The 144179-nt window shown below is 40.8% G+C and overlaps 2 protein-coding genes across 2 annotated transcripts in view; one reads left to right on the forward strand and one right to left on the reverse strand.

Annotated features, from left to right (window-relative positions):
* The first annotated feature begins 4221 nt into the window (after window positions 1-4221).
* Window positions 4222-74529, forward strand: FAM171B (family with sequence similarity 171 member B). The gene is made up of 8 exons (XM_040972144.1): window positions 4222-4501; window positions 50054-50287; window positions 59723-59815; window positions 64279-64437; window positions 67450-67620; window positions 69181-69297; window positions 72459-72582; window positions 73104-74529. Exons 1-8 carry the CDS (start codon window positions 4273-4275, stop codon window positions 74446-74448), a joined length of 2472 nt encoding a protein of 823 aa, XP_040828078.1. The 5' UTR covers window positions 4222-4272; the 3' UTR covers window positions 74449-74529.
* Window positions 74530-135828: 61299 nt separating this feature from the next.
* Window positions 135829-144179, reverse strand: part of ZSWIM2 (zinc finger SWIM-type containing 2) — a 14694-nt gene continuing 6343 nt past the window's right edge. Inside the window, exons 5-9 of the mRNA XM_040972146.1 lie at window positions 142678-142929; window positions 141013-141097; window positions 140290-140396; window positions 137725-137878; window positions 135829-136827 (exon numbers count right to left, since the gene is read on the reverse strand). Coding sequence (XP_040828080.1) covers window positions 136108-136827; window positions 137725-137878; window positions 140290-140396; window positions 141013-141097; window positions 142678-142929 — 1318 coding nt within the window. The 3' untranslated portion in view covers window positions 135829-136107. The remainder of the gene's footprint in view (window positions 136828-137724; window positions 137879-140289; window positions 140397-141012; window positions 141098-142677; window positions 142930-144179) is intronic.

The following is a 144179-nucleotide window of genomic DNA, read 5'->3' on the forward strand; positions in this document are numbered from 1 at the left end:
TGCTAGCTTAATGTGTTTATAATGAATGGATAGAATATAAGCTTGAAGGAAGTAACAATAAATGTGTGGAAAAATTGAAAAAATGTGCTTAACACTCAGTTTACTTGTCAAGGGTCTTTAAGAATTCCCACAACTTAAACCAAAACGGTAAATTGTGAGGGTGAATTATTGTTGCTGTTCATTACTTCACACATGAAGATGTACAAAGAAAAAGGTCTTGCCCCTCAATCAAAACATTGGTGTATGAGTATACATTTAGTCATTTTAAGGTTAAATAAGTAGTGCAACACATATGTAAGATATATTGATTTGCACATCTCTTGACCAGATTTGTGATTCGCCATTAGCCTTGACAGCATCAGATGACATGGCTTTTTAAATATTGCACAGAAATTAAACATAAACTAAATGAGTTGTAGGACATTTAAAAACCGTTTTAATGTCCACGGTTGACAAAACTCCTTAAATGGTCCATGGTGTGGAAAATATTTGGTTACCCTCTATTAGGGCTACCATGCGGTGGTTTTGCCTTATGAAGGTCTGTTTCTGATATATTAAAGATGATTTGGCCACCACAGGCAAGACTCAGATATCCTGGCAGCATTCCTTTCCTTCTGATCCAACGGTCAGGTTTTTGGAGTCATTTCCATTTTCTCTTTTCTTCTCCCCAGGAGCAGTGGTAAGTTGGAAGAGAATACGCCGAAACAGCCTGAAGAGATTAATGAAGGCTCACTGCCCTCCGCCCTCTGCCCACGACGCTCCTGCTCCCACAGGAGGCAAAGCAAGGATGGAACAGTGCTGTTCAGGGTGAGGGGCTTACCTTGGCATCTGCTTTCTAAGTAAGCATGTGGAATGTATAGTTTGTTTTTGTTAAATAAAAATTACTGTCAAGCTAAGCTTGTGGTAGAAGTTCCAAATAGTACAGAAGAGTAAGCTCATGTAACACCAGTGTGGCCCTGGACAAGACACAAGCCTCGCTCATCCTCTTTCTTTTCAGGCACTAAATAGGATAATGAAACTGATTTATAAAGCTGCTCTGAGGGTATGGGACGATCTGTGTAGGATGCTGACTATTATTACCATACTTTATAGTAAGATAGGCACTATTTTTATAGCCTTGACTAAAGAATAATTTTCTCTTCATTTAAAAAAGATTCATTCATTTATTTGAGAATCAGTCACACAGGGAGAATGAGAGTCACAAAGAGGTGTCCATCTGTGATTTCACTCCCCGCATAATTACAGGGTTGGGAAGCCTGTAGCCAGAAGCCAGAAGCTTCATCTGAATCTCCTACATGAGTGGCAGGGGCAAAAACTGTTGGACCATCTTCTACTGCTTTTTGAGGTGTATTAGTAGGGAGTTGGGTTAGAAGTGGAACATTTGGGGCCCAGCAGTGTGGCCTAGCGGCTAAAGTCCTCACCTTGGATGCGCCGGGATCCCATATGGGCACCTGTTCTAATCCCAGCAGCTCCACTTCCCATCTAGCTCCTTGCTTCTGGCCTGGGAAAGCAGTCGAGGACGGCCCAAAGCCTTGGGACCCTGCACCAATGTGGGAGACCTGGAGGAAGTTCCTGGCTCCTGGCTCCAGATCGGCATAGCACCAGCCGTTGTGCTCACTTGGGGAGTGAATCATTGGATGGAAGATCTTCCTCTCCTCCTCTCTGTATCTCTGACTTTGTAATAAAAATAAAATAAAAATAAATCTTTTTTTAAAAAAAAGAAGTGGAACATTTGGGACATAAACTGGTACCCATATTGGATGCTGACATGGCAGGTGACCACTAAACCTGCTCGGTGACAACGCTGGCCCCAGAGTAATTTTCTATGCTTCAAGATTCTATTTAATTAATTAATTAATAATTCAAATTTCCAGCAAGTTGAAAATATCAAGAGGGATATACACAAGAATGGCGAAGGTTAAAAAAGGACTATGTGTCTTGGGCTTAGGGCCCTGGATAAGCAGATTCAGATTATGACAGGTTAGAGAACAACTTAGAATTTTCTGTGGGTTTCTATCTCCTTTACTCACATGGGTGGTGAGAAAGGCACAGGAACCAGCCACTTGTCCCAAATGATGGTGGGACTGGAGGCAATGTCTGCCTTTGTGTCCTGGCAGTAGTTGCACGCGCGCGCGCACACACACACACACACACACACACACACACACATACACACAGCCTCCAATCTACTTGCACACATGCACGTAGCCTTGTCCTTGTTACTTGTATAGATTTACAGACAAAAGTGGCCCAGAGCCAAACCGTTACCTAGCAGACCTGTGGGCAGCAAGCCAAGCAGGTAGGACTGTCAGCATGCTATCAGTTGCCATTGAGAGACAGAACACAGGGGCAAAGATACCGTTACTGTGCCAAGTTCATCTCCCCCAACAGGGACTCGCGCACTCAGTCCATTGACTGAATCAAATTGAATGGTAAATGAGTGATGGCACAGTCAGATGTCATTTTTGTTACACAATGATACTGGAGACTACAATGGAAGGAGCAGTCCTATCATCAGTTACACTGACAGTGTCTTAGGTGGCTACCTGAGACCTCACGCTGGCAACTTGGATTTCCTTTAGGAATGTTCACGGTGCTCCCACCCCACTGCCCCAGCCAACCGTCTGGGTTGACTGTACCCTTAAATAGCCAGTAACTCAGTTTCCTGTCTCCTTTTCAGTTTCACAGGTCTTGGACATCTTTTAACGAGTTTTTGCAAATGTTTCTATGCTGAGGATATGAAAGCTTTGTTTCTACAGCATCTTCCATATGGATGGCAAAGTGGGTCTTTTAAGATACACAACTGATTGAGAGGCTCCTGAATTTTTTTTTAATTTATATTTTTCATGATACGGTTGCATAAGTTCAGAGATTTCCCCTTCCACAATTACCTCCACTCCCACCATTTGTATCCCCCCCCCTTTAAAAGATTTGATTGGAAAGGCGGATATACAGAGAGGAGGAGAGACAGAGAAGATCTTCCGTCCAATGGTTCACTCCCCAAGTAGCCATAATGGCTGAAGCTGAGCCAGTCCGAAGCCAGGAGCCAGAAGCTCTTCCGGGTCTCCCACGCAGGTGCAGGGTCCCAAGGCTTTGGGCCGTCCTTAACTTCTTTCCCAGGCCACAAGCAGGGAGCTGGATGGGAAGCGGGGCCGCCGGGATTAGAACTGGCGACCATATGGGATCCTGGCACGTGCAAGGCAAGGACTTAAACCACCACCCTTTCGTGCCAGGCCCTGTCCCCACCCTTATTTTTACAACAGTATAGTCCTTCAGCAGTACTCACAAGTCCGTCATTTAAGTGTTTCATGACATTGTAAACATAAACATGGCAGAGTCCAGCATCCTATTGTTTTCATCAACACCTGTAGCTTATATCCCCATTTCCTAGCACAGCATCCTAGCTTATTACAGCAGTTAACATATGTAGAGAGCTGGAAGAGTTCCTGACACCCTCGGTATGGTCTCCCACCCCCGCCCCTTTGTAGAGAGGACTGGCTGCTCCTGTCTACGTGAGGCACTCTTACTCTTCTTTTTAATCTCATCTTTCCCAGCGATTCACAACTTGATTGCATTCACCAGATGGTCAATTTCCCTCAATTCCATGCAATCACGGAACATCGTGCAGCTTCTCCAGTTGCAACCAATCAACCTGGATTAAATCTGCACTCCCTCTCCAGTTGGTGCGGTTTTAGCAGATAAGGACTCTATCTCAGTTATTCCAAGCACCTGACTAAATGCCTGCTGGGACAAAGATCTCAGTACTTAGCGAGGTTTTTAACAAATGGCAAGTGTAAGCCAACTACAGCTAGTCAAGATGCATTGCTGGATGGGATGCAGCAGAGCTTATCTGGTGAGGAGACCCTGGGTTTCTGATATCTTGTTGCCACAGGAAGCGCTGTGATGAGCGTCATCTGTGTGCCTCCTTTTCTACTCGGAGGCCCAGTGGGGAGAATTGTATTCTACTTTCTGTACATTTTCCACTGCGATGGTCGGTGGTGACCACCTGAAGGTCTGCTAGTTAACCGGAGCGGCTCTCGGTACCCGTGCGTTCCGGAGCTGCCCGGCGCCGCCGGCTCGCCCCGCCCCGGCCCGCGCGTCACGTGCGCGTGGGTACCAACTCGCCGCAGCCGCTGCCTCCGCCCGCGCCGCCTCCTCGGCCTCCGCATCGCTGCGAGGCTGTGCGCGCAGACGGCGCGAGGGGGAGCGAGCGAGCGCCCGCCGCCGCCCGGAGCCCCGCAATATGCCGCCGCGGCCCTCTGGCTCTCGGCCATGGCGAGGTTCTGCCGGCGCGTCCCCTGCACCCTGCTCCTCGGCCTGGCCGCGGTGCTGCTGAAGGCCAGGCTGGTGCCCGCGGTCGCCAGAGCCGAACTCAGCCGCTCCGATCTCAGTCTCATCCAGCAGCAGCAGCAGCAGCAGCAGCAGCAGCAGAGGCAGCGGGAGGAGGCAGAGGAGGAGAGGCCAGAGGTGCCAGCGGCATCCTCTACCTTGACTGTTCCAGGTAAGTCTCGGCAGGCGAGCCCTGCCTTTTCATCTGGGGCAGCGGTTTCATCTGGCCTCGCTCGCTTCCGCGTCGTTCCTTAGGTTGCTTTGACCCCTCTTCATCTTTATCCGCATCCCTCCTTCTGCCCCGACTGACCACCCGGCCTTAGGTCCTTTGCTCTGCTGTCGGGAAGCTGTCCTCCGCGGGGGGACGAGTGTTCTGGGAAGCGCCGGCCCTGCAGTGGATTGGAGAGGGGTTGGTAAGAGCCGGGGGTGGGCGACTGCCTCTATAGAGCTTCTCCCTGATTGCTTCCCTTTGCCCCGAAAAAGACAGACTCACAGACGCACTTCTCAAATCTCTGTAGTATTTTGTTCTTTATTCTTGTCGTTTACAAAGAAATCTTGACATCTTAGACACCCATATACCCATTTCACCATTTCTCACTGCCTACTGGATTTAAATTCAGACCCGGAGAAAGAAATCTTTGATTTATTTCTCTCTTTATTCCAGAGAAGCTTTAAGGTATTTTGAATAACAAAAGCGAGGGGGAAAAAAGCGATCCGTAACAAGATGCAGGAGTTTGTAATTGAAGGGGAAAGGAGCGAGGGACAGATGGGGGTAGAGTGTGCTGGGAAGGTGGCCTGTCTCCCGAGAGGGAGAGCGCTTGTTGGAGGCAGAGCTGACAATGTTCAGCTGCGGGTGGAAACCAGTCGCTGGGTTGTAAGTGGCTAAGGGCACCCCACTCTCATCAGGCCTCACTGGTTAGTAGTAGCTGGACAATCTCTTTAAGGAGCGTCTTCCGCCCCTTCCTCAGCACCCTTTTTGCTGTAGATGTTACCTGCTGTTTGGGAAGAAGAAAACAAAACCCAAGAGTTTTTTGGCAATCGAGTTCTGTTTTGCAAAAACAAGGGTGAACTTTATTGTAACGTTAGTTTTTACTTTAAAAGGCCTGCTCAGTAATATTCTGCAAGGTGCTGGAGATTGGGAAAGAGTGGAATCAGCATCTTGTTTTGTATTGCTTGCTCATCATCAAAGAGCAGTGCTCCAGTGTGCCAGCTGCGATTCATGACACAGCCAGGATGATTTAATTTATTAGAGTGCTCTGAGCGTGGGGTGAAATCAGCCAGTGATCAGGAAAGCATGCGTTTCAAATACCGTCTCAAACCAATTAATAGCACAAGTACGGCTAAAAGTCCTGAAAGGTATGAAGTGTGTGCTGGTTTTTCTACACGGCTTTTAATACAGCAGCATGATTCGGATGAGGCTATGGTTTGGACATGCTCTTCACTGAATTTAAGGAACCTACAGCTCGAGTGATTGTGTTCGGCTACACAACTGATGCCTGGCAGAGTATTGTTGGATTGTCTTGCAATACATGTTCAGTTTAGCTTTCAGAAATCTTAAATGGGTTTTCACTACTAAGATTTATGTGTTGTAATAAGGATTGTAACTTCAGTGATATTAGCCCTTTTGCATTTGCATTTAGTGTTTTCTGAGACTTGTGAAGGAATACTTTAGAAAGTATGATTATTTTGGCAATTGGAAGTTTTTTTTATTAACCTGTTAGAGTAATGACACGAAGGTACTACAGATGGTCAAACTAGACCCTGAAAAGCATCAAGATTCTTGCTTACTAAATCTAGTTTCTCAAGCCAGTGACAAACAGGAGGGTAATTCAGTTGACTTATATTTTAATTATTGAAATATTCACTCATATAATGAAATTAGAGTAAACAATGCAAGTTAAAACTTATCCCTGGATGCATTGTCATCCTGTAAGATTGAACTGGTCTTTCTGTTTCATCCCTTTGTTCTACTACTGGTTTCTCGCCCAGCTAGCAATCTGTAAACCACACATTATACAGCGTCATTTTCTGCTCTATCCTCCAGTGGCTCCCCATCTCTCACACTGGATGCTGCACCCTGAAAATGAGTGTATAAGTCATTTGTATCGCACCTCTCCCTTCCATCTTCTGTAGCCCTTGCCCTAACTTACTGCAGCTGCTCTGCCGTCAGATACAGGACCATTGCACTTGCCACTTTTGTGGCTGGAATTCTGAAACTCCACACTCTTCAGGCTTGTTGACAGAGTGAATGAGGGACTTTCTCTGACCAAGTGTATTACATAGTAGTCTCTATATAGGTCTCCATTTCTCCCAGTTTATACTCCTCCAAGCTACTTCTTAACTTCAACCCTTTGGATAAGCCTGTCTCCTTGTACTGAACTGTAAGCTCTCAGTGGGCACAGATGTGGTTTGCTCCCTGCCTTTTCTCTTAACCACTACAAGAACATCTGGTATAAGTGGGCACGCAACCATTTACTGGATGGTTGAATGAATGAGTGCATGATGGAGTATGCTAGTACCAAAGATCGCTTTCTGGGCATTTATTGCTTAGTATCTTCTCATTTTTTTTTCCTTGGAATTTAGCAGGAAATGTACACAAATAGATGTTAGTAGAAAGATTTCTACGTACAGACTTGGAATTTGTACATTTTGGAGCTTTTACTTAATTTCAGTGTTTATCTTATGTTGACTCTAGACAATAGGCTGTTACCAATATTTGAGTTCGCTACTAGATTCTATCAAGACAGTCTTGACCTGACTGCATTTACCATCATTTTCTGAACTTGAGAGAGTATTTTAAATTGCTGAGAAATCAGACGTTTAAAAGCTTTGAAGAATATATTTTTTTAAAAAATCAAGATTCCAGAAAACACATTTTCATTTTTTAAATTAGCATATAAGAAACACTGGTTTGGAGAATAGGCAGAACAAAGGCTAAGGTTTGGCTCTGTCAAGAAAATTGTTTTCCCCAGTGGATAGAGTTGTAATTTCTCCATCTGTAGCAGTATTTGCTTGTAGCAAATACTCGAGGGTCCAGAGGGGAATTGATTTGGGATCTGGTGGTTGTTGAGACAACCATATCATGTTTTCCCCCATGATTCCTTAGATAGGAGTTATGCTGGGGTGGGGATGAGGGGAGCTGGAGAAGATAATGAGCCCACTTAAAATTCACCATGTGGAGCACAGTCATGGGATTTCTGTGGCTGTTTAGAAACTTCTTTTGCATAGAGAAAGCTTACTGGTATATTTTAGTGACACGTATTGCTCAGCTTATCTTGGAAAATGTCACCTATATGGAAAGTGAGCACAATACGTAACAGCAACCTGTGCTCCTCACCCAGCTGGAAATACAACCCCAATTCTGCCATTATTCTCCATAGTTCTGTACTACATGGAATATTGTTGTTACAGTTGTGATTCTGAGGTGAACTTTACAGGATGTGGAATTTGTGGACCTTAACCACACTGTTTTGACAAATGTGTACGTTGGTGAAGCTGCCCCCCTGTATCAAGATTCAGCACATTCAAAGCTCTTCATTTCCCTCACTCCACTCTCTCAGGCAGCTGTCCCTCAGCTGGAGAGCGCTGCCTTTCTGATAGCTTTCATTATGAATTGACTTCGCATTTTCTGGAACTTCACAAAACGGAATTCTGTAGTATGTACTTTTGTGTCTGGCTTCTTTATCTCAGAATAATTTCCAGAATTTCACTCATGTTATGGCATGCTTGGTTTGTTCTGTTTTAGTAGACTTGTATGAATTATTACATTTAAGCTTATTGCTTCTCCTGTTAGTATATGGGTTGTTTCTAGTTTTAGTTACAGTAAACAAGGCTGTTGCATTCTTGATGTTTGTGTGGACATGCTTTCTTATGTCTCGGATAAAGAACTGAAAAGTGAGGTATCTGGGCCAAAAGATACAGTGTAAAACCAAACCAAACCAAAGTGATTCATTTCTTTGGAAGAATTAGAGAGGGGCAGGATGAGGAAGAGATTGATTCCATCCATCCACTAACTCAATACCCCGGTGGCTGCACAGCCAGGCTGAAGCCAAAATTTTTATCCAGGTTTCCCATATAAGTGATAGGGGTCCAGACACTTGAGCCAAAGGCTGCTGATTTTCTAGTTTTAATAGCAGAGAGCTGGGTTGGAAGTGCATCACCCAGGATGTGAAATGATGCCTTTTTGATTTGCTGGTGTTTCAGGGGATAGCTTTACCTTCTATGCCACAAGATCAGCCTCAACTTATACTTTTAAAAAAAATATTTATTTTTATTTGAAAGGGAGACTAACAGAAAGAAGGAGAGAGAGGGAGAGAAGATTTTCCATTCACTGGTTCATTCCCAGTGGTTGCAACAGCTACTTTCCCAGGCCATGTGAGAGCTGGATTGGAAGTAGAGCAGCTGGAACATGAACTGACACCCATAGGGATAATGTCACCACATGATGGAGGATTAGCCTGTTGAGCCATGGTGCGAGCCCCAAATTATACTTTTGAAATGAATAAAAATGTTATTTTTTTCCACATTCTTTGTTGTTGATGCCTACTTTGCTTAAAGTTAATTAAAATTATTAGAGTTGATAGAGTATTACTACTATATGCTTCCAAATTAACTTGATTTAAAATTATTTAAAAAATTTTTATTTTGGTAATCTTACATAGTTGATTAGGGCACAAAGGGTCAATGGTTACAGGAAAGTGGGTAAGACCCTAGTTTCCATATTAATATCATTTCCTTTTTTTCTGTATCTGGGGTCAGGGGAGAAATAAAGGGAGAAGCCCTGCCCAGCCTCCCACCCATCCCAGGTCCTCAATGTGGGGCATGCTCTGAGGGTCTTGCTCAAACAGTTTTGATAATTCAACAGTTCTGAACTGCTGCCAATCTCATCCATTTCAATCTCAATGTACTCTATTCAGAATCCACTGGCTGTCTCTTCATGGTTGGGGTTCTGAGTTCAGCAGTTCAGTTAGAGGGATCTCGAAAGAAACTTCTTCTGAGGTGATCCCAGAGCTGAATCTTGTGTGTGCTTGCCAGTACAGGGTCTGGCACAGTCTGTCGCCCCACTCAGCTTATGCATATGCTGGTGGTTGCAATTGCTGGGTCAGTTCTGTTTCCAGCCCTGTCTTCCATGCGAACCGATGGTGTTACAGCCCAGCCCGATCCTGCCCACTTCATACTTGGCCCTCATGCAAACCAGTGTGAGCTGCAGCCTAGTTGGGGCAACTCTGCATAACCCCCACCAGGCCTGCCCCCTACCTTGGTTCCCATGCATGCCAGTATGTACCGCAGACTTGTTTAGTCTGTCTCACATCCCATTTAACTCTCATACGTGTCAATGGGCATTAAATTAAACTTATTTTAAAAATTTAATGCATGTACGCAATGCAAAGGTGAGGTTGCCTGTACTGGAAGTGATCGCAGCGCCCAACCAGCAAGCATGAGAACAAGGAAGGGAGGAGGCAGAGCTGGCAGGGGAATAAGGGGTGGTTCCTTTGCTGGACAGCTAATCCCACTGGAGAGCATGGGCTGGGATGGTGGCAGACCAAGCAGGGCTACGGCACCTGTGCGCCTCCTGTGGACTAGATCAGGGAAAAACCAGGCTGGGCTGATTATTGCTACTGGTGCAAACAAAATTAAAGTGGGTGAGGGTTGTTTGGGCTTAGCCACAGCATCAGCTGGCAGAAGCTGGCACTGGGGGCTAGTTCTGTCAGGTCAAACCACAGAACTATCTGGAGAGTACATAATCTGGGAGTGGGAGAGGCCTGGGAGGGAAATAGTGGGCTCATCCCTCTTGGGTTACCACTTCCATGGGAGTGCACGAAAACTAGGACAGTGGCTGGGGAGGGTGGGAAATTGGGTGGGCCTTCTCCCTTAATACCCACCTTTAAACATGAAGGAAACAATATGAAAATTAAAAAAATAAATAAATTTTTAAACTTTGCATAGAAAAACATTCAAAAACAATTTAATGCATGATGATTTCATGTTGTAACTAGTGGAACACTTTAGCTACATTAACGTATCCATTCTCTCATTAGTTACCTTTTTTCCACTGAAGAGCACCAGAGTCTGTTATATTTGCAGATATCTTGTACATTTTAACTATGTTACCACTGTAGTCCTCAGCCTCTCTGACCTATAGCAGTTTCCTCCAGCCTCTGGCAAACACTATGATATTCTCTGCTTAAAATCTGTCATCCATAAGGAATGTTATTTATTTGTCTAAGAAATTTGCAAATTAATAGGAAGAATGTGATTAGAAACTAACTGTTCTAATGGTATTCCGGCTTTAGCATGGTATTCCCAGATGGGATAATTATGATTTCTTTCCAGGATTTTAATAGCTTCAAAGGAGCTATTTCTTGGTGTTGATTACAGGTTGCAAAGCACATGTGTTCGCGTGGAATTTGAATCTAGTTTGTTTTACTGGTGGTTTTACAGTGTTCTTAATGTTACTCAACAGAAACTGTACCAAATATTTTTTTGAAGAAAAACTATCCCAAGTGTATAAATATTTAACTTGATTTTTTTCCAAAGGTCTGTGTGACTAGGTTAGCTCAAGTTTTGTTGCCATTAATTTACTTGGCTTAGTGTAATGTTTCTTAATTTCCTTTTGTCCAAGTTACCTTAGGTAGGACATGGATACACTGTTTTCCACTTGTTATTGGAAAGCTGTGTGCTCTGGGATACCTGTATGGAAGATTCTGAAGCTGAGGAAGCGAAGCGTTGTAGTGATATAGGCTTAAGGAAATAACTGTGCCTTGAAGGTTCTCTTTGGAGATGCTGCCTTGCCTTCTCCCCCCCCCCCCCCGCCCCACCTTTTTTTTTTTTTTTTTGTAAACAAAATATGCTAAAGGGTGAGGGATACAGAACGAGAGACAGATAGAGATCTGCATATTTACTCCCAGATGTCAGTGACAACAAGTCTACCTAGACTCATGTCAGAAGCTTGAAACTGCATCTGGTCTCCCAGGGGAGTGGCAAGAACCCATTTGAGTTGAACCCATTGAACCACTATCTGCTTCATTACCATAAGTGTATTAGTAAAAAGTGGAACTTGGACTTGCATCCGGACACTCTGATATTGGATATGAGTATCCCAAGCAATGTCTTAACTGCCCCACCAGACTTCCACCCCTGGAGATACCAGTTTAATTGGCCTTCTGTGTTGTAAACAGAGTCTACATGTTCAAGATAACATAGGATTCTGTGTCTTTTAAATTCCTTTGTGAATGTTATTGTCATGGCAATTAGGCCATGTTGTTAAAAACTCATTTGTGGGTCCCAGCCCAGGCTAATCCCACACTTCATAGCACCAGCATCTTATACAGGTGCTGGTTTATGTCCCAGCTGCTGTACTTTATATATGATTTTTTCTGCTTCACTTTTGATCCATCTCCCTGCTTATGACCTGGGAAAGCAGCAAAGGATGGCCCAATTTCTTGGGACCCTGAAAGCACATGGGAGAACTGGAGGAGCTTCCTTGCTTCGAGCTTTGAATCAGCTCAGCTCTGGCCATAGTGGCCGCTTGGGGAGTGAACCAACAGATGGAAAACCTCTATCTCTTCCTTTCTCTTTCTCTGAAAAATCTGTCTTTTGGATAAAAATATATCCATCTTAAAAAAAACAAACCCTTGTTGCTACAGTCTGTGTCAATAAAGACCAGGTTCATTTGGCTCTAAGGTGAATAAATAACCTTGAATGTCATTTCATGTTGGTAGTAGGTGTTAAGGAAATAAATGACAGTCACTTGCCATCATTACTAATGTGTTAGGTGCACTCAGAAAACCAAGACCACAGTATTCTGGGGATGTATTGTGACTCTTGAAACCTTTTTTTTTTTCTTTGATGTTTACATAGTTGATTAGGGTGGGAAAGATCAAGGGTTAGGAGAAAGTGGGTGAGAGGATTGTTTTTAAATTTTCCTTTTCTTCCTGTATCTGGAGGAGATAAGGGGAGAAACCACACCAGGTTTCTTAATCAGCCCACTACCCAGGGATGGGGAATGGCCAACTGATACCAGCCCAGGTTCCCTGATGTGGAGCATGGTTTGACTATTTTGCTTAAGTGGTTTTGATAGTTCTGAAATGCTATCAATCCTGCCAATGTCCATTTGCTGACAGAGTTGAATTTAAAGTCTCCATTTGCCCAGATATTTGCAGTCATCCCTTGGTTGGTGTAGTTGTCCAATTTGTTCTGACCTCCTTCCTGTGCTGTGGTATCAGATGTCCTCTGTAGGCCCTAATGGGCTGCCATATCCTCCATTTACATCAGGTTCTGCCATCCAGTGCTCTGTCTTTTCCATTGAGGAGGGACAGTTCTGACACATGTGCTCTACCAATCCAGGACATGAGCCCTCAGATCCCCATATGCGTCCACCTATTTCATCCTGCCCGGCCCGGAGCTCTAGGGTTCTGGTTCTTTGAGTCGCTGCTTAGTTAGCGCCAGGTTGAACCCATTGTTCTAGGACATGAAGCATTGGCCAAGATTCCCAATGACAGTAACTCTTCCTTTGTAAAACTTGTAATCACTGAACAATGCTGACCACCAAATTCCAGTCCATGCAAAAGCTATGGCTCGGGGCTTGTCCTGCAGATTTATATCATGTTACCTGACATGATGATGGATCAGGAGACACGTCACATTAGGCAGGGCCATGACATTAACTAGCACTCGAGAAAACCATATCTGGAGGTAGATTCAGTGGGGTGTATATGTGGGCCAAACCCTGTGAAAATTCTAGGCCCACTGGTTATCTCAAGAGTTGGGGTGGTGATGGACTAAGCTAGTTGTGACCAAGGAGCCTGCCATCAATCACAGGTAAAGGAACCCACAACAGTATGGACTGGTCAAGGCAGCAGCACCCGAATGTGCATCCTGAATAGGGTGTGGGGTGGGCCGGGCTGCAACTTTCACCAGCTCATATAAGACTAAATGGAAGGCCAGATTGCTCCAGGCACTGGCCTAAAAGCCAATGGCATGTATGAGAACTGGGTCTGGGAGTGGATCAAGTAGAAGAACTTGGGAAACTCCCCTGGAGAGTCATAGCTCCTGCTGGTGAGCATGTGATCCAGACCTGGGGGTCAGACAAGCTGGGCAAAGCAGCTCCAAAGGCTGGTCAGTGTGTGAATTGGTAATGGAATGGGGTGTACCAGGCAGGACTGAGCAAACATTAGCCCACAAGCAAAACAAAAGACCAGGATGGAGCACAGGTAATGTTGAGCTAGGCTCTTGCACCTACTGGTCTGTGTGAGTCAAGGACACTAAGTCACAGTGTCTAAGGCAGAGGTCGGGACAAGTGAGGGGCTGTGCCAAGCTGAATCAGAGCAACCACTGGCATGCATGTGATCTAAGGCTGGGAACAGGCCCGGTTGGGGAGCTAAGGGGACAGCCCTAGCTGGGTTGAGGTTCCCACTAAGGGGCGTGTGACCTGGAATGGGGACTGCGTTCTGATTGGGAAATGGTTGTAGTCTCCCTTGGCACAAGTGTGGACTGGGACTGGATACACCAAGTCAGGCCAGACTCCAACACCGCCTGGTGTCCTGGAGGACCAGGGTAGATGTGGGACGGACTAGGCAAGGTCTCAACCCCCTACTGAGACATGAGTGTGCCATATATGGGTATGGATGAGCCATGGCTGGGCTGAAACATCCAACAGAAGAACCAGTTTGGTTGAAGGCCAGTCAGGAAAAGCCACTGTTCCTGCTAGGGCAGGAGGTGGACTGAGTAGGGCTGGCTCATGGACCCACTGGTAAGCATGAAACCTGATATTGGGAGGTGTTCTGCTGGAGGAGCCTGGGCAACTGCTCTAGCAGGACACAGACCCGGCAGGTAAGCGTAAGAAATATGATAGGAAACAGCCCAGAAGAGGCCATGGAAAGTTTCCCACTCTCATACATTTGGCATGGGTCGGGGAAGACCAGGCTGAATCTGTCCACATCATCCACTGGCAAATCCAGGCACCAGAACACAGTGAGGGTTGAGTCAGGTTCGGTCGCAACAAAGACTAGTGCACAATATGGAATGCCAAGGTGAGGTTGCCTATACCGGAAGGGACCGCAGTGCCCAACCAGCAAGCGTGAGAACAAGGGGGCAGAGCCGGCAGGGGAATAAGGGGTGGTTCCTTTGCTGGACAGCTACCCCTGCTGGAGAGCATGGGCTGGGCTGGGGGCAGACCAGACTAGGCAGGGGTACAACATTTGTACGCCTCATGTGGCCCAGATCAGGGAAAAGCCGGGCTGGGGGGCTAATTATTGCTACTGGTGCAAACAAAATTAAAGTGGGTGAGGGTTGTTTGGGCTTAGCCACAGTATCAGCGGCAAGAAGCTGGCACTGGGGGCTAGTTCTGTCAAGTTAAACCACAGAACTATCTGGAGAGTGCATAATCTGGGAGTGGGAGAGGCCTGGGAGGGAAATAGTGGGCTCCTCCCTCTTGGGTTACCACTTCCATGGGAGGGCATAAAACTAGGACAGTGGCTGGAGTGGAATGGGGTGTGGGACAGACTGGACTACTGCTACACATACTGGCAAAACAGGGTAGGGGGCAGGCCTGGTGGGGATTATTGCGGGTCGCTTCAACTAGCCTGCAGCTCCCACTGGCTTATGTGAGTGCCGAGTATGTGCTGGTCAGAACCAGGCTGGACTGCAACACCCATTGGTTCCAGTGGAAGTTGGGAGTGAAAACAGAACCAACCCAGCAATTACAAACACCAGCTGATCAGGGTGATGGACTGTGCTGGGCCCTGTACTTGCTAGCACATACAAGAATCTGGCTTGAGAACGCCTCAGACAATATTTCTTTGGAGATCTCCCCAGTCAAAATGCTGGACTCAGAACCTTAACCAAGAAAAGAGAGAAGACAGAACAGGTCAACCAACCAACTCAGCTATATGTTGGCAGCGAAATACAGGGCAAACAGAGACTCTATGATGGACTATGTCAGTCAGTGGATTCTTCAAAGACCTCATAGTGCTTGGAGTGGCAAGATTGGCAGTGATTCATAACTGTTGAAATCATCAAAACCACTTGAGCAAGAACCTCAGAGCATACCCTACATGCGGGACCTGGGGAGGGTGGGAAATTGGGTGGGCCTTCTCCCTTAATACCCACCTTTAAACATGAAGGAAAAATATGGAAAAAATACTAGTCTTACCCACTTTTCTATAGCCCTTGAACCTTTTTTACCCTAATTAACTTTGTAAAGATTGTCAAAATATAATTTAAAAAAATGGAAGAATAAATTTATAGCTATGATGTAAGGTCTCTAGATGCTGTGAAGTTTCCTATCTGTTCATCTTTCTGAATCTAGTGTTCATGATTTTATTCCCATCTAGTTGGTCCTTCGATTTCTCCCTATTAGAAACAGGATAGGTAAATACGTGACTGGGTTATGGTGTAACTACAATCAGGAGTTGTCCGGAGACAGGATTTTCTGGATTCTGTGACTCTGGATCTTTATGATCCATTCTACCTTTGCCTGCTTTCCTATGGTGAGGGGGAAAGTAAAAATTAAGCAGTCAATATTGCTCAGAATGATTAAATAGATTCTGTTCGTTTAAGTCTTTAAACATACTGCTGATGATCTTTCGCATTGTCTTGAGTAGGGATGCCTATAAATGTCTGAGGCAACTTAAACAAAAATACCAAAAGAATGTCAGTTAAGTATAAAAACGCAGTAGAAGGAGGTTGCACATTTTTTTGTAAGGAGATGAGTGTCATGAAGAATAATGAGTGTACTGGAATTTAAACAGTTTAGCTTAGCATTGATACATGCAGGGTTTGTTTTACTAAGAGTAAGTCATGAAACAAGCATGATTCATTAAAAAAATCCATGATGCTACAAAAAATTCATCTGTTTAATTGTGCTTACAGAATATTTGCAAATAACTTTCTTCACAAAATATTTCCTAAAGTATATTTTATAATAATTTGCAATATTAGATTCTGAAGTTATAGCTGAAGATCTGAGAGCAATGTTTCTGGCAATTTTAATATCTCTTACTATTAATCAATTTGACTCATAATGAAGTATGCCAGAAAACTTTTTATAGTAAAGTATGTAACAACAAATTTGATCTAATGCTGTTTACAGTGAAGCAGTATCTAATATTGATTAAAATATGTTGGAAGTTTTACAAAATCAGAAGTGTTGTTCTCACATTTTATGCCAGGTTCTGTGATTTATAAAACACCAGGCTTCTGAGATTCTCCTAATTGGTGCTTGGAACTGGAAGAAGTAAAAATGTGCTTTTTCTCAGTTCTTTGCAGTGTTTGAGAAGTCAGGACACAGACTCAAACACAAAGGCCTAGCAAATCTGATAAAACTGCTAGTGATAACTGGATGACATAGTGAGCTTTTTCATAATCTAGGTGGATTTAAGTTTGCGAGTCAGAAGAGTCAAAACAAGGTATATTTTAAAAATTGTTTCTGTATCGTGGAATTTCAAAATAGAGAATTCTGTTAATTCAGTACAGCTTGGCAGATGTACGACTCAAAGATGTACACTGTGAAGACACTGTGGCTGGGGCAGCAGGTGGTCGATGTGCCAGTATCCTAGGGAGGTGGAGCTGTGCTTACATAGATGAAAGGTATGCATGTTCATGTGGACCACCAGTTAGGGTGGGGAGGGTCAATGAATGGATGAGATAACTGCCTTCAATCTCCTTTTTCTGGTATCTGGAGAAAGTGGAGAGAGAAGGGGTGATGGAGGCTCCCAGCAACCCAACTGCATCAGTACCCAGGAACGGGGGATGACCATCTGATGTCATCCCAGTATCCCTGATGTGGAGCATGTTCCAAGGATACTGCTTAAATGGCTTTGATAATTCTGAGCTGCTGTTGATTTAGTTGCTCCAAGATCCATTGGTTGGCATAGTCTACTTTAGAGTCTCAATTTACCCACATAATTGTCGAGGAAGCTATCCACTTTGGTCTGAACTCCATGGCACTAGATGTCCTCTATAGGCTTCAATGAACTAGTTATGCCCCCAGCAATTATGGAGACCTGGTTTTGACTTGATGCTACTGTATGATCTAAGAATCAGTGAAGAATTTAATCAGAAGAAAGTGTTTTGAAGAGATGAAACTAGCAACAACCAAAAAAAATCAAAATCCATGAGATAGGGTTTCTGCTGATCATTGTTGGTGAAATATGTCTCCTGTAGGCAACAAATAGATAGGCTCTTTGTCTGTGTTCACTGCCTGAGCGCCTGGTGAAAACCCTTCCCATCTTGTTGCTGGTGGAGTTCTGGCTGCCAATAGAGTTCAGATCACCATTTGCTGAATTCCCCTGGGTTATCAGTCACTGAAGCACCATACTGTTGTGTCTGCTGCTTTCCTGTGTCTGTCAGTCTCCAGGTACCCCTCTGCTGTTGTTCTGTCCTCTTCTATTTCCTGGAATGTGCCCTCTCTGCGTCACACTGGCTAATATTTCTCCTTCTGTTTAAATGTGTCCGTATCTAATCTGCCATCTTAATAACTTCTAAAATTCAGTGAGGGAAAGCTATAGACCGTTAATGAGTATGTGAAGAAGTCTTAGAAACTAATTTTATGTGACAAATTTTTTAAAGCTTCAATGTGATTTGCTTATTTGTACAAATATTTCTACCATGTGTTAATGACATGAAAGGATCATTAAGACTTTAGTATTGAAGTGATTTAGCTCTGTCATCTCTGCCATGCAGAATTCTTAGCTTGTCACGTTTCTTTATTTAACCAGTTCGGGCTCTAGTCATTGCCAGGTTGGACTAGATAATTGTCCTCATGGTTTGCTTGAATAGCCTTTCCTTGCATTCAATGAGTTGACCAATTCTCATTTTGCTTCAGTAAATTCTGTTTTCCTATAAATTTCAAGCAGAAAGTCTCAACTAACTTAAATTTGTTTGGCATTACTGAAGGAAAATAGTCTACCAACAGATTTCTCTCTCCCTTGCACTATCCTATCTTAACTCCAGCAGTAATCAACGTAGAGCTCCATCTCTCTCCTTTTAAGAATTAATTTGTTTTACTTGAAAGAGAACAGATAAGACAAAGAGAGGTGTTCAGTCTGCTGTTGTACTTCCCACATGGATGCAGTGGTCAGAGCTGTGCTGGTCCAAAGAGGGGCCAGTAGGGCTCTCACATGGATGCAGGGGCCTGTGAATTTGGACCATGCTCTACTGCTTTCCCCAGCCATTGGCAGAGAGGTGGATCAGTAGTAGAGCAACCGGAATTTGAAGCAGCACCTGTGTGGGATGCTGGCACTGCAGGAGGAGGATTAGCTTGCTGTGCTCCAGAGTAACAGCCAGTAATTGTTCAGTAAAAGCATGTCAATACATAATTTGTTTACATATTAAATATCTAATGAATTATATGGTTTAGTTATTTGTATGTTCACTAATGCTCAGAGAAATTTAAGCAGTGTTTTTTGTTATTCTTTGTACCTCTAATGTTGCTGTAATTTTACAATATATCGGTCAGCTATCTAAATACACCATTATGGTATCATCTCTCATCATGCCTTTTCTTTTGTACCATCAGTATATCTCAACCCATGTTTGTGACATTAATTGATCTTTGCTTGTAAGGAGTATGGTCTCTTTGCCAGCTCTTGTGTCTTTCACAAAGCAGACACATGCTAGACACTGCAGAATTCCTCACTGAAATAATTCTGTTTTCAGGTTTATGAATTTGAGGCAAATGCTTATGATTTTAAAAATGAATTGGAAGGTGATGATAGGAATTGCATTGGGATTGAGGAGTATCCGTTAGTTATGATATTAATATACTAAATTTCATTTCTGAAGCAGTCCTTTTCTTTCCTTATGCTCTATTTTTGTTTCTTTCCATCTCTATTTTTGTCTCTCATTATCACTTAGTTTTGTCACTTCTTCCTGCATGATAACCTCATGCCTTCTCACTCTTGTTCCCTTCCTTTTTCTCACCTTCTTCCTCCTCTGTACCCCCTCTCCTGCCACCTTACTTCACACTACTCATTTAGATGTTTTTACGGTTTTATCTTACAAATTGCAGTTTTTATTTTCTCCTCCAAACACTACCCCAGGGTCTCTTCTAAACAACACATTTCTAGTCTACATTGCAGACTAGTAGATTGAATCAGTCCACAAGAATTTGCAAATCAAAGTTCCCTTTACTGCAGGAAGCATTACAAATGAGAGCAGTCATTAAACCTTGGCACTTGACAAAAATTGTGTTACTGGCTTAGAATCCCTTCCTGAGTATCAGGCTGGGCAGGAAAGATCTTGGTGAATCTGAGATCTAAGAAAGGGGTGGGGTGGGGTTGCCCTGGATAGGATAAGTTGAGAGCAGGCTGGGGTTGGAAAAGGAGGCAGGCTTGGTGTGCCAAGGGAAGAGTGAGAACTTGTACAGCTGACACCTGGGGGAGTGCTGTGTGTTGTAGGGTTCTGTGTGTTGGTGCTTAGGGCAGAAACTCCATGTTAGGGGGACTAGAATTCAAAATTTGTTCTGACCCTGCTTAATTGTGCTCCTGGGCAAACTAAACATCCCCTTGGGGAGGGGGCAGAGTTAACGATCAGCTTACTTTGCGGAAACTGTTGCAAGTATTAACCATGGTGTATGTAAAATGTCCAGAACACAACAAATTGTTATGTTCCTCTTATTATTAAATGGAATGAGTTCTGATGAAATTAGTATTTCAGAAGTACAAATATTTTCTTACTGATGTATGTCCTGTGAGATGATGGTAGTAAGAGTTGAATAGGTAGTGAAAAGGCAACACGTCTGTTATACAATTTGCTAGGCAAGGAAGCTGGAGTGCCTTTTTGCTATTTCGTTGTATGTTTTGTAAATTCTGAAAGTACATACATTTTTAATATTAAGTTGTATTAAAGTGTATTGTGGAATCATTCCTTTTTAATGAATTTTCATGGATTACTGCTTTTTTTTTTTAAAAAAACAATATAGAAACAGTATTATCTTAGGAACATAACCGAAAATTGGGAAGCAAGGAAAATATTTGAAAGGCAGAAATCAGTAAGGCATTCATGGCCAAGCCTCACGTTTTCTCTGTTGTATTGATTCCTTTTGTTTGCTGGGGAGATAAACTCGCTCCTGAGAAGGGCTGAATTCAAATAGTAGTGTTTCTTATGCTGTTTCCTTATAGAAGACCTTAATATTAGCTAGGAAGTTTTCAGCATAAAAATAAGCCAGTCAATATTGACTGTTGTTCTTTGGAAAACTAATCACTGAAAAAATAGTGTTTCTTTAACATGATATACCAAGAATATTTTATAGCTCTGCTGTTTTCTTCACTAACATGGCATTGTGTTTAATTTATCCATTATAATGGTGTAAGAACAGTCTCTTTAGAATATATTTAGTCTGCCTTGAGGCAGATGTTTTAAAAAGATCTATACCTCAAAGGAATAGTAAATTGTATTCTTACTGTATATTGCAATTACTGCTCCGTAACAAAGAAGGACATTGATATACTAACGGAGGCGGCTGATTAATATATTGATTAGATTCAGGAGATTGTATTCTGTGGAATTCTAGGCTGACAGGCTGACTGGATTCTCAGATAGGCATGGCAGTTGGACATGAATACTTAATTTTTTTAAAATGTTAATGTTTAGAAGTAAGGCTGTCATTGTCATTCTGCTCTTTAAGTTTGCTCTGACATTGTGGGTATGGATAATGGCAGAGAGTCCAACGTCCTATTGTCAAGATATTTTAACAGATTCATTGGGAGTCCCTCTGATTTGGAAGTAGAAATGGATACTGCATTTGTATCTTCACATCTGGATATGATAGTCTCTATTACACAGTTACTCTACATGCCCTTAAAAGCTACAATACAAAATCAACAATAGGAAGAAAAATAGAAAATAGAGAATCTACAACATGAAGTTAAATAACATGCTACTGAATGACCGATGTATCACTGAATGAAAAAAAATCAAAAAACCTTCTTGAAGCAAACGACTCTACTGTATTACTTACGAGTCACATTTGGAAAGCAGAGAAAGATATTCTACCATCTGGTTCCTCTCTCAATGACTGCAACAGCCAGGGCTGGGACAGGCTGCAGCCAGAGCATAGAACTCAATATAATCTTTCCTTTTGGTGGTAAGAATAGAAGTATACAAGCCTTTCCCTGCTGCCTCTTAGGTTGCCCTTTATGAAGGAACAGGGATCGAGTGTGGAGCCAGGACTTCTGTATGGCATACGGGTGTTCCAAGCAGTTTCTTAGCAGTTGTGCCCAAGGCCCACTCAAGAGAAATATTTTGGTTATTAAGATACTGATTCTCTAACTGCTTAATTTTACCCACTATTGGTTTTAACTGCTTACTTGATTATTTTCCTGGTTTTGGGTCAGCACAATTTTTGAACCTATATAAAATGAGGTAGTTAGAGAGGAGTAAGCACAGGGCTGGTATGGTGGCTCAAAAGGCTAATCCTTCACGCTGTGGCACCAGTATCCCATATGGAAAACAGTTTGTGTCCTGGCTGTGCCACTTTTTTTTTTTTTTTTTTACATTTTATATGATACAGAATTCCATCTGCTAGTTTAATCTTCAAATGAGCACAAAAGCTAGAACTGAGCCAGGTCAAAGCTAGGAGCCAAGAACTCCTTGTGGATCTCCCACATGGGTGTGGAGTCCTAGGTACTAAGGCCCCTTCCTCTCCGTTCTCAGGTGCATTAGCAGGAAGTTGGGTCAGAAGTAAAGCAGCCATGACTCAAATTGGTTCTTACGTGGGATTGGTGGTATTGGTGGCACCTTAATGCACTGTGCCTCACCTATGTGTCTTTTCTTAAATATTTACATTTATTTATTGGAAAGTCAGATATACAGAGAGGAGGAGAGACAAAGAGGAAGATCTTCCATCCAATGATTCATTCCCCAAGTGAGCACAATGGCCAGTGTTGTGCCGAACCGAAGCCAGGATTCAGGAACTTCTTCCAGGTCTTCCACATGGGTGCAGGGTCCCAAAGCTCTGGGCCATTCTCAATTGCTGTCCCAGGCCACAAGCAGGGAGCTGGATGGGAAGTGGAGCTGCCGGGATTAGAACTGGCACCCATATGGGATCCTGGCGCGTTCAAGGCAAGGACTTTAGCTGCTAGGCCATGCTGCCGGGCCCAAATATTTACATTTATTTATATTGGGCCCATCATTGTCTATTAATGTAATCTATTCTGCATTATTTATAAATGAATATTGCTTTTAGACAACTAAAAGTGAATATTGGGGTCTTAGGACAGGACGTCTCAAGCCCAGATACCAGACACCAGCCACTTCGTGCATGTGGTGACCTGTCCCTGGGCCTGCCTGGACTCCAGGAGCTGCTCCCTTTAGGGTGAGTACACCGACCAAGGGGAGAGGTCTCCATGACTGGGCAGGCCTGGGACCCACCAACTGCCCTCATTGAGTGGTGGATGGGATTGGGGACGAGCGTGACATTGGGCCTGGGGGTTTAAACTTCCTGCAGCCTGCCGGCTGTGGTTGGGTCTCAGGATGGGGCGTCTCATGCCCAGATCCCAGACGCCAGCCACCATGTGCATGTGATGAGCTGTCCACGGGTGGCCAGTGCACCATTTGGCACCAGGCTCCGCTGCTGGCTGCCTGGCCCAGAGCTCTGGGGTTCTGGTTCATTGAATTGCTGCTTAGGTAGCTCCAGGTTGAACCCACTGTGCTTCTGGGATGTGAATCAATCCTAAAGATTCCCAGTGACAGTAACTCTTGCTTTGTAAAACTTGTAATCACTTAGCAATGCTGACCACCAAATTCCAGTCCATGCAAAAGCTGTGGCTTGGGGCTTGTCCTGCAGATTTATATCATGTTACCTGACATGATGATGGATCAGGAGACACGTCACATTAAGCAAGCCATTACATTAACTAGCACTCAAGACCATAACCGGGGGTAAATTCTGTGAGGGATGTGTGGGCCACATCCTTGGAAACTTTTAGCCCCACTGGTTATCTCAAGAGTTGGGGTGGTGATGGACTAAGCTAGTTGTGACCAAGGAGCCTGCCATCAATCACAGGCAAAGGAACCCCCAACAGACTGGACTAGTCAGGGCAGGAACACCCGAATGTGCATCCTGAATAGGGTGTGGGGTCGGCCGGGCTGCAACTTTCACCAGCTCATATAAGACTAAATGGAAGGCCAGATTGCTCCAGGCACTGGCCTAAAAGCCAATGGCATGTATGAGAACTGGGTCTGGGAGTGGATCAAGTAGAAGAACTTGGGAAACTCCCCTGGAGAGTCATAGCTCCTGCTGGTGAACATGTGATCCAGACCTGGGGGTCAGACAAGCTGGGCAAAGTAGCTCCAAAGGCTGGCCAGTGTGTGAATTGGTAATGGAATGGGGTGTACCAGGCAGGACTGAGCAAACGTTAGCCTACAAGCAAAACAAAAGACCAGGATGGAGCACAGGTCATGCTGAGCTAGGCTTTTGCACCTACTGGTCTGTGTGAGTCAAGGACACTAAGTCACAGTGTCTAAGGCAGAGGTCGGGACAGGTGGGGGGCAGTGCCAAGCTGAGTCAGAGCAACCACTGGCATGCATGTGATCTAAGGCTGGGAACAGGCTTGGTTGGGGAGCTAACGGGACAGCCCTAGCTGGGTTGAGGTTCCCACAAAGGGGCACGTGGGCTGGAATGGGGGTTGTGTTCTGATCAGGAAATGGTTGTAGTCTCCCTTGGCACAAGTGTGGATTGGGTCTGGATACACCAAGTCGGGCCAGACTCCAACACCGTCTGGTTTCCTGGAGGACCAGGGTAGATGTGCGATGGACTAGGCAAGGTCTCAACACCTACTGAGCCATGTGTGTGCTGTATGTGGGTATGGATGAGTCATGGTTGGGCTGAAACATCCAACAGAAGAACTAGTTTGGTTGAAGGTCAGTCAGGAAAAGCCACTGTTCCTGCTAGGACAGGAGGTGGACTGAGTAGGGCTGGCTCATGGACCCACTGGTATGTGCAAAATCTGGCATTGGGAGGTGTTCTGCTGGAGGAGCCTGGGCAACTGCTCTGGCAGGACACAGACCCGGCAGGTAAGCGTAAGAAACGTGATAGGAAACAGCCCAGAAGAGGCCATGGAAAGTTTCCCACTGGCATACATTTAAATGCCATGAAATACCATGAATGGGAGAGCTGTGGTATTGGGATAGTCTTCTGAGCAGAGCAGGATGCTCCCACTGTAAAGTGTTGAGTTTAGGCAGTGAAGAACAATGATGGTGGTAATCTGACACTGGCCATAGAAGCTGCTTTCATGGATGAGATTTTGTTGTTTGTGCTAGAAAGCATGAATAGTCAGTGGACTGTATCCATTTCTGGATACCTGATGTTCTAGAGTATTTGTCCTTGCTTGGTTGAGTTAAACATGCATTTAATAAGGCACCTTGTTGAAGACTGATTAAATGAGGTCTGTTGCCATAAAACTGCAGAACTGTCACTGGATGAGCATGTCTAAAAATTCATTCTTCCGGCTATCTGTTACCATGGTTTCAAGTACAATGTTTTAGGAATATGAGATTTTTTTTCTAATTCTTGCATATTTAGCTTGTTTTCCAGAGTTCACTGCTTTATAAACTGGGTTTTTATATAACTTCTTTGGAGCAACTTCTATGCAGATTTGGTGGAAAAAGGCAGTATGCTTGGTTCCATGATATAGTTGGTCAAACAGAATTTTGCATTGTTTGAGATAGAAAGATATTCATATAGAAATCCATCTAATACTCTAACATCTTTCTAATGGATGGTGTGATATCATTTGATGCCGATTTTTCCACTTGGTAAAGAAAAATAATTATAACAAGCATTTATTTACTTGAAAGTCGGAATAACAGAGAAGAGGTTAGTAGTGAAGAGAAAGAATGCATGAGAACTTCTGTCTCCTGGTTGAGTCCCTACCTGGCTGTGATGGCTAGGTCAGGTTGAAGCCGAGGACCTGGAGCTCCAAGCACCAAAGTCCTTGGGCCATCATCTGCTTTTCCAGCATGTAGGCAGGGAGCAGAGCTGCAGGGCTCGAAATGGCACTGTGATATCGCTGCTGGCTTTAGAAGTGCTTGCTCTACTGTAATACTAATCCGAAGACTAATAATTTTCCTTGCATATACACTTCTTTTTAAAAAAGATTTATTTATTTTTATTGGAAAAGCGGATATACAGAGAAGGGGAGAGGCAGAGAGGAAGATCTTCTATCTGATGATTCATTCCCCGTGGCCGCAATGACTAGAGCTGCACTGATCTGGAGCCAGGAGCTTCTTCAGGGTCTCCCATGCAGGTGCAGGGTCCCAAGGCTTTGGGCTGTCCTCATCTGCTTTCCCAGGCCACAAGCAGGGAGCTGGATGGGAAGCAGGGCCACCAGGATTGGAACCACTGACCATATGGGATCCTGGCGCAATTAAGGCCAGGATTTTAGTGGCTAAACTATCTCACTGGGCCTGTGTATACACTGTGTTATCTCTTTGTCACAGTGATATATTTAGAAGTTACTGTGAATCTTGTTAGCCATTGGTAAAATGGATGAATAGTACCAAAAATGTTTTTGTGAGACTTTAAATGAGCTAATGCGTGCAATGTGGATCACTGTAATGAGGCAGGTAAAATCAGATTATCTATTCCAATGTTAACATTTCTTAGCAAATTTTGCTAATTACATGCAATTTCTTTCTTGAAGTAGATCTCAGGGTAGCACTCTGCTTAACAAAATAATAAAGACAAACCAAGTGTTTTGGTAACTCCAAAATGTGAACCACTTAGCAAAATTTGCTCTTAAGAGTTTTCAGAAAATATCTCTATTTCTATTTTGTTATTCGAAAGTTTTTTTTGCAAACTATTTTATCAGGGTTGTTGTTTCATACAAATGGTAAGGTACAATAAACCAAATTAAAATGAATGTTTCCAGAAGGGTTACATTTAGCATATGAAATTTTGGCTCTTTTTCCTGAAGACGTCTGTCTAGAGTCATAGCTTTCCTCCAAAAATATCACAGGGAATTTATGTTCAAATGCTGAATATTTTGCAGTAGGGAATATTAATTCCATGCCTGCTAATACCTACTTCCAAGCCACGTGCTATTCTGTGCTTGTAATCTGATTATATTTTGTCGCATAATCTTTTTGTAACCCTGCAAGGTGTGTGTGTGTCAGCAGGTGCTGTCATTGTGCTTGTTTCATAGGTCAAATTCAAGCAGACTCTAACCTACGCAATGACATGGGAGTGAGGGAGGGAGCTGCAGTGGAACACTGGTACCGCGTACAAAGATGGCACAAAATAAGGAAAATTGACAAGATAACATTTATTTTGGTGTGAATGTTGGATATGCATGTTGTGGAAAAAGAACTCTGCAAGGGTTTATAAGACTTCTTTGCACTGAAGTTTCATCTCCCTACGCCCTTTTTGGAGTTGCTCTTGTGGTTTATCCTGTTTGGGGAAGTGACCCAGCTTAATCCACTAAGGCAGAACCCAGGTTTGAAACTAGTATTATCCAAAACAACAATTTTGATTAAAACAAAATGAAGGAAGAATACATAATGAAGTCCTTAGCAACATTTCAAACTTTAGTTTCTCTAGAATCCTTGAGCCCCTGGTAATGGCCTAGAGAATTTTTGAGTATTTATTAGTATCTGCTCTATTTTTTTTTCCTGGTTGGGGAGACAATAAGAGGAGATCCAAAAGCTAATCTGATTCTTACAGGTATTAAAGATTAAACCATTATGGCTCTGAGAGGAAGCGGTGAGATGTCTTACAGAAGTATACCAGGTACTGTGAAGCGTACTACCTATACTTCTGTAGAGCTGGCCTGGACCAGCTTTGTAAGTTCACCCATGTTTCATTCCAGAAGGAACCTCTGTGAATCTGTTACAGTGTTGCTGGTCAGATGTCCCACTTCCACCATCTCCTCCTCCCTTTCATTCCTGCCTCTAGGTAGGTGTTTCTGTCTTGGAGAGGCTGGCTTCTGTTGTCTTAGGCCTCAGTATATTTGTGCACTGTTTAGAGTTCTTATCCAGGCACATGGTGGAGGTGGTGAGGCTTTCTGGAGTCAGCTTCCACTTCTTGTAGGAGCCATCGTGGGTTCCCCAGGCTGGCTTAGTGGCCTGCAAGAATTTCCACAGCACTGGCCTCACAGGTGCATTCTCCTTCCGGTGGATACAGCCTAGTGATTGTTTGCAGTCTGCCACTAGTCTTTCTAGTCCAGAGTAGGGACTGTCAGTGTTAGTTGATTTTGACTGTCAATGTCCGTCGCCTTTGTAGACAGTAAGCAATTGTGAAATAAGTGGATGTTATTTATCTTCTCTTAGTTGTTCAGACCAAACATCTTAACATTGTTTTAAATTCTTCCCCCAGTTCCCAATCTGAGTGTTATGTTAGTTGCCTTCTCCTGATTATTTTGAATTCTGTTCATTGTCATGCCTTGTCTCTGTCCTTATTTTGACTTTCTTGACTTGATTCTAAATTATTACAATAGCTATTTCTAGTTTCTTACTAAGCAAGCCTGTTTTACGAGTTGCTGCCAGAAAGGTGTTTTTCCCCTTTTTAAAAATTATTGTAATTTCTTTTAAAAAGTTGTTTATTTTTATTACAAAGTCAGATATACAGAGAGGAGGAGAGGTAGAGAGGAAGATCTTCCATCCAATGATTCACTCTCCAAGTGAGCGCAATGGCCGGTGCTGCACTGATCCAAAATCAGGAGCCAGAAACCTCTAGATCTCCCACATGGGTGCAGGGTCCCAAGACTTCGGGCCATCCTCGACTGCTTTCCCAGGCCACAAGCAGGGAGCTGGATGGGAAGTAGAACTGCCAGGATTAGAACTGGCGCCCATATGTGATGCTGGCGCACTCAGGGTGAGGACTTCAGCCGTTAGGCCACCACGCCGGGCCCAAAAATTACGATAATTTCATGATACAGTTAATTAGGTCCTGGGATTTCTCTCACCTCCTTCCTAAACTTTCTCCCCCACACCATTGAGTTCCCCTACATTATTAAAATAATACAGTAAAATTAACAGTCATAAGTCCATCATTGTGGGCATGGACAATGGCAGAGAGTCTAGTATCCTCTTAAGATATAGTAAACATGGGCCCAGCGCGATAGCGTATTGGTTAAGGTCCTTGCCTTGAATGTGCTGGGATCCCATATGGGCGCTGGTTCTAATCCTGGCAGCTCCGCTTCCCATCCAGCTCCCTGCTTGTGGCCTGGGACAGCAGTCGAGGATGGCCCAGAGCATTGGGACACTGCACCTGCTTGGGAGATCTGGAAAGAAGCTCCTGGCTTCGGATTGGCGCACTACCGGCTGTTGTGGCCTCTTGGGGAGTGAATCATCGGACGGAACATATTCCTCTCTCTCCCCTCCTCTCTGTGCTTCTGCTTTTCCAATAAAAATAAATAAATCTTTAAAAAAAAAAGATACAGTAAACAGTTTCATGGTAGTTCATCTTTAATCTAGAAGTAGAGATGCATACTGCATTGTATCCTCACATCTGGATATGATAACCTCCATTATACAGCTATTATATATCCCCTTAAATGAAAAGCCACAAAACAAGATCAACAACAGGAAGGAAAAAAATTTACAGTGCCGTGAAGTTAAATCATATGCTCCTGAATGACAAATGTGTTGCTGAAGTAATGAAAAGAAAATGAAGAGCTTTCTTGAAGAAAATGATGCTACTGTATGTTTGATTGATGAGCTGAAGCCATTTACATTCAGTGTTAATATGGATAGATGGCCATTTAGTACTGCCATTTTAGTAATAGGTTGTTTATTGAATTAGGCTTCTGTTATTTTACTTGGATGTTCTTCACATTTGCCTTTGACTTTGGGTGCTGTTCCTTTTTTCTGGCAAGAGAACATCCTCAGGTATCCTTTTTAGGGCATGTTTAGAAGAGGTGCATTCTTTTAACTTTTCTTTACTGTGGAAGAATTTTATTTCATTTTCAAAGACAAAAGAAAGCTTTGCTGGATATGTTATCCTGTGACAACAATTTTGTCTTCTAGAATCTGGAATATGTCACTCCATTCTCTTCTGGCCTGAGGAGCTGTGGATCTAATCGCCATTCTTTTATATGTCAGTTGATTTTTTTCACATACACATTGAAAGATCTTTTCCTTACGTTTGAAAAGAGCTTGATTATCATGTGACTTGGTGAAGATCACTTTTGGTCAAGCCTGTTGGGAGTTCAGTGCCTCTCCTGGATGTTGTTTCCCAATTTTTTCTCTAGATTAGGGAAATTTTCCCTTATTATTTTGTTGAATACATTTATAAACCCAGCTTCTCTTTCTGCATCTTCTGGGACTCCCATAACTCTTATATTTGGCCTTCTTGATAGGGTCTTTCAATTCTTGAATACTTTTTTTTAGTCTGATCCAGCTCTGCTTCCAGCTTTTTGTTTGTTTCCCCATTGTGGCAAGAAATACCTTCCAATTCTGAGATTCTTTTTTTTTTTTTTTGCCTCGTTCATTTTATCATTGACACGTTCCACTGAACTTTTAATTTGCTTTATTGCAACCTTCATTTCCAATGATATGGCTTGATTTTGTTTGAGTATTGCTATTTACCGTGTGGTATACTAGTTAAAGTCTTTGAACTCCTGCATGTGCTTCTCATTGTTGATTAGAGGTTTATAATGAGTTTTCTGAATTCTGTATCCCCACTTTTCTTGATGTCTTCCTCAGACAAAAGCTTTTGCTCCTTTGTATGGGAGTCTTCAGTAATATTCATTGTGCCTCTGTCTCTTCTTTTGCTCTTAGTCATTGTACTTATGGTTATCAGATTCTTTTCCTTGGGGTAGATTTCCAAACTGTGTCGCCCACAGGTCTACACTTCGATTTTCCTTATTGCAGTTGGTACACTATTCTTTGTGTGCAGTCACTAGTGCCATTCCCTCCTGTGAGTTTCTGATCTGGGCTCTTATGTTAGAGACTTTTCCATATTCTCTGTATCCTTAGCTCTTGGTTCCCTGCTCTATATCTCCTGTGCTTCCATGCTGAGACTGCACTGTTGTCTGTGCAACCTTTCTCCCCCTTCCAGTTCAAGTTCCCAGGATTGGGAGACACCGTGTGTCCTAAATAGCTATGTCGTCAGTGGTGCTGACCTGCCAGAACCTGCTGGGCCTTAGGTCTGGGAACCGCATGGACCTATTTTGAGTTGTAAGGTACCAAAGTTGGTATTATTTTTAATGTGGGACCTGTGTAAAGCACTGAGCTCTGTGAGTTCATTCCCAGCTCAGCATATGCACAGTCTGTTATCCCTCCAGTCTCAAAGTCTTTGCTACCTTATACAGAATGGCACCTGATGTGCCACTTGTGGAGTTCTGGATTTGCTGGTTAGGTCTATGGGCTACCTGGCCTATTTTGGGTGCAGCCTGTAACCAGCCATGTTGTTGCCATTCACTGAGCTAAAAATGAGTTCTCTCCCAGCTTTGTGCATGCTCAATCCTGTCCCATAGCCTTTGCCTCCCAGACAAAATGGCACTCAGCTCGGCTCTAGTGAGCGACTGTGCTGTGAAATCCATATTGTTCCTGCATGCCAGTTTGGGATTTGCTGTTCTATCTCTGTTCCTGGTCAAATGAAACAACTCAGCAGGATGGGCAGTTCTTTGCCTGGATTTATCTACTGAACTCCTGGTGAACTCCCCTTCGCACCTGGCTGCTGGTGAAGCTACAGCCAAAAGTGGAGTTCGGATTGCCATTTATTGACTGTCTTTGTGGTATCTGGTCACTGCAGCACCACACCACTCTCTCCACTGCTTTCTCGTGCTGTATCCAGTAGCCCATCCTGGCTAATGTTTCCCCATCTGTTTAAACATGTCCTTATACTATTCCACAATCTTGATACTCCCAGAGAGATATTTTTTGTGCCTTAAACACATTGTTTTTACTTGACAATGGGAATAAATTCAGGTATCTCCTATTGCTCTCAGACTGTTTTTTCTTTGTTGCAGCACCTGCCTTTTCCTTAATACTGTACTTTTTAACATCTGCTAGGCTTTGCTGTCCTTCGTGTGCTATTTCATCTTCCTTATGGCTCCTTTTCTCAATTCTCTACTTCAAGTTCAGACTCTTTAATTCCTGCCTGAAGATATCCCACATTCTCACATTTAGCATTCATGTTTTCTCCTCCTTCTGTATCTGTAGATACACCACAACTTTTTGTATGCTTTATCATTGAGTTATAAACTATTTCAGGCTTGAAATTGAGAGATGCTAAATATGCTCGCATACATTAAGTTTTAACACAGTTATGGACAGAAAGCATTGGGTAAATTGAACAATTTCAGTAACTTCATAAATGCAGTTTATGGCAAATGGAATTACAAGATACTTGAGATGGGTGGTTACATTGGTTATAATGCTGTCTGTGACACCTGCATCCCATATCAGAGTTCCTGGGTTCAAGTCCCAGCTCTGCTTTAGCCTCTAGCTTCAGCCTCTAGCTTCCTCCTGATGTGCATGCTCGGAGATATGGATGGTTTAAAGAGTTGGGTTGCTATCACCCCAGATCACACTCTGGGCTCACAGCTTTGTCTTGGCCCAGCATGGCTGTGGTACATATTTTTGGAATGAGCCTGCACATGAGAGAGATCTGTCTCTGCTCTCTGCCTTCTCAAATCAATGGAATCCATAGAACATTGTAATCCATTTACAGTTGTTTTTTCATAGTGCACATGTTCATGAAGATTTTGAAACACCATTTTTGTTTAAACCCACTAGACTTGGCATTTTTTTTTTTTGGCCTGGCAAGTATTCAGCAAATGTCCAATGAAACATTTAGTACTTAATGTTTGAATATATTGAGACTTTCTACCTTTGGAGTTCTCTGTTCTATGAAATACATACTACATATGCATTGTGTCATGTATACCTGTCTTTTAAAAAAAGATATATTTGAAAGGCAGTATGACAGAGAAAGAAAGGAAGACCATCAGCATCACCACCATCGTCATCATCATCCATTGACTGGTTCATTGCCCGTATGGCTGTACTGGCTAGGGCTTGGCCAAGCTGAAGCCAGGACCCGGAACCCCATCTGGGTCTCCTTCATGGGTTGAAGGGTCCCAAGCACTTAGGCAGTTTTCCACTGCTTTCCTAGGTTAACGCACCTGGATCAGATGTGGAGTGGCCAGTACTCAGCTAGGCAGACATGCTGGTGTGAACTGCTGGCACAACAGGCAGCAGGTTCATCTGCAGTGGCACCAAGTGTTCTACTGCATCTCTAAAATTTTCAGTTTAATATTTTTCATGGAACAGTTATTTTAAAATAACTTGCAGTTTGCTAATACTGAAGTTTGCTAATACTGTAGACTGCATGCTATTCATGCTGTGGTGTTCATGCCGTACTAACCGCTTTAGGCATCTGAGAGTCTCATAGGACCCAAATCCTGTGTACTGGTCACTGGTCCTATCCCATACTGAATTACAGGGAAAATGCTTCATTTACTCAGATGTCAAAAACAGTAGAAATTTCCAGGACTCATTCTGTTTGAATCTAACCGCTCTCCCAGCTCAGTGGGTCTCGTCTGCCTAGAAGAAATGCTGACAGGTTTGAAACCCTTTCGAAAACCTGAAGCTTGTGTCTGGCAATTTCTAAGAAAGATCCGTTTTCTCCTCATTGATTTCTGCATACTTTGCATGTGGACAGAACAAGGCAAGAGATCTTTCTCTGAAAGGAAAAATGGATGCTTCAATAAGTCCTTCCTACTTTATTTTACTGTGAATATAGTCTTTGAATTCACCAGTGGAATCCCCAAACAACAGAGTATCTGCTGTGCTCTAGTTTTGCTTCACTAAACTATTGTTGGCATATTTAATTTTCTTCATAAAAAAGCCTCTTTCAGAAGGCATTATGAAGAAAACAACGACAATGTTTAGAATGCAAGGTAAGCTGAAGGAATGATTTCAAAGCTTTACTGAATACTCCTTCTGTGTGCAGATTTTAATTAAATTCTGGTTAGTAAATGAAAATTTAGAAATGACTAAACATATAGTAACAGTAGGGCAGCTGAATAACAGCCCCTAGGTAACTTTGAAAATATTTCATTATGTGCTGCTTGCTTACAGTACAGTCTTAATTGAAAAACAACTATGTATTAACTATCAATCCCAGCGTGGTAGCCCGGCAGCTAAAGTCCTCACCTTGCACACACTGGGATCCCATATGGGTGCCAGTTCTAATCCTGGCGTCCCTACCTCCCATCCAGCTCCCTGCTTGTGACCCGGGAAAGCAGTTGAGGACCATCCAAAGCCTTGGGATCCTGCACATGAATGGGAGACCTGAAGGAAGTTCCAGGCTCCTGGCTCTGGATTGGCTCAGCTCTGACCATTGTGGCCACTTTGGGAGTGAACCATTGGATGGAAGATCTTCCTTGCTCTCTCCTCTCTGTATATCTGATTTTCCAATAAAAATAAAATAAATCTTTAAAAAGACAATATTAACTATAATATTTATTTATTTATTTATTTTAAAGATTTATTTTTATTATTTTTTTATTGGAAAGGCGGATATACAGAGAGGAGAAACAGAGAGGAAGATCTTCCGTCCGATGATTCACTCCCCAAGTGAGCGCAACGGGCCGATACTATGCCGATCCGAAGTCAGGAGCCTCTTGCGGGTCTCCCACGCGGGTGCAGGTTCCCAAGGCTTTGGGCCATCCTCGACTGCTTTCCCAGGCCACAGGCAGGGAGCTGGAAGGGAAGCGGGGCTGCTGGGATTAGAACTGGCGTCCATATGGGATCCCAGGCGTGCAAGGCGAGGACCTTTAACCACTTGCGCCACCGCGCCGGGCCCTATAATATTTATTTTGTACCTACCTATAATAGATACTGTTCAAAGTCAGCTGACTTTCATAATATCTGCTTTCCACAGGACCCTGTTGACACAGTCAATATTAATAATTTGGCCAGGTTTTTCATAGCTTTTCCCAAGGTTATACAAATGTAAACATGAGTTATCACATATATAAATCATCTGAGTTTTTTTAATCTTCCCCCCATATGCTTAGATAGAAGGCAAATTACCTTGAGAGATGGACTGAGGAAAATTTTACATTTTTCCAACTTTCCATGTGTTAAAGCAACGAAGTATTGTGTAAACTCAAACCCCAACTTAGCCAGGTGATAACTAACAATAACTGTTAGTAGATGTGGCAGTCATCAAGTACGGCTTTCGTTTTCATCAGTATCTGCGTCTGCGATGTTCATGCCCGGAAGGAGCCAAGGGATGGCCACGGAGTATCAAGAACAGCAATAAAGGTCTGGCCCAATCGCCTAGCGGTTAATGTCCTCACCCCGAATGCACTGGGATCCCGGCAGCTCCACTTCCCATCCAGCTCGCTGCTTGTGGCCTGGAAAAGCAGTCGAGGACGGCCCAAAGCCTTGAGACCCTGCACCCGTGTGGGAGACCTGGAAGAAATTTCTGGATTTGTATTGGCTCAGCTCTGGCACCCATATGGAATCTCAGCACATGCAATGCGAAGATATTAGCTACTAGACTATTGTGCCAGGCCCAAATGTTATTAAGATAATAAAATGAGGATTAATTAACTAAGCTTGACACAGCATACAAATTTGTGGGGGTGTGATGTGAAGTGCATGTGTGTGTTCCTTGTGTAGTGGTCAAGTTAGTGTAATTAGTATGTCTACCACCTCTAACTTTTTTTGTGGTGAAATAAACTCCTTCCTTCCACCTATCTTGCAATACCTAATATCTTATTATCAACTGTAGCCAACCCACATCCAACTCTGTCCATCCACTGGTAACTACTATTCCATTGTCTAAGAAACTGACTTTTTTAGATTCCAGAAATAAGATCATGCAGCATTTTATGTGCCTGACTCATTTCATCACTGTGGCTGGGTAGTAACCTTTGTGCTCATACACCAGCATTTTCTTTATTCATCCAGTAGTGGGCACTGAGGCTGGTGTTGCACCATGGCTGTTGTGAATAATGCTCCCATGGAAATGCAAGTGTCTCTTCCACATATAGATTGCTTTTTGCAGGGATCATTGCCAGTGGCAGGATTGCTGGGTTATATGGTGGTTCTGATTTCAACTTTTTTTGAAGCCTCTACACTGTTTTCTGTAATGACAGTAGTAATTTACCCTCCCACTGACCATGTGCAGGCTTCCATATTCTCCATATTCTCTCCAACACTTATTGTTTTTTGTTAATAGTGAGTAAAGGTTGAGATACCTTATATGTGGTTTTAATTTGTGTTTTCTTAATCATTAGTGATGTTGATTTTTTAAAAAATATACCTGTTGTGGGCCCAGCAGCATGGCCTAGCGGCTAAAGTCCTTACCTTGAACGCGCTGGGATCCCATATGGGCTCTGGTTCTAATCCCGGCAGCTCCACTTCCCATCAAGCTCCCTACCTGTGGCCTGGGAAAACAGTTGAGGATGACCCAAAGCCTTGGGACCTTGTACCCACGTGGGAGACCCGGAAGAAGTTCCTGGATCCTGGCTTCAGATTGCCATAGCATCAGCTGTTGTGCTCACTTAAGGAGTGAATCATTGGATGGAAGCTCTTCCTCTCTGTGTATCTGACTTTCCAATAAATAAATAAATCTTAAAAAATATATACCTGTTGCCCATTTAATGTTTTCTTTTGATAGTTGCATATATGATTGATTTCTTTGTTAAACATTAACTATAAAAACTTAATTGTATAGTTGCCTGAACACTCTGTACTTTTATTTTTCTTAATATTATCACTCCAGCTTTTTCATGTATGTATTTTAAAAACAACTAATTTGTTTGACTCTCTCTCAGTACTAGTGTGATCTTCCCAAAAAGCAATTATTTAGCTATGGTTTGTAGTATAAGAATACAGTTTTGGGCCTGGTGCGATAGCCTAGTGGCAGAAGTCCTGTCTTGCACATGCCGAGATCCCATATGGGTGCCAGTTCGTGTCCTGGCAATTCCACTTCCCATCCAGCTCCCTGCTTGTGGCCTGGGAAAGCAGTCGAGGATGGCCCAAAGCCTTGGGACCCTGTACTCATGTGGGAAACCTGGAAGAGGTTCCTGGCTTTGGATCAGCTCAGTTCTGGCCATTGTGGCCACTTGGGGAGTGACTCAGCCGATGAAGATCTTCCTCTCTGTATGTCTGTATTTCCAATAAAAATAAATCTTTTCAAGAAAGAGTATATTTCTTCCTGTGTTCCCGGTCTCTTTAGTATCTCAGTAGTTTTCGGTGAACGACCTCTAATAAGTCAGTAGGCATTTGAAAAATGAAAACAAATTTGCTTGTTACATAATGAATACCTATGCCTGTATATACTACACAACTTGGCTAACCTTGGAAAAGATTAAATACTTCTGCTCTTATAGCTTTTACTTTTAAAAAATATACTTTCCCCCACTTTATTTGAAACTCAGGCAAAGACAGAGGAAGAGAGGGAGTGTTGCGTGAGTTCAGGCGCCTGTAGGTTCACCTGCAGCTGGGGTTGGGCCGGGATCAAGTCAGGAGCCAGGGACTCAGTCAGGTCTTCCACCTGAGTGACCTCCACCCAGAGGGTGCACTCGCAGGGAGCTGGAAATGGGAGTTGAGAGTTGAAGTCGGGGACCCTGACATGGAATGTAAGCATCCCTAGGAGTGTCTTAACTGCTGAGCCTCCCTCACTGCCTGTTAGCAATTAACGCTAATGTGGTGATTGCTTTCTACCAGAGCAGTCGCATCATTGAATCGAGTAGACTATGATCTAACGAGGGAATAGAAAACTCTCTTGCTTGTGTGATGTCCAGATGTTCATCTTGTTCTTGTATGGATATTCTGAGTTTATTGTGTCACCCTTGGTGGCTTCAAATGTAATTTGTAAGCTGTGACCCCAAATCTCAGGCTTTTGAAATTTTGATTGTAGGTACAATATAGGATTTGGTTATTCAGTTTTTATTGGTCATGTCATTCTGCTGCCAAGCCTGTGCATGCAACCTGTGAGAGAAGGTTGGTGACATTATTTCTTTCCAGTATGAAGATATGGAACTAGTGGACATGGGTACTAGGAGGATGGGCAGTTCTTTGTCTGGGTTAACCTTCTGAGCTCCCAGAAAGTCCCTTCCTACCTGGTTGTTGGTGGAATCCCAGCTGCCAGTGGAGTTCAGATCACCGTTAGCTGAATGCCACTGGGGTATCTGTCACTGCAACACCACACCATTGTTTTCGCTGCTTTCCTGTGTCTGTCAGTCTCCAGGTACCTCTCGGCTGTTGTTCTGTCCTCTTCTATTTCCTGGAATGTGCCCTCTTTGCTTCACACTGGCTAGTATTTCTTCATCTGTTTCAATGTGTCCTTACCCTATTTTGCCCTCTTGATTCTCCCATGTTTTTGTAATTAAGTGCTTAAAGTTAACATTAAATACTTGATGGAACTCAATACTCTATTTTTTAAAAATAGGAAGCATTTTATTTGAAAGGCAAAGTGAAAATATATTTTTCATCTGCTGGGTCACTCCCCAAGTGGCCTCCATGCTGGGGTGCTGAGAAATCTGTCTAGTGAGATTTGAGCCATATGAGTGGCATGGTACATGTTTGGACCATTTTCTGCTGCCTTCCCAGGTGCGTTACCAAGGAGCGGAGCAGCTAACACTCAAACCAGTGCTCATATGGAATGCCAGTGTCACAGGTCATGTCACAGATGCTACCCAACTCCCACACATATAGATTTCTTTTTCTAAGGGAGAACATGGTTGCCTAAATCTTTTCAACATCATCAGATTTTGCATGTATATTGAAGTTGCTAAAGGAAGAAATAAATGGTAATGACGCAAAGAATCTATATCTGGCTTGAAACATATAATGTAAATGTTGTGTGAGCTGTAACGATTTATTCCTTTTCTTTTCCTTGTCCCACCCTCTAATTCCAGGCTTGTGTATCTCATTTTTTTTTTAACACATGTACATCCTTCTTTGTAAGTATAACTTTTTTAAAGATTTACTTATTTGAAAGGCAGAGTTTGAAGGAGAGACAGAGAAGAGAGAGAGAGAGAGATATCTTTTGTCTGGTTTATTCCCTAAATGGCTACTACATCCAGGGCTGAGCCAGGTTGAGGTCAGGAGTCAAACACTTGGTCCATTTTCCATTGCTTTCCTCAGGCGATTAGAGCTGCATCAGAAGTGGAGCAGCAGGGACATGCTAGTGTTGCATGTGGAGGCTTTACCCATCGTGCATGTTGCTGGCCCTGTAAAGTGTTCTTGAACCAATGATCCTGTCTAGTAATACCGGAATCAGAGTGACAAATTCATTCGGTTGTGTATTAATTCAGAAACAAGTATTGATGGTTGAAGATATAGCAGAACATTAAATCAAAAAGCCCCTTGACCATAACATTGTTAATGTTCTGGTAGGAGATGCAGAAAATAAATGCCACCAGCAAACCAAGTAGGTATCAAGATAACATAGTAAAAAAAAATTGTGGAGAAAACAGATAAGGGTAGAAGGAAACTGAACATGGCAGGTTTAGTTGTTTAATCCTTGTGTGTCTTGAATCCTGGAATGGTCATTGCCCTTGTCCTGCCCCTAGGCATACAGCTTTAAGTGTGTTCTCTCTGCTGCTAATTGGTAGTGAGGTTTATATGCCTAGAGCAATGGGGCATGTTATTGCAGCTTGCAGCTCATCATTCCAAAGGACATTTCACAAGTTCATGATGTGAACCTGATATTTATGCTATGGTCCTGTGTGTCTGCTCCCATGACTGGTTGTATCACAGGAATTTATCCGCATGAAATGCCTCTATGACTGTCTGAGACTCTAAGACCTGAGTCGTCTGCTCTTGGCATGTGTCCTTCAGATCACGGAGAGAAAACTTAGCCTGTGCAGCCCTAGAAGGGGAAGAACTCAGGATCCTGTGCTGACTTCCATGGACTGGTCATTTGTATGCTTTTCTTACTGTTTTAAACCTTTGCTATAATTTGGGCTTGCTGCAAGTTCTGTGAGTACCTTTGGATTTTTGGAAAATCCTTTAACTTGAAGATGCTTTTGGTTGGGGGATTTGAAGGACAGGAGTCATGAGGAGTGCTATTTGGATAAGGACTTGACTATTGGGAAGCGATTTTTTAAAAAGGAAGAGCCTGTGCAAAAGTAGAGGTGGCAGCAAGCCTGGCATTTGAAGATAATATAGTGAGGTCCCCTATGGTTCAGAAGGAGCGTGAGGGAGAGGAATTTTGTTTTCCCATGATAATTACAGGGTTGATCAGGGTGGAAAGAATCAAGCGTTGGGGAAGAGTGGGTGAAAACATTGTTTCCAAATTTGCTATTTTTTCTTGTTTCAGAGGGTAGGAGAACAATAAAGAGGGAAGCCACACCTGGCCTCACAAATGTCCCAGTACCCAGGAATGGGGAACTGGCACATGATATCACGCAGGGTCCCCATGTGTGCATATTCCTAGGGTTCTTCCCAAGTGGTTTGGGTAGATTGGAAATGCTGTTTATTTTGTTGATCCAGGGATGATAAGCCTTCCCAGTGTTCATTGACTGCCATGGTCAACCTCAAGTCTGCATTCATCAAATCCTTGTGTCTTCATTTGGCTGGGGTAGATGTCAAATTTGTTCTGCTCTCCTCCTCCTGTTCCGATACCAAATGGTCTGCCATATTCTCCATGAACATCAGGGTCTGCATCCACTGCTCCACCCTTTTCACTGAGGAGGACATATTCTTGCAGGCAGGCTCAAGTACCTGGGCCAGGCAACCTGAGCCCCACCAGACTTTCTTCTACGGAAAAATACCTGCTTCTCCTCTTGGCCCAGCTCAGTCACTTTGATTTCTGACAGCATCTTTGCATGTTCTTCCCAGCTTCACTATTTATTTATTCTTTTAAAATTTTTGCTGGTTCACCTCAGGGGGGAAGAAAAATCTCACTTTGTTCTCTCTCCTTCTGGGGTGTCAGACAGGACCCTGTCAGGTGGTTGTTGCTCTGTTTTGAGTCTCCAGGACCCTCTGCCTCTCTGAGGAAGTGATGTCTCATCGATCTGGTCTTTGGATGAGTAAGGCTCCTATTGAATATGTACAATGATATTTTTGCTTCTCTCACACCCTTTGTTGAGTTTTGTTTCTGGGAAGGAGTCCTCTCCTGCATATTATTATTGTGACTGAAGTACAAGGCTTCCATTGCAATCGTGACCAATGCTTTTTTCAAAGAGTCCTAGGAAAAAAAGCGATCTTAAGGGGGTTCGAGCCTTGGGGTTGAGGGCAGCTTGCAGCTCCCTGTAGTGTGGCTGCTGTGGGGGTTGCCCCTGCCGGGCTGGACCCAATGCTGGGGACTTAGGCCAAAGCCACTGCGGAAAGGCAGTCAACGAGTCGTTGGCTTTCTCCAGGACCAAGAGTGATCTTCCCTCAGGGTAAGTCTACCATGAGGGAACCTTGGGAACTGGATTAAAGTCCTAGCTCAGCCCTGGTGCCAACAGCTTGTGGCAGGAAGAGTCTGGGAGGGGTCCAGGCCTTGGGGTTGGGGCAAATGCAGCTCCCTGCAGGGTGGCAGCTGTGGGGGAGGTGCCCCAACCAGGCTGACCCAGTGCTGGGGACTCAGGTCAAAGTTACTGCCTTTTGGCAGTGACTGAGTCCTTGGCTTTGGGCAGCTAGTGCACCAAGTGGTGCCAGGCTCTGCCTGCTGGCCACCTGGAGGTGGACTCTGGGGTTTTTAGGATATGTAATTGCTACCTTGGGACACCCATTAAAAAGGCTAGTTTTAGTGTAGGTGAGAGATGAATTCTGGGTGACTCCCAATAACAGGGTCATGAAGATTTCGGGCAAGCATGGGGACAGAGACCTGATGGTTTGGAGGGAGTGTCCATCAGATCTATTTGGGCCAGACTGATTCACCAGCCCAATTAGGAATCCTGAGATGGGCTGTTGGTATAGCGCATCACCAACTGCCACACAACAGTCCATACCAAAGCTATGGATGGGGGCCTGTCTAGCAGGGCTAGGTACCATTACTTGACTGGGTGGTGGAATAATGGACTGGTCACATTTGGCAGGGTCAAGACACTAACCAGCACGTGAGAGAAATTGGTCTGGGGGTAAATTCAATGGGGGAAGTGTGGGCCCAACCCTGTGGAAATACAAGTCCCACAGGTTAACTTGCAAGCTGGGATGCCTACGGGCTAAGCTAGGCATCACTTAAGGGTAAAGGAACCGATGGAAATCTGGGCAGGTCATAGTACCACCTGAAGGTGCATCCTAAAATAGGATGTGGGGTGGGCCAAGCTTCAACTGGAAGGGGGCAGACCAGGCAGGGCCAAGCAAACTCACAAAAAGAATAGAAATCAGGATGGAGCACATGCCATTTCGACCTAGGCTCTTTCCCTAACTGGTCTGCATGAGACAGGGATACTAGGCAACAGCATCAAAGGCAAAGGCTGACAGGTGAGGGGCTGAGTCAGCTGGGTCAGAGAAACCATTGGCATGCATACAATCTAAGGCTGGGAATAGACTCAGCTGGGGAGCTGTGAGAGTACCCCCTTGCTGGGTTGGGATTCCCATGGGAGGGTGCGGGAGCTGGAGTGGGAGCTGTGTTCTGGTCTGAAGATGGTTGCAATCTCCCTTGGCACAAATGTGGACTGAGGCTGGACACACCAAGCTGGTCTAGATGCCAGCACCATCTGGTGCTCTGCAGAACTTGGGTAGATGTAGGATGGACTAGGCTAGGTCTCTGCCCCTACTGAACCATGTGTGAACAGTGTCTGGGTATGGGCAAGCCTTGGCTGGACTGAAACATCCAACAGTAAGAACTGGAATGGATTGAAGGCCAGCAATGAGGGCTGGCCCATGGAACCACCAGTTTGCACAAGACCTGGCATAGGGAGAGGTTCTGAAGGAGGAGCTTGGGAAACTCCTCTGTTGAAACACAGCCCCTACAGGTTAGTGCAAGAACCATGATATGGAGCAACCCAGACCAGGCCAGAGGAAGATACAAACCAGCAAACATTTGGCATAGGTGAGGGGCTGACCAGGCTGAACCCATTCACATCAACCACTGATGAATCCGAGCACCAGCATAGAGTGTGGGTAAGCCAGCTTTGGTTGTAACACATACCAGTGCACATTAAGGAATGCCAGTGAGGAAAGTTGAGCCATACCAGACGTGGTTGCAGCGCCCAAACAGCACACATGAGAACTGGAGGGGTGGAGGGAGGCAAAGCAGGGAATGTGGGCTTCTGTGCTGGACAACCACTCCCACCGGAGAGCATGAGTTGGGATGGTGGCAGACCAGACCAGGCAGGGCTGCAACACCTGTGGGCCTCATGTGAGCTAGGTTAGGGAAGGGCCAGGTTGGGCTGACTGTTCCGACTGGTGCAAGCAAAAGTTAGAGGGGTGAGGGTTGGTTGGGCTCTGCCGGAGCATCAGATGGTAGAGGCTGGCACTGGAGGCTAATTTCGTTAAGTTAAATGCCAGAACCTCCTGGAGAGTGCATAATCCGGAAGTGGCCTAATAGGGACATAGTGGGCACCTCTTTCTGGGGTTACCACTCCCAGTGGAGATCAGAAAAACCAGGACAGGGGCAGGGGTGGCTAGACGGAAAGGCACCTGCCAGTATGTGTGTGGGCTGGAAAGTAAGTTGGTTGGGTTGAACTAGGCTTCAGTGCCCATTAACATGTACCAGAGCTAAATGCGATATGGAACAGACTGAACAAGACTGCAGTACATGCTGGCATGCATGGGAACCAGGGTAGGGGGCAGGCCTGGTGGGATTATGGGAAGTCACCCCAACTAGGTTGCAGCTCGCACTGGTTTGCGTGAGGAAGAGTATGAAATAGGTAGGATCGAGTTGGACTATAACACCCATCAGTTCATGTGAAAGCCAGGGCTGGAGACAGAACTGACCCAGCATAAGCTGATTGGGGCAACGGATGCTGCCGGACCCTGTACTGGCAAGCACACACAAGAATCAGGTTTGGGATCATCTCAGATGAAGTTTCTTTGGAGATTCCTCCAACTGAACTGCTGATCTCAGAACCCCAACCATGAAGAAACTATGTCAGACAGTGGATTCTGAATAGGTTTCATCGCGATTGGAATGGCGAGATTGGCAGCAATTCAGACCTGTTGAACTAGTTGAGCAGGACCCTCGGAGCTTGCCTCACATTGGGGACTGGGGATGGGTGGGAGGCTGGGTGGGGCTTTTTCCTTTGTTTCTCCCCTAACCGCAGATACAGGGGGAAAAAAAACCTGATAATATTAGTGTGGAAACAATGGTATTACCTACTTTCCTGTGGCCCTTGATCCTTGTACCCTAATCAATAAGTAAGATTATTATAAAATAAATAAACAAACAAAAAAAGCTAGTGTTTTATAACATCTGGTCACTCAAAGACAAACCTAACTTAAAATTAAATAGAATGAAGGAATAATTAGAACTAGGATAGAATTTACCAATTACAATTCACTATCAATAAAGCAATGCAGTCTCTGGCAATTTTTGAAAACAAGTGGCCAAAACTGACACAAGCAGAAAATTAAAAAAAGAAAAAAGCGATCTTTCACGAGCGCACCCTGAGTTCTAGGCTCTTCTGTCACTCCACATCTAGGCCTTCGCTAATATTTGCTGAAAGCATTTTTGAGTGGTGAGTAAATGAGTGGTTCCAAGGCAAGATGAAAAACTGAAAATAAAAAAGTCAGGGTGGTAAATATCTATGTAGTGCTTGTATGTTTCAGGAGCTTGTCAGATTTATGTACTTCCATAGAAGTTGGCAGGAAGGAGCTGAGCCCAAATCCTAACGTCTCAACCCTGTCATTTGTCTGTCACTTAGTCATCTGTTATGTGCTAGCTCTCAAGTTATAAAGACTTTTCTTTTTTTTTTTTAAAGATTTATTTTTATTATGTTTTTATTGGAAAGGCAGATATACAGAGAGGAGGAGAGACAGAGAGGAAGATCTTCCGTCCGATGATTCACTCCCCAAGTGAGCACAACGGGCCGATACTATGCCGATCTGAAGCCAGGAGCCTCCTCCGGGTCTCCCACACGGGTGCAGGTTCCCAAAGCCCTGGGCTGTCCTCGACTGCTTTCCCTGGCCACAGGCAGGGAGCTGGAAGGGAAGCGGGGCTGCTGGGATTAGAACTGGCGCCCATATGGGATCCCGGGCGTGCAAGACGAGGACCTTTAACCACTTGCGCCACTGCGCCGGGCCCTACAAAGACTTTTCTTACGTTACCTATTCCGTTAGTTTTGGTGAAAATTCACATTTTCTTCGCCTCATTACATTTCCCACCTTTGGAGATCAACACTTTATTCTGTCTCTAATGTTGTCGTAGGTTTAACATTTCCTTTGTGATGAGTATTTACTGCTAATAAATTCGTGCTCTGGCATGGCATGCTTTTTTTTTTTCTTTTAAATCCTAAAGTCAACAGACATTTTGGATCCAATCTGGGACTTTCATAGTGACGAGAAAGCTTTTCTATTCTACTGAGGCTTTTCCCTCTCCTAATTGGTGTCCAGTATTCCTTCAAAAGGAGCTTGTGTGTCTGTATTGGAAATGCTCTAAAGATGAGGCTGTTGAAGTGTCTTCCACTCTGCTTTGCAGAAATGGATAATAACAAAGCCGTCCTTTCAAAGTGCCTGTTGTCCTGGGCTCTTTTTTTTTTTTAAGGTTCACATTTGAGTCCTATTAAATCAAGTATTGTATTAAATTGAAAAACAGAAATTGTGCTAACAGTCTCAGAGGAAGACTTGCAAAACCACTTCATTGGTATTTTGTAATAGTAAAAGCAAAAGTGTTCATCTTTGTGGTATATTTGCCTTACGTTTATTTAGCAAGCATTTATGCATTTTTTATCAGAATTTCCTAGTTAAGCGTTTTTACAAGAAAGAAGGAAGGTGTTATGTTAATTCCCAAAAGGAAAAACACACATTTGTTGTGTTTGTTATAGCAATGTAAAATGTTTTTTGCTGGCATGTAGGTGATTCACTCTAAAACTTCTATTCAGTACTGGGTCAGGAAAGCTGGCTTTAATGTTAACTGGCCTTTGGAGAAATCTTCTCATCATTCTTTGGCCAGAGCTCCGTCACTTCTGGATGAGTTGTATCCTCTCCATCCAACTCTGTCTCTTCTTCCCACTCCTTCTTCTTATCCTCGTCCATTCAGCAAATATTCACATGCTAACCTTTACCTGTGCTGTTGTAAGAACCAAGGAGCTTGAAACAGAATTGGCTGCTGAGAAGACAAATGTACAGGAAAGTAAAACACACACCATGAATGTCAAATGCCGTTAGGAGAGCAGGTCCCATCTAGTTGGGCTAAGAGCAGATTTGTTTGAAACAGGGCATTTGTTTTAAACTTTGAAGGGTGGATTAGGAGTTTGATAGGTAGAGATGAGGAAAAAATGAAAAAAATTGTAATCAGAAATTGGTTTAGTCCTCAATAATTATTAGTGACTCATTTGTATGACAGTTTAGAGTTCAGGAGGCCTTTTCTGTGATGTGCTGCATAGCAAGTATCTTACTCTTTGTAGGCCCTATGGCCTCTCAACCAACAATCCACCTTGCTATTGTAGCAAAAATGGGGATAGAAAATACACAAGTGAATGAGCCTGGCTGTGTTTCAGTGAAACTTGACAAAAATCAGGCAGTGGGTCAGAGTTGGCCTGTAAGCTATAATTTGCCAGTCCTTATGGTATGATTAGGGGAAAATAGGCCTGGAAAAGAAGCTGCTAGTTAAATTTCAGAGAGTTTTAATACCTGGCTAAACAAAGGGAATGAACTGAAACTCTGCTTCGTGAAACCAAGATTGTTATATCTCTGTGACTGAAAATTTTATATAAAACAGTATGTTAATAATAGTATGTTAATAGTACACTAGAAGCACCTAGTAAAATGTGCTTTAGATCATAAGTAAAAGACTATTGGCATCTTTGGGGTTTTTACTATGAAATCTTCATGAGAATATATCAGAATTCAGATTTTGGAAAACAGAATATATTAATGCATGAACTGACTCTTAGGATTTCTGAACAAAAATGTCAACATTTCTATTGTTGAAAAATGATAGTGGGAACTGACTCAAATTACATACTGTATACATATGTAAGGTGTGGATGGGTAAAGTTATGATATTTAAAACTTGGCCCCTGTTCTTGGCATTGAATAAAAAAAAATGAGGACTAGGTTTGAGGGTAAAGGAAAAAAGAGAAGAGAAAGTTTAATATGTTGATAGATGAGGGTTTAGATTTCTTAGACTTGAGGGCCTTTTGCCAGCTGAGTGGTTTGAAGTTTTAAAGGAGACTAGAAGAAAGTTGATGCTGATCTGGCAAAATGGAAAAGGTTGCCTTGCTCTGCATGCAAAAGAACCTAAGGTAGGGAACAAGACAGTGTGCCCTGTAAGACGTGGGTGAGCAGGAAGCCAATAGTCTGGTCCTGGAGCATCAACAAATTGCTCTTCGTGAGCTACCTGCACATCACTTGGTTGCTGTGATGGTCAAATGGGTTTCGGTCAGCCTTTGTTCTACATGCAGGTGATAGTCACTTACTAGCCTGGACAAAACCCCTTGAGTCCATACTGGCTGCTGAGGTGTTTATCTAATGGAGAAGCAAATGACCTCATGGTCTGATGACTGGAAACTTTTAGGGCCAACTGTACGACCTGTCAACCCAGTGAGTTAAGAGGGGGGCGGCTGACAGCATTTAGTACCTGTGTTACAGGAATTGTTTGGGGGTTCAGTTTGAGTTACACATGTTCTGAATTTTCGCATGTCACAGCTTATGTTAGATACTGTAGAAAGTTCTTTCATCTGTATCAGTATTGTTTTGTTCTGGTAGTATTACATTCTTCAGGATATGTTTTCATGTTTCTCGTCAGAGCAAACATCTTCAAGGCGAGATTATATTCTTTGAATGCTAATGTTTCCAGGGCCTGCCTAGAACAAGACTGTTTAATCATTCAAGGAACAAAAGTGAACATTTCTAATTGCTTCCAATCATTGCTTCACCGTTGTTTTGTGGTCTTCATTTATTTGTGGTTTTCATCAGAATATATTAATCAGGTGTTTTAAATCTTGGTGAAATCATTTAGATGGAAAAAGTTTGGCCTGTGATATATTTATATGTGGTTTTTTTTTTTGGCATTATGATACTATAGAAGAAACAAAGTTATAGTGTATTAAATTGTGGGTGCTAGCAGCATAAGGGAAAGGAAGTAAGCTTAGTTTGCGGTGGAGAAATGTGAAAATGAACTAGTTTTCTGGAATGCACAATTAGAAGCACAGTGGTAACGACATAAAATAACGGTGTCAGTGTTTCTTGAGGAGACATGAGATTGGACTTTTATTGGTCGATCCCACATATATAATTAGCAGTATTTCAATCCTTTCTGGACTTTGATTTACTTATCTATAAGCTATAATGAAACCATAATTGTTTGAAATATATCTGTTTATTTTTTTTGAGATTTAATGTTTTGTCTGCTTAACATTGCTTCTTCGAATCATGTGATACATAATAACCAGCAGTCCCAGGACGTTGCTCGTTGATATCTATTTAATTTTTACTTGTTTTTCTCGACACTTAAATTATATGTTTTCTGAGGGTGTAGCTGAAATCATATGGTATAGAGCCATTTTTAAACTCATGGTGACATACTGAAAAGAAGATTATGTGGACAAGACATAATGGTTGTAATTAAGTGCCAGGGAAAATAATACGTTCATAGAAAACTGAAAAATACAATGCAAAGTGTAGGTAGAGTATGGAGATGCATGAACTTCTGGTTGAAAACCACATATTTAATCGAGGCATCTGCCCAGTCTAAATGCCAGCATGTTCTGTGGTAGGCAGGGACGAGTAGGTGGGTTGTTGTGGATGTGCATTGCTTTTGGCTGCCAGTGTCATTTGCCTGGTTAGAAGACGACACTGCAGAAGACAGAGCCTCTTGTGCAAGTCACGAGTAGATAGCACTCTAACTTTTCCTCTTTTGGAGGGAAAAGACTAGTTCTTGCCTCTTCAGTTGCTTTGCAGACTCTTCAGCCAGATGTGTATTTGTTCTTAATTCTGCTTCCCCCTGCCTTATGCAGGGGTGAGAGAGACAACAGGTTCCCAGAGGTGCAAGAGGCTCAGGGAGTCAGCAGATGAACAGTTTCTTCTCAGCAATAGCTGGGAGAAAATAAGCGAGCTGGGAAGTTGATGGAAACGAATCCATACAGCATTTCAATGAGCGCATGCAATGAGGTGTGAGACTTAAGGAGCTTATTAGCTGTGAAATTTCAGCCTTGATTTCCTTGCCTCAAAATTATGTCTTGCAAGTTTAAGAGAAAATTGAACAGTTTTAACCTATTCAAGTGTAAAGTTTGCAGCATTGGAATATTACACAAGCAAGCATATATGTATATATAGTTATATGTGTATTATATTTTAAAATCTCGGTATACAAAATTGGGATCAGAGATGAAGTGATTGTAAGACAACAGTTTGTTAGTATTCCTCACATTGTGCTGCATTGGACCCTGTTGATGAAATTCACATTGTGTGCAATCTATTAAGTACTTTAAGGTATAAATTTAGTGGATCTCATTGGATAAGGAGACAGGAAAAATGTGATTTCTGATAACTCAGATTTGGCCTTAAAATTTTTTTTTTCTCAATATGGTGTTCATTTGCATCATATCTAAATTAAAATTATTACATGTGAAAAAATAAAATTGTCCATTCTGGATTAGAAAATGTCTCATAAGATATTTCGTGAATCAAGCTCAGCTTCAGAATGTGAAGAGACTTTACTGTGTCTTATTTTGGCAAGTGTACTTTTACAAGGGTGAAACAGATGGGATATGTAGGTGTGTGTGAGAATTTAGCTTCAGATCTTATCACGCTGGGATTTGTCTGTAAATCCAAGGGTTCTCAGAATTTCTGAAATTGATGTTTGGAGCAGATGAATTGAAAAACATTGCTAATTGCATCTGGATGAATAGACCACTGAAGAGCTGTTGCAGGTGTCATTAGTTTGTGAAGCCAGTGGTCAGATTTTACTAGGAAATCCCATTTCCCCATCTTTCAGTTTTGCCCAGTCCCTCTCTAATATGGTTTCTCATATTTTAACATTCTTTCCCTTTATCACTTTGCTGTATTAAATAAAATAGATTTATCATATTGTAAAATTACCTTCCCTTTCTACACCTTCTCTTATAAATGATGCAATGCTCTATTAAGTAAAATAGCCCATGCTTACTATGTCATTTAAGCTACTTGGTTTAGGAGCAAGGAACAGAAACTGATTCTATTTTCAGTTAAATAAAGGGACCTTATGGAAAGGATCACGATGCATTTTGCATATACCACCCAGCTTCAAGAGGGAGAGATGTCTGGGAAATTCTGGAAAGCATAGTGGATAGCATCTCCTAGACTTTCTAAAATAACACAACCATAGCAACCACTAGCTTCTGTGTACCATATCACTTTTTGAAGTCCTGGTAAAGTCTGTGTGGCTCACTCAGTGCCAGAGGCTCACAGCACCTTGGCCTGGAGATTAGGGCCTGGGTATCTGGGGAGTTGTTCTGAGCTGAACAGCAGCTACTGTCCTGTACAGCTGCACGTTGCTTTTTGCGTTAGATGGTTTAGAAACTCATCACATTAATCTTTTTTTTATCTAAGTGTTAGATTTTTTCCTTTTGAGTTTGAGGCCATCCTTTAATTACCTCTTTATCCATAAATGTGCATTTTCAAAGTGTAGCAAGTTTTGTATTGTTACTCAGATGTGCTGAACGAGTTATTAAAACAGTGACATGTGTTCTAGGATCTAACATGTTGTTTTTTTTTTTCTGGCCTTTTTACATTTCAGTGTCTGTATTTATGCTGAAAGTCCAAGTGAATGACATCATCAGCCGGCAGTATCTGAGTCAAGCAGTTGTAGAAGTGTTTGTAAACTACACGAAGACAAATTCTACAGTAACTAAAAACAATGGAGCAGTGTTGATAAAAGTACCTTATAGGTCAGGACTCAGCTTAACCATTATTGCTTACAAAGATGGTTACGTGTTGACTGCGCTACCGTGGAAGACTGGAAGAATGCCAAGTAAGCATATAGATGGGTTTTGTACACATTACACAGAAATGATTCTTTTTTCCCTTTGTTATGTTCAGAAGGATGCAGAGCAGAGTGCATTTTAAAAGAACATTATGTTTGGGCTTCTTAGACTGCCTCAAAGTGGGTAGTTTATAAACAACAGAAATTTATTTTTCAAAGTTCTGAAGGATGAAAAATGCAGAATCTTAGTGGCAGCAGATTAATGTCTGGCAAGAGCTTGCCTTATGGTTGATAGATTCCTCCTCCTGGGTTTTCACATAGTGGAAGAGGCTAATGAGTTCTGTTGGGTCTGTTCATAAGGACAAAAATCCCATTCATGAGTGCTCTGCCCTCTTGACATGATCACCCCCAAAAGGCCCCTCTGCCTGATACTGTTACCTTGGATGTAAGCATTTCCACATAGAGATTTTAGGAAGACACACATTCTGACATAGCAATAATAAAGACATTTTTCCTTTGCAGATTTATGTATTTATTTATTTATTTTCATGGTATTTAAGACAGAAATAGATCTTCAATCTCCTGGTTCATTACCCAAATGTCTGCAATAGCTTTTGTCCGGGCAAAGCCAAGCCTAGGTGCCTAGAACTCGGTTTGAGTCCCCACATGGGTGGTAAGGATCCATGTATTTGATTGTTTTCTGGGGTGAGCATTAGCAGGCATTTTTACTCCCGAATAAAGAGTCCTCTCTTTATTTGGGAGTAGAAATACCTAGGAGTTCAGTTCTGCATGGAACTCTTGGCTGCAGGTGGTGTGTGGAGACTGACAGAAAAGGAATGGTAGGAAACGGGATAGCCAGGTATAGTGGAATCAAATGATGAAAGGATGTTCTTAGATTAGACCCGTAGTTGGGATTTGTGTGCTAAATAAGGAGACACTTATGATACATTGTTGAGTCCAGTGAGTGTAGGCATTATGGAAACTGGATTTATTCACTACTGTGTAATGAATATTCCAGCAGCAAGGTTGAGATAGATTCAGGGAGCCTCATGTGCAAGCTGTGACAGCTCTCTTACATGGTAAATTCAGCCTTTAGCCAGGAAGGGAATGACAAGCACAGAGGATAGGTGTGACCTGTTAGAGAGGATTGGTAGAAATTAGTGTTACTGATTGGATATTGGGAGGAATACCAGAACACAAATCAGACTGATTGGAATAATTGATACATTAGGATATCATTCTTTAAAAAAAAATATGTTGGTTCTTGTAAGGATTTAGATATTTTGTTTGCTTTCACACTAGAAACAGTTAAATTTTTATATTGATAATTTAGGAGAATAAGTAAGATGAAAAATGAATAAAAGGTATTCACACAAACCTTTAATAGTCATAACTAGAAAATCTGAGTATTATGCTTGAGGTGAAATCATTATGTATTTGAGTTCACAAAAGAGAAATTAAGTACAACTATACATAGAATAAAGTTAGAAAATAATGAAAAGCCATGTAAAGTCATAAAAATGAAATATTAAAAATATCGAAGATTAAACTAAATTGACATATTAAAAATATGAGGAAGAGGTAAGTTTCTAGGTCTGTGAGATTAAAAATATCTATTGGCTGATCTAAATTAAGATGAGGGAAATAAATAGAAATACACCAAAACTTTAAAGAAGTAAAGACGCTCTACACCAGGGGCTGATGTGGCATGGCACATAAAGCTGCTGCCTGTGACACTGGTGTCACATCAGATCTCTGATTTGAGCCTGGCTGGCTCTTCCATGTCCAGCCCAGCTTCCTGTTAATGTGCTTTGGGAAAGCAGCAAAAGACAGCCCATGTACTTGGGCTCCTGCTGTCCATGCGAGGACCAGGATGAAATTCCAGGCTTCTAATGTTAATCTGGCCCAAGCTGTTCGTTCCATTTGGGGAATGAACTAATGAATGAAGTATCTCTCACTCTTTCTGTTCATCTGTCTTTCAAAAAACAAAACTTTTTTTTAAATGGCTCCAAATTTGGCAGTAATCTTAAAAGTCAATAAAATGATTATTTTTTCATACATAAATGACTGTTGTCTTCATATGACAAACCATAGTCAACAGTTATTGTTCTAGGTATAAAACTTGATTAAAGATTGGGGCCAGTGTGGTGGTTTATCAGGCTAATCCTCCACCCTGGGTGGTGGCATCCCATATGGGTGCTGACTTGTGTCCTGGCTGTTCCACATTCCATCACCTGGGAAAACAGTGAAGTTTCGCTCAAGTCTGGGAAGAAGCTCCTGGCTCTGGATTGGCTCAGCTCTGGCCATTGGGAGTGAACCAAGGGGTAGAAGATCTTGTCTTTCTGTAAATCTACCTCAAAAATTTTTTAAAACTTGATGAACTGTAAAAATGTACTCAATCTAGGGTAGCTTTGATTGTATGTCATAAATATAACATATATACACACACATATGTTATATACACACACATATATTATATATATATTTAAGGATTTATTTTTATTTGAAAGACAAATTCTATAGCTAGAAGAAGAAATAGATGAACTCTTCCATCCTTTGATTCACTCCCCAAATGGTTTCAGTGTTAGAGCTGAGTTGATCTGAAGCTGGTAGCTGGGGGCTTCTTTCAGATCTGCTGTATGGGTGCAGGGTCCCAGGGCCTTGGGCCATTCTCTGCTGCTTTCCAAGGCCATAAACAGGTAGCTATATAGGAAGCAGGAGCAGCTGGTATTAGAACTGGCACCCATACACGATGCCAGCACCCAGGGTGGAGGATAAGCACCATCACACCAGTACCCTGTGTATATGATATTCACAGAATAAATTATAGTTACTTTGTGATGATAATTTTCTGAAGCTCATTTTATAAATTCATCATTGACACCTAATTTAGGAAAAACTTATTTAACAACCTGAATAATGAAGACATCCCAGACATGGTGTCTTATGACTGTAATGCTTAATTATATAATGTTAGATATGATTCTAAAATAAGGTAGATATAAATGTCCCTGTTATTTTGCATGGTAAATGCTTTCATCAGGACAAAAGAGCAATAGGGAAAAAGAGAAGTTTCTATTAAACAGGAAGCTTAAAAGTATTAATTCCTGATATGATCATACTCCTGGAGAACTACAGAACATCAGTCTTAAAATCTCTTTAACAGATTTCTAACAGTCACTGCTTACGGTTAGCACCGGTGTGTGTCAGTACATGTTGTCACATGCCAGCAGTGGTAAGCAGTTAGGAAAACCAATGAAAAGAAATGTCCCTTAGAACAATACGAATGAATAAAAAAAAATATTTAGGAAAAATCTACCCCCCAAAATCAATTTTGTGTGGAAAAATTACAAATGTCAAATATGACTAATGGATACTAAAAATAAAAAGAACATAAAACTATGGAAACCTGAAAAACTCATATTTTGGGAAGTCTGAATTTTCTAAGGAATTTAATTCTTTCAAGATTGCTTTTTTTTTTTCTTTTTTCTTTTTTTTTTTTTTATTACATTGCATCATGAGACACAGTTTTACAGGCACTGAGATTCCCCCCTCCCCTTCCCAAAACCTGCTCCCCCCACCCTCCCATGGTGGATTCTTCCATCTTGTTGCCTTACCACAGATCAAATTCAGTTGAGATTTTTTTTCCTTGCAAGCATCTACAAAACATAGAGTCCAGCATCTTATTGTGCAGATAAGTTCAGCAGTTTCATGGGGAGACAGTCTCTGGTCTGAAGGTACAGCTGAAAGAGTATCATCCCAATCAATTGAAAGCCCTGAGATTACATCAGTAACAATTTATAACGTAATGGAATTAGTTGACATGATATTGTGTAACCAGCATGTTCAAAGAGAGAGAGAGAGAAAACAACAGATTGCTTATTTTTTAAAAAAGATTTTTATTTATTTATTGAAAAGTCAGATTTACAGAGAAAAGGAGATGCACCGAGAGAGATCTTCTGTTAGTTCACGCGCCAAGTGGCCTCCATGGCCAGAACTGAGCTGATGTGAAGCCAGGAGCTTCTTCCAGGTTTCCCACATGGGTGCAGGGATCCAAGGTTTTGGGCCATTCTCTGTTGCTTTTCCTAGGCCACAAGCAGGGAACTGGATGGGAAATGGAGCAGCTGGAATTAGAACCAATGCCCAGAGGGGATCCCGGCAGGTGCAAAGCAAGGACTTTAGCCACTAGGCTATTGTGCCAGGCCCCCCAAGTTATTATTATTATTATTTTTTAAAGATTTATTTTTATTATTTTTTCATTGGAAAGGTGGATATACAGAGAGGAGAGACAGAGAGGAAGATCTTCCGTCTGATGATTCACTCCCCAAGTGAGCGCAACGGTCGATGCTATGCCGATCCGGAGCCAGGAGCATCTTCCGGGTCTCCCACGTGGGTGCAGGGTCCCAAAGCTTTGGGCGGTCCTCGACTGCTTTCCCTGGCCACAAGCAGGGAGCTGGAAGGGAAGCGGGGCTGCTGGGATTAGAACCGGCGCCCATATGGGATCCCAGGCGTGCAAGGCGAGGACCTTAACCACTGTGCGCCACCGTGCCAGGCCCTATTTTTTTTTTTAAGATTTATTTTTATTGCAAAGGTACATCAGATTTACAGAGAGAAGGAGAAATGGAAAGATCTGCTGATTCAGTCCCCAAATTGCCACAGTGGCCAGAGCTGAGCTGGTCAGAAACCACGAGCCAGAAGCTTCTTGCAGATCTCCCCATGGCAGCAGGGTCCCAAGGCTTTAGGCCAGCCTCCACTGGTTTCCCAGGCCATAAACAGGGAGCTGAAATGTAACTGGAGCAGCTAGGATGTGAAGTAGCACCCAGGTGTGATCCCGGCTCTTGCAAGGTGAGAATTTAGCCCTTGACTCATCATACCAGGTCCTATAGAGTTGTTTTTTAAATATATATATATTTTTAAAAGGCAGAGAAACAGAGAATGAGAACTTCCATCCAGTGGTTCACTCCCAAATTCACTGACAATTAAGGCTGGGCGAGGTTCAAGCTGGAAGTTTGAAATTTTATTCAGTTCTCTCTCGTGGGTCCTGAACATTTGGGCCATCCTGCCACATTTCTTTCTTTCTTTTTTTTTTTTTTTTTGTAGATTGGCTTGTTTTACTTAGCAATCTGCATTTAATATTCTTCCATGTCATATTGTAATTTTTTTTTAACTTTTTTTTTTATTACATTGCATCATGAGACACAGTTTTACAGGCACTGGGATTCCCCCCTCCCCTCCCCAAAACCCACTCCCCCCCCATGGTGGATTCTTCCATCATGTTTCATTACCACAGATCAAATTCAGTTGAGATTTTTTTTTCCTTGCAAGCATCTATAAAACATAGAGTCCAGCATCTTATTGTGCAGATAAGTTCAGCAGTTTCATGGGGAGACAGTCTCTGGTCTGAAGGTACAGCTGAAAGAGTATCATCCCAATCAATTGAAAGCCCCGAGATTACATCAGTAACAATTTATATCGTACCAGAATTAGTTGACATGATATTGTGTAACCAGCATGTTCAAAGAGAGAGAGAGAAAACAACAACAAAAAAAGTACAAGTTCTGAACCACATCCTATCACTTCTACATTGACATTACAATTATTAGTTTATATACAGCTGGGTTCTATACACCTTAAAATGGCTATAGATTACTATTCAGCTGTCTCATGTCTATTTTAATTTTAGTATTTGGCAGTTCATAGTGTTGAAGCCTGATTTTGCAGAACCTGGCTGTTTTTCGGGTAGTCTAGCTCTATAACTGTAACAAGACATATGTCAACAGTTTAGGTGAACAGTTTTAGGAGGGGTGTGCAGAGAAATCCTCCATACCCTAGTGAGGAGCAACCAATCTTTGCGTCCCACCCAGTGAGTTATAAGTGCATCCCCCCTGCCCATTTCCTGTTTCTAAGCTTTCCTCGCTGTTCTCCATCTATTCTAGGTTTTTTTTGTTGTTGTTGTTTATTTGTTACTTTGTTTCGAGGGGTTTCTGGAGCAATCCTGATGGTCATTATGAGAGAGAGTGGGGACCCAAAATTAGAACCAGGCAAGAACCAGAGAAAGCTCCTCTCCCTAGTCCTGAAGGAAGTTTACTGTTTTGTTTCTGCGGACCGCTCAGTGCTCCTGGTTGTCGTTCAGATGACCTTGGATCCTGCAAGGCGGGGTATGGGCTTCTTCCCTCCCAGGTGTGAGACCCAAATGGAAATGGGTGACCTCAGAGTTCTCGGCCTCCGAAGGCACTCCAATTTCCCGTGGTCTCCTTGCATCCTGCCACTTTTCAAGGAACAATAGCAGGGCACTGGACCGAATGGAGAAGCATGGAATTGAATCTGCACTAAGCTATGGTATACTAGTTATTTCAGGTGGTGTCTGAACTTGCTAAAAACACAACACTGCCCTGTATATCTTTTTTGTAAGTTGGCAAGATGATATACCTGATTTTTGAATTAGTATGATATATTTAACCATTAAATAAACAAGATATGTTACAATACCAAATTGTAACCATTAAAAAAACTACCTATAGGTCAGAACAGCAGCTGAGGATGAAAAAAAGATACAGGTGCCACCTCTAAAATAAAAATATTATATATGTATATATTATTAAGGAAATGCTAGTTGTCCTACCTAAAAAAAGTAAATGGACATAATTGTGGCCTAGTAATTTTTGTTAAAAGAATTTCAAATTAGGAAATATGGCATGCTTTGTCTCATTAGTAATCTAAGAACTATATACTGAGGAAATACACACTTTGATTTTTCACCTTAAAAGGTATTTTTTAATTTTTAAAGATTTATTTTTATTGGAAAGGCATATCAAAGAGAGGATAAGAGACAGAAAGATCTTTCATCTGCTGGTTCAGTCTCCAAATGGCAACGGCCAGAGCTGAACCAATCCTACGCCAGGAGCTTCTTCTGGGTCTCCCATGTGGAAGCAGGCTCCCAAGGCCTTGGGCCATCCTCTGCTTCTCTCCCAAGTCATAAGCAAGAAGCTGGAAAGGAATTGGAACAGCTGGGACACAAACTGGCTCCCATATGTGATCCCAGAACTTGCAAGGGAGATTAACCTATCTAGCCATAGAGCTGGGCCCCTTTAAAAAGGTTTTAATAAGTAATTGTCCACAATATTGATATGTTAAGGCCAGAATTTTGGTGTAGCAAGTTAAGCTGCAATCTGTGATGCTGGCATCCCCTGTGAGTGCCAGTGGGAGTGCAAGCTATTCCACTTCTGACTCAGCTCTTTGCAAATGCACCTGAACAACTAATGAAGCATGGCCTAAACGGTTAGGCCCCTGCCACCTACCATAGAGATCTTGATGGATTTCCAGGCTCTTGGCTTTTGTCTGGCCCAGCACCAGGTGTTGTAGCATTTGGGCAATGGACCTATGGATGCAAGATTTTTCCACATCTTATGTTTGTAATTGCCTTTGGAATTATGTTTTAATAAGATTTTTTAAAGTGTAGAAGCATTGGAATTCTCAGATGTTACTGATGGTAGTTCAAATTGGCAATGTTATCTAGGCAGCAGCTGAAGTACACGTATCAAAGTCTTGAGCTTCGTAAATGCTAGGCATCCACTAATGGTAATCTTTCATAGAGACAAATATAATGTGAACAGACATTTGTGCACCTGCATATTGATTTCATCTATTTAAGAGTAAAATGGTAAGTCTTAAATCTGTAATATTACAGAAGCATTTAAGTAACATGTGGCCTTAAAGTGTTATAACTGTTTCTCAATAGACTCTTATTTGTAGAAAGATAAAAATAATTAGTATCATCGTATTATGTATTTTAAAGAATGATGGGTAATATCAATGGAGATCTAAATTGAAATATTTAATGAGTGATATTGTGAAAACCATTGTTTTTATTCTTTTCTAAATCTCTCAACTTTTTCTAGCTGACACTATTTCTTTTGTATTTAGAAAAAAATTGCTAAGTAAAAAGAAACTTGAATATTTTAGTGAGAATCAAAAGGATTTTCCTTGGTTTCATTGTCTTAAAAAGCTATCTGGCTGTCATAATAAGTTAACTATGAGAGCGAAAATCCCAGGAGGACATAATGCGCTGTTAGCAATCATCCTGAGGACCATGTTAAGATCCTGCCACTTTCTTTCCAACTTAATGTATCCGTTAATCTAAATGTTACTATATTCTGAAATTGAATTTATATTCTCATTTAGCAATTAACTTTTCCTTTGGAAAGAATAGATTCTTCTCAACATTGTATATTTTTGTATTCTATTTTATTTAAAACCTTTTGAAATATTTCAAGGTATTAAGGGTCTTTCCATGCAGAGATGTTTTTCTCATTAGAGTTTTAAAGATACCATGCCATTTATATTCATTTTAAGTACTTACATTTCAACTCATGGTTTGGGTAACAGCTCAAAATTTTACAGGTAAGTTGCTTTGGTTTATTTCCAATTATTAAATCCTTTTGTGCCCCACCTTCTTGCTTCCGATCTACAAATAATCCCAAAATTCAGGAATCCTTCAAGTGCTGTTTCTCTCCCACCAGTTACTTTACGTGCCTGTTCTGATCAACAGGCTCAGCCTCGTCCTGGCCATCATGTGTTGTGTTAAGCTCACTCTTCTTTTGCCAACTGAGTCAGTTGGGGAAACCACATCATGCCCAAAAGAACTTCGTGCTCTTATATGGGAAGCAAAAAAGCTAGAGTGGATATAGTCTGTCTAGAAAACCTTGAATTATGGCACCCATAAGTTTAACACTCAGATATAAATAACAAGTAACAGTTATGTAAAGAAAAGATTACATGTTCTCCAACATTAAACTTGATCGTTTATATCTGTTTATTGAACATCATTAGTCACATTGGGACAGACTATTCTGTGAAATAAAAACTAGTAAAATAAATATATTTTTTCTCTCCATTATTTCTTATGAGGTACTTTTAAAAAATTATTTTTATTGGAAAGTTAGATACACAGGGAAGAGAGAAAGAGATCTTCTGATCGATGCTTCACTCCCCAAGCAGCTGCAATGGCTGGAACTGCGCCTATCTGAATCCAGGAACCTCTTCGAGGTCTCCGCTGCAGGTGCAGGGTCCCAAAGCTTTGGGCCATCCTCAGCTGCTTTCCTAGGCCACAGGCAGGGAGCTGGATGGGAAGCAGGGCTGCCGGGATTAGAACCGGCACCCATATGGGATCCCAGCAAGTGCAAAGCAAGGCCTTTAGCAGCTAGGCTACTGCGCAGGGCCCTATGTGAGGTACTTTTAAAAATTAATGGAAATAGTCCTTTGTGAGAAAACTCTGCATAAAATTTTATTTTGCATAAATGTCAACTTTTTCACCAAAATAATTATCTTGTAACTCAATATTTTTGAAATCCCCTCATATTCATCCTTCCCTTGATTTGGGTTGTTTCTCCTAAAAAGCAGTTTGTTTTTACCAACTCCTAGGGCTTGCTGTAAGAGAATTGTCCTAGTTATTCCCTGCATTTACTAACTGTGCTCATTTCACAGTATATTCATCAGTCACACTTTCACTGTTCCCGCAAAGCCAAGCAAATATATGGCTATTTGAAGACACTGTTTTAATCACTGGAAAACTAGCGGGTAAGTACAGTATTTTTTAACTTTGGAATTAAAAGCCTTAAATAATACTAAATACTTATCCTAAAGATCTTGGAGAGAGCTTTATAAAATACAGGTGGATGTGTAAAAAGTAATTGTTGATAGTTGGCAAAGCATAACACTTGGGCTGGTAAATCCTAGCCATATCATCTGTACCTTTTATTTTTGTATTTATATTTTGTATTTTGTACCTTTTGTTTTGTATTTTTATAGGATTATCCCTTATCCCATAGTTCTTTCCTTCTTTTTAATAAGATTTATTTTTTATTACAAAGTCACATATACAGAGAGGAGGAGAGATAGAGAGGAAGATCTTCCGTCCAATGATTCACTCCCCAAGTGGCCGCAATGGCTGGTGCTGTGCCAATCTAGAGCCAGGAGCCAGGAAATTCCTCCAGGTCTCCCACGCGGGTGCAGGGTCCCAAGGCTTTGGGCCATCCTCGGCTGTTTTTCCAGGCCACAAGCAGGGAGCTGGATGGGAAGTGGACCTGCTGGGATTAGAACCGGCGCCCATATGGGATCCTGGTGTGTTCAAGGTGAGGACTTTAGCTGCTAGGCCCTGTATTTTTTCATTACTGAGCTAATATGTATTATAAGTAGAGAAAAATCTAAATTGAACATTAATTATTGAATACAAGTTGATTGAAACCAGTTTTTAATCTTACTGTCATGCAAATAATTCACATGTAGTAGTAGGAATTAGTCTTTCCTTTGATCTCTTTGCTAGATATGAACTTGAAAGTATTTTTATTTGAAGTGTAGAGAAAAACAGATTTTCCTTCTGGTTGTTCACATCCCAAATCCCTACTACAAGCAGAGCTGGGTCAGATCAAACCAGGAACTCAGAAGTCACGTGGGTGACAAGAGGCTAAGCCCTTGACTCCTCTCGTTGCCTACCAGGGTGCACGTTAGCAAGCCGTGGAAGCTGGAATCGGATTGAACTGACTCAGGCACTCCGACATGGGATGTGGGCATCACAGGCTACACTTCACAGCAGAGTGGACCTCCACAACCCCTCTTCATGCCCAGTGGACCAGGAAATACTGAAAAGAGTGTCTGTGTGTCCCCCTCTTACATTCCATCTCTAGCTGGGATCTCAGTGATAGGCAGACTCGGGAAAAGGACAGCGTATAGCACTGAGACCCTTTTGGCCTCTCTAATCATGGGTCCTTCCGTTTTTACCACCTACATTGATCTCGGAGTCTGGCTGGAGAGGCCTGAGGTTGAGTAGATAAATACTGCTTGCAGAACATGGTTCTCTTTGATTGCATATTCCTCCCAAGGAAAGCAATGCAGGAAACAATGTTTTTGGTGCTGGTTCTAGCTGAGCCTTCCAGCTTTGCCTTACTAACCATGAAAATGGTGGTGGTATTTTTACCTCACCTTCCCAAAACCATAATTTGTGCTCAGGATAGGTTCCAGAATTCTGTGGCTCATTTTGCACATTATATAAAATCTTGATAAATGACAAAATTTGCAATTTTTTTTTTTACATTGCTAGATTTTGTTCAAGCATCATGGGGTAATGGGTGAAGGAAAATCCTTAAGACCACATTGGGTCTAAGAAGATAGCAAGAGTAAAAACAGTTTGTGAAAATTTTGTTCACTTTCACGAGCTATTTGATTTGTTCCCAAAGCACTGAAACAAAAGACTTACTGCTGGGAAGCTTTTGTGGTGCAACATGCAATCCCCCATATGGAGTGCCGGCTTTGAGTCCTGGTTACTCTGCTTATGATCCCGACCCAGTTCCCTGTTAATGCATCTAGGAAAGCATCTGATGATGACGTGAGTTCTTGAGCTCCTGGCGTTAGCCTGGGCCAGCCCTAGCTGTTGTGGCCGGAAGCCTGGTTGTATCTGAGTAGTGATTACATAAAAGGAAATACCTATGGCCTGATTAATCTTGCAATGATTTACTGGTGAAGCTAGAGAAGGGCTTCCTCCTGGGATGCCATAGTAGAACGGTGACGGACTTCTGCTGCTCTACGGCAGACTGCTGTCTGGACAAGAGTTGTGGAAGGATGGAAAACAAATAGGAACCACATGTCTGCAAAGAGGCACTTCTGAGGTTCCTGGGGCTTTAACAAAAACAGGTTTTCCACTGTTCCTCTTTGTTTTGGCACATCCCTTCCTCTGATTGTCCTCTTAAGACCCTATGGAAAATCATATTTTGCCAAAATGCACACATGAATCAGTGTGCACATGTCTTGGATCACTCCTTTGCTACTGTGCAGCAATGGTGAGCACTCCCTGATCTCAAAGGACTGGCCATGCCTTGGGAGGTCTTCATGAGAGGTCTGCAAGTCCTCTTAGCTTCTCAGTTAGCTTTTCCTGCCTCTTTTCCTAATGTAGTGATTCTGTGGTAAGACCATGCAAGCAAGGATGGATGTATCTAACGAGAAACCTTTCTGCAGAAAGGTATATCATCACTTCCATAAAATGTCTTATTAAGAGCTTGTTTGTATACTGAAAACACGTTAGGCCTGTTGTGCACAGGTTTATGGTCAAAGTAAGAGAAATGAATATAAACCCCTAGAGAAGTTCAGCTAGCTGTATCATTCTATTATGAGAAGCTTGGCAGTTCAATATAATTTTATGTATTTTAAAATTGCAAATTGTTCCTATGAGTGGTCAGAAGGTGCCAGAACAAACAAAAAAATAAACTTTGGTGGTTATTTCTAACTTCTCATAGGAAGTGAATTTTACTCATTTGTCACATACTTCTGTAAAAATGGATATTTTCATCTGATAATTTAACTGATTTTTCTAAATGAGTGGTTTTATTAACATCCAAGGCAGAGGCTGCTATGTCTGATAAATTTTAGGTCTGATGATCTGAGTCCATACTAAATTATTAAATGTGGTGCTGGAACTGTTAGTATTGCCACTAAGTTCTCGATAAGGTAAGGCAGCCAATTGAGTTATTGAAATATTTATAAATTGAGTAATCAGAATTTGAAAGATTTATGATAAGGATGTATTCCTCATCAGGTAACTAAGTAGGTGAATACATTGTCAAACACACTTTTTATTGCAAGATTCTGAAAAACCCCTCTTAAGCCAGTGTATGCCCACATGAAGCATTTATTTCAAATGTTTTTAAATTGTTTGTCTTTTCCTCTCTATTTTTCATTTTCTTTATGCTGGTTTGCTTCAAAAATGGCTACAAAGGCCCGGCTTGGGCCAGGCTGAAGCCTGAAGCTTCATCCAGGAGCTTCCGCATTAGGACCTGGTTCCAAGCACTTGGGGCATCTGCTGCTGCTCTCCTGGACACAACAGCAGGGAGCTGAATTGGAAATGGAGCATCTGAGATGGCATCTCAGGCAGCAGTTTAACATATTGTGTCACAGTGCTAACTCCTTTTTCAAATATTTTTAAAATGTTGGAATAATACCAAAACTTTACACATCTGTTGATCAGGATTTCAGTTGAGTTCATTAATAACTTAAAAATTTTTTTTTATTGTTAATAACATTGTACTATGCGATACAGTTTTATAGGCACTGGGATTCCCAAAAGTTTTTAATTAGAAAGGCAGATATACAGAGAGGAGGAGAGACAGAGTGGAAGATCTTCCATCTGATGGTTCACTCTCCAAGTGGCCGCAACGGCTGGAGCTGAGCCAATCTGAAGGCAGGAGCCAGGAGCTCTTCCGGGTCTCCCATGCAGGTGCAGGGTCCCAAAGCTTTGGGCCATCCTCAACTGCTTTCCCAGGCCACAGGCAGGGAGGTGGATGGAAGCAGGGCTGCCAGGATTAGAACCAGCGCCCATATAGGATCCTGGTGCATGCAAGGCGAGGACTTTAACCACTACGCTATCGTGCTGTGCCCCATTAATAACCTTTATTCTTTCAATTTCTCAACTCTCTGAATGTTGTTTGATTTCTAATCAGCTCACAGTTTTCCTTGTAAGATGGTTGTTACAAATCCCACATGTATTCCTGCTCACATACAATCCGGAGGGTAGGTGGATGTAGAACATGCCTTCCTCCTGAGCTTCAAGTAAACTTTATTGCTTTGCATCTCATTGACTCTGCTTGGGGCAGTCCTGTTGTAGAACAAATCATTTGGGTAAAAGACCACTTTTTGATTGGATCTGTTACACATCATCAGCTCTATTCCTGATATCAAAATGCTTCTCCATGTGAACTAAATGAGCATAGAATGGTTGGTGTGTGGTTTCCTTAGTTTCAACCCCAGAAAAGGGTGAAGGAACTCTGGATAGCATTAAACAGTCTTTATTACAAAGGTGCCTTGTGAGAGCTCAATAAAGGGAGCTTTCAGACTTACTAGTTCTGAATTAAAAAGTTAAAATAAGTACATGCAGAAATGTTAAGAACACTTAGAAATATTTATAATTTCATATTTTCAAGTAAATTATCCTGATCAGTGGTGCTTTTGTTAAGTATGTATTTGTTCTGTTTGCTAATATTTCCTTTTTTTTTCAGATGCCAAATCACAACCAAGTGTTCAGTTTTCAAAGGCCTTAATTAAACTCCCTGATAACCATCATATTAGCAATGTTACTGGCTATCTCACAGTTCTACAGCAGTTTCTAAAAGTGGACAATTTTCTGTACACAACTGGAATTACACTCAATAAACCAGGTATCTAATTTTATATAATAAATTTATAAGAGTGATTAACATATAAATCTCCAGACTGATACATGTCACTTTATAATAAATCTGGCTATGAAGATGTTTACAATTCCTCTTTGTCTAGTGATAGATTATACCAGAGCCTTCAGCATGTATTATATCAAACTAATGGAAATTTCATTTAACTTAAATGCATGAATTTCATTTAATGCAAAACACAGTATAGAAAATAATTGATAAGTATTGATTTTGCAAAGTTCTACAGTTTACATTTGGAAATTTAAATTTTGTAAGCTTTTATAATTTGACATTCTTTATAGATTTACTCAGAACTGTTGACAGTGTATCTGTTTCAGAATCAACAGGTCTAATACCTTTAAAACTGATTATATTCATAGGTGGGAAGGGAGCACAAGGAGCTCTACTCTTTTCCCATTTCTTCTACAAGACACACAACTTGATATTATTCATTGATTACCCAATGAAAGCTACTGTTCTTTAGAGAGTTCTGGAGCATTGCTGTCCAGTGGGAATGCTCTGTTCCCACATGGTAGCCACTGGCCCCATGAGGCGCTTGAGCTTTTGAAAGACCTTGAACAACTTGATTACATCTTATTAGCATTTGCAGCTTGTAGCTACTCTACTGGATTACATGGTTCTCGATTTCTAGGACTATACAACTGTTCTAGGAATATTTTTATCTTGTCTTTTTCTTACCTCCTGTGCTTTATCTCAGATGTTGGGTGATCAGTCTGCAGTTGATGGAGCTGTAGACTGTGCAGAGCTGCAGAGAGATGGAAGGAGCTGGCTGATGGGTTTTATCTAGTAACTTGCTATATGAGCAAACCACATAGACATTTGTAATACCGGATTACTTACCAGTGTATTCATCTTTAAAAAAATATACAACATTACTTCACTCATCTAATCTTACCATCTAAGGGATTTTCTGACTAGTTCCCTGGCTGAAAATTTTCAGTAAGCCAATAGTTGCCATGACAACCTAAAATATATGTGTCAACTTACTGTTAGTGGTAACTGAATTCCTTTCCTACACTATCATCTGCCTCTCCTGCATCTGCCAGAATTACTTCCTTAAAAATTATATATTTTGAAAGGGAAAGGTAGAGAATAGAACTTATCTTCCATCTGCTGGTTCATTTCCCAGTGACTGCAAAGCCAGAACTGGGCCACTTTGAAGACAGGAGCTCCTACATTGTCTTCCACTTAAGAGGTAGTAGCTCAAGCAGCTGAGTCAATTTCCACTGCGTTTTCAGGCCATTACTGGGAAGCCATACCACTGCTGCAGGCAGTGGCTTTATCTGCTGTGCCATGATGCCGAGCTTCCCAGGATCACTCTTGACTTGGGAGCTTTGTACTTGTTTATGCTGTCTGCTTCTGCCTCGTGGAGACTTTGCATAGATGGTTCCTTAGCCTTTGGTGCAGCTTTGATATTCTGTCCTCCAAGACCAGGCCTTCTTTGACTAATTGTCTTGCCAGATTGTCAATACCACTCATCCTGCACCTGAATGTAAACACATGGCAATATTGTACAGAAGTGTGGGGAAGGATTTTTGAGGACTGTAGAAAAAAATATTGCAGGTAATATAAGAAATCATGTCTTCAGTGATTTCATACAATTACATTGTAGGAGTTCATACAATTACATTGGACCAGTCGGGGCTTTGTAACCTATGTAAATGGTTGAATAACACTCTAGTCTCAAAGATAGATTTCAGGGTTAAGTCTAGTACTAAGTACAAAATATAGTGTCTCTACTTGATTAATATGCTAGCAAGTCACTCCTAGAAATTAACATTAAAATGTTAACTTTATTGCTATTTATTATAAATATTCTGGTACATATTGTAACTTTGTTTGGAATTGCTAATATTTAAAGAACAAAAAGGCACCTTTTTTGGGAAAATGACTAATTTATAGGTAGTACCTGATATGTAAGAAGGCATGCTATAGGCCTGGTTGGGTGGCCTAACAGGTTAAAACCCCGCCTTTGATGCGCTGATATCCTGTGTAAACGCTGGTCATATCTCAGCTGCTGCACTTCTGATTATGCTCCGTACTAATGGCCCTGGGAAAGCAGAAAAAGGCCCAAGTTCTTGGGTTCCTGCACCCATGTGGGAGACCCAGACTCCTGGCTTCCGCCTGGCTGAGCCCTATCTATCGCAGCCAAGAGATGGAAGATCTCCAACTCTCTTTTCAAACAAATTTTTTAAAAAGGCATACTATAAATTATGACCAAAATCTCTAAAACCTCAGGCAGAATGGTATAATTTTTTCTACCACTTAAGCTTTGTAAAGTGTGCTCATTCTTTGTAGTGTTGATAATGTGTAGCAAATAAAAATACATAGTGATTATTTAATTTCCAAGCCTTTGTATTAAAAACCATGCCAGGAGTGAAGCATGTATTCCCCATCATATTATCTGGGTTCAATAGCTGGTTTCTGTCTGGGTGCCAGCTTCCTGCTAATGCCAAAACTTAGAGGCAACAGTAATGGCTCAATTACATGGATCCTACCATCCACCTGAGAGATCTAGAGTTCCTGTTTTCCAATTTGGTTTGTTCCAATTTTATCCATTGTAGGCACTTGAATGACTGAGTGGCAGGTCGAGATGGCAAACTATTGTGTTTTGAAACTGAATGCTTTTTACAGAAATTCAGTGTTTGTTCCAGCTCTCTGAAGCAGGTGCATTTTGGGTGAAAGTGTCACATGTATTGAATCTATATCTGCATTAATGATATGACATGGTAGAGCTCTTTTAGGGCATGCTATTAAGATATGTTTCTTTGTTGGATTTTAGAGTTTTAAAAATAGTTAAATCTCAGTGCACTTAAGTCAAATGACTGAATTAGATAAATCAGGTTCCATTTGTTATATTCTTTAGCTCATTTATGGAATATTTAGAAAGAAATGGATCCAGTAACTACTTAAAATTGAGAACCCTGGGTTAAATATTTAAAAAATCCAGTTCTACAAATAAACTATCCTGTTTACTAGGTTTTGAAAACATTGAGCTGACTCCTCTTGCTGCAATATGTGTGAAAATATATTCTGGAGGGAAAGAATTAAAGGTGGATGGCTCTATTCAAATTTCTCTTCCACTTCTACATACAAATGATATAAATGTGGGAGATCGCATACCAGCCTGGACATTTGATATGAACTCAGGTATGTTAAACAGGTGAAAGTATTTTTGAATATTTGAATGTCTGATGCTTTGTAGCTGTACTGTTATAATTTTATGCATTTTGTTAGTGATAAAATTGTTTTCACATCAATGAATATACTACACTTATGGGGGAAAAAAGACACCAAATTCATTTAAAAAATAGCATTTGACTAGGGCTCAGCATTATGGCTTAGCAAGCTGCAATGGTCGTACCAGTTCCAGTCCTGGTTGCTTCACTTCTGGTACAGCTCCCTGCTAATGATATAGGAAAATATTTGGGCTGCTGTTACCTATGTGGGAGACATGGAAGAAGCCTTTTGCTTTGACTGTGCCAGGCCCAGCAGTTGAGGCCATCTGAGCAATGAACCAGCAAATAAAGCTCTCTCTCTTTCTCCCTGGTACCTCTTTGAAATGTTTAAAAAATAACATTTTCTCATTCCTTTGTGAATAAAATAGTAGTGATATGCTATTGTAAATAGTTTGATTAATTTTAGATTAAGAGTCTGATCCATTTAGCCAAAGTACAATTTAAATAAATCATTTAAGATACGAATCTTAGTTTCCTAGTTTATTGAATGACAGTTACCTCAAAGGAGAATATGTTGTTTTTTTGTATATTCTGGCAAGCACCATTGATTGCACCTTTTAGTCATTTGGAATTATGTTTTAAATATTTTAATTTTAATGTGAGATAGAAATCATACCTTATTAAATGATGGAGGTACAGTCTGAGAAACACATCATTAGGTGACTTGGGCATTGTATGCATGTCATAGATCATGCTTAATATAAAGTAAGGTGGCTACAAGAATGACCAGGCAATATAATCTAATGGGAGTGCAGTTGTTTATTGTGGTCTGTTTTTGAACCAAATAACATGATGGGAATGATTCACATCAAACTCTCCACTTTACTAACAAAGCCATTTTGTTATGGAGAACTGTCTATAACATAAGCCATCAATAAACCACAATATAAACATATACAAGCCTATGAGTAGCTTTGTTACATTATTTATGCATAAAATGTCATATGTGGTATGGGTTTTACTGAATTTTTTCCATGGATGGCAGCAGTTTATAGTTAATATAATTTTCTGAAAGTTTAAAAATATTTCGGCCCAAAAGACCTAGGTCAACAGTACTAGGATAATGTTTAATGAACCAATATAAATGACTATAAAAGACAATTGTAAGATTGTAATCAGAATCTAAGAAAAAAAAACCACTATGGCTTGGGATTTTACTACTCATATCCTTAAGATATTTTAGGCAATTTAAACATTTGGAGATCACTTTTCTGAATGTGTCTTCATTCTTATTATGTTTCATCTTAAATTCTTCAAATTATCCTATTTTTTCTTTTGTGACATGTAAAGTGTAAGAAACTTCTAAATAAACATTGTAAAGCATCCTTTTATATTATCCTGTGGTTATATTGCCATGGTTTTCATAGTCTTGGAAAAAATGTCTATTTTTTACATGTCTGTAAGTAAAAATCCCATAGCTCTACAGATAAAAGAATACTAGCTATTGTCCTATTCTATTTACCTTCATTAGGTGCTTGGGTAAATCATGGCTGGGGAATAGTCAAAGAATATAATAATCACTTCATTTGGACATATGATGCACCACATCTGGGATACTGGATAGCAGCTCCACTTCCTGGATCTAGAGGTATTGTAAATATTAAACTTTTTTTTACAAGTTATAGAGAACTGGAATTGATACTAGACTTCAATGTTATTTTAGGTACTTCGACTTACTTTAGAAAAACATTTAGTCTTCAGATCTGTTTTGTTCCAACTGTAGGAAACATTTAACCTTCTTGAATTCTGAGGTCTTTCTTGAGCACAAGAGATGCATCTGTGAAAATTCTACACCGATCAGTTAGGGTTGGAAACAGATAATTTAAGGACACCTATTGGAAGGATGTGGGGAGTTCACAGGATTGCAAGGAGCACTACCCAACCAGATGCCAGAAGGCAGGAATCCTGCAGTGCCCAGGGCCCCAGGAGCAACCATTGACAGAGAGCTAAGTAGTTGCTGCATGATGACTGGCTGCCCCATTTTCCAGTCCTTTCCTCACAGTGTTGTTGATCCTCTTACAGATAAACAGTCTGATTGCCCCAATCTGGGGACATACGCATACCCCTTGTAATGTTATGCTGTTACTGTGGTTTCCTTAAGCCTATTGGGTTTGTGAATTTACAGAATTGAAACAAGAAAACATTTCTGGTGTCACTTCAGTGAAGGTTTTGTGGTGGGAGTTAAGTATGTGTATTGCTTTCTCATCCTTCCTTAGTAGTCATGCATAAGAGAGGACTCTGGGTTTACTGAATGTTTGGTGCCTGGCTGAGAGGCAGCTGCTGCCTGGCGATTTCATGCTGTTCAAGAATTGCTCCATTATGATCAAGGATAGGAATGACATTTACATACATTGTCCTGTGCATGCCATCATCTAGTTGTATATAAGGTCTTCCAAAAGTTCATGGGACTGTTATGAAAAATCTGCATGGGTTCCAGACAATTTTTTGCAACAAAATAAACCCATGTTAACTTCATTTTAACTACCATTTTGAAGGCTGTTTTCCAAAATAATTATTTTAGTTCAGTTTGGTTATTTTGTGTTAATAACATTTAAAATTAAAGAAGGTAAAAACAAGACTTTCTTCAATGAAGCCAAGGGTTAGTATCCTAATAGAAAAGCACATGAACTTTTATAGCCATGTATAATCAAGAGGAATATTCTTTTGTTTTTATTTGAACTTACTGTGTTTGAGATCATTTATTCAAAACAGAGGGTGGTTGCTTTTATTCTTTATGATGTAGAAATACCATGCTGTCTTGCCAGCTGTCTGGCCTTAATCCCATTCTCGATTTGTGACTATAATGAGATACTGATAAAGAGCAATTAATAATTATAACTCCAAATTCAACTAAATCCAGAATATTTAGCGAAAACATAAGGAACAAACACATATGAGTTTTGTTGGAAAACATACTTACATTAAAAACACCTAAAACAACCAATTAACATAAGATAGTTTTATGAATTACTAAAGTTAAAGTGGCTTTCCAAAATAAGTAGGAATTCTATTCCAGCTTACCTGTTGGCTCTTGCATAGATCAAAAGACTGAAACAGAAACATGGGATTCTTTTAAAATCTGAATTAGACACCGTCTAAAGATACTTTGAAAAAAAGTTATTCCATGAGTATATCAGTTAAAGGAACAATATATTGATAGGCATAGCCAGAACCACTATCAGGTTATCCACAAATCTATCATTAACTTCGTGAGTTTGAAATAGTACTTACCTATCTTGAGTGTCAGTCATCTTTGTAGAGGTTTCTTTTGCTACAAAACTTTGTAGAATGCAAATGTAAATATTAGTTTGCTCAGGCAACCGTAACAAAATACCAAACACTGGCTTGAACAGCGTAGGTTTATTTTCTCACATTTTAGAGGCTTAAAGATCCAGGTCCAGATGCTGTCAGGGACGCTGAGCCTTTTCTTGCCCTTCTGATGTTATCTTCAAGTAGTCTTTCCACTATCCTATGTGTAGAAAGAGATCTCTCGATGTCTCATGCTGCTCTTTTAGTACAGCAATCCTGTTGGATTAAGACAGACCCCTTATGGTCCTTACTTGGTACCTCCTTATGGGTCCTGTATCCACAGTCACATGGAGGGTTGGGCTCCAACATAAGAATTTTAGGGAGACAGTTTAATCCACACCAACTTTTTCCTTTGTACTCAACACTTCTGATAAAACATAGGGGTTTCTTCCCAGACCAGCTGATTCTGACTCTCAATGGAGGACTTGAAGTTTATGAGGCATAATCAATTAAATTCCAACACCAGTGACCTGGATTTAGCATAGGGTTGCAGACTAAAGGCTTGATTCTATGAGATTACCCTGCCTCCCCGTTGCAGATGCCAGTTGCACAGAGCAGATTCCTAGGCTACTTTGCAACTGAAATCATGTCATTCGGAAGCATGACATTTCAAAAAATCATGCATAATTTTCTTTAAATGCATATTTATGCATTTCCCATGTTTTTAAAGAGCTCTCATATGCGTAGATTTCAGAGTCACAGAATTTAATCCTTCAAATCCTAGCAGTTTAAGATTGCCTCTTTTTGCTTGCTCTGGAATGTAAATTTTTCTTTTTTCAGATCAAATGCAGCTGAGAGTCAACACTATCAACATTCTATCTCAATCTCTTTGACTAATTTTAGTTTTATGCAGAGATTTTCTGGTTTACTCTTACTCTATGGCTTGGGCCACAATTTCTGTCAGCAGCTACAAAGAGTTTACTCATAATTTGCTTCCTGGCCTTTCCAGAACCTACTGTCACATATTGTTGGTTTTTATTATCATAGCAGGACCTCATCAGTAGCATTTAGATAGTAGTTTTGGCAAGCATCAGCACTGCTACAGCAACAAACAAAACTAGTCTCAGGGCACACAGCAGCAAACACTTATTCGCTACATACATTTCATATTTTGGGGTTGGCTGCTGCATATCGGGCAGATTTTGTTCAGTACTGTTTGCTTTCTAGTCCCTAAATGAAAGGAGTAGTGATGCTCTGGGATGTCATATCTGAGCATTAGAAGACCAGACTGATTGGCCAGAACCATACCAATGCAGCCCCTCTTACTGTGTGCACATTTGATGGGTCCAGGGAATCTGATGAAGCCCAAAGGGCAGGGGTGAGATACATCATTTAAGAAGGAATCTACCATAGGAGGGACCAGTATGCCTTACCTAGGATCTAGCAGTGTAAATTTTTATCTAAAATAACATTTTTTTCTGTTTCTGTTGAACCATGCAGGTTCAGGTGTAAATGAAGATTCCAAGGACATAACTGCCTACCACACAGTGTTTCTCACGGCCATATTAGGAGGAACAATAATCATTGTCATTGGATTTTTTATTGTTCTGCTTTGTTACTGCAGGTAAGAATATCATTGATGAAAGAAAAGCACAGATATTGTCAAAGTATCATTTCAGTGTATCTGGAATATGCTCAATTTCATTTATAAAAATAATTTGATTTTTAAATAGGTTGAAAAAAAATGGTTGTGTTCTAACAGTGGCATTGCCCATACAATACTCAGAAAGGAGTGTTTAAGAATAACTCTTCTTGGAGTCAGTGTAAGTGCCACAGCACATTAAGCCATGACCTGCAGTGGTATCCCATATAGGCATCAGTTTCAGTCCTGGCTGCCACATTTCCAGTCTACATCCTTGCTAATGCACTGGGGAAAGTCGCAGAATATGTGCTTGGTCTCCTGCACCCATGGGGGACACCTGGAAGAATCTCCTGGCTTTGGCCTGGCCCAGTGCTGGATATTGATACCATTTGGGGAGTGAACCAGTGACTGGAAGACCTCCCTGTCTAACTCTGGCTTTTAAAGCCAAACAAACCTTCTTGAGCATAACTTTTACATTTTTTTTTTTTTGCCTTCTCTTGTAGGGGTAAATGTGGTGCTCCACAGAAGAAAGAAAGAAATATCACTAAACTTGACGTTCTCAAGAGAGATCAGACAACCTCAACAACGCATATAAATCACATCAGTTCAGTCAAAGTTGCATTAAAAGCTGAAGAAAAGTCACAATTATTCAAGGCCAAAAATTCCTCCTACAGCCCTCCAAAGGAGGAGCCGTCCACTGCAGAAGCAGAAGAAAGAATTTCAATGGTGAAAACTCGGGACAATTTTAAGATCTACAATGAAGATGTTTCATTTCTATCAGTCCATCAGAACAATTACTCAAGAAACACAGCACCGTCATTGGAGCCCAATGTGGGGTCCAAACAGCCTAAACATGTTAACAACAATGTCCCTTCATCGTTAGGTGATGCACAAGAGGAAAAGAGGTATCTTGCAGGCAGTGAGGAGGTGTATGGGCATTCCCACATTCCTGAGCAGCTTATGCATATCTACAGCCAGCCCATTGCCATCCTTCAGACATCTGACCTTTTCTCTACTCCAGAGCAGCTGCATGCTGCCAAATCAGCTACTTTGCCAAGAAAGGGACAATTAGTCTATGGCCAACTCTTAGAACCAGTGAACAGAGAGAACTTTACCCAGACATTGCCCAAAATGCCAATGCATTCTCATGCACAGCCCCCAGATGCCAGAGAAGAGGATATGGTTCTTGAAGGTCAACAGAGCTTACCCTCCCAGACTTCAGATTGGAGCCGATATTCCAACAGCCTCCTGGAGTCCGTCTCTGTTCCTGGAACACTAAATGAAGCGGTGGTAATGACTCCGTTTTCATCAGAGCTTCAAGGAATTTCAGAACAGACCCTCCTAGAGCTGTCCAAAGGGAAGCCCTCTCCTCACCCTAGAGCCTGGTTTGTTTCTCTGGATGGGAAGCCAGTTGCACAGGTGAGGCATTCCTTCATAGACCTGAAGAAGGGCAAGAGAGCTCAGAGCAATGATACGAGCCTGGACTCCGGAGTGGATATGAATGAGCATCACTCCAGCCGCAAGCTGGAGAGGGAGAAAACGTTTATCAAAAGCATGCATCAGCCCAAAATTCTTTACTTAGAAGACTTAGACCTGAGCAGCAGCGAGAGTGGAACTACTGTCTGCTCCCCTGAAGACCCAGCTCTACGGCACGTCCTCGATGGAGGCAGCGGAGTCATCATGGAGCACCCTGGGGAAGAGTCGCTAGGGAGAAAAAGCGCTATTGAAGATTTTGAAGCCAACACATCCCCCACTAAAAAAAGGGGCAGACCACCGCTAGCCAAAAAAGACAGCAAGACGAATATTTGGAAGAAACGAGAAGAACGCCCCCTGATTCCCATGAATTAATTCTGACAGTAGCTGTGTTTCTGCTGTCTTGTGCTGTTGTTCTTGCTTCTTGTTGACAGTCGCTGTCTGAACTTAAGAAGTGAGACCAAGCCATCCCGTGGTCCCTGGACTGTCTAAAGCAGGGCAAATAGTAAAATGGTAACTCAGTAATCAGACAGAAAGATACCAAGGAATGCTTTTTCTGGTCTATTGCTTTCAGTTATTTTGAGGTGATGAATCTGAAATACCTTAAGTTTTCAAAATGTAAAATAGTGTGAGATGCTATCTGAAAACAATGCCTGCCTAGTAGCCAATTGGGCCCTGACTCTCTTCAGAGTAACAGTGAAATGTGTGCTTCTACAGTTGCTTCCAAAACTATTGCCTCTGCTTTAATGCATAACCCTGTGGAACACTTAGAAATGAAACGGTCTTCTTCATGCTTTGTGTTCTTGTGAAATGTTACCGTGTTCACCTCTGCCTATACTTGGAAATGGATGGATAAATGTTCTGGATTGGTGTTATTCTAAAGACCAAGTAGCATTTTTTATTGCTATACACTGCATGCGTGTTATATCATCCCAAAGGTAAACCCTACCCCTACATGCGATGGCAAGAAGCTGCTTGTTGTCACAGAGGGAGATGCTAGTTCTGTTATTTTTGGATAGAATTTCACACAATATGATGCTATTTAGAAATTTGAGACAGAATTCTGGCACTGAGTTATTTTTATTCTCAATTTCCATCTTTTTTTTTTTTTTTCCTTTTCAAAAATAAAGTGAGCTTAGTTGACTAGGAAATCTTTTACCTGTCTGAAAAGAGAAATCTGGCAGTTTAAGACTCAGTGATCCATGTTAGAAATTTTAATGTCTTTCTTCTAGTCACAAACAATACACTTCGTCACTTAAAAGGCTTTCACACTTGATTTTTCCCCTAAAAGTGTTTATGAACATCAGAATATTAAAATATGTGGAGACAAAGGATGCAAATATTTCAGCATTATGCCTGAAGTGTCAATGAATAGAAGAAAGCCATTTTCCATAAGCTCAAATAATATCAGGGGCTGCTATTGTGGCTCAGCGGGTTAAGCTGCCACTTAATGCCAGTATCCCATATCAGTGGGAAATGACCCAGGTGCATGGGCCTCTGCCACCCACGTGGGACACCTGCTAGTGTCCGTGGTGCCAGCTTGGCCTAGCCTGGCCGTTTGTGGAGTGTACAAGCAGATGGATGATCTTTCTATCCCTCTGTCACTCTGCCTTTCAAATAACTAGATCTTACTTCAACTTCAGGATATTAGTGTATTCAAATGTTGATACTGACGAAACATGTTTGAGGAAAATAGTTTCAATTTCAGGAGAAAGCATTTGCTTCATCGTCTATAGCCTTTACAACTTTGTTTCTGGAAGTAACTTATTTTAGCAAACCATTTAGTATGAATACATTCAAGAATTGTTTTTTCATTATGTTTTCAGCTCTTACTAATCATTCAGGTGTCCTAAAACTAAAACGACTTTGTTAAAATCAACTACATCCATTTTTTTTTTTTTTGTATCTGAAAATTTCCATGAAGGCAAATGTGTGAAGCACCTCTCCTTTTTCCTTCAAGGGATAACTGAAATTGATTTAGTTTTCATATCCTAATATCCCACATGGGAGCAATCCAGGCACTCAAGCCGTGTAAACAAGTTGAAAGAACCAAAATAGTGACGTTGGCTTTAGTAAACTTGTAGATACTCGTATAATGAATACTACATTTTTTCCCCCTACACCAAAATGTTAGACTTCAGCCAGTTTTTTTCCTGTGACCACTTCTAAAACATTTGTCCTTTCAGGAGACTCTCCTACCTTTCTGTATTAACCCAAAGAATGTAGCGACTCTGGCAAATGTTTGCTATAATTAAGCCAATCGAAAGAAAAGACACATAAAAGCCAAGGTTTACTACCCTTACAGTGGATTTATTTTATTTTATTTTATTTTTGTGAACTAGTGATGAGGCTCAAAATTAGAGGTGGCTTTGTGCTGGTTTTAGATATGAAGATGTTAAAAACAGCATAAATGGAAATGATTTGGCAAAGGTTAAGGAATTAGTGCTCTGCTGAAGTGCCTTTGATAGAGTTGCATTAGAAGGATAAATAACATCTTTCATAAATGTACATTTTTCTGTTAGCTAAGTTAAACAGATGTGCAGTTTTTTATTAATTTAAAAAACATAGACCTAGTGTTTCATGTTGGAACAATGAACTTTGCATGTAAGTAACATTTATCTCTTTTCTTAGGTTTAATTTTTTTTAATTTAGTATATTTATTGATAAATATTTATGTTGTTCCGTTTCCTTAGTAGGGCTAGTATGAATTTTCTCACTTTCAAATAAAAATATTCCATCTCCACGTGGTAACAGGATATACCCGGTGGTATAAGGAGCACCATTCAGGTGTGTCACCGTTCATGTTTATGTAAAAGAAATTAGGCAGTGTATTCCAAGGGCTTTTCTAGAACTACTTATTTGGTTTTAGAGTAAAACCTTATACTTCTTTTACACTGCACATGCCATTTTCAATTGGAAATCACAAGTAATTTATCCTCTTTTTTTAAATGACCGAAAGAGTGTGACTCCTTATTTGAGTAGTCCAGATTTACTGTTCAAGTGGAAGCTGTCTACTTTTTCTTACCCCAAGTGACAGTAAACCAACAATACCCACTACTTTCTTAAATTTTTAAATTGAAAGACAACACAGGTTTTCTGGAAATGTAATCCTAGGTAATTTTGGTCACTATTTATAAACAATTGTGGATTATTTTTACATACTTTGGATATATCCTGAAGGCAACATTTCCCTTAATTATCTAAAAAAAAAGCACAGCTAAATAATTTTTGAATTCATATGATCTTGAGACTTTATAAAAATCAATTTTTATGACTTTATGCAGGTGTATAGGGATTATGCCCTTTTGTAATCATATACTACAAAGATCACAGCTGTTGAAGAATAAAAGCACTTTGCTTTGGCAGTCATTTTCAGATCAGTTACTGTGTTCGAATTCTCTGGTATCAATGCATATTATAGGTTTTTAGAGCTCAGTGGGTCTAAACCTCACAAGAAGGTGAAGCTCAAAGGTAACAATGATTTGTAAAGTGTGAGTGTCTCACTCCCCCCTGCACCAGCATTGTAAAGGGATTCACTGTATTAATTTCCATTTCAGATCTAGAATTGGTATTTGGCCTTCTTGTTTTCAAGTGTTTCTATCTTTTGTATTCTTTTCCTAGAGATCTCAGTTCGGTGTATTTACTGCCATAATGTCATATCTACTGCTGAAAACTGTAATCTGAAGATTTGTAAAATGTTAAACATAGTTCCTTAAATAAAATCAATCTAAAATTGTACTTGGTGTATTAATTTCAGTTTAGCTATAAGGCACACACACTCAATTCATAATTGTTTCATTACTTTTACATTTTGTTCATTACACTCCCTACCTATTGTCTTTCTCCAAAATTCACAAAGTGTAGACAGATTGTTTTCCATGAAGACAAGATAATCTGATAGGACACAAAATTACAGTTGCCCCAAATACCAGTGAGAAAATACAATGTCCCCCCACCTACTTTTATAATATTTCTTGGATTTTAGTCTCTGAGTAAATTATGCAAAAACTCTTAATGTTAGAAGCTCTACAGTCCTGCTTAGTCAACAGTATTTACTAGATTTGTATTTAGTAACTGTAAACTACTTCTGAATTTTTGTCAGCCATGTTTTGGACATTTCCCTTTGACACCTTTGATTTAGGAACTGACCTATGAATCCATTCATGAAAATATGGTACCAAACAGACTGATTCCTAGCACCAGATCTGTGACAGACTTCTGGTTGGAGTCCCCATGTGCCCAGCTAGACTGTGGCTGGCTTTATGCATTCTTGGATTCTTTATCAGAAACGATGCCAACCCAAAGAAGTCAGAAGGTCCAGAATACACAGAACTGCTTTGTAAGCAAAAGCATTTCTTACATCATAGTAAGAAACAAAGCTGCCAGAGACACATGCATCAGCTGGCGATCATTCTCACAGAAAACACTAGTAAAACTGACTTGTAAAAACTATAGGAAAGAATGTTGAGTAGAAGAGTTTTAAGTCAGTTTTTCAAGCTTATCACCTTTCAGTGCTTAATTTTGACAATCAAGGACACTCTAATCACGTGATGGGGAAAACTGTACCACAGTATTAGGATCCATAAATGCACTTTTTGATATTCCTGCAAGTATCTTTTCATGTTATATGGGGAGAGAGCTCAATTCTATCGGTAAGCTTTCTAAGTCAGCAGCAGGGTTAGGTCTTGGGTAATACCCTTCATGTCTTAGACTTGGATTTATTTCTTCCGTCAAAATGAAAATTTTCTCCTTAAAGCCTCTATTTTGTGAAAACAGACTAATGTCTATTCAGTTTTTTTTTTTTTAATAAAAATATACCTTCAAGAGTGGCATTCTGTTGCTTGAGATGATCACATCCCACATATGAGTATAGGTTTCAAGTTCTAGTTTTTCTGCTTCCAATCCAGCTCCCTGCTACACTTCCTGGGAAGCAGGAGGTGATGGCTCCAGTATGGTTACCTACTTAGGAGACCTGCATGGAGTTCCTAGGTCCTGGCTTTTGCCTTGCTGGCTGCAAGCTCTCCAGCCATTTGGAATTACCAGCATGAGGGAAAGTCTGTCTCCTGTCATTCTCAAATTTTAGAAAAGTTAAAATTCACTTTTAGAGTTCCACTAGAGAAAACTATTTTAAAAAGCAACCACAGGCCAGTACTACATGTATAGGGCTGATCTGTCATCTGTGATGCCACTGTCCCATTTGTGTGCTGGATGGTATCAGCCACTGCAATCCCCTCCCCACCGCCACCCCTCAGCCCCAGTTCCTACTAACGGTCTGGGAAAAACAGCTGAACATGGCTAAAGTTGGTTAGGCCCCAGCTATTCAGGTCAGGAAGACCCGACAAGGCTCCTGACTCGGCCTGGCCTAGCCTTGCCTACTGCAGCCATCTGAGTAGTGAACTAGTGAATGCGTGATCTATCTCACCCTCTCTTTCAAATAAATAGGTTAAAAAAAGAATAGTCACAATGCACAGTGGTAAAATGTTTAAAATGTTATTAAAAAATGGTAAAATGTCTTCATTAAATATGTGTGCGTATATATATATGGCAAATTTTTAGGAAAAAGAGTTTAGACAAGTCTTTCAAAAACAGCAAAACATTTTAACTGTATGTGATATTTATGACAGTGCTGTCATCACACTTGGTTACAGGAGAGACAGCTTCTGTTTCTGCTGCCAAAGTGTGAATGTTAACATACACTATAATTTTTTTTAGGTGACTAAACCTTTCTTAGTTTAACTCCTAGTTTTCAATCATACACTTCATTTAGCTGTGAATTGTATCCCAAAGAACTCTGGGAATACTCCCGTTTCCTGTATGAATTGGTCTTTGTCTTCTAGTCTTTAGGTTGAATAGGAGCTTCATAATTCATATGTTGACTAACTCTAATCCTTGTAGACCTTATTAAAACACTAGGACTTAACTGCAGACAATGTAATTCAAAACACACCAGATAATTATCTTCCCAGGAGTCTTTGGTTTTATTATACTTGATCAGCTTGGTTAAAATTTTCACTAAAGACTATTCTGAAAAGCACAATTGTGACCTAATTATCATGAATAATTATCTTAGGATGGTTCTCTTAAATCTATTTTACTACTCTAGAGGAAATAATCTTATCTCGCAAAGTTGTTCTTAAAAGTTTTCAGTTTACATTCAGGATTTTATAAGTACCATTTTGAATACTGATTTCTAATTTAGATAAGCAAGATTTTTCCATTAAAAAACACATACACTTAACTGCCCATTTTATTGATATTTCTCATTTTTCCATTTAGTTATTTCCAATTTTTAAAAAATGAATTACCTTTCATTATTCTATAAATTATTTAACAAAAATTGCATTGATCTGATACTGTTCATAAAAGAAGATGTTAATGACCAGTAGATAAGATTTACAATTCAAGAGTTTATCAGCTGTCCTAGGGAATGTTTGTAATTGTGAAACAAAAGGAGAAGAAGCCATAAGGACTACTACTTTGGCTATTTTTTTTTAATGTCAAAGACTTTATGTTAAAGATTTTTAGCACCTGTTTTTTGAAACTGGTTTCTGAAAAAATATCTTTGTTAATAAGCTGTAATTAATTAGTTGCAAGAGAATTGCACTTTTTACTCCTTCATTTGGGGCTTGCCTATTCCTGCTTCTATAAATCAAGATGAAATTTGACATTATTAAATGTACCTTTAACAGCAATTAGAATCAGAGAATTTCTAAAACTATGTCTTCCACAGGATGGACTCTTCAATTCACTTTCAAAAATATGTATGAAATTTGTTAATTATGTAAGGACTGTCTTATGGCAATGAACTAAGATGTTATATTGAACAGTTATATCTTATTTATACTTGTTTCCTTAGATCACAGGATTATAATGGAAAGGACTATGCTGTATAATTCATATGAGTCCTAACAATATTTTGCAATCATACACACTTGGTAAATATGAAGTTATGCAGTGAATGAATGATAATGGATTTTGTCAGTGGAAAAGGAGGGAGAGAAAAGTCACCATAATAGCAACATTCCTACATAATAATTTTGTAATCATCCATAGACCTTTGTACTCAGGATCCAGATAGAAGGCTGTAAGGCTCTGGCAGAGTCAAAGACCTAGCAGGGCTATTCTGAAAGGCTGTTACCAGGCCCAGGTAGCATGATGGTAACCTGTTGTCTATAATAATAGAAACGGTTCTGGGGCCCGGCGCGGTGGCGCAAGTGGTTAAAGGTCCTCGCCTTGCACGCCCGGGATCCCATATGGGCGCCGGTTCTGATCCCGGCAGCCCCGCTTCCCTTCCAGCTCCCTGCCTGTGGCCTGGGAAAGCAGTCGAGGACAGCCCAGGGCTTTGGGAACCTGCACCCATGTGGGAGACCCCGAGGCGGCTCCTGGCTTCGGATCGGCATAGTATCGGCCCGTTGCGCTCACTTGGGGAGTGAATCATCGGACGGAAGATCTTCCTCTCTGTCTCTCCTCTCTGTATATCCGCCTTTCCAATGAAAAAATAATAAAAATAAATCTTTAAAAAAAAAAAAAAAAAAAACGGTTCTGTCCTCAAGGAATTCAATGATAACCATAATGGGCCTGGATTTGCAACCAGAACTATCCACCAATGGACACAAGAGGACTCATAACCATTTATACCTGATGTGAGAACCTTCTGATCTTAGTCCTGGTTGTAGACTCCAAAAGGACCCGACACTCAGCCTTAGCCCCATTTAGCCGAAGACTGAAAGACCCGCTACTCCTTGTGAGATACCTGATATGGGGGTTTGGGAGGTGGGGAGAATCATGCTTCTTTGATTTCCCAGTGGCACACTTAAATAACTTGATTCCAGCTAGGTAACTGAACCTTATGACTCAGTTCAAAACCTTATTATCTGTGAGTGGGGACCAATATGTCCTGCCTAGCAACAACCCATTAGGAGCTCTCTCAGAGAATCAAAGGTAGCCAAAAATGAGCTGTACCAAGTTATAGGCCTGTCTTCAAGCAATTATGAATTGGATCCTCATTCTTACACCAGTTAAGGCACTAGGGGGTGCCTAGACCACTGAGAGGTTGTTGAGGATCCACATCCAAAAAACAGGCCAATTGTGGATTCACAAGAGACATGTGACCTAACTTCAACGCCACTGATTGCAGTTTTGTAGGTAATTCCATCACCCCATCACTCTTCTCAAGACCCTTGTCAAAATGAGGAAGGACTAGAAGAGATGTTTGCTTCTTCAAATGCATAAACACCATGTCGAGGCTAGGCAGATAATACAAAAATCAGACAAACATGACACCCACCTCCCCAAAGAAAGCTAATAATGTTTCAGTAACTGATTAGAAAGAGATCTACAAAGGGCTTGAAAAAGAATTCAAAATTTTAAAATAGGATACATCTATTTGAAAGGCAGAACAACAGAGAGAGAGAGAGAGGAAGAAGTCCAGAGAGATCTTTCATCTGATGGTTCCTATCCCAAATGGTTACAACTGCCATAGCTCTGCAAGGAACTCCATCCAGCTTCTCACACTGTGGGGAGGGACCCAAGTATTTGTACCATCATCTGCTCCTTTCCCAGATGCATTAACAAGAAGCTGGGTTGGAAGCTGAGCATGTAAGCCTCCAATTGGGACTCACGTGAATCCAGTACATAGCTTTACAATTTTAGTTTGTATCTCTGACAGAACCATCAAAGTAAACATCTCAAAGCTCTGTGATAAGTAAGTATAGACAGCTAATAAGCAAAACTAGGAAAAAGACGGTACAAAGTGAGGAATTTCTTAAGAAATATTAACCAGGAGGGTTTCACCTGGCCCAAAGAGAAGTACCTAGCATTTACTTTCTCCTCCATAAAGAATAAAAACAACAAATAAGTAACAGCACTTCCTGGTGAATGCCCAGGAAGAATACTGGAACTCAGCTAGCATATATGGGAATATTACTAAGCTATGAGATTTGGGATGGCAGTATAGATAGTGGAGAAAGGAACTTGGAAATTGCAACCCAGGTCCTAAATCAGGTGGTATTCTCATTGCACCGGAAAAGGGTAAATAAGGATGCCCCCAGGAAAGCCCATCTCTTTAGGCTGATAACCATAGCTGCATGAGGGATCCAGAGTTGTCATTGGCTTGGAGCCCAATGGGGGAAGAAACCTGGAATATGCACAGCTTTCCATCTGAGGGGGAAACAGATGTCTCTTCCCACCAGTACAGCTCAGGCTGCAGCAGTGGCTGTCATTTTGAGAAAGATGTCACTGTCAGAAACCTTGCCACCCTCAGATCAGAGTCCCTGCATCTCCTCATCATGTGCCCCCTCTCCCCCATGGGCATTCTACCACAGTAGCAAAACCAAAACACAGAAAATAGCAAAAAGCCCAAAATTACATATTCAAGTAGACCGTAAAAAACAACCCAATTGGTCCTAGCACACTTACCCATGAAGAACCCTGTACTGTAAGAGAAAGGGGACTCAAAATTAGTAAGAAAATTCTGCCTCCAGGTCTATGCAAGCAGAGGTTCCTTCCCCTCCTCAGACTAAGGTTTCATATTTCCTACTCTATTGCCTCGTCCTTCAAGCTGGGGACACTGTGTACCACCACTGGGATCAACATGTCCAGGACTACTAATAATAGTTGCTAAACCCCTGCCCCATCCCTGATGGCTACTGATGGAATGGTACATCCACCTAGATTGCTTGCCAGTAGGATCCCCTGTCCCTCACAGCCACTGTATCTGGTCACTGAGTCGACAGTCAGTATTGTGTGCTGGTATACCCCTAACCAGCTCATAATATGATGGGCGATTGGTGGCTTTGCACACTCCACTTGATCCCTTGACCTGCCTCTGCCTATGCAGATATTTGCCTGCATCTACAGGACATTGCCAGGATTACAAGTCTGTGCACCCATGTCCCTGCCTCAGTTGCTGTAAGCAGGACACTGACAACTCCACGGGGACTTAGAACACAATAATGTGTCCTACTCGAACTAACACCAAAGTAGGCTGACACTGACACTTGAAGTAAGAAAGCTGCCCTTTAAAAATGAAACTGAGGAGTCAAGATGGCCACCAGGGTTAGACAGACATAGCTGAGGGTCCTGGAAAATAGGGAGGCAAGTAGGCTGCAGTGAGCCCGAGAGGAAAAGAACCATGGGGAACACTGTGGGAAATTCCCCAGTCCCGCAGGAGCAAGAGAAACACGGCACACGGCAGTAGAACAATCACAAAATACTGGGATCGACAGCCGGAAAGCGGCAGGGAGGGAGCCCTGGACGGCAGAAACTTTGGCAAACTGCTATTGCAGGGAAGAAACCAGGTGAATCTATAACGGGAAGGTAACTGCACTTGGCAAGAGGCAAAACTGGCCAAGAGGTTGGGAAGCGGTCCTCCCTAGGTGAAAAGCAAACAAAGAGAACTCCCCTGCCAGCAGGAGGCCAAACCTGGCTAACAAAATCAGGCTAGCACAATTAGGTTGAGTCATAAGCACAGAGAAAAACAGGTCCGGTCAGTAGCAGGAGGAACTTGAGACCAAAAAAAAAAAGCCCCACCAAAAACTAGACCAACAAGACTTCAGGTCACTAGGTGGCAGCAGACATAGACATGGGGCGAAAGAAGATAAATGGACCAGAGGAAGGAGCCAGTGCCGCCCCAAAAACTCAAAGGCCTGGACAATCGCAAAGATTACAGGTGAAGAAATTGAAGACGTATCAGATGGAGTTCAGAAAAATAATTATGATACTCTTCAGAAACAACGAAAAATGATGGGAGGACCTTAAGGAATTCAAAAATCACATAATTACAGAAACAAAATTACTCAAAACCGAAATTCAACACCTCAAACACATAGTCGAAAGCTTATCCAACAGAATTACTGCAACAGAAGATAGGATATCCGAATTGGAAGACTCCCAGAATGAAAGCAGACAAATCATTAACCAACTGGAGACACATTTACACAAGGCATCCAAGGCATTCCAAGAGTTGAACAACCAAATGAAAAAGTCAAATATCAGAATTATGGGGCTCCCAGAAGGAGTGGAAAAAGAGACAGGAACACAACCAGTGCTCGACGAAATTATACAAGAGAACTTCCAAAATGCCTGGAACATGTGCCCAGTCCCAATCCAGGAAGGCCAGAGAACGCCCCACAAGATTGACCCAAAAAGATCTTCTCCCAGACACGTGGTAATCAAGCTCCCCTCCCATGAACACAAAGAAAGAATCCTGAGGCTAGCACAAAGCAAGGACAAGCTTACATTTAGAGGCAGGTCCATCAGAATCACTGCTTACTTCTGACTCAGAACAGATGCTCCAGGCAAGAAGGGAATGGAATAAAATCTTTCAAATACTGAAACAGAACAATTGTCAGCCAAGAATATGTACCCAGCAAAGATCTCATTTGTACTTGAGAATGAAATTAAATACTTCCATAACAAACGGAAATTAGAAGAATATGCTAGCACAAAACCAGCTCTACAGAATCTCCTCAGAAATACACTACTTCCAGAGAAAAAAGAACCAAACCACAAGCAAGGATGGCAAGTGGGAAGACTATTACATTAAAGCTCACACAAGGAGAGAACAAGGAAGGGAGGGGGCAGAGCCGGCAGGGGAATAAGGGGTGGTTCCTTTGCTGGACAGCTACTCCCACAGGAGAGCTTAGGCTGGGATGGGGGCAGACCAGACCAAACAGGGCTACAACACCTGTACACTTCATGTGGACTAGATCAGGGAAAAGCCAGGCTGGGTTGATTATTGCTACTGGTGCAAACAAAATTAGAGTGGGTGAGGGTTGTTTGGGCTTTGCTGCAGCATCAGTTGGCAGAGGCTGGCACTGGGGGCTAGTTCTGTCAAGTCAAACCACACAACTACCTGGAGAGTGCATAATCTGGGAGTGGGAGAGGTCTGGGAGGGAAATAGTGGGCTCCTTCCTCTTGGGTTACCACTTCCATGGGAGGGCATAAAACTAGAATAGGAGCTAGGGTGGAAGGGGATGTGGGACAGATTGGACTATTGCTACACATACTAGCAAAACAGGGTAGGGGGCAGGCCTGGTGGGGGTTGTTGCAGGTCACTCCAACTAGGATGCAGCTCCCACTGGTTTATGCGAGAGCCAAGTATGTGCTGGTCAGAACCAGGCTGGACTGCAACACCCATTGGCTCCAGTGGAATTCGGGAGTGAAAACAGAACCAACCTAGCAACTGCAACCACCAGCTGATCAGGGTGATGGACTGTGCTGGGCCCTGTACTTGCTAGCACATACAAGAATCTGGTTTGAGAACACCTCAGACAGTTTCTTTGGAGATCTGCCCATCAAAATGCTGGACTTAGAACCCTAACCAAGAAGAGAGAAGACAAAACAGGTCAACCAACTAACTCAGCTATATGATGGACTGTGTCAACCAGTGGATTCTTCACAGACCTCATAGTGTTTGGAGTGGCAAGATTGGCAGCGATTCATAACTGTTGAAATATCAAAACCACTTGAGCAAGAACCTCAGAGCATACCCTACATGTGGGACCTGGGGAGGGTGGGAAATTGGGTGGGCCTTCTCCCTTAATACTCCCCTGTAAACATGAAGGAAACAATCTGGAAAAACACAATAATCATAACACTTTCCTATAGCCCTTGAAGCTTTTTACCCTAATTAACTATGTAAAGATTGTCAAAATAAATAAATAAAGCTCACGCAAGGAAAGACATTCAGAAACTAACATCCTCAAAGACACACGTGCATGGCAGGACAAAATCACAACCTCTCAATAATAACCCTTAACACAAATGGCCTCAATTCATCAGTCAAAAAACACAGATTAGCAGACTGGATTAACAAACAGGACCCAACTATCTGCTGCCTACAAGAGACTCATCTAACCAGAAAAGATGCTAAGAAACTGAAAGTGAAGGGATGGAAAAGGGTATTCGATGCCAATGGACGGGGAAACAAAAAAGGCTGGTCTAGCAATTCTAATTTCGGATGAAACAAACTTCAACATAACAAACATCAAAAAGGACAGGCAAGGGCGATATATATTGTTGAAAGGCAAGATCCATCAGGAAGAAATTACCCTTCTTAACATTTCTGCTCCAAGTCCAACTGCACCCAGCTACGTGAAACAACTACTTATGGACTTAAAGGGAGATATAGATGAACACACGATAATTCTCGGAGATCTGAATACTCCATTAACAGCAATAGATAGATCAACGAGACAAAAGCTCAACAGAGAAGCTACAGAGCTCACACAAACAATAGAACAACTGGACTTGGTAGACATACATAGAATATTTCATCCTAAGGCTGCAGATTTTACATTTTTTTCAGCAGTGCAAGGCACCTTCTCCAGGATAAACCACATGATAGGACACAAATCAAGTTTAACTAACTACAAAAAAAATCAGAATCATACCAGGCACCTTCTCAGACCATCACAGAATGAAACTAGAAATCAACAATTCAAAATGCCCCAGGAAATATGTAAGCTCTTGGAGGTTGAACAATATGCTATTAAATGAGCAATGGGTTAGAGAAGAAATCAAAGACGAGATAAAAAAATTTATGGAAAGCAATGAAAATTCAGATACAACGGTCCAAACCTTGTGGGACACCGCCAAAGCAGTGTTACGTGGTAAGCTTATTGCAATTAGTGCTCATGTCAAGGCACAAGAAAGGAATCAAATACAGGAATTAAACACACCTCCAGGAATTGGAAAAACAGTAACAGAATAACCCCACAAACAAGAGGAAACAAGAAATTATCAAAGCAAGGGAACAAATAAATCAAATAGAAACCAAAAGGACTATACACAAAATAAATGAATCAAGAAGCTGGTTTCTTGAGAAGATAAATAAAATAGATACCCCACTGGCCCAATTAACAAACAGAAAGCAAGAGAAAGTGAGAATTAGCAGCATCAAAGATGACAAAGGCAACATAACAACAGACACTGCAACCATTAAGAAAATAATCAGAAATTATTACAAAGAACTGTACTCCAACAAATCAGATAACCATTTGGAAATGGAAAGGTTCCTAGACTCCCACCACTTATCAAAACTCACCTCAGAAGCAACAGAAGGACTGAATAAACCCACAACTAAATCATAAATAAAGTCAGTGAGTAAAGATCTCCCAACAAAGAAAAGCCCAGGCCCAGATGGCTTTACCACAGAATTTTACAAAACATTCCAAGCAGAGCTAACCCCAATCCTCTATAAGCTCTTCAAAACAACAGATAAGGAAGCAACCCTTCCAAACTCATTCTATGAAGCCAATATCACTTTAATTCCAAAACCGGATAGAGAATTAACAGAGAAGGAGAACTACAGACCAATCTCCCTGATGAACATTGATGCCAAGATTCTCAATAAAATCCGAGCCAATAGAATTCAAACATCAGACAGATCATTCATTCAGACCAAATAGGATTCATCCAGGGAATGCAGGGATGGTTCAACATACGGAAATCCATAAATGTGATACACCACATCCAAAAACTGAAGAACAAAAACCATATAATAGTATCAATAGATGCAGAAAAAGCCGTTGACAAAATCCAACATCACTTTATGTTAAAAACCCTAACCAGGGCAGGCATAAAAGGAACAATCCACAACATAATCAAAGCAATATACGAAAAACCCAACGCCAGCATCATACTGAATGGAGAAAAACTGGATCCCTTTCCACTGAGATCTGGAACAAGACAAGGATGCCCGCTATCCCTGCTGCTATTCAACATAGTCCTAGAAGTGCTTGCAGATACCATAAGACAAGACAAAGAAATCAAAGGAATCCAAATGGGAAATGGAAAAGTCAAGCTTTCACTATTCGCAGATGACATGATCCTTTACATAGAAGAACCAAGAAACTCAACACAGAGACTCCTAGAACTTATATGAGAATTTGGAAGAGTGGCAGGGTACAAAATTAATGAACAAAAATCAACAGCCATAGTGTACGTAAACAGCCCCAAGATGGAAGATCTAACCAGCAAGTTACCATTCAAAATAACAGAGAAAAGCATGAAGTATCTAGGAATAAATTTAACCAAAAGCTCAGGAGACCTTTTTGAAGAAAATTACAAAACACTTAAACAAATTGAACAAGACCTCAAAAGATGGAGCAACATCCCATGCTCCTAGATAGGCAAAATTAATATCATTAAAATGTCTATACTACCAAAAGCAATATATACTTTCAATGTAATCCCAATCAAAGTACCCAAAACATTCTTCATTGAATTGGAAAAAATGATACATAGGTTCATCTGGAAACACAAAAAACCACGAATAGCTAGACCATTCTGAAGAATAGGAACTTATCAGGGGGAATCACAGTTCCAGACCTTTGGACATACTATAGGGCAGTGGTGATCAAAACAGCCAGGTACTGGCACAAAGATAAAGAGTATCAATGGATCAGAATATAAACAACAGAAGGAAACCCACATAGATACAGGCAATTAATCTTCAACAAAAAGACGACCAACCCAAGCAAATGGGAAGGTCTATTCAACAAATGCGGTTGGGACAACTGGATGACAGCCTGTAGAAACAAGAAGATAGACCCATACCTCTCACCATACACTAAGATCAAACATAAATGAATAAAAGACTTAAATCTACACCCAGAAACCTTCAAACTTTTGGAAGGCAATGTAGGAAACACACTACAAGATTTAGGTATAGGCCCTGACTTCCTAAAAAGGACTCCAAAGGCAATAGCAATCAAGACCAAAATCAACAAATGGGACTTCATCAAACTAAGAAGCTTCTGTACAGTAAGGGAAACAATCAACAAAGTAAAAAAGCAACCCATAGAATGGGAGAAGATTTTTGCACACTACATAGGTGATAGGGGGCTAATCTCCAGGATATACAAAGTTTTACAGAACAACCAAAGCACCCAAACAAACAAACTACTCAAGAAAGGGGCACAGGAAATGGGCAGACGTTTCACAAAAGAACAAACCCAAATGGCAAACAAACATATGAAAACATGCTCAAGTTCCCTGGCAATAAGGGAAATCCAAATGAAGACAACAATGAGGTACCACCTAATGCCAGAAAGGATGGCATACATACAAAAAACCACCAACAACACTTGCTGGCGAGGATATGGGGAAAAAGGAACCCTACTCCACTGTTGGTGGGACTGCGAACTTGTTCAGTCTCTATGGAAATCAGTATGGAGGATACTGAAACAATTGAAAATCAGCATACCATATGACCCAGCAATAGCACTCCTAGGAATATATCCAAAACACCTGTTACACGAGAAACCAACATGCACCCCTATGTTCATAGCAGCACAATCAGTAATTGCAAAAACCTGGAAGCAACCGAAATGCTAATCAACAGAAGACTGGATAAGAAAGCTATGGTTTATATACTCCATGAAATACTACTCAGCTATCAAAAAAAAAAAAAAATGAAATGCAGTTCTTTGTGGCCAAATGGGCCCAACTGGAATCAATTATGCTAAGAGAAATGAACCAATCCCAAAAGGTTAAATACCACATGTTTGCCTTAATCTGAGATGAAAAGTTGTTCATCTGGAAAATAATACGTATATATTGTAATATTATTGCAATCTCTGATAACATGTATCCAATGCAAAAAGATAATGCGTTGTAACCTATAAAACAACAATTAATGTGAGTCAGAATGCTTATGATCTACATCAAAGAACTGTAAAACCTAAAATACTCTTAATAAGCTATGTTACTCCTTAATGGGGAGGGAATGCAGAGAAATCTTCCATTTCCCTAAAAAGTGAGAGGAAGATGTGAAATATAGCCTATCAGGATCAAATCTGATAACCCATAGACAACAGACTCAAGTCGGCACTAGACAATAGTAAAGCTACACAGGCATAAGGGGGAAATCAGGAACGACCCTGAAAGCCTCTTAACAGGAGGTCATGCGTACAGAGCAGGGAGGAGACCCAGAGTGGAGCGGGAGGTCAGGGGGAGGCTCATATCCCAACCCTGAAGATTCCCAGATCCTCACCAAGGACCATCAATACAGACACCAAGGACTACATCCCAACTGCTAAGGAGACCACGGGGAATAGGAGTGCCTTTGGAGGCTGAGAACTCTGAGGTCACCCACCCCCATCTGGAGCCTCCACAGGGGATGGAAGAAGTCCATACTCTGCCATGCAGAAACCAGCACCATTGGAATGATGGCCAGGAGCCCTGAGCGATCTGCAGAAACAGGAGAATAATAAACTTCCTTCGGGACTAGGGAGGCGAGCTCTCTCTGGTCTTGGCCTGGCTCCAGCTCTGGGTCCCCACCCTCCCTCGCGGTGACCATTAGGATTGCTCCAGTAACCCCTCAAAACAAACAAACAAACAAAAAATCTAGAATGGACAGACAACAACAAGGAAAGCTTAGAATCAGATAGGAAATGGCCAGCGTGGATCCAAACATGCCTCACTAGGTGGGACACAAAAATTAGTTACGCCTCACTGGGGTATTGGGGATTTCTCTGCACACCCATCCTAAAAAAAAATGTTCTGTATCTGAACTGATATCTATGGAATCAGGTTGAATATAAACCAAAAATTGAAATGTCTATGAAAAAGTCACAGGATGTAGTAAAGAAACCACATTTTCCTATCAACATACTATTAATCAACACCATGTCAATTAATGCCATAAGGTTGTAAATAGCTGTTGATGTTATGCTCGGGCTTTTAATTGATTGGGATGATAATTTGCTGGCTTTACCTTCGAACCAGAGATGGTCTCATCAAGAAATTGTTGAACCTACTAGGATAATAAGACACTGGACTTTATGCTTGGTAAATACTTCCAATGAAAGAACCTCAACTGAATTTGAACTGTGGTAACGCAGCAAGGTGGAGAAATCCACTATGGGGAGAGGGTTCGGGGAGGGGTGGGGGGAATCCCAGTGTCCATAACACTGTGTCACATAAGGCAATGCAATCAATTAAAAAAAAAAAACAAATAAAAATGAAACTAATCAACCAGATGTACTAATATCAATATAGGAACAAAGGAAGCTTGAAAAAGCAATGTGATGCTCCAATAGTGAATACAATAGCACGTTAGTAACAGACTCTAACAAAAGTAAGAATGGTAATATGCCTGATAAAGAACTCTAAAGAATGATGAAGATATTCAGAGATTCAAGAGAATACAGACTGTACAGGAAAATAAAGAAAACAGTACATGCTATAAATGAAAAATTCAGCAAAGGGATGAGGACCTTGAAGAAGAACAAAGAGAATCTTAGAAACAAACAACAACAACAAAAAAAGACAAGTTAAATGAAAATAACAGTTCAAAGGCTCAATAACAGAGTAGATCAAGCAGAAGAAAGCACATCTTAGAGGCAAGCATTAGTATTGTTGCGTCAATTAAGATAGTGCTGGGATTCTTATATCAAACATTAAACTGCCCAAGTCTGAATTCCAGCTCTGCTTTTGATGGTAGTGTCTTACTAATGCCCAACCTGTGAGGCAGCATGTGATGGCCAAATGCTTGAATGCCTATGACCCTTGTGACATTAAAAAAAAAAAAAAAAAAAAGGAATGCAGTCTTTGAACTCTTCATACACCATGAAATAAAAATTTTGAATACTGGAGCATTCTGCAGAATATACAATAAAAGTAATTTCAAGAAATAGCTAAAAGAAATCCACCAATCTTGACAAAGATTTAGATATGTGTGTATAGGAAGCCTATATGACCTCAAATACATACAACCAGAAAAGAGTCCCAATATACACACTATATACTCTCATATAACAGAAAGAGAATTCTAAAATCTGAGAGGGCAAAGTACCAAATTTAAGAGGGCTCTTATTAGGCTAAGAATTTTCACCAGAAATCTTACAAACTGGGAGGAAACAGAATATATATTCTAGGTTCTGAAAAAAAAAAATGGCATTCTGGTATAGTAGTTTAAGCCCCTGTCTGCAATGCAGGCATCTCATATGGGCAGTGGTTTTAGTCCTGGCTGCTCTACTTCCAATGTAGCACCCTGATCATGTGCCTAGCAATGCAGCTAAAGATGGCCAAAGCGCCTGGACCCTTTGAAGAAGCCTTGAAGAAGCTCCTAGTTTCTGGCTTCATCCTTAACCCCACACCAGTCATTTCAGACATCGGAAAAGTGAACCAGTGGATGGAAGATCGATCTCTCTCTCCCTTTTTCTCTTCCTCTTCTTTTCTTTCTGTCTTCCAAGTAAACAAAAATAAATCTTCAAGAAAAATCTAGCCAGCAAAACTATCTTTCATAAATTAAGATGAAATAAAGATGTTCGAAAGAACCTGGGGAATTTTTAGCCTCTAGGCTTCTGTTACAACAGATGCTTAAAGGGTTGCTCCACACAGAAGCAAAGGGATAATTATAATCGCAAAAAAACATGTTAAGGCACAAAACTCACTACAGAAGCAGAGACATGAAAGGGAAATAGAAAAGCAGCAAATGTTCTCAGTATGGTAAACTGCTACACCGCAAAGAACAAAAGAGGAAGGACAACATACATCTAGAATAAGGGAAACTTCAAATGACAAGAGAAGTCATTACCTATCAATAATTACCTTCAACGTAAATAGCCTAAATTCCCTCCTAAAAGATGCATATTTAAGAGAAAACAGAGACACAATTTTTTGCCTATAAGAACTTCCTTCATCAGCAAAACCACATGTAGATTGAAAGACTAGAGAAAGATATTTGATGCAAAAAGAAATTAAAAATGACGAACAGCTAATTTTGTGTAAAAATTATTTCAGGTAAAAACACAATGAGTATCAGTGCATAATTATAAGAAGATCAATTAATCAAGATGACATAATCCCTATAAATTAATAACACATCTAATGCAGAATTTCTATTTTATAAAACCAACACTATTAGATCTAAAAGGAGGAAGAAGCTACAAGACAATTACATGAGGTTTCAACTCTTCACTTTCATTGCTGGACAGATCATCCAGACCACAGAAAAAACCAACAAACCTCAGAATTAAATTATACTAAAATGAAATAGCTTTTTCAGAACATTCCACCCAATAGCAGCAGGCTACATACATACATACACATATATGTATATGTATTTTTTGGTCAGCATTTTATCAGAGTATATATTATGTCACAATACATCTCAACAACAAAAAATCAGGATATCAAGTATATTTTTTGAGCAATGGAATAAAACTATTGGTAGTAGAAAAACAAATCCAGCTGGAGGTATTGCAACACAAAACTTTAAAACTGCCCCATTAATGCATTTTGAACAAAACAGTCTGATACTGGCATGAAAGCAGACATAATGATCAATTGAACAAAATAGAAATCCCAGAAATTAACCCACACATCTACATTGAACCAAGACAAATGCACCAAGACCAATCCAGAGCCAAAGAATGATCTTTTCAACACATGATGCTGGGAAAATTGGATCTATGTGTGGAGAAGAAATAAAACCCCTACCTTATACCTTATGAAACAATCAACTATAAATAGATCTAGGATTGCAGTCTAGAATTCGATACTAAAAAACTACTAGAGGAAAACATTGGGAACACACTGCAGGACAATGGCATAGGCCAAGACTTCTTGGAAAAGACTTCAGAAGTACAGGCAATTAAAGCAACAACAAGCAATTGGAATTATATTAAACTAAGAAGCTTTTGTACTATGAACGAAACTGTCAGCAAAGAGGCTGCAAACAAAATGGAAGAAAACGTATTTGTAAATGACACAACTGATAGAGGATTAATAACCAAGATTTGCAAGAACTCTTGAAACAGTAAAACCAACAATCCAGCTAGGAAATGGGCAAAGAACATGATAGACATTTTTCAAGGGATTAAATTCAAATGGCTAACAGACCTTCCAAAAAATGCTCAGAATCTCTGGCTATCAGGGAAATATAAATAATACCACAATGAGATTCCACCTCATCCCAGTGAGAATGGCTGTCACATAAAAAAATAAAGTACTCTAATCCTCTGATTTGAAAATATAGATCAGTGTGGCCATTATCAAAGACAGTATGGAGAATTCTGAGAGAGCTGAAAAATATATCTACCATATTCGCATTCCTGGGAATATATCCAAATAAAATGAATTATGTTTGTTTGGATAGCTATCTGAAATCCTTTATTTATGGCAGCACAGTCACAATAGCTAGGATATGGAAACAACCCAAATCTCCATGAACTGATGACCAAATAAAGAAATTCTTCTATATACTTCATGGAATATTATTCAGTCATAAAAAGAATGAATTTTTGTTACAACAAAATGGATGCAATTGGAAACCAATATGCTTACTGATATAAGCCAATGCCAAAAAGACAAATACGTGTTCTCTATAATTTGTGACAACTAATACATAGAGCACACAAAAAAAATCAGATTAATTAAACCTGGCTGAAAGGGGGTATTAATTTCTGTTTATAGTCTGTCTGCACTCCTGAGTAATAGAATTTCCATTTTTTCTAATTATTTTCTTCCATTTTACTTGCTTTGCCATAATATTTTCATATACTGGAAATTTAAGCTTATGATTGTGAAGTTAATAAATGTTCCATTGCAACCATTTTAGAGAAAATGCAAATGGTGGAGGATGGGGAAGGAGGTAAGGGATAGGGAAGTAGGAGCCCTAATACTTAAGTCACATGAAAAAGTTGAGATATACTTATTTTATACAAATAAGGAAAAAACTACATATAAAATTGACAAAATAAGAGAATAAAATTTTAAAAGCAAGCAAAGCCATGATAAAACTAGAAAAATCAGAAAGAAACAATAGCAGACTCCATTATGAAGAATAAAAAATTAGTGAACTTGGGTGGGTCTCAGGATGGGGCATCTCATGCCTGGATCCCATACAACGGCCACCATGTGCACGTGGTGAGCTGTCCCTGGGCCTGCCTGGACTCCGGGGGCTGCTCCCTTCAGGGTGAGTACACCGAGGGGGGTGGTCTCCGTGACTGGGCAGGTCGAGAACCCACACGCCATCTTCATTGGGCAGTGAATGGGATTGGAGAGGGGTGCCACATTGGGCCTGGGAGTTTAAACTTGCTGGTGGGTCTCAGAACGGAGCGTCTCATGCCTGGATCCCAGATGACAGCCACCATGTACACTTGGTGAGCTGTCCCCGGGTGGCCAGTGTGCCATTTGGTGCCAGGCTCCACCCGCTGGCTGCCCGGCTGGGGAGCTCTAGGGTTCTGGTTCTTTGAGTCGCTGCTTAGTTAGCGCCAGGTTGAACCCATTGTTCTAGGACATGAAGCATTGGCCAAGATTCCCAATGACAGTAATTCTTCCTTTGTAAAACTTGTAATCACTGAACAATGCTGACCACCAAATTCCAGTCCATGCAAAAGCTATGGCTTGGGGCTTGTCCTGCAGATTTATATCATGTTACCTGACATGATGATGGATCAGGAGACACGTCACATTAAGCAAGACATTACATTAACTGGCACTCAAGACCATAACCGGGGGTAAATTCTGTGAGGGATGTGTGGGCCACATCCTGTGATAATTCTAGCCCCACTGGTTATCTCGATTTGGGGTGGTGATGGACTAAGCTAGGTGTGACCAAGGAGCCTACTATCAATCACAGGTAAAGGAACCAACAACAGTCTGGACTGGTCAGGGCAGCAGCACCCGAATGTGCATCCTGATTAGGATGTGGGGTGTGCCAGGCTGCAACATTCACCAGCTCACACAAGGCCAAATGGAAGGCCAGACTGCGCCAGGCACTGGCCTAAAAGCCAATGGCATGTATGAGAACTGGGTCTGGGAGTGGAACAAGTGGAGGAACTTGGGAAACTCCCCTGGCGAGTCATAGCTCCCGCTGGTGAACATGTGGTCCAGACCTGGGGGTCAGACAAGCTGGGCAAAGTAGCTCCACAGCTGGCAAATGTATCAGTTGGTAATGGAACAGGGTAGAGCAGGCAGGACTAAGCAAACCTTAGCCCACAAGTAAAACTATGACCAGGATGGAGCACAGGTAATGTTGAGCTAGGCTCTTGGACCTACTGGTCTGCGTGAGCCAGGAACGCTAAGTCACAGTGTCTAAGGCAGAGGTCAGGACAGGTGAGGGGCTGAGTCAAGCTGATTCAGGGCAACCACTGGCATGCACACAACCTAAGGCTGGGAACAGGCCCAGTAGGGGAGCTAAGGTGACAACCCTAGCTGGGTAGAGGTTCCCACTAAGGGGCGTGTGACCTGGAATGGGGACTGCGTTCTGATTGGGAAATGGTTGTAGTCTCCCTTGGCACAAGTGTGGACTAGGATTGGATGCACTGAGCTGGGCCAGACCCCACCACCCTCTGGTGTCCTGGTGGACCAGGATAGAGGTGCGATGGACTAGTCTAGGTCTCAACCCCCTACTGAGACATGTGTGTGCCATATGTGTGTATGGATAAACCATGGCTGGGCTGAAACATCCAACAGCAAGAACCAGCTTGGGTTAAAGCCAGTCAGGAAAAGCCACTGTTCCTGCTAGGACAGGAGGTGGACTGAGTAGGGCTGGCTCATGGACCCACTGGTAAGCGTGAAACCTGACATTGGGAGAGATTCTGATGGAGGAGCCTGGGCAACTCCTCTGGCAGGACACAGACCCAGCAGGTAAGTGTAAGAAACATGATAGGAAACAGCCCAGAAGAGGCCATGGAAAGTTTCCCACTGGCATACAATTGGCAGGGGTCGGGAGAAGACCAGGCTGAATCTGTCCACATCATCCACTGGCAAATCCAAGCACCAGAACAGAGTGAGGGTCGAGCCAGGTTTGTTTGCAACAAAGACTAGTACACAATACGGAATGCCAAGGTGAGGTTGCCTGTACCAGAAGGACTGCAGTGCCCAACCAGCACGTGTGAGAACAAGGAAGGGAGCGGGCAGAGCCGGCAGGGGAATAAGGGGTGGTTCCTTTGCTGGACAGCCACCCCCGCTGGAGTGTGGGCTGGGATGGGGGCAGACCAGACCAAACAGGGCTACAACACCTGTACGCCTCATGTGGCCTAGATCAGGGAAAAGCCGGGCTGGGTTAATTATTGCTACTGGTGCAAACAAAATTAGAGTGGGTGAGGGTTGTTTGGGCTTAGCCACAGCATCAGCTGGCAGACGCTGTCTCTCGGGGCTAGTTCTGTCAAGTTAAACCACAGAACCATTTGGAGAGTGCATATTCTGGGAGTGGGAGAGGCCTGGGAGGGAAATAGTGGGCTCTTCCCTCTTGGGTTACCACTTCCATGGGAGGGCATAAAACTAGGACAGTGGCTGGGGAGAGTGGAATGGGGTGTGGGACAGACTGGACTACTGCTACACATACTGGCAAACCAGGGTAGGGGGCGGGCCTGGTGGGGGTTATTGTGGGTCACTTCAACTAGGATGCAGCTCCCACTAGTTTATGCGAAAGTCGAGTATGTGCTGGTCAGAACCAGGCTGGACTGCAACACCCATTGGCTCCAGTGGAAGTCAGGAGTGAAAACAGAACCAACCCAGCAACTGCAACTACCAGCTGATCAGGGTGATGGACTGAGCCAGGCCCTGTACTTGCTAGCACATACAAGAATTTGGTTTGAGCACACCTCAGACAAAGTTTCTTTGGAGATCTGCCCATCAAAATGCTGGACTCAGAACCCTAACCAAGAAGAGAGAAGACAAAACAGGTCAACCAACCAACTCAGCTATATGTTGGCAGCAAAATACAGGGCAAACAGAGACTCTATGATGGACTACGTCAATCAGTGGATTCTTCACAGACCTCATAGTGTTTGGTGTGGCAAGATTGGCAGCGATTCATAACTGTTGAAATATCAAAACCACTTGAGCAAGAACCTCAGAGCATACCCTATGTGGGACCTGGGGAGGGTGGGAAATTGGGTGGCCTTCTCCCCTAATATCCACCTTTAAACATGAAGGAAAAAATATGGAAAAAACAATAATCATAACACTTTCCTGTAGCCCTTGAAGCTTTTTACCCTAATTAACTATGTAAAGATTGTCAAAATATAATAAAAAATAAATTAGAAAAAATTAGGGATCTTGAAGATGGGTCATTTAATATAATCCTCTGGAGAGTAAAAAGAAACACAAGATATATGTATAATACTATGAAGTGATTGAAAATGAGTAACATAAATTTCAGGAAAAAAAGAGATGAAACTCTAGAAATCTGACTGAGAAATTCTAGCTAAAATTTCCAAATAGAATGCTATGGGTAGCCAGACTCATGGCACTCAAAGTATATCAAACAACATGGAGGTAAGGTAAATTCTTCTTTTACAGAATGTTTCCTGGTTAAAGCTTGTTGAAGAAGGGGTGGGAAGTCATGAAAGTTTTGACAGGGCTACATCTTCTTTGATTTATGTGTTATGTAATTGATCATTGTCCTTAAAATTGCCTACAGCATTTTCTAAATGCTTAGCATTGATATTATTGCTTTTGCTCATGCACAGTTTGGATTAATTTTAAATCTGTACTCGTTTCAAATTTATAGCAAACATCAAACCTTAGGGCAAATGTTTTCTAGAGCTGTTATTTGATAGTTTTTACTTGACAATGTTATATATGTGATTTATCTGGTGTTTCCAACTATTTTCTTCATTTCTCTTTCTCTTTCTCTATCTCTGACTCTGAGGTCTCAGGCTGCACAGTTTGATCTCCAGACCTTAAAGGGATGGCTAACTTGTTAGACCAAGAAGCCTAATCACTTCCCTTGGGCATTACCTTAAAACTATATACTTCTGTGACTACAAATTTCTAACTCAGTCCATTAACAATTAAGGGATAGAACTGAGCATCCCCTTGGCTGACATCCCAAGGCTGCCTCTGTGGCCTACTTTAACTGGGGCCCAAAAGAGTAGTGAACTAGGCAACAGGAGGCCCATTAATGTGGCTTTATACAGTAACCTGTTCTCCAGGAGACTCGGCAAGGCCAGTCCAGGCTCGAGTTGCACCTGTTTGCCATGTGGGAAGCCAGAAATTGGGCAAACAACTGCCAATGACAGAAATGGCTTTCAAAGAATCACATGAGCTCTGCCAAGAGCTGGCCACTAGAAATGCAACTAAAGAATTCCTGGGTCAGAACCATGGTGGGCCAAAAGCTAGAAAACCCTTAATCTGTGCCACAGAGACCTGGAGCCACAGCAATTGGTGCCACAAACACTGGCATCAGTCAGGCTTGCCAGTAGGACAAGAGAATTGATACCCATGCCTCCTTCTATATCAAGAATAAGGCTCTGGCCCTGACATTCAACAGAGAGACTGATGCTGAACTCTCCATGGAACAAAGATACATGCCCAAGCAAACTCTTATTCCACTCAAAGCAATACTTCTCTCTACAAACTATAGCAGAATAGACCACAGGTCACTTCTAGACTCAGCTAACCTAGATTACAAGAAAAGTTACGCAGAGACTATACACTCTCCTGGAATGGAAGCAATTAGCCAAGTGATAACCTGCATTCCAGTTAAATCATATACTCTTTTTCAGTTAAACCTACTCTATGAAGGTGTGAATATATCAGATGGGTAGATGTCAGTGTACGAACACAGGGGACATGAAGAGGCAAGGTGGCATGACACTTCAAAAGAACACAATAATCCTCTGCAACGAGATGCTGAGCTGAAGGAAATCAATGAAATGAGCTGACAAACACAGAATTCAAAGTAATGACTAAGGAATACAGATCAAGAAATGAGGAAATCAACGGTGATATGAAAACATTACTAACAAGATAGAAATCATTAAGAACCAGCATCCACCTGTGGTGCTGATATCCCATAGGCTTGCCCGTTTATGTCCCACCTGCTCCACTTCTGACCCAGCTCTCTGCTGGTGGCCTGGGAAGGCAGTAGAGAATGGCTCAAGTGCTTCAATCCCTGCACCCATGTGAGATACCTTAAAGAGGCTCCTGACTTCAGGTCGGAGCTCAGATCTGGCCACTGCAGCCTTTAGGAGCATGGACCAGTGAACGGAAGCTCTCTGTCCTCTCTGTAGTTCTAACTTTCAAATAAAAATAAAATAAATATTTTTAAAAAGAAAAACCACATAGAAGTTTTGGAGATGAAAATCTTGAACCTGTGAAATAAAATAGGACTGAGAGCTTTAATAGCAGAATAGACCACATGGAAGAAATTGAGTACAAGCTTTGAAATAACCCAGATAAATATAAAGAGAAAAAGGATTATAATGAAGAAAGTATACACAAACCCTGATACCATTAAGCAATTAAACACCCATATTATATTATAGATATTCCTGGAGAAAATGAAAAATACATCAAATTAAAAAATTAAAATCATAATAGGCACTTTTTCTGAAAATGTGGAAATTCATTAGTCTCTAGAAAATATGTAAGCATTCCTTAACAAAGTCAAGGCAATACATGACAAACCCATAGCTTGGATCATTGAATGGACAAAAATCAGAAATATATCTTCTAAAATCCAGACCCAGTCAAGAATGTGCACCTTCCCTATTGCTATTCAGTATAGTTCTAGAAGTTTTAGCCAGACCTATCAGGCAAGAGAAAGTAATCAAAGAGATTATATCAAAGGGATCCATACCTGTCACCATATATAAGAATCAACCCTAGATAAATCAAAGTTTTAAAAATTAATTTTATGATACATTTCCATAGACTTTGGGATTTCCCTTAACTTCTCCCTAATCTCCTCCTGATTTTCCCTGTATTATTACAATAGTATAGTCTTTCCTAAATAATCACAACTCCACTATTCTGCTAGTTAAGTGTATCCTGATATTCTAGGTATGAACAAATGGCAGATAGTCCAGCATCCTATTGTCAAGATACATTTAACAGTTTCTTTGGGAGTTTATTTTTCATTTGAAGTAGAAATACACACTACATCATAGCTTCACATCTGGATATGATAGTCTGCATTACACAGTTACTATACATCCCCTTAAATGAAATCACAAAACAAAAACAATAGAGAAATAGAAAATTTACAACATGAAGTTAAATGTTGCTGAATGACCAATATGACACTGAAGATATGACAAAGAAAATAAACCTTTTTGAAGCAAATAATGCTACTGTAAGACCTAAGTGTCGGTAAAAAACTAAGAATAAATTTTTTTGAGAAATGAAAATACAAACTTTCAATTTAGAGAATTTTTTATCGAGTGAAGCTCTCATTCACAGATGGTGGAATAAAGATCCTCCAAAATAAACTGAAATTCAAAGAATTTGGCACCACCCATCTAGCCTTACTAGATTTGAATTAGAATGATGTATACACAGAAATAGGCAAGGCAATTACCAACATGAAATACAAAGACCCCCCCCCCGCAAAAGAACAAAAGAGATTAAATAAAATAGGAACACTCAAGGGAAAACTGAATGACCAAGCCATTACTTTGAGTGTAAATGGATTCAATTATCCAGATAGAAGATACAGACTGACTGAATGACTGTAAAAATGAGATTCATTGATATCATGCCTATAGCAAGTACCTTCCATCAATAAAGATAGATAGGCTGCAAGTGAAAAGATAAATTCTGTGCAAATGATAATCAAAATGGCACAGTAGTTATTCTTATTTAAGTAAAAATGCTTTTAAAACAAAATACCATAGGGCAACCCCTGCATCAGGCCTCGCCAGGGACATTTTCCTGCCCATTGGCAGCCGTCTCAGGTGGCCCCTTTGTTGGGTTTGCCCAGGAAACTCTCTGAAGCCCTTGGGCTACCTACCCAGCAATAGGCTCTCGGGACTTGGTGGTGTAGGCTTACAGAGGAACTGGGGCTTGGCACAAGGGGAGCTGAGTGGGGTCCTGAGGCTTCATGTCCAGGTGGGGAATGAATACTGAAGGACTTCTATACACAAGGCCACTGTATGTGCAGGTAAGCAAGGGGTTGAGACTGAGCAGTTTGGAGGGGAATGGGAGGACCCTTAGGGTCAGACCAAAGTATTAGCACACATGGAAGACCTGAGCTGGTGTGGTAAGCATAGACCATCACTGAACACTCACTGCCATACACTAAAGCTAGGGCTAGATCACAGAAGAGAGAACAGGGGATGGGTAATGTTAGGCTGACCCAGGACACTAATCAGAACATGAGAGAAATGGGTCTGAGGACATGATCTGTTGAGAGGCTGGTGTGTACTAACCTCTGTAAAACTGCAATCTTACTTGGTACATGCAAGGGCTGTGGCTGGGAACAGGCCTGGTTGGGAGTAGGGGACCTCCTGGCTGGGTTGGGTTTCCCACTGGTGAGCCTGAGACCCGGAATGGAGCCAGCAATCTGGGTTGGATGTGGCTGCAGTCTCCCTTGGCATGGGGGTGGGCTGGGTCTGGGAAGGACCAGATGGGGCTATACTCCAGCACGTGCTGGTACTCATGAGAGCCATGATGGGTGTAGAATGGTCTAGGCAAGTCTTGGCTCTCATTAAACCACGTGAGAGCTGCATCTGGGTGTGGATCAAGTGTGGGTGTGTTGTAACACCAACAGCAGAAACTGAATTGGGTATGGGCCAGTTGGGCAAGAATACTTCTCCTGCCAGGACAGGAGGTGGACTAAGTCAGTTTGGACCAAGAACCCACTGGTGTACATGAGATCTATCACTGGGAGGAAATCTGACAGAGGAGATTGAGGAACTTCTTAGCAGAACTCATTCCCTGCATATGGGTGCAAGAACCAAGGCAAGAAATAGTCTGGACAGGGTCAGGTTATAGTACCCACTGGCATATATGTGGTTCAGGTCAGGAGCCAGTCAAGGCTGGGGCAGTACATAACATCCACTGGCAGATCTGACAACCAAGATGGGGAGCACAATGAGCCTGGTTCGGATGCAACTCCAGCCTGTGCACATTAGGCCTGGGACAGACTTGGCTGTAGCACCCACCAGCAAGAGCTGGAACTGGAGTAAGCAGCACTCAGCCAAGTTGAAGCACCTGCTGGTGGGAACTGAGGTGAGGTGAGCCATGCCAGTCTGGGTACCAGGTCCATGAACCCTGGAGGTAAGGGGTCTCTGGGGCCTGGGTCACCAGGCCTGGATCCTTGGACCAGCATGTGCAGTGGGTGCTGGGTCTGTGAGCCCCGGGTGTGGGTATCTGGCAGGGTCATATCCTTGGGCCTACTTGTATATTGGGTCCTGGAGCTATGAGATTTGGGGCAGGCAGTCTTGCAGGGCCTGATTCTACTGATCTAGGTCCTTGGGCCTGCCCTCAAGGTAGGTGCTGGGCCTAAGAGCACCAGGGGTGGGCATCTGGTAGGGCCTGTGTCACCTGGCCCAGGTCCTGGGTATGCTTGTGAGAACTGATCCTCCACAGTTGGAAAGACAGGATAGTGGGTGCCAGACCCTGATACACAAAGAGGATATGGCAGCTCACTGGGGCCTGCAGAGGCTATCGGCTACCATAGTAAAGGAAGAAGGACCGAACAAACTGGACAACTACTCCAGCCAGATGACAGCAAACATCTGGTCAAATGGAGACTCTATGTTCAACTATGTAAGCAAATGGACACTGGAAGGGTTTTCTGATCCTTGCACCTGCAAGATCGACATCACTTCAGAATTATCCAAACCACTTAGGCAGAACCCTCACAGTATGCACCACATCAGGATACCGAGTTGAAACTGGGTGACTGCTGGGGTCCATGCAGTAGGTGTGGATGACATGAGGGTGTGAAGAGAACAGCTCCCCTGTTTGGCAGGGTCCAGGGGAGTTTCTCGCTGCATGGCAGGGCCTGGCGGATGTCTCTGACCACCTTGACACAGTCTCACCCCTGTTTACAGAATTCTTAGTGGCTTACTTGAATGTCCATGCAATCTATTGAGGCATTGTTGTGTGCCCCTGTGAGATGGTATTTGCAACTGATGTGAGCTTGAGAGTTAATGTTTCTGATAATGTCTTGGTGAGTGGGCCTTTAACTGCACACAGGAGTACAATTAAACCCATGCCATTTCTGGACACCTTATTGCGTGCATACCCATTGCCCTGAAATCTGGCCCAGACATATAGCACGCCCTCTGGGAAACAGCTTAATAAGAATTTTACAAACTAATGAAAGTGATGGGAGTATGAGTGGAAACTGCTATGGCAAAAAATAGTTACTGTGACTTTAAAAATTGGCCTGTCCTAGCAACTCTTTAGAGCATAGAAAATGTAGCTGTTTTAGCCGCGTTCATAATTTTTTAACTAGAGGAAATATAGGATGATTTTATTAACATCATGGAGATGTACTTTTGATTGTTTGATTGCTTATGAAGTTGTAGAGCCTGCAGTTGTAGGGGGATTTAATGTTTGAAACTTTTTGTCTTAGATCCTTATGTCTTTTCTCTTTTGATGTATTTTTCCCATTCAATGATAGATAAGTTGTGAAAATAAAATGTAGTAGGAATGTTTTACTGATTAGTAGGTAACCATCTGTGCCTTGGCCTTGGAGTTCTGGCTGTCACCTAATGGCTACTTCTGAAGAATGAATAACAGCTTGCTTTAAAGAAACTGATTATAGTAACTTACAGAATTATCTTTAAGAGCACCTGGTTAACCATGAAGTAAAAATTGAACATCTGTGCATGCTGTCTTAGTTCTAAAGTTAGAGATAAAAGATCAAAAGTTTGTGCAGAGGCTTGTGTTGTGTCTAAGTAAATAAAAAGGACGGCTTCTTCCTGAGCAAAAAAGCAGCAAGAAGGTACCAAGTGACAGTGTTTATGTCTCTTTATCGCCGACTCCACGCACCCTTCTCAAGCTCCGAACTCAGCTGGAGCTGGACTCCAGCAGGTGACCTTTCCTCCTTCATGGGTACTGGAGCAGTTGGGAAGCTGGGCATAGCTTCTCTCCTTATCTCCTCCCTTCTCCAAGAAACCGGAAGTAGTAACAGAAAACTGGAAACAATGATCACATCCACTTTTTTCGAACCCTGGATCCTTTCCACCATGATCAACTATATAAACATCAAAAATAAAAAATAAATGATTAAAAAATAAAAAAACTCCCACAGAAACCCCTCCCCAAAGCTGTCAAAAAAGGTTGTTGACATATTAAAATAATGAAATCATATTACTTTCTGATCACAATGAAGTTACAAATTAAGAACGAAAGAAAACTCTAGAAAAATATATAATTGTGTGGAGACTGAATAATATTCACCTGAGTGAACAATGAGTCAAAGAAATCTAAAGGGAAATTAAAAGTTTCTTGAAATGAATAAAAGTGAAAATACAAACCTATGAAATATGGCTTTTGTCAGGATTAAGATGAGGAAGTATAAGAAGTGCCTACATCACAACATTGGAAAAGTTAGCAAATAAGTTCTGTAAAATGCATATTAAAGACCTATAAAAATAAGAACAGATCAAACCATAATTTAGTGAGAGAAAAGAGATCATAAAGTTATAGATGAGATAAAATGGAAATTAAAAACTATATGGAGTGTAACCTTGGGTCTGGGTGGACAGAACTTTCAGCAACCTGTTGGCTGCTAAGGGGACCCAGGCTGGGTCAGACTCCACGCTTGGGGCCCTGACTCCAGCCACCTCGACTGCATGATGAGTTGAGTCCTGGGCATCCAGTGTACTAATTGGCACTGGCCTCTGCCTGCTGGCTGCTCGGCAGCAAGCTCTGGAGTCTTGGGGGTGTGGAATTGCTACCTAGGTATGCCCATCTTGAGGCTACTGTGTATGTGGGTGAGGAATCAATCCTGTGGAACTCCCAAAGACAAGGTAACTTTTCCTTGAAGGTGAGCAAGGATACGGAGATCTGGTGGTTTGAAGAAGACAGACAGGACAGTCTTTATGGGTCAGGTTGTTACATCAGCCCACTTGTGAGTCCTGTGTAGAGCTTATTATCACCAAACGATGTTGACCACCACACACAAGTCCATGTAAAAGCTTTGGCTGGGGGTTTGTCTAGCAGGGCTAGATCCTAGTACCTGATAAAAAGATGGATCAGGGGATGAGTCACATTAGGCAGGCCATGACACTAACCAGCCCACAAGAGAAATATTTCTGGGGGTGAATTCTGTGGGGGATGTGTGGGCCAAACCCTGTGGCAAAACTAGTTCCACTGGTTAGCTTAAGAGTTGTGGTGGTGGTGTTGGGCTGAGCTAGATGTGACCATGGAACCTGCCATCACTCACTGGTAAAGGCACAGGCAACAATCCAGGTAGATCAAGGCAGCAGCATTTGAATGTGGCCTCCTAAAACAGGATGTGGAGTAAGCCAGGCTACAATGTTCACCAGCTCATTTGTGGCCAAAATGGAAGGACCAGGGTAGATGTAGGACAGTCTAGGCTAGGTCTTTGCACCTACTGAGTCATGTGTGAGCTGTGTTTGGGGATGGACGAGCCTTGCCTGGCTGAAACATCTGATAGTAAGAACTGGAATGGGTTGAAGGCCAGTCAGGAAAAGTCACTTTTACTGCCAGGACAGGAGGTGGACTAAGTAGGGCTGGCCGAGGGACCCACTAGTATGCATGAGATCTGCCATAAGGAGAGATTCTGATGGAGAAGCTTGGGAAACTCCTCTGTCAGGACTCAATCCCTGCAGGTGAGTGCAAGAACCATGATAAGGAACAGCCCAGACCAGGCTACATTTGGCACAGGTCGGAGGAAGACCAGGCTGAACCTGTTCACATCACCCACTGGCAAATCAAGCACCGTAACAGAGTGTGGGTCGGGCCAGGTCCAGTTACAACACATATCAGTACAGATTACAGCTGGGATTGGGTGCCTGGTGGGCTGGACTAGGCTGTAACCCTCACCAGCATCAGCTGGAATTGGGGGTGGGCTGGGCCAGGCCACAGCACTCACCGGTAAAGGCCAAGGCAAGTGGTGCTATGCCAGATGTGGCTGCAGTGCCCAACCAGCACAGGTGAGAACAGGGAGGTAGGAGGCAAAGCCAGTAGGGGGGATGTGGAGGGTTCCCCTACTGAACTGCTGCTCCCACTGGAGAGTGTGAGTTGGGTTGGGGGCAGACCAGGCTGGGCTACAACACCTGTGGGCCTCATGTGAACTAGATCAGGGAAAAGCCAGGCTGGGTTGCCGGCTCCTACTGGTACAAGCATAAATCAGAGTGGGTGAGGGTTGGTTGGGCTTTGCCGCAGCATCAGCTCACAGAGGCTGGCACTGGGGGCTTAATCTGTCAAGTTAAACTCCAGAACCCTCTGTGGAGAGCATGATTGGGATTGGGAGTGGCCCATTAGGGACATAGAGGGCACCTCCCTCATGGGTTACCAGTCCCACTGGAGAGCATGAAATCCAGGACAGGGGTAGGGGTGGCTAGACAAAACAGCACACACCAGCATGTGTGTGGCTGGATGGGGTGGGGGCTGGTTGGTTTTAACTAAGCTTCAATGCCCACAGTCATGTAGGAGAGCTGAATGGGATGTGGGACAGACTGAACCAGTCTGTGGTACACAGTGGCAAGCATGGGAACCAGGGTAGGGGGCAGGTCTGGTGGGGGTTATTGGGAGTTGCCCTGACTAGGCTGCAGCTCTCATTGGTTTGTGTAAGGGCCAAGTGTGTGCTGGGCAGTAGAATCAGGCTGGACTGCAATACCCATTGGTTTGCATGGAAGACAGGGCTGGAGACAGAACTGACCTAGCAACTGCAATCACCAGTATGTGCATAAGCTGATTGGGGCAATGGACTGTGCCGGATCCTGTACTGGCAAGCACACACAAGAATGAGGTTTGCGATCTCCTCAGATAAAGTTTATTTGGGGATCTGTCCAACTGAACTGATCTCAGAACCCCAACCATGAAGAGAAGTGCAGGTTCCATGGTCTGAACATGGAGTACAAGTGTCAAAGCTGAGCCTCCTCAGAGGCTCAGGTGGAGCAGTGGACAGCATATCCAAGTGCACATGGATGAACCTGCAGAGTACATCTGGTAACACAACAGAGGACAGAGGACAGAACAAATCAATCAGCTACCCCAGCAATGTGTTGGCAGTGAAAATCTGGGCAAACAGAGACTCTAGGTTGGACTATATCAGCCAGTACATTCTGGAGCAATTTCACTGTGCTTGGAATGGCGAGACTGGCAGCAACTCATAACTGCTGGACTATCAAAACCACTTGAGCAAGACCCTTGGAGTATGCCCCACATCGGGGACCTGGGATGGGTGGGAGGTTGGGTGGGGCATTTCCCTTAATCTCCCCCCTTACTGCAGACACAGAAGAAAAAATACTTATGTGAAACAAAGCTCTTACCCACTTTCCTGCAGCCCTTGACCCTTTGTGCCCTAATCAACTATGTAAAGATTACCAAAATAAAATAATCAAAAAAAATCTACATAGGATCCATGAAGTGAAGAGATACATTATTTTTAAGGCATTAACTTGAAAGTCAAGAGAGGGATACTCCTTTATTTGCTTCATTCCCCAGATGGCTCTAACAGTCAGGATTGGGCTAGGTTAAAGCCAGGAGCTTCATTTGGATCTCCCAGTAAGTGGCACGGGCCCAAACATGTATGCCACCTTTTAGTGAAGGTCATTATCAGGGAACTGGATTGGAAGTGTAGCAGTTGGGACCTGAACTTGTGTCCAAATGATGTATTGGCATTGCAGGCAGCTGCCCTATCTGTTGTATCATAATGATAACCCTGATAAGCTAGCTTTTGAAAACACAAAATTGATGGCTCAATTAAATAAAAAGGGGGAAAATACCCAATAACAAAGTTTGTGATGAGTAAGGTGATGTTACAACTAAAAAATCAGAAAATACAGAAGGAATGAATAGATTTCTGGACATACTATTTACCAAAACTGGGGCATAAAGAAATAGAAAAATCTGAACAGAAAAGAGCTAAACAGATTGAATCAGTAATAAACAGCCTCTCAACAAAGAGTCTCAGGACCAGATGGCTTCACTGCTGAATTGTGCCAAACGTTACAAGAACTAATCTCAATTCTTCTTAAATTATTCAAAATAATTGAAAGAGAATGAGTTTGGAAGACTTCCTTCCATGAGACCAGAATGACCTTAATTTTAAAACCAGAGAAAAGGTATGACAAAACAAACAAACAAACAAACAAAAACCTACTCATTTCCCTGATGAAAACTGATGCAAAAATCCTTAAAAAAATAGCCCATCAAAGCCATAATGTACCCAGATCAAGTAGGATTTATCCCAGGGGTGGAAGGACATTTCAGCTGATGCACAGCAATACATGTGATATATCACATCAACAGAGTGTAAGGAAAGAACTGAATTATTTGAATAGATACAGAAAAAGCATTTGATAAACACCATCTCATGAAAAAAAATGAAAAGAGAAGTTACTTAGTTCAACACAGTCCAGGTTATATGTTAAACCCGGAGTTAGCACCACTGAGATCCACAACCACACAACCATGCCCATTGTCATTATTATTCAATATGATTTTGAAATTTTAGCCAAAGCCAGTAGTCAAGGAAATGAAATTAAGGAGATACAAATTGTAAAGGGAGGAGTCAAATTTTCCCTGCTTGTAGATTACATGATTATATAGAGAAACTACAAGACTTCAGTGACTGTTTGAACTCATAAGAAATTGGAAAAGTTACAGGATACAAAATCTATACACACAAATCATTCTTTTACATTCCTGTACATCCACAATGTTCATCAGGGTCAAGGCTGCCTGTCCTAGGTCCATGGGACCACCTGTGTGGTGCATGTTGGGTCTATGAGCCCTGGGTTTCCTGGCATGAGTCCTGGGCCTGCCTGCATGGTTGTAACCTGGTTCTTGATCCCCAGGGGGTGTGGATCCAGTGGGATTCCAGGTTGCCTGGTCCAGGTCCTTAGGACAGCTCTCAAGGTAGGTGCTGGGCCGAAGAGCACCAGGGGTGGGCATCTGGTAGGGCCTGTGTCACCTGGCCCAGGTCCTGGGTATGCCTGTGAGAACTGATCCTTCTCAGAAACACAGAACAGTGGATGCCAGGCCCTGATACACACAGAGGATATGGCAGCTCACTGGGGCCTGCTGAGGCTATCTGCTACCATAGTAGAGGAAGAAAGACCGAACAAACTGGACAACTGCTCCAGCCAAATGACAGCAAACATCTGGTCAAATGGAGATTCTATGTTCAACTATGTAAGCGAATGGACACTGGAAGGGTTTTCTGATCCTTGCACCTGCAAGATCGACAGTGGAGCAGCAGAACATGAACTGGCGTTTGCATGTAACCCTGGTACATGAAAGGTGAGGATTTAGCTCTGGCCATTACGACCATGTAGGAAGTAAACTGGTCGAAGGAGGATCATTCTGTATCTTCTTCTCTATGTAAATCTGCTTTTCCAATAAAAATAAGTAAATATTTTATAAAATTGTTTATTTGAAAGTGAGGAAAGGAAAAAGAGAAGAAAGAAAGGAGCTCCTCCATCTACTGATTTACTCATGAATTTGCTGCAACATTGAGGACTCGGGAGCTTTATCCAGGACTCCAATGTGGATCCAGGATCTTAAGAATGAAGATCATCTTCTACTATTTTCCCTGGCCGTTAGCAGGTAACTCTATTGTAAGTCTAACAGCCAGGATTCAAACTGGTGCCCATGTGGTGTGACAGGTGTTCCAGTTATTGACTTAATCCTTTGTGTCACGATCATGACCTGAAAGAATTGTTGTATTGTTTATGTAAATTAGTGCAGCTACTATGACAAACAGTATGAAGTTTTCCCAAAACCCTAAATATAAAGTTGCTATATTATCCAGTGATGCAACTGTTGGGTTTACACCCAAAAGACAAGCACACATTAATATCAGAGATATCTGTACCACAATGCTTGCAGCCATACTATTCACAATGACCAAAGTATGGACTAAACCAAGCTGCCCATTATCACATCGTTCAAAAAAGATTGCAAATAAAAAATGTTGACTATTCAGTAGCAAAAAATGGATGAAATTATATCATTTGCATCAAAATGGCTGGAACTGGAGGACATCAAGGTGAGTGAAATCAATCAGACAGATACTACATGTTCTCTTTTATATGTGGAAGATAAGATTAAAAGAGCAAACAGAAACAAAGAAAAACATGCAACATGTTCAGCTGGTGTTATACAGTAGCTTAAGTTGCTGCCCACAATACCAGCATCCTATATCAGAATGCTAGTTTGAATCAAGCTGCTTTACCTTCTATTCAGTTCGCTCCTAACATGGCAGGAAAATACAGTAGCATGGCTTACGTAGTTGGGATCTTGTCATGCTAGTGGGAGATCCAGATGGAGTTTCAGGCTCCTGACTGTGGCTTAGAATAGCCTGGTCATCAGGGGCATGAAGCAGTGGATGGAACATTTTATATTTTTCTTTGTCATTCTGTCTTTTAAAAAATTCTTTTAAAAAGTCAGAGATATCTATTAGATTAATTGTACACATACTAATGTACAGACAAGAACAGGAAAAGACAATGTGACTCCCACAAATATTACAACATATTGGAAAAATGTCTAAAGGAAAGGGTATTGGAAAAAATGCCTGACAATAAATTCAGAGAATATAAGGTTACTCAGTGAGATACTAGATAATATTCAGTCAAATCAATGAAATCCAAAATATAATGAAGGATATGAATGAGAAATTCACTGAGATGACAGAGATCTTGAACAAAGAACCAATCAGATATCCTGGAATAAAAAAATGCAATGAAGTCAAGAAAAAAAAAGTCACTGAAATATTCAACTGACTAGACCAAACAGGAAAAACAATATCTGCTCTCTGACTGCAGGAGCCCTGTGTCCTCTCAAACTCTTGTGACCGTATGAGGATATGGTTTATTGCTGGGTATTTGGGTCAGCACTGGGTATGACTTCAAAGGCTCAACATTTCATGAGTTCTGGGGAGGGCCGTTGAGTAGGGCTCCACACTTATGCTGAGAAATGCATGCATGTTCTGTGTGATTATGAAATTGGGCAGGTGGGGTGTATAGCCACAGTGGGCTCATCCAGGGCATTTGGCTTACTTGGAGAGAAAGAGGCTGAAGCTGCGAACACATTAGCCAGCAGGATCGTACCACACCCCTGCTCAAGATAGAGAAGATAAAACATGCTCAACTGGGTGTCATTCTGAGCCCAACAGTTCCACTGACATAGCCGACTCTCCACTGGTCCCTAGGAGCACATTTCCAAAAATGTGAAGGAAACTGTTTCCACAGGTATCTAAAAAGAAATGCATAAACAAAAGAAACTGTAACAAGGAAGACAACGTGTATCCCCCAAAAGAACACAACCATACTTTACTATTACACTGTGAAGATGAAGATTATGAAATGCTTGGAAAAAGATTTTAAAAGATGATTATTCAAAACAGAAAAATACATGAGTCAAAGACTTCATGCAAGAGGAAAGTGACAAATTCTGCTAGGACACAGAGATATTAATGAAAATTAAACATTGGAAATGAATTCAGTATGTCAGGTAAAAATAAAACTGACAACAGACTTAGTGAAGCAGAAGAGAGAAATCAGAGCTAGAAAACAGATATCTGAAAATATCTGAGAAAAAAAACTAAGTAGCCAAAGTGTTCAAGATTTATAAGCTATCGCCAAATGAGAAAATACACATGTTTTAGGAGTTCCTGTAAGTATAAAAAATGGAATGGTTTGATACATGCTTTTAGCAAAACAGAAGAAAATTGTCCCTGCTTCGGAAATTTCCCCAATATGTAAACCCAAGAAAAAGAAGCAAATGAACTCCAAATAGACACAAACAGAAAAGATCCTCACAACACATTATATGCAAGCTTTCAGAAGTTGAACATAAAGATCCTAAATCGCACAAATAGAAAAATGCTAGGACTTTCTGATCTCCAATTAGACTTATGGAAATTTTACATCAGGCTAGGAGATAATGGAAAGACATAGTTCTAGAAGAAACTCCCAGTGCAGAATAATATGTTCACTGAAGCTCTCAATTATAATTGAGGTTGAAAATAAAGACCTTCTAAAGCTAACAGATATTGAACAAATTTGTCCCAACTTGGTCAAACTTACAAATGCTACTTAAGAATGTGTTAAATGTTGAACCAGGTATGTGATTATCACCTTGAAAATTAAAGGAAAATTTTCTGCCTTCACAGAAGATTTATTTTATTTTTTATTGTAAAGTCAGACATACAGAGGAATAGAGAGGAAGATTATCCATCTGCTAATTCACTCCCTAAGCAGCCACAGTGGCCGGAGCTGAGCCAATCTGAACCCAGGAGCTTGGAGCTTCCTCCAGGTCTTCCACATGGGTTCAGGGTCCCAAGGCTTTGGGCCAAACTTGATCCTAGTCCACAAACAGGGAGCTGGATGGGAAGTGGGATGTTGGGCTGCTGGGATTAGAATCGGTGTCATTATGGGAAGCAAGCATGTGTAAGGCGAGGACTTTAGCTGCTAGATTATTGCACTGTGCCCCCCAAAATTTTCTAATAAAATCACAAGGGATAGCCCAACACCTTAGCCAGTGGCTAAATTCCTCATCTTACACACACTGGGATCCCATACGGTCATCAGTTCTAATCCCTGCACCCTGCTTTCCATCTAGATCCCTACTTATGGCCTGGGAAAGCAGTCAAGGACAGTCCAAAGTCTTGGGACCCTGCACCCACATGTGAAACCTAGAAGAAGCTCCTGGCTTTAGAATCAGCTGAGCTCTGGCCATTGTGGCTGCTTGAGGAGTCAGCCCACACAAAATCTTTCTTTCTCTCCTCCTCTCTGTATATCAAACTTTCCAATAAAAAATAAAATGAATCTTTAAAAAAATCAGAGGAAGAAATACTCAACAGTAATATTAAAGAACATGGGCAGGACTAAGTCATTGTTTATTAATAATAATCATCTTGAATGTAAATGGCCTAAATTGTCCAATTAAAAAAATGCAGATTTGCCAAACAGATTAAAAAACAAGACCACACTTCAACATAAACAGACTTAAAAGGCTATTTTATATAACAGAAAAATAAGGAGCAGGGGCAGTGATGCTGGTATTAAAAATATTCCAAGACAAAACTGTTAAGAGATAAAGAAGGGCATTATGTAGTGTTGGAGATCACCCTTGGTTCTCTACCTGCCTAGCCCAAATGGGAGGTTATAGGCACATGGCAAACTGTGCCCTTGCCTAACAGACCCCAACATGGCCTGCTTAATGGGTATGCAACAGGAACGATGGGCACCCCAATCTCTCTTCCTTGCTCTGCTAGGACTTCCTTTCTAAACTCTAGGAAGTCAAGTGTTACATTCATCCTGCTTTACCTTGAGATACAATTTTCTGTACTTCCTATGCTTTCTGATCTTTAACTTCATTGGAGGGTCTAGAAGGGATAGACATATCTGTTAGCCAGTCACAATGTTGTTGTATTGTCAGGACCACCCTTCTGCCTGCCCCCTTTTACATAAGCTTATGATGTTTCTGAAACAAACAGCCATCCTTCACCATCAGTTTGTTCCCAGTGTTTCTGCTGAAGAAGAGCACTGCTGTCCCACCCCTCAGGGGTCTTGGAGTCTGGACAGGAAAACTCAAATGTGTAATGACTAGGGCATCGATTCAACAGGACGATTTGATGATAGTAAATGCAAATCCACCCAATGCTTGAAAATCCAGCCATTAAAAACAAATGTTAATGGATCCAAAGGAACACATAGGCTATAGTACAGTCATAGTGGACTTTAATACTCCATTTCAGTCACTGGACATAAACTAAGTAAACAAAATCAACAAAAACAAAGCTATACTGCTGATCAAGTGAATCTAATAATCTATAGAAAATTTTATAAGACAGCTGCATATATATATATTTTTCATCACTGAGAGGAGTATTATCTATGATAAAGCATATGCTATGCCATAAGTTTCCAAAAATAAAAAAATTGAAATCCTGTCATGTATATTTTCTGTCAACAATTGAATGAAGCCAGAAATCAACTTAACCTCTAGAAAGCAGGAAAATATATAGAGACTGAATAATGTGCTCTTAAATGTACCGTGGGTCATAGAATAAATCAAAAGGAAATTTTAGAAATCCTAGAAATGAATGAAGATGAAAACACAACATTTGAAAACTTAAGGGATATGAGAAAAGTAGTATCAGGAGGAAATTTTATAACGATAGGTGGCTACATCAGGAAACTGGAAATACAGAATATAAATGATTGAACAATAACTCAAGCATCTAGAAAAACAGAAATTCAATAGGAGGAAAGAGAGAAGAATGAGTTTTTTTTTTTTAATATTAGCCAAATTTATGAGCCACTGGCTCACTCATAAAAAAAAATCAGAGATGAGAAATAAAATCAGATAAAAAAGTAGATAATAAGTGGATAATAGAAGTATGCCAGAGTCCAGCTCCAGCCAAGTTCAGAGCCCGGGAAGGGTGTGTGGAGTTGCTGATAATGACACAGACACAGACACTTGGTGCGTTCTCACGATAGCCCAAGAAAGAGCTGTCCTTTTTATTTACTCTGACACTTCACAAGCTTCTACAGAAACAACTAATTATTTTATTTTTACTTCAAGACTAAGGGGGCATGTACAGACATTTGGTCATTCCATCTGCAATTCAAGGCTAAGCAGGTGTCTCTAAAGATAATTCTGCAAAATACTGTATTTGTATTCTTCAAAGCAAGCCATCATTTATTTTTCAACAGTAGTCATGGAGCAACAGCCAGGACTCCAAGGCCAAGGCATATGTGATTACCTGCTAATCAGTAGTATATTCCTACCACATTTCTATTTCTACAATTTACCCATTATTTAATGGGAAAATAGATTACAAGGGAAAAAACCTAAAATCTAAAACAGAAATTTCAAATATAAAATCCCTCTACAACCATAGACTCTACAACCCCATAAACAATGAAACAATAATCAAAAGCATTTTTCTTTAATAAAAGCATCCTTACTTCCTCTAGCTAAAATTAAACAATTGGCTAAAACGATTACATTTTCTATATTCCAAAAAATTGCAAAGACAGGCTAGTCTTTGAGATAACAAAAACTATATTTATTGCCATAGCAGTTTCAGCCCTCACTCCCATCACTTGCATTAATATTTAGGATATTTTCAAGCCCCTTCCCAGAAGGAGTGCTGCATGTCTGGGCCAAATTCTGAGGCAATGGTTAAGTACCCAATAAGGTGCCCAAAAATGGTATGGGCCTAATTGTGCTCATGTGTGTAAATTGTCAAAGGCCTACTCACCAAGACATTATCAGTGACATTAACTCTCAAGCTCACATCGGTTGCAAAAACCGTCTCACAGGGGGCAAACAACAGTGCCTCAATAGATTACAGAATTCTTAGTGGGGTGCTTGAGTGTCCATGCAACCAGGGGGTAAGACTGCGTTAAGGTGGTCAGAGAGACTTCCACTGGGCCTTGCCTAACAGCTGGAAACTCCCCCGGGCCTTGCCACACAGGGGAGTGGTTCTCTTCACACCTTTGTGTCATCCACACCCACAGCACGGACCCAAGCAGAATAGATAATAATGGCTAACAAATAAAAGGGATCAAGATTTTCTATAAATAGTAATAAAGTAGAAAAATCTAAAAGATATGAATAAATTTCTGGACAAAATTGAGACATGGCAAATTGGAAAACTCAACTAAACCAGTAACCAAACACCATTAAAGACCCTGCCTAAAAAAGAACACTAAAAGCCCAAATATCCGAATGATTAGAAGCCAAAATGGACTTGAGAAAGTCACAGGGGAGAAAGAATACTCCAAGAGAAAAACAGCAGAAAACTCATACATAAAGGAAAAAATTTGCCAGTCAAGAATACATCATGCATCAGTTATCATAAATGAGGGAGAGGAAAGAAAACCGTTCCTAGACAAACAAAAACTAAGATTTAACCACAACCAAACCAGTCTTGCAGAAAATGCTTAAGGAGTTCTTTACATAGACATTAAGGAGTAAGCAATGTCAGAAGATGGAAAATTCATTATTAAGTGTAATTATGCAGAAAAACTAAGAACGCCCTAACATCCAACTGAAGGTACAAAAACCATTTTTTCAGTAGACAGCATACTGAAAGTGTAGAAATATGTAAAATAGGACAAGAAAGAATATATGGAAGTATAAATATAGAACTCAATATTTACAATTTTTTTGTTTAGTTTCCTGTTTATAACTAATGCCAAATTGATATCATTTCAACATACATCTTTAGCATTCACTGTAACACAGATTTGGTGGTGATAAATTCTTAAAATTTTGTTTGCCTAAGAATATCATTATCTCTGTCATGTCTGGTAACTTTTCTGGCTATAATATTCTTGATTAGCACTTTCTTGTAAGCTTCATAATAAAGAAATTTTTAAAAATTTGCATCAAAAGCGGTAAAACCAGACAAGGAAGCTTTCCATATAAGTTAAAATGGTTCAGTCTAGCAAGGGGAAAGAAGAATATAAATACGTATGCACCAAAGGAAATCCAAAGATGGATGAGTAGGGAAAAATACATGTGTATCGATTTTAACCAAGGGTAGAAAACAGAGAAAGTGGAGGAAATGCATTCCCAGGAGAGAGTTGGAGAGAAATTTGCAGCAGAAGCTCAACAGAAAGAAGGGACATACTCTGGAGCCATATGGACAATACGTACCTGCAGAATACTACACCACCACATGTAATTCCCACAGCGTGGTTGCTGGAGGTGATGCTGGATCTGAGGACAGGTAAAAGTAAACTGTGGCAACCAGTGCCATTGGGAATACTGCCTGAGGAAGGAATTTGTGGACAAAAAGACCTTGAGCCTGGCCTGCAGCTGTAATGGGGCACATGGTATCCACATAATCCCATAAAGGATTTTTTTTAATCCTCCTGATAAACAAAGAGAAAACACTACCAATAACAAATGTGGTGGCTGTGGTCTGTTGGAAGATTTTATTAGAATGATAAACCCTCAGTCTTTCGAGACTGTGTCTGGAATGAAGGGTTGGCAGAGGCTTGGCACCCATGAGGACTGTGAAACTTTTCTATCCCCCTTCAACAGGCTACAGAGCTCCAACTGCCAATGTAGAGCAGCCAAAGGCAGTTGGCTCTGGGAATGCCTCTTCTCTTTCCACAGACAGCACAGGGTTGAGTGGATGCTCTGCACACCACAACTGTGGGAATACTATACTGCACAACAATGTGACATGTAACTGGGTCTCTGGGCAATCACTATGTCTGGATTCAAAGGCTCAGAGCTCTCTGATTGCCTGAGATGAGTATTGTATAAGGTTACATGCTCATGTACAGCATCATACAGATACCCTGTGCAGTTCTTGTAAATGTGGGGGTGAGGATTGTGCTAACTGTGGACTAACCTCAGTCACTGACTACCTTGGAAGAGAAGAGGCATGGCTGTGATTATGTCAAGAGAAAAGTCAAATAAAAGATCAGTATGGAGCTAAGTTTTTTGTCTGATTATTTTTAAAAAGTTACCCATCTTTGGTCTAATAAAAGAGGGATAAAACCCAAACCAATTAATCAGGGATTCAAAAGGAGGTCTAATAATGGAAACCAGAGAAATAATAAGAATCATCAGAAATTACTACAAGCAGCCATATGCCAACAGATTGGAAAGTATAGAAATAATAGACTTCTAGACAGAGAACTTACCCAAGTGATCTAGAAACGCAAACAGATCAATAGCCAAGATGGAATGAACACCTCCCCTACAAAGAAAAGTCCAGACCGAATGGCTTTACATTGAATTCTACTGATCTTTAGGAATTGATTCCAATTAACTTCAAACTAACCAAATCAATTGTAAGGAAAAGAGTCATCCCAAAGTCTGAAGTCAATATCATTTCCAAAAACCAGAAAAAAGCTGCAACAAACAGAACTATAAACTAATATACTTGAACATAGATGCAAAAATCCTCAAAAGGATTCTAGCTAATTAAACCTAATACTACCTCAAAGATTATTCATCAGATTAAGTGGAATTTATCTCCAATATGCAAGAATAGTTCAACCTGTACAAATAAGACACATCACATTAACAAATTGAAGAATAAAAACCACAAAATTATCTCAACACACGTAGGGAAAGCATTTGATAACATCCTTTCATGATCAAAGTTTTAAGCAAATTTGGGAAAGAAGGCACATTCCTTGAGCAATTTTAAGATGGATGACTAGGGAAAAGATGTGCTTATTTCCACCAGGAGAAGCTGGTGGAAGTGAAATTGTAAAAGTGCATGCCTAGAGTACAGTTGGAAAGATGTTTGCAGAAAAACACCACAGATAGCAGAGAAGCACTTTGGAGAAGTGTCATCACAGGAAATATGCAGGGCTGGCCCAGTAACAAACTGGAGGAGACTGCAGCTTGCCGACTGATATGTGGGCAGGCCATTACAGCCAGAGTCACAGACAATATTATTTGAGGGAGAATCTGGCAGACAACATTGACCTTGGACATGGACTGGTGTTCATTTTGCATGCATGGAGGGAGAAGAGAAATCCAGATGATTGTAGGGGAATGATCAGCAAGCTGTTAGCACCATTTTGAAGTCAACGGAACTTATAGTGGCTTTTACACACATAGGCCATGAAATCTAGTGCCTTGGGAACTCTGCCAGTCTTGTGGACCACAATAATTCCAACTTTAGATTGGAGCCAGGACAGGGCACAGGGTATCCATTAATCATTGCATAGGAAGCGTCCAATTCCCCAATCCCATCCTCCCTTCCAGGGATGCCTGGAACAATGAGGGGATAACACCATCTAACAGTCATGGAGGGTACATGGTGGCTATAGTACTCGCCAGCATCTGTATGTGTACTAGTGACTAGAATATTTTAGAGGTATAAATCTATGAATTCCATTGGCTTTGAATCAATGATAGTAACTTGGCAGGAGACCACGTACCCATTGTCAGAAAAGAATACACACCTCCTTCACCCTGCTATAGGTTCTAGGGAGACTATTTATGAAAATAATGGTAATATGAAGTTGTTATCTTTTAATAATCCCTAGTGCAAATGGCCTAATATCCCCAATAAAAATATACACACTCGTTGAATGATATATTTGCTGTCTGAATAAAGATTCCCACCTCACCTCGGATTAACAGTAAAGGATGGAAAGGTATTTCATGGGGCAGGATAAATGAATAGGTGTAGTCATTCTTTTAAAAAAATTTTAATTCGGGCCCAGCACGATGGCGCAGTGGTTAAAGGTCCTCACCTTGCACGCCCAGGATCCCATATGGGCACCAGTTCTAATCCCAGCAGCCCCGTTTCCCATCCAGCTCCCTGCCTGTGGCCTGGGAAAGCAGTCAAGGACAGCCCAAAGCTTGGGGACCCTGCACCCGCGTGGGAGACCCAGAAGAGGCTCCTGGCTTTGGATCTGCATAGCATCGGCTGTTGCAGTCACTTAGGGTGTGAATCATCAGACGGAAGATCTTCCTCTCTGTCTCTCCTCTCTGTATATCCGCCTTTCCAATAAAAAAATAAAATAAATCTTTAAAAAAATTTTTTAATTCTCATTTTCTGTTTCACAGTTTGACAGGTATAGGACTTCCTTTCCCTCCTCTCCCCTCCTCCTCATTCTCCCCTGTGTTTTACAATAATACTGTTCTTCAGCCATAGTCTTGACTCCAGCTTTCTGCTATTTAAGTGGGTCATGAGGTGTACTCATTCTAATACCAGACAATAGACTTAGTTATCCAAAGAGATGAAATGAAGAATGGCATAACAATGATTAAGGGATCAATTCAGCAAGAAGTTATATATTCACTCAATGCTAGGGCACTAGATTTTTAAAAACAGTTGTTAATGGATTTAAATGGAAACAATCACCCATGCAAATATAATGGGGGACTTCACCCCCACTTTCATCAATGGATTGATCAACTAGACAAAAATAAAGTAAAAACAGAGGTAATCTATACTATGGATCAAATAGACCTGAACGATCTACAGAAAATTTTCTTCCACAGTTGCATGAAACATTCTTTTCTACAGTGCGTGGACCTTACTGTAGGCTATACAATGTGCTGGGTCATGAAGTAATACATCAGAAAGATCATTCACTGGACCATGTGGGATTAACCCATGGTATTCAGGAATGGTTTAACCTATGTATATGCAGTCCTAGATTTATGCAGTCTAATTAAAACCTAGCACTGGCACAAATATATACATGAAGATCAATAGAACAGAATAGAAATTCCAGAAGTGGATTCACGTATCTATAGCAAGTTAATTTTGACAAGTGCACCAAAATAAACCCAGAGAGAAAGGGCAGTGTCTTCAACGAATGGTGCTGGGAACATTGGATCTCCTTGAGCAGAAATATGAAACAAGACACACGCCTTAAAACCTGTACAATGATCAACCCAAAATGGATCAGCAATTTAAATCTATGACCTGACACCATCAAATTACTAAGGAAAACATCAGGGAAGGCTCTCCAGTACATACACGTAGGCAAAGACGTAATAGAAAAGACTCAAGAATCACAATGAATGAAAACAAACATTTGGGATTGCATCAAGCTAAGAAGCTTATGCACTGGAAAACAAATACTTTAACAAAGAGAACCAACAGAATGGGAAAAATATTTGCACATTATACAACTGATAGGTTGTTTAATATCTAGGAGCTGAAAAGTACTCAAGAAACTCAACACAGTCAAGTTAGAAAAAGGGCAAACAATATGAACAGACTACTTTCAAAGGCTGAAATATAAATGGTCAACAGATACATGAACAAATGCTCAGGGTCTCTAAACATCAGGGAAATGTGTGAAAAACCACAATGACATTTCATATCACCTCAGTTATAATATCTAAAAATCGAAAAATAAATGTGGACAAGGATATTAAGCAAAAGTCATCCAAATCCACCTTTTTTTTTTTAAATAAACTAGTACAATCACTATGGGAGACAGTTGGATACTCCTCAGAAATCTGAAAATATTTCTATATATACCCTACCTATGTCACTACTAGAAATTTTCACAGCTGAAACAATCAGTGTACGGAAGAGTGATTTGGATAAGCATGCTTGTTGCAGCTCAATTCACAAAAGCTAACATCAGATGTTCATCAATTTATTACCAGATACAGACAGACAGACACACACACACACACACACAAATACTCAAAGAATGAAATCCTTTCTTTTTCAACAAAAGTGGATGTAAATGGAGACCACTATGCTTAGCGAAATAAGCCAATCTTATAAAGACATTTTCCTGATACATGGCAGCTAACAGAATTGTAAAAAACGTATAGGAATTAAATGCTCATTACTCCAGTGGAATTGTGATCTTACATATTATTTGCTGTATATCATCACTAATGGTGAATTAAGACTAGAATGTACAGTGGATTGAAATGATGACTTTGCAAAAACCAATAGAGATGGGAGGGAGAGACAAGTGTTGGTGATGAGTAGGAGCATAAGGAAAATGTCTCCTTGGAACTGCACCTATGGAACTCAACATCCGTTTTTCTATTAATATTTTTTAAAAGAGAAAAGGTGGGAGTACAGAATTTGAGAGAGTATACTACTATCATTTTTATATTTCGTTTTTTTAAAGACTTATTTTTATTGTGAAGTCAGAATTGCAGAGATAGAGAGACAAATGGAAAGATCTTTCATCCACTGGCTCACTCTGCAAATGACAACAATGGCTAGAGCTGGGCAATCTGAAGCCAGGAGTTTCTTCTGGGTCTCCCATGCAGGTTCAGGGTCCCAAGGCTTTGGGCCATTCTTTACTGCTTTCCCAGGCTACAAGCAGAGAGTTGGATGGGAGGTACAGCAGCCCTTATGATTTATGCACTGGTGCCCTTATGGGATTCCAGTCATTGCACAGCGAAGATTTAGCCACAAGGCTATCATTTCATGCCTTGTTTCTTTTATGTCTCATTGTGCCTAATACATAAATTAAGCTTTATCCTGTATTGTATATGGAGTTCAGTCCTATCCATTGCTTCAGGCATCCACCAAGCGCTTTGAATTCTATCCCCCAGATAACAGGGACTCTTGTACATTAATAAATAAATATGTTTATCTTAATTTATTTACATTACCTTTCACAATTATTCTATAATACATATGTACCTAATATTCAAGAAGTTACATTAAGAAAACATTAATACTATAGATTGCAATACAATGAAAATAGGGGACATTAAACATGCAGTTTCAGAAATACATGTATAATCCCAACATGACATCAAGCAACAATCCTAAACTGCACTCTGCATTAGTTGGTTCTGATATATATGAGTATAATGCCCAACAGCTACAGAATGCAGACTTTTTTGTGGCTGAAGCACATTCTTCAGAACAAATCATGGGTAAGTCACAAAGCAAGACTCAACTAATCTTCAAAAAGAGAAATATTGAATATACTTTTAAACTTAATTTCTTCTAAAAATTGTTAATTTGAAAGATGAGTGAGAGCGAGAACAGAAAAATAAATCTTCTATCTGCTTATTCACGTCCCAAATGCTTACTGTATCTGTGGCTGGACCAGAGCCAGGAATTCCATCTGAGTTCCCATATGGGTGGCAGAAATCCAAGTGCTTGACCCTTCATTGTCTGTTTCTCAGGTGCATCAGCAGAAAGTTGAATCAGAACCACAAGTAGGTCTCAATCTCACCCACTTCATTATGGAACACAAATGTCCCAAACTGCAGCTTAAACTAAAGTGCCAGGAGAATCAAGATGGCAGAATAGGGTAAAGACACATTTAAACAGAAAAACATTTAATCAGAATGTAGCAGAGAGGACACATTCCAGGAAATAGCAGAGGACAGAACAACAGCAGAGGGGTACCTGGAGACTGACAGACACGGAAAAGCAGCGGGCACAGCAGTGTGGTGTTGCAGTGACTGATACTCCAGCAGCATTCAGCTAACAGCGATCTAAACTCCACTGGCAACTGAAATTCCACCAGCAACCAGGTAGGAAGGGACTTTCACTGGGAGCTTGGGAGGTGAACCCAGACAAAGAACTGTCTGTCCTGCTGGTCTGTTTGATTTGACCAGGAGCAGAGACAGAGTGGCAGAACCCAGATAGGCAGTGCGAGAACAAGGTGAATTTCACATTCCAGTCAGCCGCCTAAAGTCAAATTGGGCGCCATTTTGCATAAGGAGGCAAAGGCAAAAGAAAGGACTGAGCATACGCTGAGCTGTGACTGAACTCATTTCTGACTCAGTGAACTGCAGCAATGTGGCATTCTATAGGTTCCACCCAAGACAGGTATGGGTAGCTCTCAGACCTGATGGCCAGCAGATCAAGAACTGTAGTCGTGGTACATCAGGCACCATTTTGTGCACTGTGCCAATAGCTCTAGGACTGCAGAGGACAACAGTGAACTGTGCATGTGCTGAAATCACGAGAATTCACTGAATTCCGTGCATTGCACTGATCCTGCAGGAAAATAATACTGACTGTGGCATCTCATGGGTCAAAATAGGTCCGTGTAATACCCACACCTAATGTCCAACAGGTTCTGGCAAGATCAGTACCAACAACCTAGCGATATAGGACACCTGGTGTCTCCTAATCCGGGGACCTGCTCCAACCGGAAGTGGGAGAAAGGTTGTACAGACAATGATGTAGCCTCAGAACAGTATTACAGGAGGTGGAGATTGGGGATCGAACAGCGGGGGCTACAAAATTCTTGCTGGAAATCTAATATAAGAAGCCAGACCTGGAACTCGCTGGAGGGAGTGGCACAATTGGCTGCAAGCTAAGAGCTGTGTACCAACTGCAATAAGTAAAACCAAACTGTAGACCTGTTGAAGACACAGCTTAGGAACCTACCCCAAGGAGAAGACTCTGCTATCCAGAAGTACAATGACCAAGAGCAAAACAAGAGACAAAACACAGTGAATATTACTGAAAACTCCCCTGTAAAGGAGCCCAACCCTATGCCAACATCAGAGTTAACTGAGGAAGACATCGAGAAAATAGGGTGACACAGAATTCAGAAAACTCATTTTAAATCTTCTAATCAACAATGAGAAGCACATACAAGAGTTCAAAGAATTTAAGGAAATTGTTACACAAGCAATAGCAGCAATAAAGCAAATCAAGGCTGATCAGAAATTAAGAACACATTAGAGCAAATTAAAGTACAGTGGAGAGTCTCCAAAATAGAGTGAAGCAAGCAGAAGAAAGAATCTCAGAATTGAAAGGTATTTCCTGTCATCAGGGGGAAGCAAACAAAAAGCTGGAAGTAGAGCTGGATCAGGCCAAAAAAAAGTATTCAAGAATTGAAAGACACTATTAAGAGGCCAAAGGTGAGAGTTATGGGAGTCCCAGAAGGTGCAGAAAGAGAAACTGGTTTTACAAATATATTTAATGTAATAATAAAGGAAAGTTTCCCTAATCTAGAGAAAGAATTAGGAAACAACATCCAGGAGGGGCACAGAACTCCCAACAGGCATGACCAAAAGCGATCTTCATCAAGACACATGATCATCAAGCTCTCTTCACTCAAACATAATGAAAAGATCCTTAAATGTGCACATGAAAAAAAAAAAGACATAAAGGAATGCTAATTAAACTCACAGGAGATTTCTCACTAGAAACTCTACAGGCAAGAACAGAATGGAGTGGCATATTCCAGATTCTAAAAGAAAAAAATTGTCGGCCTAGGATAACATATCCAGCAAAGCTTTCTTTTGACTTTGAAAATGAAATAAAATTCTTCCACAGTAAAGAAAAGTTAAAAGAATTTGCCTCTTCTCAACTTTTCCTACAAATGATACTTCAAGATGATCTCTTGACAGAGAAGAGGAATAGTACCTACCAAAACCAAAGGCAATTGAGAAGAACATTCCAGTAAAATGACAACAGAAGACTAAGCCAATGAACAACCTATTGCTAAAATGACAGGACCAAAGTAGCATCCATACATATTAAAATCTGAATGTAAATGGCTTAAGCTCAATCAAACATCATAGATTAGTAGACTGGGTTAAAAAACAAAACCCATCTTTTTTTTGTCTAGAAGAAACACGTTTCACCAACAAAAATCAGTGGAAACTATCACATGGGTTTTGATGTTTTCTGTTTGCTTCATCTTTTCAAAACTCTGATTAAATTCTTCAATGACTCGTAGATCATACAGTGGCATCATTTTCTACAAGAAGGTTCTTAATTTTCATTTCTTCAGCTACACGTTAGTCATTTAGTAGCATATTGTTTAACTTCATGGTGTTGTTAATTTTTTTCTTCCTGATACTGATTTTGTTTTGTGGCTTTTCATTTAGAGGATGTAGCTGTGTAATGGAGAATGTCATATCTAGTAACATGGTATTTAACTTCATGAAACTGCAAATTGTATTTTTCTTTCTGTTGTTGATTTTGTTTTATATGACATTTCTTTTTAGGGGATGTACAGTAGCTGTGAAATGGAGACTAACATCCAGATGTGAGGATACAATATAGTACGCATTTCTACTTCCAGACAAAGATGGACTTACAATGAAACTGTTTACTATATCTTGACAATAGGATGCTGGACTCTCTGCCATTGTCCATGCCCACAATGATGGACATATGACTGTGTATGAAGAACTATACTTTAACAATGATATAAAGGAAGTAGTTGGCGGAGCCTATGGAAATGTATCATAAAATAAAAAATAAATTTGAAATAAAAAATCAATGAAGCTGCCAAAAAAAAAGGTAGTCCTCGCTTTGAATTCGCCAGGATTCCATGTGGGTGCTGGTTCTAATCCCAGCGGCCCTGCTGCCCATCCAGCTCCCTGCTTGTGGCCTGGGAAAGCAGTCAAGGATGGCCCAAAGCCTCGGACCCTGTACTCGCTTGGGAGACCCAAAGGAGACTACTGACTCCTGACTTCAGATTGGCTCAGCTCCAGCGGTTGCAGCCACTTGGGGTGTGTGAACCATTGAATAGAAGATCTTCCTGTCTCTCCTCCTCTCTGTATATCAGCCTTTCCAATAAAAAATAAACAAATCTTAAAAAAAGGAAAAAAAAAACCCTACTGTGTTATAATATCTCCCTCAAGAAACATGGACATTAGACAAATTACTTGTGAACAACAAATGGGTTGAGGAAATATGAAAATTTTTAAAAATACTTTGAAACAAATGAAAATGGGAACACTCACATCAAAACCCATGGAATACACTAAGTGGCAAACTATGAAGTCCATAGTAACATCTACATTGTAAAACCAGAAACATCTTAAATGAAAAACATCATTAGACCTCAAAGAACTAGAAAAAAATAAGACTAAAATTAGAAGGAAGTAAAACTCAGCTTAAATAATGAAGTAGAGACTAAAAATATTTCAAAAGTCAATGAAAGTGGTTTCTTCGAAAAGTAAGAAATGTACAAGCACTTAGCTAGACATATCAGAGTGGACGCAAGTAAATAAGGTTAGAAATGAAAAGACACTAGAAACAATCCCACAGGAAATACAAAGATTAGAGATTATTATGAACAATTTAACAAAGTTGATCGCACAGAATTTTCTAGTGTTCTGTAAAAACCTTAACATTTAATCATGAAATATTAGAATACATTTTTAGATAGAAAATTGGCAATATATCAATCAGTAATAGATGTCCTACCACTTGGATTGTAAGTACAAACCACTTGGATTCACTAAATTCCAGAAAACATTTAAAGAATGAACGCAACGCTTTATATTATTCTAAAAAAAAAACCAAAAAACCAAAAAACAGAAGAGGAAGGAATCCTGAAAATTCTTTAAGTTCAGCATGACCTTGATACACAGACACAGCTACAAAGATAATCACGGGCTAATATCTGCTGGTGAATCAGCAGATTGAAGAAGTTTCTCTTACTCCCTCTCTCTACCCTTTTTCTTTATAAGTATTTCCAATAAACAAAAGCAATCTTAACAAAAAACATTATAACTTTAACAGGATTTGGGTAGGACTTTTTGGGTACTCTCACACGTTGTTCCTGTAAGATTTCCACCGATGACTTCATTGTATTTAAAAGATTGAGGAAACACTGTATATTCAGTGGCTCATTAACCAAAGGAACCTGGATTATCTTTAAACATTCCCCACCCTCAAACCCCATCCTCATACTTTGTTTGAAATCCCCTCAAGGAAAGAAAATAAAACTTTCCAGAAAACTTTTTCTTGATCTCATTACTGATATTGTGAGTGTATTTAAACTTGTAAAATAAATACTAAAATATTGAAGAGGAGATTTCCAGTTACCCTGAAGACTAAAATCCACAGACAAGACCAGAAGCAGGCAGGGGGCTTAAAGAACCTTTAGTTACCAAGCCAGCCATCTCCTCAGAGTTAACTGAAAGGAACATTTCAGCAGAATGCATGCAAGCTTGCTAACTATCTCTATAACGATTGTTGAAGAGTGGGTTCTGGGAAGTGGCTGACATGTCCTTTTATGAGCAGTAGTTTAACAAGGGGAGCCTCATAATTTCTCCTCTGAGGTGTTGAAGGGTACACGTTATTGATACATGAATGGCCAGGCATGGGAATTTGGTGCAACTACAGAGGCACAGACATTGCCCCAAAGACAATTAATCCACATTTCTGTGTCACTACGACGTATCTACAACGTATTTGGAAGCAAACCACAAATTGAGAAGAACATCTCATGACACTTCATCTTTCCAAAGTACTACCTTACAGGATCTAAACAACATGCTTTCAGTACCTGGCATTCCACCTGGAAAAGGCAGAGCCTCTTTGTGAACCCATGGTTGTGTCTTTCCTTGGCACTTACACAGCAGTAGTACCTACTGCTACTGATCCCCTCACTGGAAGATCAGAGTCACCATTTCTGTGTGTGTTTTTTTTCTCACACTTCAAAATTTTAATACCGTTACAAAACAGAATTGTTATTTGGTATATTTGGAGAGCAACGTTTTATAATAGTGAAAGTAAAGGTCAACAAAGATGCTATATTTTCAGGTACAACTTTCCCCTTAGAGTGCAAAGCAACTCAATTATACAAATTTCCAACACAAAGTTTGTTAAAGCTTTGGTGCAATATTCCTATTAATACATGTAAGAATATGAAGATTCTCACAAATTACTATAAGATTTTACTGAAGGAAGATGGTGCATTTCAAAAAATTATGTGTGCAGTAAAATTGTTCTTTCGATTTTGTGCTTTTCTACCAGGTTATTTCCTACCCATATTTTTTTCCTTTTTGCACAACTGTGACATTATATGCATTTCCCCAATGTTATAACAGGTTTTATTGCTTCAATAGCCAAATAAGATGTTATTGAATTAATTACAAACACTGGATTTTTAAAATTTAAATGTTTTGCTATCTTTTGAGATGACATTTTAAAAATTACATTCTACTCAAAGGCTTAGTGCTCTACTTATTGGGCTCTCTGGCTCCCAATTTATCAACAACTGTCGTTTTTATATTATCCTACCAAATAATGAGGTCTTCTGGGTATTGGCAGTAAGTATAAGATAAGATGCATTTCATATCTAATTTTAAAACAAGTTAAATAAACATTTGATAAAATATTTATGTAGATGGAATTTCGTTGAATTTTACATGAGTTGTAATTTAAGTACTGCATCTTAAACCACCCATTATCAAAATAATTGATTGAAGGTAAAAAAAAGTTCACAATTGTCACTTTTTTTTCACAATTACTAAGCAGTTTTTACTGTATAGTTAGAGAGGAACTGGAATTTTTAAAAATCTTACTTTCTGATAGTTTTCATTTTATCAAAAGAACAAATCTGCTGGTGCCATGTGCCATATTTTATTTTAAAAATTCATGCTATATTTATAATTCATTACTTTATTTTAAATTTGTAATTTTTACTATAAAACATACTTCAAATAATTTGGATCGAAGAGGCTCTTCTCCTAACTTGGATTTTTCTCCAGAAAATTTATTGTGAAATTTTATGTTTATGAACCCTCACCATGCTTTCAGTAATTACTTTACAATTTTAACATCTTCTAGATCATTATCCATAAGAAAAATTGTGAGAATCAAATTATAATCTGAAAGCATCAGTTACATGGGTATTTTGAATATTTGGAAATTGCATCGTAGTGCGTTTTTAAAAGAATCATACTTCATTATTTCCAGCTTGCACGTTTCCTTAGTTATAATTTGAATTACAGTGCACTGGAGAGAATTTTTTTCATTGTATCTGAACACTGTTTTGTTCAGATATTATTGCAATATCACTGAAAGTTACTTTTACTTCATTATTGATAGTGTTCCAAACAAGCAACTGCCTTAAAAGACTTAATTTGATGTTTAGAATTATATAATCCAGGACTCTCAGGGTTCCCCAGGTTTAACCAGCATACATCTTGGAAACAGATGGTCACAAAAGTAAAGTTTACAAGCTGAAATTAAAGTTTCAAACACTGACCTTCTCAAATGTTAGACCTCTGTGATACGCCAAGCTGTTTCTTATGAAAATCAGCGTTTCATTTTGGTAGCTTGATAAATGCTCCTTTTACCCCAGGGAGTTCATTCTCTCATGGACCAATGATATTTCCATTTTGAAAAAATAAGTCACCTTCTTTAAAGAATGCATTGGAACTGCAATGCTTCACAGGAGTCATTTAAACAGCAGTTCCATTGGTTTTTAATTGCTTTTGGATGTTCCTGCAAATATGTCCCTCTGAATATTTTATTATACTGACTTGAATAAAATACTTACTACCATATGTACAAGCAACATTTATTACATACCCAATAATTATGTCTGGAAATAATCCTGAGGATATTTTGTTTGTCTACTGCCTACAATGAGATCTATAGTTAAGAACAATGCTTTGCCTTTGTGAAATCTGGAAGCCATCTCGTGGAGAATTCTCCACAGCAGTTTAGCTACAAAAAGTGTAATACAATTTTTCTGGCATTAAAAGGCTGAAAACGTTTATCCTTGAAAGACACTGAGCAAGGAAAATACGAAGTTTTATGATAGTTTTGTTCTTCTCTTGCTATTTGGCGCTGTGGGAAACACTGAAACACTTTAAAATTCGCTTCCACATAAAGGTAACAGAATGTTCTCCACCATTCTTTCACTGCTTGAATTCTATAGTCAAGAGCCAGAGGAAGTTAATGATGACAGAAAGGAGCCAGCCCTAGCACCTGGTCTTTTAATCCCTCTCCTCCAAGGAATGTTACTGAATCAATGATCACACACATCAGCTGCTACCCTCAAGGGTATTGACACAGGTTCAAGTGGCAACTTTAAAACCATCTCTGAAATAAACATCTCTCTTCCAGCTACTATTTTTTATTTTTCATTCATAATCTGCTTTCTCTAGTTACATGTACAGCCTGTTCCCTTGTACTCCTGAAGCCAATAGCCATTTGCTCTTGAATCCTGCCCGGTCTGGTCCTCACTCCCAACGCTCTAGTTAAACCACCATGGCTCAAACACCAATGCCTTCCTGCTGCATTGTTCAGTCCCACGCCAGAGGACTTTCACGCTCTTCTGAGTCTCTCTTGCCAACATTTACTCCAAGTTTCAAACGCCAGCGTTCTACAGGACCTTGACTCACGTCCTCCACGCACTTCCTAACTTCCCGACGTTTTCATCTAGAGCCCTTATTTCACCGCATCCTCCCCCCCCCCCACACACACATAAATTGATATTTTACAACCAAAACTCATTTTTAACTATTTACCTCGAGAACGCGGGTTGACCCAGGCTCTGTTACATTCGGCTTTCTCACGTCCAACATCGCGTTTAGCTCCTCAGGTTCTGCGGCTTGGTAAGAGAAACCGTGTGTCTGAGCGCTCCACGTCTCTGGCTGGAAGGAACAGGCGTTAGGCTCGTCCTCCCCCAACCCCTTTTATTGGTTAGAGGCGGTCACGGGAACCTGATGAACGTTAATGAGCCTGCCAGTGTCCTTTCCCAGATGTCCAGAAAAAAACTGTATTTCTATGAGCACAAGTACTATCTACCAGAAAAAAAATTAAATGGATTTTGTTTCCTGCTTACTCTTACTGATAATCCCCTGCATGTTCTCTTGTCTAATTTTCTTCCTCTCTGTTCTGGAGAGTCATAAGTACAGATCCGCCTCCAGGGAAAGACTCGTTGCCTCAGCTGCTGAGAATCTCCTCCGCAGAGGGCCTGCAGGTGTGGTATCCTTTAGGGTCCACCTCAGCTGCAGGGAATGACCTAACCCAGGCAAACACCCTCCCTGAGACCTACACCTGAAAACAACTATGGCCAAGGACTTACAGTTCTGCCTTTTCCTCTGCCAAACCTTTTCTTCCCCCCCAAGAAACTCTGTGGTAAGGAGTGATGGTGAATAAAATGTCAAAATTTTAGATGTAAACAGGATTAGATTCTTTCTCACATAGCCCACACAAAATTTCTACTTAGGCATCTACTCTCTGCAGCAATGACCCAGGGCAGGTGGAAGATAGGAAGGGTCTGAGGGAGGCAGTGGTCTGTAAAAAGGTTTTTTTCTTGACATTCCAGTTTTTTTGTTTTTTTTTTAATGCTTTTACATGTCTCTCTTGTAAATTTTGCTTTCTGTAGCATTTTTTATCCTTCCCATTTGAAGGATTATTTTAAAATGAGACCATAATATTATTTATTAAAATGAACTTTGCATTTTTCTTAACTTTCTAAAATAGCCTGATAAAATCCTGGGTTGCTGGCAAATATGCTTGACTATCCATCTGTTTATCAGAAACAAGTTAAACTTTGATACAATTTTAAAATGTAATTCTTGGAGCTGGTGTTGTGGCACAATGGGTTAAGCTGCCACCTGTGATGTCGGAACTGGGGCACTGGCAGAGCCCTGACTGTCCTGTTCCTGATGGAGAATGCTGCTAGCGCACTTGGGAAGGCAGTGGGCAATGACCCAAGTGCGAGGACTCATGCAGTCCTGGAGTTCCTGGCTCCTGGTTTCAGCCTAGCCCAGCAAGGGCCATTGCTGCCATATGAAAAGCGAACCAGCAGAGGGAAAAGTATCTGTCTCTGTCTTCCTCTACCCTTTTCTGTCACTCTGCCTTTCAAATTAAAAAAAAAATCTTAACATGAAATGCAGCTCATAATCTAATTAACTGTCATTACATTTGAACCACATTTTAGTAATTACTATCTACTGTGATTAACTTCAATTCTTTCTTTAAATCCAAAAGCTATTTTTACAGAAACCTAGTTTTGTCACAGAACTACATACTCTATTAACACACACACACTAACACACACACACACACACACACACACACACACACACACACACACACACTCCTGTGGTTTTTTTCCTTGTTACAGATAATACGAAATCAGTTCTATCAACTTACTTAAGTACCTTATTTATTTGAAATACACAGTGACAGAGAGTGATGGGACAAGACAAGAGGAGAAAGGAAGAAGAACTTAAGGAGTAGAGATAGTGATGTTTAATTTGCTCCTATAGCCAGCACAGGGCTAGTCCAATCTAGAACTGATGAGCTCCACTGGGGTCTCCCATAGGGGTGCAGGGACCCAAGTACTTGGTCCATTCTTCATCGCCTTTCTGGGTGCATTAGCAGAGAGCTAAATCTGAAGCAGAGTAGCCAGGCTCAAATGTGCACTTCTGTTTGAGATGCCACTCCACATGCAGTGATTTCAAACACTGCACCACAATCTCTACCTTGTAAAAATTGTACTTGAAATGCTACTAAGCTGAAATTTAAAAATAAACAAATTAAAATTCTAAAGACTAGCTTTCAAATAAACATTTTGAAACAACTGTTGATTATTTTGAAACAGATTTAAAAGAGCCTTTAATAGAGATTGTATAAAGAAATCCCGTAGTACTTTTGTGTTGCTTAAAAATAAAATTGTAAAATAAATTTGGCGTAGTTCAAAGCACTATGTTTTTTTCTTTTTTATTTTTATTGGGAAGTCATATTTACAGAGAGGAGAGAGAAAGAGCTTCTTTCCAATAGTTTACTCCCTAGCCCCCAAATGGCTGCAAAGCCAGAGCTGAGCTGATCTGAAGCCACATGCTTCTTTCCGGTCACCCACATGGGTGAAGGGTTCCAAGGCTTTGGACTGGCTTCGACTGCATTTCCAGGCCATACGTAGCGAGACGTAGGGAGCCGTATGGGAAGTGAAGCAGGCAGGGCACAAATTGGTAACAATATGGGATCTCAGTGGGTTCCAATGTTGAAGACTTTAGCCAGTAGGCTACCATACTGGGCCCAACACTATATTTTTCTTTGGTGAAAAATGAAACAAAAAGGTAGGTTTTAGTTTATTTTTGGTGCAAAATAATTTTCATTTTATGTACAAGAAAATTGTTTTAAAAGAATAAGAAAATACATGTTTTTCTTATGCATTTTGGTGATTATTAGTACAAGAAAAGTGGAAAGAAATGCACAAATGTCTGGAAATAATTGCTAGATATTACATGTTATCGAGTAGGATATTTGCAAAAATAGTGATTCAAAGCAGAGAAAATATTTCCTTAATTTAAGTTAAAAAATTAATGTACAGGGCCCGGCGCGGTGGCGCAAGTGGTTGGGTCCTCGCCTTGCACGCCCGGGATCCCATATGGGCGCCGGTTCTAATCCCGGCAGCCCCGCTTCCCTTCCAGCTCCCTGCCTGTGGCCTGGGAAAGCAGTCGAGGATGGCCCAAAGCTTTGGGACCCTGCACCCGCGTGGGAGACCCGGAAGAGGCTCCTGGCTTCGGATCGGCATAGTATCGACCCGTTGCGGCTCACTTGGGGAGTGAATCATCGGATGGAAGATCTGTATCTGTATCTGTATCTCCTCTCTGTATATCCGCCTTTCCAATAAAAAATAATAAAAATAAATCTTTAAAAAAAAATTAATGTACAATAAGATGTAAAAGTTCTAATTTTTCATAATTTACAACAGTTTGAATCTTATCCAGATAAATCATGCTGTAAGTAATGGGTGTTTACTTGTTATAAGCAATAGGGTATTCACCTCCAAATATTGTAAATGATTCATATATCAGTAAGCAGGACAACAGAATTTTACATATATTTTTCAAGAGTGTGTATGCAGTTTTAAAGTTCTACAAATAAAACATTTTATAATCAATATCTTACATTTTTTGATAAAGTATTTTTTCACAGTTGAAACTTTCCAGTACTGAAGATATTTTAGTTTGCTTTATATTTAAAGAGATTACAGGTCATGAAAGTTTTGTCTAATTTCCACCCTTATAAGGATTACTTCTTTCAGACAAGCTAAGTTTAGTTATACCCCAGTTGATAGTAAGACTTAAATCTTCTGGAAGTAAGGTATTTGTTCTCTTATTTTCTTCTCTTATTTGAGTACCAACGGTCTTCTTTGGTGTGTGTTTACTGCATTTAACGGTTTTTGTTGTCTTCCAGTTTTGGTTAGTGGGGTATTTTTCAGTAAAACTGCTGGGTTCCATTCTAGTGGAACAAAAAATATTCTTCTGAGCAATGGAGGGAAGAAATGTTTGGTGTGATATTTTCCCCAATGGTCTAGTGGGTAAATCTTGAAGATATGTGGGGAAGTGTTGGCTGATTTTACATTCATAGATTCCTTTTTTTGACTTTGAATCATCTAATTTGGTGGAGCAGATAGCATCATCTTCTGTTAAATTCTGACAGCTATCTGTTGGACTTTGAGATGTATTCACTTTTTCAGAATTACACTGATGAATACTTGGTAAAATTCCATGTCGATTTTGCTTCAAGACTAATCCAATACAAGGGATAAAAAGTTCTGGTTCTTCCTGTTTTGAGGCCTGAGCAACATCTATGTTTGAGTCAGACTGATGTGCTTGTCCATTCTTTGCTGTATCTTTCCAGATTAAAGGGTTATAGATAACTTGTCCATCAATTGGGCATGAGTTACACTTGTGGAGTAGCCAGTTGTCAATACATTTCCTATGAAACTTAAAAGAAGTCATAAGTTAAACGGAGATATAACTATCTTATTTATAATCTATAGTGTTAACTAAGTTTTGCCAAATTTCATCATTATTCTAGAATCGCTTAGCAAAAATGGTTGATAATTATGATTTATGACACTAATGAAAATACTTTGCAGCTTACTTGCAAATGTGATTGATTTATGAATAAAACTTTAATTTTCAATAGTAAAATGCAAAGCCTCTTATGGGAATCATATTTGTAAAAATCCATATCAAGTTCGCTAGAAAGTCACTACTTTAATATATTAGTTTCACTGCTAATTCATAAGAAATAAAAACTATTAGAAAATTTAAAAATATCAATCAATTTGAGTTGCAAATTGACATGATTATGGAAAGCTGAAATACCAAATCACATTTTGGGAATTAAAACAAACTATTTGCCATTTCAAGTAAGAATTAACTATAAATGTTTATTTATTAAATTATGTTATCCAAGAAAAATTCAATCATTAAATACATTACAATATTTGATTTTAATTCCAATGAGCACATAAGAAAAAATCAATCATGTCAATTTAGGCATTTTTGTTTCATGTAAATGATCATAAAAATAAAATATACAGCAACATGTTAGTAGGCTATCAGCTTTTTCCTTTTCATGTAATCAAAGATCAATGTAGTTAAAGGAATCTATCCTAGAGCACCATTTTATATTTCAGAGAGGTACACACAAAAATGTATTCTAATCAATGAAAATAAATCCTGAGCATGTTTTAAAGCGAGTACAAGTTAAAAGCGAGAAATTTAAATTGTTAATTCATTGTTTAAAAAAAGCCCTCTGGGGAAGCCACCGTACAGAAAAAGATATGATCATTATTTATTATTATTATTATTATTGTTATTTTTTTTTTTTACCTTGTGAGTACATGGTAGTGAGCGTGTATATTGACCAAGATGAAATGCCTTCAAACAAAGCCGACACTGGTAGCCTGGAGTAAGCAGTTTACTGTTCTTTGTAATCAGTAGCAGAGGTAATGATTTTAGCACATGTTTTGGTGTGTGAACTTGACTGAATGAGAATAAACAGAGAGAAAAGCAGGTTCACAAGTGACTTCAGATCTGGAAGTAACCAGTAACACAGGTAAAAAAATCCTCTAAATAAAAAATGCTATTGAACATTTTCTTAAACAAAAGATAGTGAATTTCATTTATTGCAAAGGCAAAGATATAAACTGTATTGATTTATATAAGATATAATTTAATAAAGTTTAATTTTGTGATATAAAAATGGATATTTTTTAATTGTTATAGATTCATTTTCATTCATTTGTCTTAGCTCTGGCTGATAAGGCCATTTAGAGAGTGAACCGGCAGATAGAAGATTTTTCTGTCTCTCTCTCTTTTTGTAAATCTGCCTTTCTAAAAAAAATCATTAAATATTTTTTTTAAAGTTCATGTTTCTCATTACTTTTTTTTAATTGTATATGTAATCTCATTACTTTTAAGGCATATCTTCACTATGCCACAGAAATTACCTTTACCAAGATCATCTAATTTAAATTAAAAACCTTTTAAGGTTATCAAGTAATTTTATTTTAAAACTATTTATTTTCTGTTCCTAGAATGTCTACCCTCCTCTAAACTTCTTCCCAACTTCTGGCCCTCTAATATCTCTCAGTCCAATCGTTAGTTATACAATTTATCATTCTATTAGGATAAATTATAGTGCCTCGTCAGGAGAAATGGCAACGAAGAGGCATTAGAGTTTAATATCCCACAAGAGTTCTGCTCTCCTGAGCCGTGGGATGCTCACAGAGCCCAGAATAAAAGCTCACATATCTATATGTGAGTCTGCCTACATGTGGAGGGATGCAGGTGTGTGGCAAGAGGGAGCAGAAAGGTGATGGGATGAGGGCTTTGAAGCAAAAAGAAAAAGGTTTTTCTTCTTTTCCTAGTGTGGATAACTTCTATTTAAATATTTAAAGAGCAGTGCAGACAGACCGTGATGCACATGGAGAACATGGCAGACACTTGGTACAGCAGCAGAGGAAGGAGAACAGAGCAAACTGTTCAACTACCTCATCAGTTGATGGACATTGGGAGGGTTGCCTCATCCTGGATAGGTACATTCGACAGCATTTCAGAACTATACAAACCATTTGGTCAGAATCCTCAGAGCATGCACTACGTTGGGACCCTGGGTTGATGTCGGGGGCGGGGGGGCTGTTCCCCATCCCGAGGTACAGGGATATTTGGGAGGCTGGGTGTGGCTTCCCCCTTTAACTCTACCCCCCTTACCCAGAGACAAGAAGAAATATAGAATGTGGAACAATGATTTCATCCACTTTTCCCTAACACTCAACCCTTCCCACCTTGGTCACAAATGTAATCATCATCAAAAATAAAACCTGAAAAAAAAGCAAGTAGTAAATATCCTTGTATTTTTCTTTCTTAAAATTTTGAAATACAAAGAGACAGATTTACATTCACTGGCTCACTCACCCAGTGCTTCCAATGGCCAGAACTGGGCAAGGAACACACTGGGTAGCCTAAATGGGTGACACAGACTCATAGACTTGAGCCATCACCCATTTTTCCCGGGGTTCACTTGAGTAGGAAGTTTGAATTGTGAACAGCAGTAGGATTTAAACTCAGGCCCTTCAACATCATATGCAGCTATCTTAATTGTTGTCTTAAGTACTGGGCAAAATGCCATTGTAGTTCTTTTTCTATGACTTATTGTATTTTTATTGGAAAGTCAGATATACAGAGAGGAGGAGAGACAGAGAAGATCTTCATCTGATGATTCTATTCCTCAAGCAGCCACAACAACTGGAGCTGTGTCGATCTGAAGCAAGGAGCCTGGAGCCTCTTCTGGGTCTCACATGTGGATGCAGGGTGTCACGGTTTTGTGCTATCCTCAACTGCTCTCCCATGCCACAGGCAGGGAGCTGAATGGGAAGTGGGGCCACCAGGGTATGAACTAGCTCCCATAAGGGATCCTGGTGTGTACAAGGTGAGGACTTTAGCCACTAGGCTACCATGCCAGACCCTGTATTTCTCTTTATGTAACCAATGTTACTTTAATTTTACATTTATTGGGTGAGGACAATTCTTTAATAACTAATATTATGTCTTGCAGAATTATTAATAACATAAACATTTATTGCCTATTTAATTTGTATAATACACAAACAATTCCTACAATGTTAGTTTTATAATTATTTTAAAGACAAGGAAATGTGACAGAAAAAAGTGATGTAAATAACCCCCATGTCACACAAACCACATGTGAACTAGGATGGTATTGAGAAAGTGTGACTCCAGAGTCCTGCTGTTTACTTGCATGGAATAATATTACACAATACGTATACATTTCTCAGTAGCTATTTCATAAATGAATGAATAAAAATTATTTGACCTGAAAAATTCTCTTAAAATCCATGTCATTCAATGAAATGCCAATTTTTAAACCCTCACCCTTTCTCTTCTTGAGATTGTGTTACGTTCTCTTGTCTTTCACTTGCAGGAGCTGTATGCTTTACATCTGATCTTTTCTCTAGAGATCTCCATTTTTGGTTTCTCTTCTAAAACAGGTAAAGAGCAAATGTTACATTACAAATCACTGAAATTTGTGTTTTGTGAATAGAGTTCATAAAAATAATAATGTGAATACTCATAAATTCCAAACTTATTTTTATCATATTGGAGATTTATTATTTGTGACTCCCATGTGCTATTTTATAACCACTATAGTGACATTTTAAATATCACTTACGATTATTACATAGATTTCATTTTCTTATACAGTAAGAAGTAGAACTATTTAGCCATAGATATGTTTTAAATATGCCATTCGCATGACCTCAATAGATTTACATACTGTTAATGTAAGATACTTATGACTAGTCAGTGTGCAAATATTGAGGTTTTTAAAACAAATTTTCAAATTAGATGGTTATGATTTCTGTTAAGGTTTGCTTAGAATGCCAGGAGACATTTGTGATTGTATTTTATAAATTACCAGTATAAGAATTGATTACTTTGTACATCAATATAAAGCAAGTTTTCCTAAAAGCACGGTTTTAGGTTTTTATTAAAAACTCACTAGTTGTATTCCAGAATGTTATCTAGTAGTCTTAAGTTTACAAAACAGGACAAATTAATGTCAGCCGTCTATTAGTTTCAAGAAAGATACTGTACCTCCCGAAATGTAAAAGTATGAGAAAGATGGCAGCAGCTATCGAAGCATTCCTGGCATAAGTGGTATTCCACACACGTGGTACACCTAAAAATTCCAAACAACAAAGCAGGTAAGCGCAAACATCCGATTATTGTCATAGCTCTGGATGAAAGCTTGCTGAAACCTCTCAGAGGCCTACACAAAGCACTTCCCAAGTCACGCTGTTACTTTCCTACTGCTGCTGTAAACAAACAAAAAAACAAAACAAAACAAAACCCAGCAAATTTATTGGCTTGAACAACGCTAATTTATTATTTTATGGTTCGGTTGGGTAGAAGGCTGACATGACCACAGTGGACTGCAGACAGGCAGGGCTGTGCGACTCCGCGGAGGCTCTAGGGGAGAACCCTTTGCCTTGCCTTCCCACTGTCTACTACTGGCTGCCTACATTTCCTGTCTATTGTCTCTTCCTCCATCTTCAAGGAAAACAGTGCAGCAGCATTCTCTCTTTCTTCCACAGCCACATTTTCCTCTGATTCTCTTGCTCACTCTTCACCTCTGAAAATCCTTCTGACTACACAAGCTTCATCCGGGTAATCCGAGATAACCTCGATAATTTCAAGACCAGCGGATCAGAAGCCCTAATTCATATGCAATCTTAAATTCTCTAACAAGCTTGGGGAGTAATGATATGCACATATACTAGTTTGATGATACCTTTCCAGTGTATCTGAGCTTTTACCTATATTTGCTTAACAAAATTCTTTTTTTTTTCAGAGATTTATTTATTTTTATTGCAAAGTCAGATATACAGAGAGAATCAAGCGTGACAGTGTAGCAGTTAATGTCCTTGCCTTGACCGCACCGGGATCCCATATGGATGCCAGTTCTAATCCCAGCAGCTCCACTTCCCATCCAGCTCCCTGCCTGTGCCCTGGGAAAACAGTCAAGAATGGCCCAAAGCTTTGGGACCCTGCACCCATGTGGGAAACCCCAAAGAACCTCCTGGTTCCCAGCTTTGGATTGGCTCAGCTCCGGCTGTTGCATGCACTTGGGGAGTGAATCATCAGACAAAAGATCTTTTCTGTCTCTCCTCCTCTCTGAATATCTGCCTTTCCAATAAAAATAAATGTGTTGGAAAAAAGAAAAGAGAGAAAAAACAGATCTACAGAGAGGAAGAGAGACAGAGAGGAAGATATTCTGTCCGATGATTTCACTCTGCAAGTGACCGCAATGGCCAGTGCTGCACCAGTCTGAAGCGAGGATCCAGGAACTTCCTCCAGGTCCAGGTTCAGGGTCCCACGGCCTTTGGGCCATCCTCAACTGCTTTCCCAGGTGGCAAGCAGGGAGCTGGATAGGAAGTGGAGCTGCTAGGATTAGAACCAGCACCCATATGGGATCCTGGTGCGTTCAAAGCAAGGACCTTAGGTATCACATTGGGCCCTTGTTTAGTTTTTAAAAAATGATTTGTTTTTATTTATTTGAAAGGCAGAGTCACAGAAAAGAAGAGAAAAGCAGAGACAGATCTTCCATGTGCTTGTTCATTCTTCAAATGGCGGGAAAAGCTGAAACTAGACCACTTAGGCTTCAATGTTTCCTAAAGTAAAAAACAGACAAAAAAAAAAAAACACCCCGCAAGCCCCCGATCAAGCCTACAAGCTTACGGTTTTACTGGTGGCACTTACTTATAACATTTTCCCTCAATCGGAAATTGTTTACAGTTGTTACAGGGGATACCAAGGTGTTTGTCTAGCCGCTCTTTCTCAGATATAGTCACAAGGTTGTTAGAGTTCTTGAATTCTTCCAAAATAAGTTTTAATGGTGCAAACCCTTTCCGGCACAGAGGACATTTGACCATGGAAGTGTCTGATGTCATATTCTGATAATTAGCTAAGATTTTCATGCATTTTATATGAACGCTCTTGCCACAGCCAAATCTATGAGAAATAAAATTCATGCTTATCATTTGTATATAACAGTTTTAAATAGATACATTGCAATGGTATAAACATGTTATATTTTTTATGCTAGAAAGTTTTTTGTACTACCATCTTTACACCCCTTAAAAACAGAATGAACTGTATTATTGTACAAATAGTCAATCTAATTTATTATCTTCAATTTAGCATATAACTTCTTTTAAGATTTAATTATTCATTTTTCTTTTGAAAAGGTATATATATAGAGAGAGAGAGAGAAGGAGAGACTGAGGGAAAGATCTCTGTCCGCTGGCTCATTCCCCAGACAGTTGCAACAGCCGGAGCTGGGCTGCTCTGATCCGAAGCCAGGGCCAGGAGCTTATTTTGAGTCCCCCGCATGGGTGCAGGGTCCCAAGGCCTTGGGCAATCCTTGAATGCCTTCTCAGGCCACAGGAAGGGAGCAGGATGGGAAGTGAAGAAGCCAGGACAGAAACTTGTATGAGATCCCAGTGCTGGCAAGGCAAGGACCCTAGCCACTAGGCTATAGCACCAGACCCTTAGCATATAATTTTAAACTTAAATATTCCCTTAGGGGCACAGTGTGATGGCACTGGCTAAATCTTCACCTTGCAAGTGCTGGGATGCTGGGATCCAATATGGGTGCCAGTTCGTGTCTTGGCTGCTCCACTTGCCATCTAACTCCCTGCATGTGGCCTAGGAAAGCAGTCAAGGATGGCCCAAAAACTTGGGACACTGCACCCATGTGGAATACCATGAGCAAGATCTGGGATTCTGCTTAGGATGGGCTCAGCAATGGCCATTGTGGCTATTTGGGGAGTGAACCAGTGGAAGGAAGATCTTACTTTCTGTCTCTTCTCTCCATAAATCTGATCTGCCTTTCCAATAAAGATGATTAGAAAATTTATTGCTTCATTTTCACGAAATTTTGAAAGACTTATATTATTAAAATAATTTCATTTTTAAAAGTAAAATGATTTTAATCATAATTAATGCAAAGAATATTGTAATAATTACTTAATATTCTTTGAATAAAATGCTTCACTTGAGAGCAGGGGTACCACCTTATGTTTCCAGAACTCTACAATGCATACACATACATAAGGATTATATATTGAAAGAAATATTTGAGGATGTGGCTAATAATTTTACAATACCCAATAGAAAAAAAAACACAAGAAAAACTACAAAGTGGATGAAAATCTTGTCAAATTATCTGGAGAAAAAAACATTTTAATAGCAAGAGCTTG

The sequence above is a fragment of the Ochotona curzoniae genome, unplaced genomic scaffold (genome assembly GCF_017591425.1).
Source record: "Ochotona curzoniae isolate NIBS_2020 unplaced genomic scaffold, NIBS_Ocur_1.0 contig_2210, whole genome shotgun sequence".
In the NCBI taxonomy this organism is placed as follows: domain Eukaryota; kingdom Metazoa; phylum Chordata; class Mammalia; order Lagomorpha; family Ochotonidae; genus Ochotona; species Ochotona curzoniae.

What these genes read in the sequence shown, in the direction of transcription:
- FAM171B (XM_040972144.1), top strand. Translation starts at nt 4,273, where the DNA reads ATGGCGAGGTTCTGCCGGCGCGTCCCCTGCACCCTGCTCCTCGGCCTG. An exon ending in GACATTTGATATGAACTCAG is followed by an intron (nt 67,621 to 69,180) that starts GTATGTTAAACA and finishes TACCTTCATTAG; the next exon opens with GTGCTTGGGTAAATCATGGC. An exon ending in TCCACTTCCTGGATCTAGAG is followed by an intron (nt 69,298 to 72,458) that starts GTATTGTAAATA and finishes TGAACCATGCAG; the next exon opens with GTTCAGGTGTAAATGAAGAT.